General features: G+C 40.7%; 1 protein-coding gene across 1 annotated transcript; it reads left to right on the forward strand.

Annotated features, from left to right (window-relative positions):
* The first annotated feature begins 16,050 nt into the window (after nucleotides 1-16,050).
* On the forward strand, nucleotides 16,051-83,842 carry SCN2A (sodium voltage-gated channel alpha subunit 2). Its single transcript, XM_070737200.1, is given in 27 exon segments — nucleotides 16,051-16,320; nucleotides 20,067-20,185; nucleotides 23,366-23,455; nucleotides 25,126-25,254; nucleotides 25,682-25,779; nucleotides 25,782-25,964; nucleotides 26,925-27,197; nucleotides 30,025-30,088; nucleotides 30,801-30,942; nucleotides 34,482-34,688; nucleotides 36,332-36,625; nucleotides 37,437-37,784; nucleotides 40,226-40,358; nucleotides 41,754-41,992; nucleotides 44,513-44,686; nucleotides 45,123-45,479; nucleotides 47,727-48,206; nucleotides 65,355-65,475; nucleotides 66,770-66,924; nucleotides 68,078-68,251; nucleotides 71,980-72,102; nucleotides 75,130-75,411; nucleotides 76,249-76,302; nucleotides 78,023-78,160; nucleotides 80,169-80,273; nucleotides 82,151-82,421; nucleotides 82,647-83,842. Coding segments are annotated over 27 exon segments (6,219 nt in total).
* The last annotated feature ends 60,337 nt before the right edge of the window (nucleotides 83,843-144,179 follow it).

The raw sequence follows: 144,179 nt of genomic DNA on the forward strand, positions 1-144,179 counted from the left end.
ACAGTTCTAAGCTTGACACCTTTTTTGTGGGGTAATTTATATGTCTCCTTATGTCTGGGTGTTCAGTGACCCATTTGGCTTTCCATTAGTGAGTTGTTGTTAAAGTTGTTAGCAGATGTTGTGAAAGTGCTAATGGGATTTGAGTCTTCTGGCTGATAAATTAGGAAGGTTGGCGTGCACTGATAAGAGTGATTTTTTATTTTATTCTGTCAATACTGCCTTCGTACAGCTGATGGTGCTATATGGTGCAGAAGAGGAAGCCAGCAGGTTGGAGTGGTATTGTTAAGTCTGGCATCTAACTTAGTAGCATGGCAGCTGTTAAGCCTTACAGTATTACTGTATTTTGTTGCAAAGTAGAGCAGTTCTAGTGCTGATGCCCTGAGGGTGGCAGCTGAGGCTCCCCATTTAGTTCAATATAATTTCTGAAGTACAGTATGTTGTTCCTAGTATTGATTTTTGCCACAGTATTCTTTGGATGTATCTTATAGGAGAGAGTTTGGTCCATTGTTACTCCAAGGTACTTTGGATGGAGATTATAGGGCAAGGGTGGGTTCTACCTTAGCCACCAATTCACATTGTGATGTTTTGTGCGTGTCCCCTCATGCAATTTCACTTCTGTACATGCTCAGAAGGTGGATTCAGCTTGAAACACAGCTGGGGAAGAATCCACTTCTGGATAGAACCGGCATAAATTTAAATTAGCATCCTTTATCTAGATTGGGGCTATTGCTGGATAATTAGAAAGCACCCTCATTTGTGACCATGCTGGCTAGACCTCCTGAAAATTGTAGCACAGCAATATCTCCGGTTCTCATCTTCCAAAGCATCCTTACTACTGTTGAGCTTCTACTTTCTACTGTTGGGCTTCTACTTTCCTTGACCATTGATCATAAAGCAGGATTAGTGTTTGCTCATACAAAAATCCAGGCAATGTTTCTCTCTTGCCAGGAAGGAGTATGCCGATGTGCAGATACATTGTTGTCCAACACTTTTAAAATTATCCATGCAGAAATGAGCACATATTAAAAGATTCAACCATAACTCCCATAGCAACACCAGTCCATACATTAATAATTATTTGGTCGTTCCGGTGTAATTCTTGAAAATTGATTACCATGGAAAAAAACAGGTCCATAGCTTGGAATGCTAATTGGATAGCTCCGAGAAGGGCTTAGGCAGAATATTGATACCTCTTTTCACGGGTGGTGTCCCATCCCCTTCAATTGTGATCTATAAAGTTCCATTTCTGATCTGCTATGGAAGTCATCATTTGTTGCCTCACTTTATCCTTATCCTTCTTCTGCCCTTGCCGTGCTTTGTTGTCAAAGCAACGGGAAACAGAGCTATACAGAGGCACACAAGCATGCTAGTTTGTTCCCTAACCAACCAGAAGCTGAAGGAAGTGCAGATAAAAATCAATAAGCTGTTTTGTTCACTGATATACTCCAGAGGCATGTTATGGCATCACATCTACTTCCTGGATCTAATGATGATGACTTCAAAATGAACTTCAGGCTCCATGCTGATTTTAAATCTTTCAGGTATTGCACTTCTGTAGGAAAGTGATCTTTGCTTTATAACTGAGGCTGTTTAATTTAAGGTGATCTCTCTAGCAATCTTTCTCCAGGTCTCAAGTAGATTTTTCCTAGATCCAAGTGAAGATGCTAAGGACTGAATGGGGAATATTCTACAAATCTACTTGTTCAGCTATCAATGTTTTGTTTCTGCCCTTTTTTTAAATTCTGGAACCCCTGAACTAGGAAGTATGCCATTTATATCAATACTAAATGTGTGAAGGTTTCTTTAATGTATAAATTACAGGAAAGGAGACCAATCTAGTCTGCCACTTTGATATGGTGATATTTATCCTTTGTTGTGATCTATTACAGATCGATCTTTTTGGCCAGACCCATTATTTGTATTCAGAAAAGAAGACATGTGTCTGAGAATGCACATGCTCTCTGCCCTCTATTTCAATAGCAGGGTATAGTGCCTTCATTCTTGATCAGAAACCTAGCAGGATGCAAAGTATAAAAGTCTTCCTCTCCCAAGGTGTAAATCCTTCTGAACCTGCCATCTACTTTTTTAAAAAGCTATTTATCTGTTGTTATATGTTACAAAACAGGCTGCATCCAGTTTGGAGACATGCTGCTGCTTCATAATAACTTACTGGTCCAAAATCTTACTTAATTCCCATGTATCAGAAGTAGAGATAAAATTAAAAAAAATGTTTTCCCATCCCAATGAGAAAAAAAGATCGTAAGTTTGCACAGTTTTGCGTTTTATATCCTAGTACGGCTGTAAGAAATAATACTCAGTTGCTTGTATTGCAACATGATCCTATAACAAAACACAGCTTTATTGTAGAAAAGTTAATATGTTTCTGATCTGAAATTATAAATGGAGTTCTTATCATTATGCTCCCAGCTGGCGAGCTAACTTTTGGCTTTTTAAAAATAATGTATTAATATTAATAAGTGATAAAAGTGCTAGCTGGTGATGCGTTCCATCACCAGCTAGCTCAAGTGGTCATTTTGGGAGGTCTTAGGCTGGGTCGTGAATTGAAAGTCTGTTTATTACAGGGGTGGGTTCTACTTACCTTCCCCACCAGTTTGCATCACAATGGAAGTGCATGTTTTGCAACTGAGGATAGATGGAGAACTCTCCTGTTGTTGAACTAGTTCCAGTCATACTATATAATCTCAAATGGTAACATATTATCTCTAAAGTAAAGAAGAATGATTACAAATAACTACCTCAAAACAGACTTTTGCCTCTTGACCAGTTTGGTGTAGCGGTTAAGGTGCTATTCCAGAAACTAAACCATAGGCATGAAAATCAGCTGGATGATTTTGGACCAGTCTCTCTATCTCAGCCCAAGCCACCTCATGGGGTGGTTGTTGTGGGGAAAATAGGAGGAAGAAGTAATATCATGTATAAAAACCTTCCTTTTTGATTCGCCAGACTGAAACATCTCTGTCTGGGGATCAATAAGATGGGAAGACATTGGAGAAGTTGGGAATGTTTTAATAGGTTCATGGTTTTTATTGGCTGTGCTTTTGCTGAGTGTAGGTGTTGCCTGATAGGTGTTGTTGACTGTCTTTATCAATTGTATATGGCTTGTTGTTATTCCCTTTGCTAAAAGGGCATTATAAATAAACATTGTTGTTGTTGTTGTTGTTATTATTATTATTATTATTATTGCCACCTTGAATTAATTATAAAATAATCAAGGCGGGGGTGGGGATAAAAATCCAACTAAGTTACAGATATTTCTTTGCTTGTTTGTATTTCTATTTTAAAACGTAGACTAGTGTACAGTGGTACCTCATGATGCGAACTTAATTGGTTCCAGGAGGAGGTTCGTAAGGTGAAAAGTTCGTAAGATGAAACAATGTTTCCCATAGGAATCAATGTAAAAGAAAATCCTTCAGGAAAATCCCAAACTTTAGAAGGGAGGCGAACAGAGGGCAGGGAGGAGCAGCTAAAGGGGGCGGGTGGAAGAAGCAAGGCTAGGCTAAAGGGTGAGTGGGAAGGAAGAAAGGCAAGGGGGGCACCCCTCCCTTTTCTTTCTTCAAAAGACACCCTTTCAGTGCCTGCAAACACGCTGTTCTCCTAGTTATTTAAATGCAGTCTTTTCCCCCTCCAAGCCGCCCCTCCCTTTTCTTTCTTCAAAAAAGGGGGGAAAGAAACCCCTTCATCCCAGCAGCAGCGGCTTGGGTTCGTAAGGTGAAAATAGTTCGGAAGAAGAGGCAAAAAAATCTTAAACACCGGGTTCGTATCTTGAAAAGTTCGTTAGAAGAGGCGTTCGTAAGATGAGGTACCACTGTACTTTTGAGCTCTAAAAGAGAGTTAACCCCACAATTAATCTCATTGCTTTAGAGCAGTGTTTCCCAAAGTGTGGTATGCGTACCCCCAGCAGTACGGGAAGAGTTTGGTGGGGGTACGCGTTCAGAAAAAGTTCTGAAATATATCTTGCCTTTTCCAACTTCATATTTGCCTGCCACATCATTGGTTCTTCAATTTTGTTTTGCACCAGAATCCAATGAAATAGCCAGGTACCTATTCTCACCTTGCCCATCACTTGCCCACACCATCAGGAGAAAGGATTTGGACAGAAGTTCCAGATTCAAACCCAGTATTCAGTATTAAAAGTTGCATAGTTTCTTTGGACTATTTCTGAGACACAAGGCTGCTCCTGTTTGTTTTTTTAATTTATTTTTCGAATTTATAGGCCGCCCTTCTCCTAGCAGACTCAAGAAGGATAGTCCTAATAGTCACAGTCTGCATTGTTGGACTTAGTGTATTGTTTGTGCTTCTTGGCAAATGATAATAGAATACAGTCTGTTGTGGAAGAGACTATTGGACGTGGAACCGCATCTCAGATTAAAATTAACAACCAGGGAACCAAATTATGATGATCTGTCATTTCAGCACAAATTATTTCATCCTACTCATTGATCCAAATAAATGTTATTTATAAATATAACTTTTATTTATATTTTATTATGAATAATTTTATTTTTCATTTATTATTATTTTGTGTGTGTACCAAAAAAAAAAGAAATATATTTTGATTGTTATTAAAATACATCCATTTTTTTTCATGAGGGGTACTAATTGTTACGTTAATTATAGAAGGGGTACACACATATGTCAAAAGTTTGGGAAACACTGCTTTAGAGGATGGTTTGGACAGAATCTTTAGAGAGATGATGAGGTGGCTGGATCCTTTTCTGGCTGGATCCTGCATTGTTATAGTCTTTGAAGGTGAAGGGTGTTCTGCAGCCATGGATCCATTATTTACACTTTTAATTGCCTTTGCAATGAGGAGATAAGAGTCAATTCTCATCTTATTGTCTGCTTTGTTAGACCTGTGGTTCCCAATAACATTGGATCTTTTCTTGCCTCCGGGTGCCATTTTGGGGGCATCGGGTTAAGCCATTAAGTGATAAGGCCTGTTGAAAGCTGGGAGCTTTCAGTAGCTGTGAGTGTGTGGCAATGTCGGCATTTAGACTTACAACAATCCTGACTGGTGTAGCAAGAAGACTTTGCTAAGGATTGGTTGTTCAGGACTGGTTGTTTCCCCACATTCTCTGACTGCTCTGCACTATCAAGCCCCCAGAGATACAATTGCAGGGGTCGAAGCACCTTTGCAGGCACATGCTAAAGCAGTGGTTCTCAATCTGGGGGTCAGGAGTAGTGTTGTTGGGCGAACCGAACTTGCATAGTTCAGGTCCATGCCAAACTTTGCAGTGTTCGGTATACCGAACCCGAACCTGGACTTTTCCAGAAGTCCGTGTTCAGGTTCAGCATTCGCTCGAACACCGCAGTGGGCAGGAGGGGGAGACGGGGAGGGCTCTGTCTCAGCGAAGCTGGCTAAGGAACTCTGGGAGTTGAAGTCCACAAGTCTTAAAAGTTGCCAAGGTTGGACTAAATAAATAAGGAAGTTAAGGCCATGACACCGCCTTGTTCATCCTGCAACCCAGAGCAATACTGATTGGCTGCTGAGCAGGAAACAAAACCGAAGTCTGCACCAATCGCCTGTTGCGCCCATTGCCCAGGGCAGCGTTAGCTCACCCCAGTGCTCTTTGGAAAGGGGAGGGGGCGGGTTCTGTGTTGACATAGGCCCCGCCCTCCCAACTTCTGCCAAAGCAGCCCACGGCCGCCTGTCAGACAAAACCTTCAGGCGGCGCAGGCCCAAAAGCTGCGTGCCTACCGATATCCTTTTATTTCTTATGGAAAAGGCTCAGCCACCACAGCCGCGCCTCCTCCTTTAATTTCTTTTGCCACTGCATGCGTGATCATGTCAGTTTCCCCTGTGAAAAAGCAGAAGCTGGAGCAGCTCAAGCAACACACCACCATGGTGGCCGATGACCATGGTGGCTGACTCAGAGTCCTCCCCCCCTTCCCCTCCCACCCACCGCCCTCTTGAAGCTGCCGGCTGGGATCCTGAATACCGGCTGACAGAACCTGCCTCCCGAGCCCTCTTGCCCGGCGGGAGGCAAAGTGCTGGAGGGGGGAGTCAGGCTCAGGAGGTAGGTTCTGCCGGCCGGCTATTCAGGATCCCAGCCGGCAGCTTCAAACGGGTGATGGCCGGGAGGGGTGGGGAGCACTCGGAGGCTCAAGCTGGAGCCCTCCTCGCCTCCCACCCACTAGCCGCTTGAAGCCCGCCGGGCCAGAGGGGTAGGGGTTGGGGTTGGGGTTTGGCGAACCTACCCGAACTCCGAAGTCGAGTTCATCTGAACATGCCAAACCCGAAGTTCAGCGGGTTTGGCCAACACTAGTCAGGACCTCTTTGGGGAGGTTGAATGCCATTTCACAGGGGTCACCAAAGACCATGGAAAAAGATAAATTTCCCATGGTGTTAGGAACTAAAACTTCTATTCTGGTGCCTTGGAACATATTTTTACAATCTGACCAATGAGGTGTTTACAGTGGGGAGTATTCCACTGATCTTCCTTTAAATCAGCTTCAAGGTCTGTTGGGAGAATTGGTGCTAGATGTATGGTTGGGGGTCACCACAACATGAGGAACTGTATTAAGAGGTCGCAGCATTAGAAAGGTTGAGAACTACTGTGCTAAAGAGATGCTGCACAGCAGGTTTTTTTCCTTTCTTATGGTGAGATACAGCTGACCCTTTGAAGAACAAGCCAACCTGATAAGCCCAGAGAGCTAATAGAAGAAAAGAAGAGGGTTCTGTCAAGTTTGGTGCAGGAGAAGTTTTATATGAGGTGAAAGAAGGGTGATCTTGGCCAAGTGGAAAGTTAGCTTAATTAGAAGTATGTTAGGGTTGTTGTTCTTGGGGTTTGTTTTTGTTTTTGGTATTTAAATTGTTATGTGAGTGGAAACTTTCTTTTGGTGTCTATGGAGATTCTCATTCATCCAGGTCAGAGTTGTTCCAAAGGTGCTTTTTCAAACAGCAACTGGACTGTCTGTTTTTCTTTCAAAACGTTTCACTTCTCATCCAAGAAGCTTCTTCAGCTAAAGAAGTTTGGTGCATTTCATAAAGTTCATTTTTGTTTCCATTGGCCAGTTGCCGTCTATTGCCCATCTCAGTTGGGCTGATTTAATCACCTGACTTTTTTATTCGGTTTCCTTTCTGTAATTAACCAAACTTGTGTGGGGTAAAGATTTCCCTTCCATCCTATCTGGGTTCCCCCAGAATGCTAGTGTGATGGGAGAAATCAATTTATAATGGCAGGGAGTGGGAATGGCATCAAGGAGACCTCATCTTCCAGTGATGTGATTATCTCAGAACAGAACATTGCACAGTGGTGGTGTGTTAGCAACAATTATATCATTATGGCTGACAAGTGTAGTAAGTCTTGCTGTGTGAATGGGAATGAATGATTTTAAATGATATTAGAGTTTTTAAAGTTTTTTAGTGATATTAATTGTATTTTTTTAGATATGTACATTGTATATTGTTGATATGTTGTGAGCCGCCCCCAGTCCTCGGAGAGGGGTGGCATACAAATCCAATAAATAAATAAAAGGATGTGGTTAAATGTGGTTATCTCAGAACAGAAGGGGTTGGCCCATGAGGATGGCTTTCCCCCCCTCCACTCTATAGTATATATATTATACTCTATATACTGTATACTGTATATTATAAAGTACCGTATATAGAGTATATTATATTATACTCTATATACACATATCGGCAAAAAGAATCAGAACTTCAAATACAAACTTAATGAACAAATTATCACAGATAATCCCCACTCGGTCAAGGACCTCGGGATACTGATAACTAAAGATCTAAGTGCCAAAGCCCACTGCAACAACATCGCTAAGAAGGCCTCAAGAGTTGTTAATCTAATCCTACATAGCTTCTGCCCTGGAAATCTCACACTACTTATCAGAGCTTACAAAGCTTTTGCCAGACCCATCCTCGAATGCAGCTCATCTGTTTGGAACCCATATCGCATCTCAGACATTAACACCCATGAAAATGTTCAAAGATACTTCACAAGAAGAACCCTTCATTCCTCCACTCGAAACAGAATACCCTACGAAACTAGACTTACAATCCTGGGTCTTGAAAGCTTAGAACTACGACGCCTTAAACATGATCTAAGTATTGCCCACAAGATCATATGTTGCAATGTCCTGCCTATCAAAGACTACTTCAGCTTCAACCACAACAATACAAGAGCACACAACAGATTCAAGCTTAACATTTACCGCTCCAAACTAGACTGTAAAAATATGACTTTAGTAATCGGGTTGTTGAAGCGTGGAACTCATTACCGGACTCCCCTAACCCCCAACATTTTCCCCTTAGACTATCCACGGTTGACCTCTCCAGATTCCTAAGAGGTCAGTAAGGGCGCACTAGAGTGCCTTCCGTCCCCTGTTCTATAGTCTCTCCTATATCTCATATTTCTTCTCTACTATATCCTCTATAACCTTCATTGTGTATTATTGTGTATTGGATTGAATGAATGAATGAATGAATGAATGAATGAATGAATGAATGAATGAATGAATGAATGAATGAATAAATAAATAAATAAATAAATAAATAAAATACTGTCTAGAGTTGGAAGGTATCTTGGAGGTCTTCTAGTCCAACCCCCTGCTTAGGCCGGAAACCCTACACTACTTCAGACAATGATTATCCAACATCTTCTTAAAAACTTCCAGTGTTGAAGCATTCACAACTTCTGGAGGCAAGTTTTTCCACTGATTAATTGTTCTAACTGTCAAGAAAGTTCTCCTTAATTCTAAATTGCTTCTCTCCTTAATTCTAAGTTGCTTCTCTCCATTATTAGTTTCCATCCATTTCTTCTTATCCTACCCTCAGGGTACTTTGAAGCATAGCTTTACTCCAACTTACCTCGCTGCTGGTTCACTTCTTCCCATGCCATGTGGCTGTGCCTCATGGATGCGCACATGCATTGCACGCACGCACATGCTCAGAACAAACCCCTCCCAAAATTAAAAAAAGCCGAAAACAAAATGTTGACCATGTGCATGTACAGAAGAATGGATGAATAAATAAATAAATTCGGGGGGGGAGAGAGATGGTGGCACCCATGGACTGGCACCAATCAATCCAGTTTGGTGATGTCATTGTGAGGAACCCATCCCTGCTTCACTCCCTCTTGTTTGTGCCAGCCCCTGAGATTTTGGAACACAGCTACCATTTCACCCCAGGCCTTTTCACTAAACTAGACCCAGTTCCTGCAACCATTTTTCATATGTTTTAGCCTCCAGTCCCCTAATCAAATTTGTTGCTCCTCTCTGCACTCTTTCTCAACATCTTTTTTACATCATGGCAACCAAAACTGAACACAGTATTCCAAGTGTGGCCTTACCAAGGTATTATGTAGTGGTATTCTTCACATGATCTTGATTGTACCGCTCTGTTTATGCAGCCTAGAATTGTGCTTTTTCGGCAGCTGCTACACACTGCTGGCACATATTTAAATGGTTGTCCACTAGGACTTCAAGTTTCCTGTCACAGTTACTGCTATTGAGCAAGGTACCACAAACAATTTTTAACAAACAATTTGGTTTCAGAAAAAATATATCCTGTAATCTGCAACTTCTATACTGCAAAAATATATGGACTACAAAACTTGATCAGGGCAAAGCAGTAGATGAATTTACATAGACTTCTATGCATAGCCTTTGATTCAGTGGTACACAACAAACTACTTCTAAAACTAAAATCTTATGGGATTTCTTGATCCCTGCATAAATTTATAACTGCATTCATATCAAACAGGTAACAAGTAGTTAAAATAGGAAGCACCCTGTCAAATCCTGTACCTGTTAACAGTGGTGTCTCCCAGGGCACAGTTTTAGGACCAACACTCTTTATACTTTACCTAAATGACCTTTGCGATCATATTAAAATCAACTGTGTTCTCTTCGCTGATGATGTAAAACGACTCAACACCACTGACAGTGCTGCTACCCTTCAAAAAGACCTTGACTATATGTAAGAATGGTCAAACAAATGGCAACTTCAAATCTCAACCAACACATGCTCTGTCTTACACATTGGCAAAAAAAAATAATCAAATCATAAAATACAAGTTGGATGGACATGACCTTATAGATGATCCTTACTTTGTTAAGGATCTTGGAGTACTCATCTCTAATAACCTAAATGCTACCGTGTTTCCCCGATAGTAAGACCCCCCCGATTGTAAGACATATGGGGGGTTTCAGGGGGGTCGGCTTATATAAGCCATACCCCGAAAGTAAGACATATGTCTTACTTTCGGGGAAACACGGTATAAACGGTATTGCGGGGGGGGGGCGATGACATTGCTTCCAAGCTCCCCGCGCGCCCCTCGCCTTCGCTCGCCGCGGCGCCACCGCCTCTTCCCCTGCCGAGGCTCAGCTGCAAGCGGCCAGCGAGGCCGATCGGCTCCGAGGCGAGCGGCCGGAGCTGCGCCCTCCTTCGCCCGCCTCCTTTCCGCTCGCCTCGGAGCCGAGCGGCCTCGCTGGCCGCTTGCAGCTGAGCCTCGGCAGGGGAAGAGGCGGTGGCGCCGCGGCGAGTGAAGGCAAGGGGCGCGCAGGGAGCTGCCGGAAAGGAGGCTGGTGAAGGAGGGCGCAGCTCCGGCCGCTCGCCTCGGAGCCGATCGGCCTCGCTGGCCGCTTCCCCTGCCAAGGCTCAGCTGCAAGCGGCCAGCGAGGCTGAGCGGCTCCGAGGCGAGCGGCCGGAGCTGCGCCCTCCTTCACCAGCCTCCTTTCCGGCAGCTCCCTGCGCGCCCCTCGCCTTCGCTCGCAGCGGCGCCACCGCCTCTTCCCCTGCCGAGGCTCAGCTGCAAGCGGCCAGCGAGGCCGCTCGGCTCCGAGGCGAGCGGCCGGAGCTGCGCCCTCCTTCGCCCGCCTCCTTTCCGCTCGCCTCGGAGCCGCTTGCAGCTGAGCCTCGGCAGGAGAAGAGGCGGTGGCGCCGCGGCGAGCGAAGGCGAGGGGCGCGCAGGGAACTGCCGGAAAGGAGGCGGGCGGAGGAGGGCACAGCGGCGGCCGCTCACCCTTTTTGACTGCCCATCCACCCCTTGACCTGCCTTTAGCCAGCCAGCCGAGCGTCCGTGTCGCCGCGGAGTTGGCCTCCCCTGCCGAGAAACATTGCCGGGAGCGGCGAGGGGATGCTCCCCGCAACCCGCCGAACGTCGAGGTCGGCGCCCGCCTCCTTTCCGGCAGCTCCCCGCGCCCGAAGACGAGCCGGCCCCGGTGCCCGGGACAATGTAAGACATACCCCCAAAGTAAGACACAGTGGGGCTTTTGGGGGTAAAAAGATAGTAAGACACTGCCTTACTATCGGGGAAACACGGTAGAACCTACTGCAACAACAGCATTGCCAAAAAGGCATTAAGAATTAACCTAATCTTGCCTAGTTTCTTCTCTGGTAATATTATACTTCTAACTAGAGCATACAAAACATTTGCCAGGTCATCTATCTGGAACCCATACTACATATTGGACATAATACAATTGAGAATGTACAAAGATATTTCATTAGAAGTGTCCTCCTCTGTTCACAACAGAACACTTTATGCAACCAGACTTGAAATTTTGTGCTTGGACAATTTAGAACTATGTTGCTTTCAGTCTGACCTAAGTATAGCACATAAAATTGTCTGCTACAATGCTCTACCTGTAAATGACTACTTCAGCTTCAGCCACAAAACGTGAGCACACAATAGATACAAACTTAAGGTAAACCACTCCAAACTCAATTGCAACAGATTGTTAAAGCCTGGAATGCTCTACCTGCCTCTTTGGTTTCTTCCCCAAACCCCCACAATTTTAACCTTGGATTATTTACTGTTGACCAGTCTAAGAGGTCTGAAAAGTATGCATAAGTACACCAACATGCCTACTGTCCCTGTCCTAATGTACCCATGTATTTGTAACCATGTCATGTGTTCATAACTATGATTATACATTCATGTATTCACAATATACATGAATGTATAAACATATTTATAATTTCTATGTAATCTTATGTGTGCTTCACAAAATAAATATTATCATTATACTGTACCAGTCCATTCTGCCTAAATGTAGAACCATACTTTTTTCACCATTGAATTTCATTTTGTGACGGACGCAGGAGTAAACACACAGACCACAGAGCTGGGATTTATGGGTCACTTTATTTATTAAATCTGGACATGTAGAGGTTAATGAAATGGGGCGGAAATCACAGTCAACATTCTTGGGCAACTATGGGCAAAGCTCCTTGCTGAGCAAAGAAATGAAGCCATTGACCTTGAATTTGGCCATGAACTTAGCCTTGGACTTGACCTTCCTTGCTCTTAGCCACACCCAAGGCATGTGGAAAGGCTCCACCTGGCTTGTCACCTGTAGGCTTGTGGCAGGTGAGCCCCAAGGGTACCCCCTCCCCAATCACCTGGGCCAGGTCAGCTTTGGGCCTCTGGTGAGGGGCAGCCCATCACCTTCCAAAACATGCTCGAAAGGAGATCACACATTTGCTCTTAGCCCCTTTTTCCACCCAAACTGCCCTCCCCAGTAACTAAAGGGATTTAATCCAATTGACTTACTCCTATCAAATGACCCTGCTGGCACCCCCTAACCACTCCGCTCCCCATCCACTCCCAGTGGAGTACGCAAAAAAATGGCTGAAACTTAAATGCGTGGCAGCCGCAAAAAAAATCCTACTCGGCCCCCGCAGGTGACCACTAGTCACACTGAGATAAGGGGAGAGCGGGCGGGTGCCTGCGATCATGCCGACAAGCTGCAGGGAAAGAAGACAGAGAGTGGAGACCCTGCCTTTTGTATTGTGGCTCACCGCCTTGCCCTCCGGCTCCACCGCTCGGGCGATCACCCGGCTGCCCTTTGTCCTTGCAGTTGTTTCATTGCTTACAATTATTTTGCTTATTCTAATTTTTAATAAAAAACAACATGGCAAACATTAAAACATTAGGGGGAAAATCACCAGGGGCATGAAGAAGCAGGAAAAAACTCTGTTTTCAAATCTTGAAAAATAAAGTACCTACATTTGTAAACAAAAATCATTAGTCACAGAGGTGGGATTCACATAATTGCCCTACTGGTTCACCCGGCAATGAAAATATGAGTGCATGGATGCGCGTGGACTCTCACTTTGGTTGGTCGTGTGCACCTTTGATACATGCACATCACCATGCCCGCAGCTTGAAAACATGATTAAATAGGACGGCATAGCGCTGGCATGGCTGGGCAGGCCCACCTGCAGGTCGCTACTACTGATTTGCCCAAACCAGTCTGAACTGGCTGAATATCACCTCTGCTTACCTACCCTCTAGACCAGTGATGGCAAACCTTTTTTCCCTGAAGTGCCGAAAGAACGTGCGTCCTTGCTATCATACATGTGTGAGTGCCTACATCCGTAATTCAATGCCTGGGGAGGGCAAAAACAGCTTCCCCATCCCCTGGAGGCCCTTTGGAGGCTGGAAAATGGCCTATTTCTCAACTTCTGATGGGCCCAGTAGGCTCGTGTTTTGCCCTCCAAAGGCTTTCCCGGAGCTGGGGGAGGGTAAAAATGCCCCCCATCCCCCTGGAGGCTCTCTGGAAGCCAAAAATGCCCTCCCAGAGCCTCTGTGTGAGCCAAAAATCAGCTGGTCGGCACACACATGCACGTTGGAGCTGAGCTAGGGCAACAGCTCACATGCCAGCAAATATGGCTCCGCGTGCCACCTGTGGCACCCCTGCCATAGGTTCGCCAACACTGCTCTAGACAATCTCTTAATTTCATAAAGTGTTTTAAAGCAGGCAATTTCAAGGGCTCTGGACAGATTTCCAGTTAGAATATATTATTGCAGCTCCTTTGGGAGAGCACACAACTGAGTTTGTAAGGTGACAGTAACAGCCTCCAAGTCACTAAATTAATGAGGCTTTCAGTGGCTTTTGGTGACTGGTTGCAATGCTAAAGTAGCCCTGAGATGAATTCCCAAAGTTTTGGACTCCAAAATGTAAACGTTTCTTTTAAAACAATTAACTGATTGATTCAACCAACTGGTGAAATAGATATGTGTATTTGTGCCTTCAAGTCAATTTTGAGTCCTGGAGACTGTCTGGCCCAATCCATGCAGTTTTCTTAGCAAGATTTCAGAAGTGGTTTGACCTTGCCTTCTTCTCAGGGCTAAGAAAGAGTGATTGATCCAAGGTTCCCTAGCTGGTTTTGTGCCTCAAGCAGAACTAGAAATCATGGTCTCCTCCCTCTAGAACACTACACAAATTTGTTTGGTAAGATGTTAGTTATGTATTCCCAATATCGTGTGATACATTCTTCCTCTGTCAGTTACACTTTTTCATGATCTGACACTAAGCATTCAGCCAATTTATGACAGGAAGCTTTTAATACCAGTTAAAATCTGGCCAGATGCCCTAAATAACAGCTAAGGTTAGTGCTCATGCTACAAACATAAATGTTTAATTGGGTGTGATCGGTGGACATATTAACTGATGAATTGAGGGTGTAATATTACTGCTTTAAAATTATGAGACTTTGTTTTAAAGTGAGAGGGATAAAGGTTGAATATTGGTTTATCTGCTTATGGGCAAAAACGTTCTGCTTTCACCAACTGCTCGGTAATTCAGAAAGATTACTGACAGTAGTTGTGATATCAGAACACACATAACTAGGTTAGAGAAGACCTAATAGCTGACAAGTCTTTTTATTGCTTATATTATGCTAATCTAGCTAATTTGGTTGGGTATAGTTCAATGTACTATTCAGACCAGTATATGAATCAATTTAGCAACCAATTAAGAGTTCCGTATTTGAATTTTAGGAGTTTATAACTCAGTTAAACGTGAATGTGTATTTTTATCATAGCAAGATATGTATATAGAGTGATATGTTATACAAAGGAGAAAATGGAATAAACAGAATATTGAATTTAACTTAAACTTTTGCAGAGCAGACCAGTTGGAATCAGTGGATCTCCTAGATCCAACTTAAATGTTTTCTATTTACGGTATCATGCAGCTATATCATATTAATCATTTATTTTATTATACTTCACTTTTTCACTACATATTGCTTTTTACTCTAACTTTCACTGACTAAAATTAGGCAGTACACGTTCCAAGGTGGTGCCCTATCAAAAGCTGAGATCTAGATAAGGGCACAATGTCAATTCCCAGGAAAGATTGATCTTATGTTTTGGTACCAAAATTGTGAGCAACTCCTATGATAGTGGTATTCTAACCATGGAAAAAATACATCCATTGCAAAATTCCATGATATTACTTCTTTACATCTAAAAGGATTATCTGAGTTCTAATTGGAGAGATTTTTATCTATCTCATTTCCCATCTTTTACAATCTGGTCATAGTAGCATGGTGGTTAGCAAAGGAATAGGCAGAATTGCTGGTATGTCAGCAGTAGAAATGTTGAAAGCGATATAAATTTGCCATGAGGAGAGGGATATATAAACCAAGGAATACAGCAATTTATTATAAGGATACAGGAAATATGTTTCAACTTGGGCTAGAAGGCATAAAGTGAGGTACTTATTCAAATGCCTGGAATTATTGTGATGAATTTTTGGCTAGCTGTTCTCTGGCAGTTACAGATATAAAAATGTGTGCTTGTTATGTTCTAATCACCAAATAGATCATCATTTTATATTGCATTCAGACAGTCAGAAATGCTGGCATTTAGAAGTGTCCTAATAAAATACTCTGGCTGTATTTACACAACATTGTAAATTAAAATATGATTGATCACTTGTGCTGTGGATTGCAAACAAAACTGCTGTACATTATTATTTTAAAAAATAGGAAAATAATGTGTTTGGCGCAGAACAATCCTTACATCATTACCAATGCAAAAGAAAGATGATTTTCCTGAGAATGGATTTGATTTGTTTAAAAGATATAAGAAAGAGGAGGAAAATTGACAAGAAAGTCCTATTCTCCCATTTGCAACTTAGCTGAAGAAAATAATAAGCAAATATAGTTTCTTTGTTGATCCAGAGAGCATGACACTAATTTTTTTATTTGTTTTTCTGTATCCTAGCATTTTTTTATGCATGGGGCACATCTGTAATTAAGAGCTGCAGGATGAAAAGATGGCACAGTCAGTGCTGGTACCACCAGGACCTGACAGCTTCCACTTTTTTACGAAAGAGTCACTGGCAGCTATTGAACAACGCATTGCCGAGGAAAAGGCGAAGAAATCCAAGCAAGAGCGCAAAGATGTTGATGATGATGAAAATGGACCAAAGCCGAATAGTGATTTGGAAGCTGGCAAATCCCTGCCCTTTATTTATGGAGACATACCTCCGGGAATGGTGTCTGAGCCATTGGAGGACCTGGACCCATATTACATTAACAAAAAAGTGAGTCCTCTGTTGGGATTTTAACATAGAATTTGGGAGGGGAAAAATTCTGCAGAGTCCTCTTTAATCAGTAGAGTGGAGGACAACTTCTATACCTCCGATTATTTCGTAAATATGGATTATCGCTTTTGTTCATTTATGTTCAAAACTAAAGCATTACTTGGAGAAAATATTACAATGCAGTAAATATGTTATTCCACTCTATAATTGTGAAACAGTTTTATTATATCTTTTGTATTAGCTCCTCTGGAGGAAAACGATTGGGGGGGAAATATTTAACAAAAATTACATGACATTTGCAACAAATCTTCAATTTAGTGAATTGAAGTGAGTCAGTGTTATTAAAAATGATTGAATCGGTTTAGCAATTGCCCTCTGGTCCAAAGTATCTGCTTACCAGGTAAGGGTCCTTAGTCTGGTCAGCTTCAGCACATTATTTTCTCCCCTGGTTAAGGGCTTTAAAAAAACTTTATTCTGAGACAGTAACAATGAAAGAGCTTGCAAGCCAGTTAGACCTGGGAACATCATTAGCACCTGGTTAGAGTTGGAGAGAAATTTCTTTGGAGCAAGTTAAGAGTAATGGGAAAAAACCCTTCAAAGACTTAGGGTTTGGAAAACATTCCTCACAGAGAGTAACAATGAAAGAGCTTTGAAGCTGGTAAAAGCTGGGAACATTGTTATCACCTGGTTAGGGCTGGAAAGAAACATTTGGAGCAAATAGAGAATGGGGGGAAATAATCAAACACAGGGTTTGGAAAACATTCTTTGCAGAAATAACAATGAAAGACCTTGCAAGCGGTAATAGCTGGGAACATTGTTAGCACCTGGTTAGTGCTGAAAGAAACTTACTCAGAGCAAGTTAGAGTAATGGAAAAAACCCTACAAAGACTTAGGGCTTGGAAAACATTCTTCACAGAATGAAACAATGAAAGAGCTTGGGAACATTAATAGCACCTGGTTAGGGCTGGAAAGAAACATCTGGAGCAAGTAAAGCAATGAAAAACAACCCTTCAAAGACAGGGTTTGGAAAACATTCTTCTCGGAGAGTAACAATGAAAGAGCCTGCAAAGTAAGAGCTGAGAAGATCATTAGCAGCTAGTTAGGGCTGGGGGGGAAAAGCTACATTCTGAGTATAAGCCGCACCCTAATTATCAGCCTCTTTTAGGGAGGGAAAAGGTGCGTCTTATACACCGAAAAATACGGTAGTATGTGATCTGGATATGGGTGACATTACACTGAGTCCTTTAACATGTTCAGATCACTTCCTGGTCCAGATTATATTTTCACTGCTCATGCCCACTATAGGGGTAAATGGGCCCATGGAGAAGGTCTTTCTGAAGACCTAATAGATCTGGACTGATTCTGGAAAGTTCCTGGTGAGTTTCATATCATATGTTAGGCTGTTCCAGTGAGTGCCTGGTGGATCTCTGGCATGAGGTGGTAATTGGGATGCTTGGTATGATTCTTCCCAAGCAGCCTCTTTCTATACTAGTTGATACTGGTATTGGAGTTGGGAGTGTTCATTGTTTTACCAGGACTTATGGAACAGGACATGCAACAGTTGAAGTGTCAGTGAAAGGAAAGTACACTAAAATGTAATCCAACTGAGCTTGAATACGAAGTACAGGTAGTTTTCACCATAATTGAACCCAAAACCTCTGTCTCTAAGTGATGTGGTTATTAAGTGAATCATGCCCAATTTTATTATTGTTTTGCCATGGTTGTTAAATGAATCACCACAGTTGTTAAACAAATCTACTTCCCCCATTACCTTTACTTGTTGGAAACCCCTTGGGTAGGTCACAAATGACTCTAGGCCAGGGGTAGGCAAAGTTGGCTCTTCTATGATATGTGGACTTCAGAATTCCTGAACTAGCATGATAGGCTCAGGAATTCTGGGAGTTGAAGTCCACAAGTCATAGAAGAGCCAACTTTGCCCACCCCTGCTCTAGGCCGATGATCACATGACTCTAGGCCGTTGCAACCATTCTAAATACATGTCAGTTGCCAATTCTGACAACATGACCAGAGGGATGCTGTAGCGGTCATAAATGCAAGAATCAGTCTTTACATTTTGTAAGTACTTTGAATTGTTATTCAATGAATGATCATAAATCAAGTTTGACTGTAAGTGTGGGGAAGGAACTTGTTTAAATTTGACTGCTTCCTGATAGAGAAATAGGAGCAGGAGAAAGTCTTGTGACTTATTAGTACAAGATTTTTTTTATTAACATTGCTCACATTCTCTATAATCTTGATTATTCAATCAGAAGTGATTGCCTGAAGCACCACCAGCAACATTATCTAGGACTCCTTTTAATCTGTGAACTCTGATGAAGTGACTGGGGTGCTCATATTCTCAGTTTGGATTCAGTTATAGAATGAAAATGCATTTTATTCTGGTGGGTGACCTTCAACACTTTGAGGGAATGCATCCATTCTGGTATTTTTATATCTCTCAGGGGTATTTAATACTATTAGTCAGGTTATCCTGCTAGACTGTCTAGAGGATTGGGAGTTAAATGTGCTGCCTTTTATTTTCTGAGGGAGCTGGTCCAATCTGTGATGGATGGGGAATAGAAATCAGCCCATCTGGTAGTCACTTGTGGATACCCTTCCTCTGCTGCTGTTCATTACATGCAGGAGACTGTGAGGAGAGGTCATTGATTCATTGGAAATTAGATATTATCAATATGCAGATGATACCGAATTTACCATCAGTCTACATCTTAGTAGGATCATTGTAACTTTAAATTTATAACAAAGGATTCTAGTTCATGGATGAGAGCTACCAGGAGACTTCCTGAAGATTAAGCAAATGCTGTATCTGCTACATGCCCCAATTTATCAATTTTACTCAACAAATAATACATCTCTGCATAGGTTATATACAGTTTTCTTCACCTCTTTCAATGAGGAACACAATCACAGTTTCTACGTCATATGCTAACAAAATACAGAGCATGCCCTGAAATTGGTGGGAACCTGCAATGAAAAGCAAAATATATTCACTACAATTTTTCACAAACTCTAGCAAAATTAGCATTTATTGGATTTGCAGAATATTCCACATATTGCATGGGTACATTTTAACAGAGATTTTTAAAAGGTATAACCACACTTACAAGATGAAGTATGAGCATGGTGCACCCGTATATATCATCTTTTCTTTATGAAGTTTTCTCAGATATACAAAGTGACCAAGTGCATCTTCACAAGAATGCATATAATACTTTTTAGTTGTTGAGACTCATGTCCTGATTTTTAAAAAAGTTTTTAATGGGTTTTGCTTATTTGGCAGTGAAGAACTCTGCAGCATTACTAGACTTGTCTAATCCGTTGATCTCAATAAATTAAGATGTTGACTGTGGGGGATAGAAACTGCTGGGTTACTGATGTTGAAGCTGGTGAGAAACTAGTCTACAGTTAAAACCATAGAAGGAAAGAGTTTTTCTCAGGCTGTGTTTTGCTCTTGAATTTAGTGTACAATATTTAGATTTTAATCTGGTTGCATAAGTCTGGTTCCATGTTAAAGAAAGTACTATCTGCTTAGTTGATGAGCCCACTTTGAATCATAAATAGATATGATTGAACCAAAATAGATAGGCGGACAGAGAGATTACTTTCTATATTGATACTTGCTACTTTAAGGAAGTCTTTTGTATATATGATAGATTGACCAATGCAGAACATTTTACAGGTTCTGAATCCAATTTTCTTCATTAATGCTGTTGCTTTTTTTCTAGACATTTATAGTATTGAATAGAGGGAAGGCAATCTTCCGATTCAGTGCCACATCTGCTGTGTACCTGTTAACTCCTTTCAACCCTCTTAGAAAAATAGCTATCAAGATTTTGGTACATTCATATCCTTTTTGAGTTCTTAGCTCATAATGATTGAAATAATATTATTTCTATTTTTAATAAGTGGACTCTATAAACCATGGGGGTTTTGTTTGTTTACTCCCTGCTTTGCCCTGTTCATCTTCTCTTTTGCCTCTTACCCATTTCTTTATTTTTAATTTCATTTATTTACCCATTTCTGCCAATGTTGCCCTCCACTATTCAAGAAGTACAGAGCTTTTAAAAATAAATGTTAAAAAGCCTTCCTTTTTTGTTCTTCTATTTTTCCCCTTGATTTTTTTTGTCTGCAGCCTTTATTTCTCTTATCCTGCTTTTGAATTTTGTTTTATTAGACGAAACACCAGCGATTTGGACTCTTGACCCTGTGATTTTTAGATGGTTATCAGGAGCTCCTCAGTAAAATTAATAAGGATATGCACCTTTTCTTAAAATGAATTCATCTGCCAATCGTCCTTTCCCTGCAGTGAGATAAATGGGAGATTTGTCTTCTATTGGAAGAGCCATTTCCAATTCCTGGGGCTCTAATTAGGCATATCAAGACAAATCAAATTTCCACATTAACTGAGTATGCCTCTTGAAAAATATCCCTGCATTTTCTGCTAAATTCTCAGGATCCATGCTATATATAAATTGATTCAGATTCAGATTCACAGAGATTTATTAGATATTTCAAAGTTGTTTTCAGACAGTTAAAAATATAAATTTGAATCAGTCTAGGACTTATGCCTATTGAAACTCATCTATAACTTGTAAGATGTTGCATTCTGTATTCATTCAATAAATCATGAGGATGTCTCCTTGTTATCCACTGCATAAATGACGAACGTTCAATAGATGTTCTAAGATGCTCCATGTGTTTTGTTCTGTATACTCTAATAGCCCTCAAAGCATTGCATTGTGTTTCAACAACTTGACTTTTTCTATGAAAAAAAAATATAGTTGAAGTTTGCTTTATGTTTATATGCACAGTATGTACTATATGTACATTATGTATGAATGTATAAATGTATCTGTGCACGCGCACATACACCCACAGAGACACACAAGTTGTACAAGCATTCAGTACAAACCTAAGTCCAAATAGTAAGTCTTTATATTTTTCTTTTTATACAGAATTGAAAATATTCCTTCTCAGGTAGAAAGCACTGGCATGTTTTAATCTAATTTTAATATGGTATAATTACTCTGAATCTATATTTCAATTGATCTTGAAAATCGTGAGGGAACTCTGAATACTGGTTCTTAGATAAATTAGAGCAAATGTGATGTGGAGAATAAATTTATACTACATTCATCTGTGAAGTTTGCAAGATGTTGTGCAAGGCAGTTTCTCTCCAATTTCAGGTCACACAAAATATTAATGAACAGGGAAATCTTCATATCAAGCAGCATGGCCTTCAGTTTTTGCAGTTTCTATACTCTTAATCTCAGCACTTTACAGTGGAATCCTATGCACATCAGATCCATATAGACAATTAATATGTTTTATTGATTTATGTATGTAATTTTTTTAATTGTTTGAACATGTAATATACACTGGACCAGCTCCAGAGAGTGAGTAGATTCCATTCTTTCAGCACAATCAAACATACCTATTTTAAAATGTATCCCATGTTACTTATTTTCAATGTATAAAAAATGTGTATACAATTCCAAATGAATTCATACCCTGTTTTCCTCAAAACAAGACATCCCCTGATAATAAACCCAAGCGGGCTTTTGAGTGCATGGAAATAAGGCCAAGCGCTTATTTCAGAATTCAAAAACATGGTATTTTTATGGTTTTGAGGGCTTTTTCACAAATATTCTTTTGAGGCTTACAGCCACATTCTGGTCCTCAATGGCTACATTCTAGAAAATTCTTAATGAACTACTTTGTTGTACCTGTGTGGGAATGAAACAGACTTAAAAGGGAAACATATTATAAAAAACTAAATGTTAAGATTCTTATTGGAAGAAGGAAGGCTCCGGTTCCACTCTTTAAATCTCCATGAATTGTCAGGAAAGGCCTCTGGTCCTTGGCAGAAGCCTCCTTTCATCCTAAAAATCCTCACGCTGAAAACCTTTTACCAAAATCCGAATAGAAATTGTGCATGCTAATTCGGCAGTTCATCCCAATAATCCTTTGTATATCATTGTGAGTACCCACTAGGAAGGTGAAATGCACATGTAAAACCCAGCCCTTCAAATAAAGCAGCTCTCAACATGTTTTATTTTATGCTGCCATCATGTGGCCATTTAGTGCCTCGTGTACAAGAAAACATTTCCAATATGATGGTGACAGGGAAGAATTCTAACTTGAATTATTCTTTGCATGACTCAGCCATTATCTCGGGAAGGAAAGCAAAAAAAGGCAAGATGACGGTCACGCCATCAGTGTCCTAACCTTTTTTGTTTTTACATGTGTCACAACGCACAATTTTAAAAAAAGAAGGTGGAGCTTTAATCACCTGTCTGTGGCCACCTTTTTTCCCCTCTTTTTTTTTATCCTTTACAGACATTCCTGGAATTGCTGTTCTTCTTACCTTCCCTTTGAGCAAGTCTTCCAGGCAGGCGGCCTTTGTGGCCACATCACCACTTTTTTAAGCCTTTCCATTAATAAGCAATAGCTGTTTTGAAGGCCAGTCAAATGTTTGTTGCATTCTCCCTAAAAGAACAACAACAACAAATGATCTGATGATTTTTCTACCAGGATTCCTTAAAAGGGGTGGGGTTAGTATGAAGTTGCCTTTGGAAAGTATAAAATGTAACTTTAAATCAGTTTATAGAACATAAAATACCAGACTGTATTTGAGCCTTGAACATTAAAGGTTAAGAATTATTAGTGCTCACTAACCAATACGTTACAGAGCACAGTATCAAAATTCAGTGGATATTGAGTTGAATACTATTTTTCCTCCATATCAGACTTTTCTTCCCTGGTTGCTTGTCCTTTTTTTTTGTTGTTGACCTGGTCAACTTATTTGCATCCTGGTGTTATACTGGCCACCAATATCTTGCTGCAACTACCTGGTTTTACTTTTAATGAAGAGGTAACAACTTGTTTCCATCTTTCATGGAAATTCTCTTTGAGTGTTATCTAAGTCTAGAAAAGGTTACTGATTCTGGAAATAAGCCATACATTGTTGATGTGATAATTTTCAATAAGTGTTTTCCAGTACATTTTCCTTAACTATTAATACATTATTCAGCATGCTTATTATGTGCACTATTTTAACCAACTGTGTATTTATGACCATGAGTAATCCTCCAGAATGGACGAAGAATGTAGAGTAAGTCAAAGTTTATTTCCATTCAACATGTTAACAAAGCCAAAACAAAGTTTTTATATGCACTTATTCTGATACTCAATAATGAGTTTCATAACATTTTTTTTTACAAATTATGCAAACTCTCCTAGATTACAGTATTTAGCGGCCATTAAGGTTATGCATGGAAAACATGATGTAAACTGGGCCTGAAACCAAGACTAATGTTCTATACCAGGGGTGTCAAACTTGATTTCGGGGGGGTGTTTGACTTCACGGGCCAAGGTGAGAGTGGCCAGCTTGACATCACTTGTATTGGGGGCGCCTGTGGTGGCCTGAACACTCTGCCAGTGAAAATGAGCTCCCAAGCTCTGTTTTTTGCTGCCTCTGCAACCCTCTGCCATGGAAAACGGAGCTTAGGAGGGGCAAGCTCAGGACAAACAACCAGTCCACAGTGCTCTGCCAGTGAAAATGGAGCTCGGGAAGGCCACATTTGCCCCCCCCCCTGAGCTCTGTTTTCACTGGCAGAGGACTATGGGCTGGTCTTTCATTGTTTCCAGAGTGGCCCCAAGGGCCAGATCTAAATACCCCGTGGGCCAGATTCGGCCCCTAGGCCTTAAGTTTGACAGCCCTGTTCTATACCACTGGTGTCAAACCACCATGTCATGTTTCATCACATGACATTTCATTATGTTTTCCCCACATGGAGCTGGATAGTGGGCATGGCTTATACTTGACGCATCTGGCCCATAGCCCGCTAGTTTGACACCCTTGTTCTATACAGTGAATTATAGTGCACTACCTTTATTTCAAGTACTTCCATTGTCACCAGTGGAGATAGGTGTATTTTCTGTAATCTGCAAGCTTATAGAGTGGTACCTCTCTTAAGAACTTAATTCGTTCCGTGACCAGGTTCTTAAGTAGAAAAGTTTGTAAGTAGAAGCAAATAATGTGTGCAAACCCATTAGGAAAGAAATAAAAGCTCAGAATTTGGCTGGGAGGAGGAGGAGGAAGAAGAGGAGGAGGACAGGCACTGCCGAAGGAAGAAGGTGAGGTCAGGGGAATCAAAAAAATCCAAAACTTTAAGGCTTAAAAAAAAGAGGGACTCTGAGATGGCGAGGAGGAGCACATGCCTCCCATACACCCGGCATGAGGCTGCCTCCCATACACTGCGCCAGAGAGAGAAATTCAGGCGAGCGAGAGGGGGGAACCTCCCCTCCTTGACCGAAAGGTGGCTGCTGCTGATGCTACCTGCTGCTTCTTCCTTCCCATGCTGAAGGGCTCCCCTCTCCTCTCGCTTGCTTGCTTTGTAGCCGGCGTTTTTCCTTCACTGTGGTGACTCCTCGGTTTGGCTGAAGCCGAGTTGATCCGGCTGGGGTGAAGCGCCCCCTCTTGCCTTTCCATGCCGAGACGATCCGGGAGGCAATCTTGCACTGGGTGTATGGAAGGCAACATGAGGGAGTCACCACAGCGAAGTGGTTTATTCCCTCTCCAAGTGCCCAGAGAAAGGAAAATGCTTTGTTTGCTCTGGGCTGCCAAAGCCTCCTTAAGTGCCACCAAAAGGCTCCTCTGGCAGCCCAGAAAAGCCTGAGATGGCCGGGATTTTTTTATTGGTACCTTTGAAAGGGTTATCTATGTAATTGTTATAATTAACAATTGTTTTCCTTTAATTCTTGTGCTGAAATTTTCCTCAGATACACGTTCACTGGAATTTATACCTTTGAATCACTAATAAAAATTCTTGCAAGGGGCTTCTGTTTAGAAGGTTTCACGTTCCTCCGGGATCCCTGGAATTGGTTGGATTTCACAGTTATAACATTCGCGTAAGTGTTTCATTGTCTTTTGATTATTTCTCTTTTGAAGAATTTAATAGGGAGTGATCTCAGGAGAAAAGTTTATTCAAGAAGGAAAAGAATTTTGAAAGATTTCTATAACAATAAATCTAATCTCGCTTATTCATGTTATTTATTTTTTTAGCATGTCAGAAGCAGTCTGGGCTATAGAGGCAAAGTAGTGTGTTTGGCCACTTGCTTATAATAAATTAATTCACTTCTCAATTCCCAAATTAATTTTCACTAATAAAAAACAATGTGATTTGTGCATTGATTTATTTAATTTGAAGGTCAGGAAAGCATATTAGTAAATACAAGGCAATTGCAGTAAAGGGAGACAAGGTGTTAATTAAAGACCCCCCCAGCAAGTAGCCTAAGCTCTGCCTCAATTCTGAATAACTGTGGTTTAATTCTACAGGTATGTAACAGAATTTGTAAACCTAGGCAATGTTTCAGCTCTTCGAACTTTCAGAGTATTGAGAGCTTTGAAAACTATTTCTGTAATCCCAGGTAAGAAGTGAGTAGCTTGATGAAGTGCCAGGCCCCTGGTATTTCCAGCTGTTTTTTGTGTGTTGTCATTGTGTTTGTGTGTGAACTCCCCTATTACAGATATGTGACAGAGTTTGTGGACCTGGGCAATGTCTCAGCGTTGAGAACATTCAGAGTTCTCCGGGCATTGAAAACAATATCAGTCATTCCAGGTGAGAGCTAGGTTAAACTCAGAGGCTGACTTTTTAGAACTCCATGGAAGATGAAATCACCTTTTTAAGCATAAGCCATGTTGCTCACTGCACAGTAGAAGCAAAAATAAAAAGCAAGAATCGAAAACATTGCTTTCAGTCTAATGTGATTCTTTGCTTTTTATATATTACAGCTTACGTTTTCTTTCCAGTCCAGCCTTTGTGTTTAACACATTCGTGCATGAGACATTTGCAGTAGGTGGCTGTACAATTTGCATCTTATGAGATCAAGCTTTCTACTTTTAAATTAAAGGCCAATATAATGAAGCTTTCACGTTGATGCAAATTTTATCATTTTTTGCAGGCACTTCAGACAAACTTGCAAACTGTGGTTTATATGCTTTTAAAAAAAAAATGCAATGTGTTAAATATGCAGAACACGAAATATAGCATGGGCCGTGCATGGGGATTTCCTAGAAGTTGTCTGTCTTTTCCAAACCATCACCTGTTTTATACCATAACATTTAATCCAGTATCATTCAAATAGCTTATATCATATACACTTATTAATAAACATAAACTGAGGCACATTGTTGAATACTTTACAAAGTGATCGCACAATAATGGTTTGGGCAAGAAACACAGCAAGTGAAAATAATGTGCTTTTCCATAGAGATATAGCATGGATAGCAAAATTATACTTTTTGCTTAGGCCAAGTGTTCCTTTGATTACGTACAATGTATATTTATTTATCTATAAATATAGATCTATTTTATTTGTATATAAAATTTGAGATCAGCATATACTTAACAGCTTCTCATTCATGTTCATAGGCAATCAGGCTTTTCATGAAACTGTCACAAAGACAATTCATTTCATTGCCATACTGCATGAAAAGTTACTTGAATCAACACATGCGTATGAAGTCTTGAACACTATATCAAAACTGCTTTCTTTCTTTCTTTTTTCTTGGCTTGCAGGCCTGAAGACAATTGTAGGGGCCCTCATTCAATCTGTGAAGAAGCTTTCAGATGTCATGATCTTGACTGTGTTTTGTCTGAGTGTATTTGCACTAATAGGGCTCCAACTTTTCATGGGGAACCTGAGGCATAAATGCCTGATTTGGCCACCGGACAATTCTACTTTTGAAATAAACATCACTTCCTATTTCAATAGCACAATGGGAGAAAATGGTACCTTTGTAAATACGACAGTGACCACTTTTAACTGGGAAGAGTATGTCAGTGACGACAGTAAGAAGTAGTGATTTATTTCTTTTATTTATAAAATTTATTGGCCACCCATCTTATTATAGGGTACCTCTGGGCGTCTTACAGTTACATCTTAGTTATTAAAACCAAATCTTCAAACTTACATATTCTTTATGGTTTAACCTGTCTTCCTAAAGTTTTCCTTAGCAGAAATGGTGCATTGTAAGCAAATGCTATAGTTGGTTTGCTAGTTTATACTGATTCCAACCCAAGGAATATTGGCTTTGCTCTTTTCTATTACAGGTAGTCCTTGACCACAAGTTTGAGCTTAACATTTCTGTTGCTAAGCAAGACATTTGTTAAATGAATTCTGTTCTTGGCACACTTGTTAGGTGAATCACTGTAATTGTTAAGTTAGTAAATAGTTGTTAAGTAAATCTGGCTTCTCCATTGATTTTGCTTGTCAGAAAATTGCAAAAGGTGATCATATAACCCCAGAGCACCACAACCATCATAAATATGAGTTAGTTGCCAAGCATCTGAATTTTGATCATGTCACCATGGAGATGCTGCAACTGTCATACATGTGAAAATGGCCATAAGTCACTTTTTTTCAGTGCCATTGTAACTTCAAGCAGTCACTAAATGAACTGTTTTAAGCTGAGGACTACCTGTACTAGTTTAAACATTAAGAAAATATGTTAAATTCTGGTTTAAATTGTGACCAATTGCATTTTGTACCATCTTATATTGTGGATGACTTTTTTTAAAAAAAATAGTGAAACATTCCAGAAAGTTTTGTAAAGCACAAACCAAAAAGTATGATTTGGGAGCCTTTAAAAGGCCTTTCCTTTTTGCCAATTTTGCTGAAATACTAACCAACCATTCTTCAATCAACAAAAAGTGAGATTCCTGCCACCATGGCTATTGTGCTTCTGTTTCCAGTCACTTGGATCTTCCTCCCAAAATGGGAAGGAAGCACATGAGTTGGGCCACCACTGTCTCCAAGGGGAAAAACCTAATTGCTTGAAAAATTCTACTCACTCTGACATCCAGCCAAAAGCAAAATATTGAGCTTTGAGATGTGGGGCGAGGAGGACATCCTTCAAGGAGCCAATTGAAGGTCATCAGCCTCCCTTAGGACCCAGGATGTTTCTTCAGATGAGGGCTTGTTCCATTTTTCCAATGATGAAAACAAATTTGATTTGGCTTTAGCTGACCTCTGTGACAGTCTAGCACTGAACTGAAGGCTTGCTTTCTCCTCTACTAAATAATGAGTAGGCCACTTTGATTTGAGGATGAAGAGGGCACGTGGGAGGCCACTTCCAGTCTGTCCATTCCTCTGAAAATTAATGGTGGCAAAGCATAATGGTTTTTGTACACTTGAAGATTATCCTTAGATGACATCAGAATACAGGAAAACATTTATACAGCTAAAGATGATATATTGCAAGCACTCATCAGCTAGCAATGTCCTGAAGGCAACATCATAGGGGAGGAGAGGTTGCCAGGGAAAAAAATGTCATAATTAGATGCAATTGAAAAATATCTAAAGATTTACAGATTTGTTCTGACGTGTAGATGGACACCAAGTCCAGCAGATGCAAAAATCAAAAGGGCTCGGTTGTGACTTTTTTAGACATCGCTGGCAGTTGTAGCATCTACCACATTAGCGGGAGAGCAATGTCCCTCTGGGTTCTTACATTGAACAAACAGATCAGACTATATACACACAAAAATTAATGGACACAGGTTGGGCCACAGGACTCAAAACAAGGAGAAAATAATATCAGAGCATTTTAAACTCCCTGGATATTGATTACCGATCTCCAGGTTGCTATTTTGGAGCAAAGAAATGATTCTTCATAGAATGAGACAGGCTGCTGAATTCCCATATGTCAGGCTGTTGCCCAAAGTTTTTACAAACAAATGAGTGTTTAATACATGCAATTCTTAACTGTAATCTGTTTCACATACAATCTGCATGTGTAATCAGAGCTGGTATTCATCAGGTTCTGACCAATTCTGGAGAGGTGGTAGCGGAAATTTTGAGTAGTTCGGAGAACTGGCAGATACCACCTCTGACTGACTCACCCCCATCTATTCTCTGGTTCCTGAGTCCATCATTGGGCTGCTAGCCAGAACACTAAATTGGGCTCGCTGCGGCGGCTCATAACTGCTTGCATGGTCAACACGATTTTGCATCTGTACCTGTGGAGGTAGCAAAATCATGCACGGTGTTTTTTTTTGCTTCCGCGCATGCCAAAACACAGGCACACCTGCGACTCCATGCATGATTTTGCTACCTCCACAGGTGCAGAAGCAAAATCGCGCTGGTCACGCAAATACTCATGATCTGCTGCGGCAAGCACATTTTAGCATTCCGGCTAGTAGTCCACCGCTTCTTGAGTCCCACCTGATTGGGAAGAAATTAGGATATTTGTAGTAATCTTCTCCTGGAGTGGAGAGGGAATGGAGATTTTACAGTAGCCTTCCCCTGCCACGCCCACCAAGCCATATCCACGAAACCGGTAATTTTAAAAAATTTGAATCCCACCATTGTTTATAACCACTCTTCTTTCCCTCTCCCTTGCTTTATGTTTATTCTAACTTTACATCAGTTTAATCATCTTCTGCATTTCACGAAGAGAGTTGTAGCTCAGAAAAGCTTGTACTTGTAATAAAATGTGTTAGCTTGTATAGTGCTACCATACTGTTCTTTAACCACCATAGACTTGCACAGTATTTATCCTATAACACTGTTATAATATATTTATTAGTCTTTAGGATTCCACAAGTCTATTTAGCTTATTTGTGCTAACAGTGACTTTTAGTGTAAGTAAATATAGCCAATTCTCTTTCCAAATAGGTCACTTTTACTTTTTGGAAGGACAAAATGATGCTTTGCTGTGTGGCAATGGTTCAGATGCAGGGTAAGAGAATAATCTATATCTATATATTGTTATTTATATAATAAATTATTTGTTTGGGAATTGCTGCTGAAATGATGGTTAAGGGTAAACAGTTTAACTTTTTTTTAACTATCTGAAGTGTTTCAAATTTGATGATGTCGTGGTGGGGCAGACCTTTGCTGCTTAAATATTTGCAGCTAACTTTAAGCCGTAAATATTGGAGATGAAAGGAGTTATGAATATTTCTCCACTTCTCTTTATCAGACTAACTTTATTTATCTTGAAACTTGGAAACATTTCTAAAGTCAAAATAAGGTTCTTTCTTTGTTTCTGGTCTTGAACTGTTATTTAAAGAGATAATGACTTTACAGAGTAGCACTGCATCTTATGATACTGTCTTAAGGATGCAACTTAGCCAATCAATAATTTTCCCTAGTTAAAATTAAAAACAGGCCAGCCTTCCTCAATTTAGTGCCCTCCAATGTTTTGCATTTTAACTGGTTTAATCCTTTGCCCCACATTTCCCAATTAAAATTCATCATTTTGGAGGGCATTAAATTGTGGTCAGTCTTTGTGTGTAATTGGTATTCTTTGATGATTTCATAATACATTTACAAGTGAGTATAATTTTCATTTTATTGAAAATTGACAGGCTGCTTGCTCAAGCCTCAGTCTGTAGTAAAGCATACATTGATTAGGATAATCTTTTTGGCATTTTTTTCCCTTTTTCTAGTCAATGTCCAGAAGGATATATGTGTGTAAAAGCTGGTAGAAACCCCAACTATGGCTATACAAGTTTTGATACCTTCAGCTGGGCCTTCTTGTCACTCTTTCGGCTGATGACTCAGGACTACTGGGAAAATCTTTACCAACTGGTGAGGGTCTTTGTAAGCAGGAAGTACCAGTAGTAGCACCAAGGCTGACTGTAAAAAGCAGCATTTTAATATGAGCACCTGAATGAATTGCAAACAAAAGTTTAGAACTGTCATGCCATGATAAACTGTTTCTGAAGCAAAACAGTTGTAATATTCAAATGCTGAAATAAAGAACTTCAAGGTCTCCTTATTCCATTGAGAGTTAAATGTATATAACAAGCTCTTAATTTTCATCACACAAGAGCCACTGTACTTGGCATACTGAGGACTGCATTCCAAAACAGGTAGGACTCCAAATCGGTCATCATTTTGAGAGGTTGCAGAATATGGAAGACAGATAGGGATCTGCAATATTGAAAAATTTTTCCCTTTTGATGCCTAAATTCTCCACAATGTAAACAAATGCCCAATACTTTTCCCTATCCTCTGTGAGTGACCTGCTTGTCAGAAAAGGAATAATGATAGGCTAAATGCAGGCAGCACTTTTTGAATCCACTGGTATCCAACTTTGGTAACTATTTTGACATGAACGTAGGAGGTCTTGGGCAACAGAGAACCATTCCAGCTCCCCCCAGAGATCAGAATTGTGCCCACCCTCCTCGCCTTTCGTAAGCTCCTTAAAACCCACCTCTGTCGTCAGGCATGGGGGAATTGAGATATTCCTTCCCCCTAGGCCTATAAAATTTATGCATGGTATGTTTGTGTGTATGTTTGGTTTTTAATAAGGGTTTTTAGCCATTTTAAATATTAGATTTGTTATATGCTGTTTTTTATTATTGTTGTTAGCCGCCCCGAATCTATGGAGATGGGCGGCATACAAATCTAATTAATTAATTAATTAATTAATTCCGAATTCTCTTTCTCAAAGGAATAGCAATAGCACTTAGACTTGTATACCCCTTTACAACTCTCTTCAAGTGGTTTATGAAGTCAGCAATATTGCCGCCAACAATTTGGGTCCTCATTTTACCCACCTCAGAAGGATGGAAGGCTGAGTAAACTTTGAGCCTGGTGAGATTCATCTGCCAAATTGCAGGCAACCAGCAAGCAGCAGAAATAGTACAATAGTACACTCTAACCACTGCTCCACCATGGCTCATGGAACTGTATTGGACTCCCTAACCCTATAGTCATAAAGATTGTTGAGATAGATATTGTCTTATCAGGTGATACCAAGGAAATGAACCCACAATGTCATGGAGTGCTGCAATCCCGTCCCTGATACAAGAGCTATTACTGGATTGTGGGATCTTTCCTTATAGCCCTGTAGATTATGGATAAAATAACCAGGCACAATGTTTTGCATATGCTCAATGTTATGATGCATTATTATATTTACTGTTGGCTTCCTCCCCACCAAAAGACAAACTTTACTTTCAGGGTCAGCAACTTGAAAACTGTTCTCATAAACTCTTAATAGCTTTCATAATTCTTATAGCTCTCATAAAAGCAAAGTAACTTGGCTATCTATAGGGCACCATGTCATCTCTTCCTACATTGGCCCTATAAAGAATTCATTTCACAAAACAGATAAAAATGGAGGGGTAAGATAATATTCTCTGCCCAGTTAAACATCCTCCACATGAACTTATGGATAGCTTTTTAAAAGGAAATAGAACTAAAAGTTCTTAAGTGAATAAGAGGAAGTGAAATAGAGGACATTAGCCAGCATCTCATTGCTCTCTACAAAACAAAGTTTTGCTGGTAGTTTCAGTGTATTGCCTATGCTCCAACTCACCATACTGCTCAGTGTAGCTTGAGTGACATGTTAAATTTGGTTAGTGTTAATTTTCATTGTGGCTTAGCAATTTGGTTATTAGGTTAAGCAAGTTAACCTTAACACACCCTTCCTAATTTGGTCGCTAGCCAGTAATTTTTGATGTTAGCTTGAAACACAGTTGAGTGAACCAAAAGTTGATAATCTGTACTTCCATTCCAGATATTACTGAACTTCAATTTTTATTGTTCCCATCATTGGTCACCCTAGCTACTGATGGTAAGAGTTGGAATTAAATAATGCCCATAGAGCCATACAGTCATACCTCGTCTTACGAACCTAATTGGTTCCAGGGGGAGGTTCGTAAGACGAAAGGTTCGTAAGACGAAACATTGTTTCCCATAGGAAACAATGTAAAGTCAATTAATCCGTGCAACCAAAAAAAAAACCCTGCAAAAAAACGCTGCCGCCCGGCTGTCACCTTTTAAAACAGCCTGGGGGCTTCTCAGCGACCTCCCGAATGCCGAACGCCAAACCCGAACTTCCGGGTTTGGCATTCGGGAGGCCGCCGAGAAGCCCCCAGGCTGTTTTAAAAGGTGACAGCCGGGCGGCGGGGCTTCCCAGCAGCCTCCGAACACTGAATGCGGAAGTTCGGGTTTGGCGTTCGGCTTCGGGAGGCTGCTGGGAAGCCGCCCGGCTGTTTAAAAAGGTGACAGCCGGGCTGGGGGGCTTCCCAGCAGCCTCCCGAACCCCGAACTTTTGCCGAACTTCCAGGTTCGGGGTTCGGGAGGTTGCTGGGAAGCCCCCCAGCCCGGCTGCGACCTTTTAAAACAGCCAGGGGGCTTCCCAGCAGCCTCCAAACGCCAAACGCGGAAGTTTGGGTTTGGTGTTCGGCTTCGGGAGGCTGCTGGGAAGCCGCCCGGCTGTTTTAAAAGGTCGCAGCTGGGCTGGGGGGCTTCCCAGCAGCCTCCCGAAGCCAAACGCCAAACCTGAACTTCCGCGTTCGGTGTTCGGAGGCTGCTGGGAAGCCGCCTGGCTGTTTTAAAAGGTGACAGCTGGGCTGGGGGGCTTCCCAGCAGCCTCCCGAACCCGGATGTTTGGCAAAAGTTCGGGGTTCGAGAGGCTGCTGGGAAGCCCCCCAGTCCGGCTGTCACCTTTTAAAACAGCCGGGCGGCTTCCCAGCAGCCTCCCGAACGCCGAACGCCAAACCTGAACTTCCGGGTTCGGCATTCGGAGGCTGCTGGGAAGCCCTGCCGCCTGGCTGTCACCTTTTAAAACAGCCGGGGGCTTCCCAGCAGCCTCCCAAATGCCAAACCCGGAAGTTCGGGTTTGGCGTTCGTAACTCGAAAAAAGTTCGTAAGAAGAGGCAATTTTTTCTGAACCCCGGGTTCGTATCTCGAGTTGTTCGTAAGATGAGGGGTTCGTATCTTGAGGTACCACTGTACATTCTTCTCTGTTGTCTTATTGTACGTGCTGACAGAATTGGAAAAGCCTCAAGTGGAATGTCCCAATTTTCCTTAATCTCTTCTTTATGTTTAAAATAGCGGAAGTACTTCTGTTTCAGTGATGAAGGGAGGTGAGTTCCAACTGTACTAGCTCAGTAGCCCAAATGTGTCTTATTTATGATAGTTACAGCAGATGTAAATTTATTTGTAGATTAACATGCAACCTTGTACATAAACGTACACATGTACCCCATAAAGTCAAACCATATCATAAGATGGTTTGTCTTACGTTCACCCTCTAGACTATAAGAAAAAAGGAGGATAATATATTTTCGAGAACTGTTTTAAAATTATTTATTGTTTATTTTCTTTTATAGACTCTACGTGCTGCAGGCAAAACGTACATGATCTTTTTTGTCCTGGTGATTTTCTTGGGTTCTTTCTACCTGATCAACTTGATCCTGGCTGTTGTTGCCATGGCTTATGAAGAGCAGAATCAAGCCACCATGGAAGAAGCTGAGCAGAAAGAGGCAGAGTTCCAGCAGATGCTGGAACAGCTGAAAAAACAGCAAGAAGAGGCTCAGGTTACTTAATGAGTGGAACACAACTTTTATGTTTTGTCCTGTACTTACAAAAGATGATATGTCAAGTTACGGGTTTACCATATCAAATTTTGTAACTTCCAGCTGGTTGACTCCAGGGTCATAGGGAACTAGAACATTTCAAGATGGCAAGATCTAGTGGGCATGTGTATACATATATTCAAACATATGTACTGATGACCATTGGAGTAGGAAGAAAATTACCACAAGTCTTCCTTTTTTGGGTCCCACAATATTGAACCATTTATGGTCAAGAAAGCAAAAACTTGGTGCATTAAGTCTCCAGTAGAAATGTACCTCTAAAAAATTAAAACTACTTGTCCTCAAAAATTATTCTCCCAAAAAAGGAAAAAAAGGAAGCATTGGACCTAAATATCACTGCTGCCTACTCCTTTTGTCTTTATGCCACTGTTCAATCCATTTTTTAAAAAATAAAAGGCACTTCTGCCTTGAGGCAAAATTTCAACTAATAGCGCTAAATAAAACTATTCTACCTACAGTTTCAGAATAAATTAAATATCCCTCCATCTGAAATAAAATATAGTTGAGGAATTTAAAACCATAATAAGATTTTGTTTTATTTTGAACTATTTCTACTAAAAAAAAATCAGTGAGTCCTATTTACTAAAAAGTAGACAGGTTTCTTTCATTTTGATGCTACCTAATGAAAGTGGCAAGGATATTTCCATCTTCCTCCCTCCATCCCAGTATTCCTCTCCTTCCCTTTTATGACTGAAACCTCTGTTTTCAGTAAGGCTGCTTTGATTATCCAATAAAAGGAAAATGTCCTGTCCAAGCATTATTTTTAAAAAAATTGAGGCTAGCATATAGCAAGAAGGGTAGTAATAATCCAAATAATTACTAGTCATACCCAGAATAGTAGCTGCATCCTATTCCCCCACCCCTACTCTGCCCTGCATCCTTACAAACAGGCCTTTGTCCTCTGCCTCTTACTAGGCTTTAAATCATATTGCTTAATTTTAACATAATTAATGAAATTTAGCTGCAACTAGGGAGCAAGCTGGAATACACAGAAATCTTGGATTAAGACAATTAATGCATGCATCCCCTCAGCCAGAAGTTATTCACCCATGCTTTTTATTGGTCTCTTTCCCCAGGAAAGCTGTATTTTTAGTGATTCCCCAGTTCTTTAACCCTTTTAAACCTCCGAGTCCTCGGAGAGGGGCGGCATACAAATCTAATAAATTATTATTATAATAATTATTACTTTTGTTGCTTGATCTTTCTGCTCAATACTATACTTCTTATATAACAAAAACTATACAGTAAACTGAACAACTGCCCCTCTTTTTACACCATTAAGAGGTAGTAGATGAAAGAAAAGACTGGCATTTCAAAATTGCCATAAGGTTTTCTAAAGTGTAGATCTCCTGAGGGTTCAGAGCATTATCCTTGGTGGAAACAGCTTGAGCCTGATATACTAAGGTAAATGTAATAAAATTAAGGTATGCTTCATATTCATTTAAACATGCCCATTATTTGGCAAGTTCCTTTTTCCTTGAAATGTAGGCTTACTATAATGAGCATAAAAGTCATGTTTTATGAGAAAAGCTCCATCGGTTAACATACTGGAATGATGTGTCTTAAATTTACTTAACTTTCAGGCAGCAGCTTTAGCCGCAGCAGCAGGTGAATCAAGAGAATTTAGTGAAGTTGGTGGTGTAGGTGGGTTCTCAGAGAGTTCTTCAGCAACATCAAAGTTGAGTTCCAAGAGTGCTAAGGAGAGGAAGAACAGGCGGAAAAAGAGAAAACAGAGGGAGCAGTTTGAAGGAGATGAAAAAGATGAAGATGAATTTCACAAATCAGAATCAGAGGACAGCATCCGTAGAAAAGGCTTTCGATTCTCCATTGAAGGGAACAGATTAACCTATGAAAAAAGATTTTCTTCCCCACACCAGGTATGGAGACAATATGTGGGCAAGGTAACTCTGGAAGCTCAATGCACAATTCACTGCTGTAGGTTTTGGATCACTTTATGGGCTATGCGACAATAAAATCCTGGGTTTCTTATTTCCCTTTCTCTTCTCATGGGTCTTCTTAGCTGGTTTCTTTTTTTTTATGTAATTGTGTAGAATTAGAATTCATTTCTATGTTCTATATCAATTTCTATGCAAGCCTCAAGAAAAATAACCCTTACTGAATAAATTGTAAAGTAATTCTTTGGGGTACACCTTAAATGAGAAGAATATGCCTCAATCTTCTGGCAATTTTTGCCATTCTTGTTCGTGTTCCTCTAGCCTTATTTCCTACCTGCAAGACAACAGCTGCAAAGAAAAGGAACAGTGGATGCTAGAGAACTCCAGGAATTACCAGTCGCCTCTTAAAAGGGGGTGGTGGGCTTGGCTAGACCCATAAAATACCAAGCTTTGGTTTGCACAATAAAGCAAATGCAAAGATAAGGCAAGCAGGGATAAGTTGGAGTTTTACTAATTTTATTTTTCACATTCCTGAACCACCCATCTTCCTCAAGGGGATGGTTTATTACATATAGAATGTAAAGTCAAGAAAAATAGTGGCACTAATTTAGAAATTATTGAATAAATATTTAATATTTTTTAGGAAAAAAATAATGGAGGTAGTTCCTGTACTCTTTGAGAGACCCCAAAATATCTGTGTTTATCCATTTCCTTATATTTAAGAAGGATTTTTAATGTTCCCATCACCTTCCAATTTGTTTATGGATGTTTCTGATCTTGCATTCCCTTACAGTCTTTGCTCAGCATCCGCGGATCGCTGTTTTCCCCCAGGCGCAGCAGCAAAACGAGTCTCTTCAGCTTCAGAGGCCGAGCAAAGGATCTTGGATCAGAGAATGATTTTGCTGATGATGAGCACAGCACTTTTGAAGACAACGAGAGTAGGAGAGATTCCCTCTTTGTTCCTCACCGGCACAGTGAGCGTCGCAACAGTACCATCAGTCAGGCCAGCCGGTCATCTAGGGTGATGCCTATCCTTCCAGCAAATGGGAAGATGCACAGCACTGTGGACTGCAATGGGGTGGTTTCCTTAGTTGGCGGGCCTCCTCCTCTTATGTCACCTACTGGGCAGCTTCTTCCTGAGGTAATAAGAGATCAGAACAGCAACTGTCATTGGTGCAAGGACTGTGCCAAACCTTGCCTAGCATATGAAGAAGGCTAGAGCAATTTTCATAGGGAGATGCCTTCGGGAATTTTAAGAAATGGAATAGGTTCTCTAGACCAGTGTTTCCCAACCTTGGCAACTTGAAGGTATTTGGACTTCAACTCCCAGAATTCCCCAGCCAGCATTTGCTGGCTGGGGAATTCTGGGAGTTGAAGTCCAAATATCTTCAAGTTGCCAAGGTTGGGAAACACTGCTCTAGACATCTGTAATACTTAAGGCATTCATTTGGTCTGTTGAATTCCACTAAGCTCCCAAAACAGCAAAAAAGGGTTCAGAAATTCCAAAAGGGTTAATGGTAGCTTTATGCAGTGGACAAAACGGTATTGACTTGAAACTTAAATTCAGATCTATGCGCACTTTGGCATCAGAGCAGTTTAAACTAGAGATGCACTTGGCTATTATATTAGCTTGTAAATTAGAATAAACTTTTAAAAAACCACCTCAAAATAGGCTTTCAGAAGAATGCAGGAGCATATCCTGTTAAGCTACATTTCAGAGCTTTCCTATAATAAGGAATCTTGAATAAGAATTTTTTTTTTATTATAGGGTGAATTTCCTTTCAGCTTTTTGAAAAGAGTTATATCATCCCAGGTTATTTTAGCTATGTTCTGTCAACACTGAGTGGCTATACGTTTTCTGCTTCTGCCAATGAGGTTCTGGGTGAACATACTACTTCTGCTATTTCTATTGTTTTGGAAAAAAGAAATACCATTTGCTTATTTCATTCCACCTCCTCTTTCATTTTAGGACAGGACTTAATTTGTCAATACCGACATTTTCTTGCAGCCCTAGTTGACCTGGAAGTTGTTATCAATCTCTGTGTCCAATTTCACCCCACACTCAGCATTTAATGCTCATTCAGAAGATTGCTAAATTCACATTCAGAAATAGCCCAACCAGCTGCAAACCATTAGGCGATTTGATTGGTAGCCCAGTGTCCTATTCCAGGCCTCTGCTTAATCCTGCCCTGCCCCACTTTAGGGGGAATGATTGTTGATAGCAATTTTTGTACCGAAAGCAACGTTTGATAGGATGGGAAATAAAGCTAGGGAAATTGACCAATTGCTTTCCGAAATCCACCTTTCATCAAAACAGCAAGATCAACATTTATCACCCAGCCATATTACTTTGGCAAAATAGAGCTTGACAACTGAGACAGCAAATTTTATTCAGGCATAACTTTTCTGGCAACTCAGAGGGCAGTGGTTAGTTCCTTAATGTTTCTATCTGTTTGGGCATATAGACTGAGAATATTGAGAAAAATTAGTTTAAATAAAGAAATTTTGTTTCATTGTGTTCCTATTTAATTTTTCAAAGGTTGTAAGCACAACTTGGAACATTGTGTTAACATGAGCAGTGCTTCAGCAGTTTGTCGTGTAACTAAATCAAAGAAACAGTAGCATTACTAAAACTCTCTTGAAGTGAGATTAAGAGATTCAGTATTTCTCCCTAAAGGATACCAGTCAGTAGCCATATTTCTTTTTAATCCATAAGAACAACACTGTTTATAACGATGCATTGCTCTGATGGGAATGTTCTCCTTTTTTTAAAAAAAAAATGTTCCTGAGAACACTGTATTTAATTCAAGGGCAGTGTTAGAGCAATGCTGCTTCCTCATATAACATGATTCCAACTGCTTCTGATTTTTTTAAAAAAATGAAAATCCAGGTTGCATAAAGTTAAATGGCCACTAAATGGCAGCAAAAATACAGAAAAGGGACCCTTTGCTGCCATGTCCAGATTGTGCAAATTTATACATATGTAGAACTACCAGGTAGTAGCTTTAGCCATTAGTAACAGTTGCTAGAAGGGATAGTGATGCTGACCAATGAACGTCATAGCAGACTTTTGTTTCTCTATTCTTAAAAAGCCTCACCTCATTTTCATACTATAAAAATAGGATGGAGAAATGGAAAAAAAGGGAAATTATAAGCCTAGTTCACAATAAATTTGAGCATTATAAATTGAGTTGATGTAACTTTTTATTTGTATGCAAATATAATTAATTAAACCCTTAAAGTCGTTAGATAAATCCTTGAGGCATCTGATTGCTTCCTCGATTAGGAATTTTTCAGCTGCATATTATCGTATGACAAATGACAGATGGCTACAGAAAGTTAATATTTTCAGTAACTACTTCTGGGGAAACTTTTGCAAACAAAGATTGAGCCAAGATGCATTAAGCTTGATAATAGAAATGATTGTTCAAGCCAAATTATCTTTCTGACTCAATTTTTAACATGCGGAAAATATATCAAAGAATTGAATTTTGCCACCTTTAGTATTCTATTCATGTGTGGTCTAATTTTACAAGTCAAAAATAGCCATATTCTTCCCATTCGTAAATCCTATACTTTCAGGGTACCACTACAGAAACAGAACTAAGAAAAAGACGCTCCAGTTCCTACCACATGTCAATGGATTTTCTGTCTGATCCTACTACAAGGCAAAGGGCCATGAGTATAGCTAGCATACTTACCAACACAATGGAAGGTAAGCATCCCATGTAAACAACGCTTCTAAAATTCAGAGGGCAAAAGCTGAATTTCCATTTCAAAAACAAACATCTTCATATTCATTAATTTAAATGTTATTAATTTGTTGGTTTTTGTTTTCCCAATATAAACCAATAATGTTAAGATCTAACAAAGATTATTTCTAATGATTTGTTCTTCTAGGTAGAGAATTCTTAAATGTTCCAATCTTCTGGATTATTTAGTTCAAAGAGCCAATCAAATGGAGCAGAACTGTGCTTCTTTTCTGCTTTCAGTTTTCTCTGTTTATTCTGGTTTCCATACTGCAACAATTTCTTCAGTTAAAACAAGGTTCTAATTAGATCTTGCCTACTCCAGTTTTTCATAAATGTTCAAATGCAAACATAACAGCAAAGCAAAGTTAATATGGATATAAATATGATTTGCAAAGCAGCTTCAACTATGTCTGTAATTTGACACACAGATTCAGGCATGACACCAACCATGGGTTGAGTGTGTGGTGTCAGTTCAGAGTGTAGTCCTAGTTCCTAAATGCCAATTGAAACTCTTAACTACAGAAGGCCTTTTGCCAGAAATGACGTGTCTTGTTTCAACAAAGATGCATGCAGTTTACCTTGATAATGGGGTTCATTGTAATCTTTTATCTCTTGTATATCATACACTGAAGTGATGATTACACTCAAGGGCAGTGTTAGAGCAATGCTGCTTCCTCATATAACATGATTCCAACTGCAACCAAGGTAAACTGCATGCATAATCTTTTATCTCAGTGTAATCATCACTTCAGTGTAATCTTTTATCTCTTCCTCCTCTTTGCCTCATCCTTCACTTGCAAAAACTAGAAGAGGGGTCAGGATAGATAGCACCTCTGACACTTCCATGTACAGAATCCTCTTTCATATTCTGGAAGTGCCAGAGAAGGTTGCAGGAGTCCTGGAGGAAGCTGTAGAAAAATCTCCTTGTGGACTTTATAGAAGTAATGCAGCCATTTTGCTGCACCGCTACAAATAATGTGGGGCTTCTTTCATGAAGCAACATTGGATGGATTCTCGTCTCAGAACTTCATCAAAACAGGGCACCTCTATGGACACTTGCCCAGCCCTAAATTATAATCAAGCAAGTCGTTGATATGTGGCTACAGAGAGGAAGATCCCTTGTCCCCGTTGCACACAAAAGAAAAATACTGTTATGCCTCTTCTTTCGTTTAGTAAAGAATAGTTGTTTGCATTTTTTCTGGCCATTTGTAAAAAAAATAAGATGAGCCCTTGTTCCAAAGGGAAGTTATTCCCGGGATCCCCATTGTGCTGGTTTCTTAATGTATGTGTTGAATGGATAAATTGGGTAGCTTTCTGAACATTCTCTTTCCATATTTTTTTCTTTTCACTCTTTCTAGAACTTGAGGAATCCAGGCAGAAATGCCCTCCCTGCTGGTACAAATTTGCTAACATGTGCTTAATCTGGGATTGCTGGCCTCCTTGGCTGAAAATAAAGCATATTGTTAATTTGATTGTGATGGATCCATTTGTTGACCTTGCTATTACCATCTGCATTGTTTTAAATACCTTGTTTATGGCAATGGAGCATTACCCAATGACTCAACAATTTAATGATGTACTGTCCGTTGGAAACTTGGTAAGTCTTCCACAGTCCCATAAGAGAGCAAAGGATTATATTTATTGGAAAGGTTGCTGGATTTTCGGACTCTGCTTAGATCTAGATTAAGTCATTCTTCAGGTTCCATTCAAATCAATATGCCATGACTGAAATCCAATTGATTTTAATACTAGTACCATAATATGAGAGCGTGAGATATGCTGCTTACAAAATCTGGCAATTTCTAGAGCAGTGATGGTGAATGTATAGCACCAGTGCCACACCTGAGGGCACATGACGCGTTGCCCTATGTCAGCTCCAGTGCACATGTGTGTGTTGGCAGGTGATTTTCAGCCTTTTTGGCCATTTTCACTCTTCCCAGGCTTTAGGAAAGCTTCCTTAACCTTGGGGACAGCGGGAAATGGCACAATGGGCCTACCAGAAGTCCAGAGGGGGCCTCTGTGAATGCACAGGGGTGGGTGTTGGGGTGGGTGGGGCTGTGTGGATGTGCAGCAGGGGTTATCATTGCATTATTTATTTATTGATTGATTTGATTTGATTTGATTTGATTTGATTTGATTTGATTTGATTTGTATGCCGCCCCTCTCCGTAGACTGGGGCGGCTAACAACAGTAATAAAAAACATCATGTAAATCCAATACTAAAAACAACTTAAAAACCCATTATAAAACTAAACATCCATACAAACAAACGTACCATACATAAATTGTAAATGCCTAGGGGGAAAGAATGTTTCAATTCCCCCATGCCTGATGGCCAAGGTGGGTTTTTAAGGAGCTTACGAAAAGCAATTATGTGTGTTGCATTATAAGTATGGGCATGCATGTGCATGCTATCATCTGCGTGCACACTGTTTGGGCACCTGAACCAAAAAAGGTTTGCCATCACTGTTCTAGAGGGATTGGTATCAAATGTTTTCTTCATTTCTAGCAGCAGCTACAGGGAAGTCAGGAGAACAAATGATGAACACTGCAGAATAAGAGGAACTTGATCTAATGGACATTTAGCTGCCTGTCTTGAGGCAAAATGCTGAAAGAAACCCTACTAATGGAGCAACATATTTTTAATTGTAAATCATCCAGGCAGGCCAAACAGACAGACATTGTTTTTCTATTGCCAGTTTTACAGTTGGTAAAATGTAAAAGAGGTGAATCTATAATTTGATTTTAACTCTTTTATTACTGAATACGTTGTGGTGAGTTGGGGTTGTGAAAACTGTAACTTCTTTAGAAATATAAATGCTCACGATCCCTTCTTTATAAGAAGTTTGATAGTAAAGACTTTGCTTTGCTTCAATCCAGGGAATCAGCCATTTAAAATAAAAAGTTGCGAGTGATTCTAGAGATGCAGAACCATATAAAATAGGCAAGAAATTGGCATACTTTACGATTGGGGTCTTTGGTGGGTGGGCAGAGATCAGAATCTAGAAGTTTCAGAGATAATTCAAAAACGAAATAATGGCATAAACAGATAGTTAAAAGAATAAAGTACATAATATATCTGAATACTTTATATATACAGTGGTACCTCTACTTATGAACTTAATTTGTTGCGTGACCAGGTTCTTAAGTAGAAAAGTTTGTAAGAAGAAGCAATTTTTCCCACAGGAATCAATGTAAAAGCAAATAATGTGTGCGATTGGGGAAACCACAGGGAGGGTGGGGGCCATGTTTCCTCCCAGGAGATTCCTAGAGAGGCCCCACGGAGGCTTCTCCCCACCTTTTCCGGCCCTGTTTCCTTCCAGGAGATTCCTAGAGAGGCCCCACGGAGGCTTCTCCCAACCTTTTCAGGCCCTGTTTCCTCCCAGGAGATTCCTAGAGAGGCCCCATGGAGGCTTCTCCCCACCTTTTATGGTGCTGTTTCCTCCCAGGAGATTTCTAGACAGGCCCGACGGAGGCTTCTCCCTGCCTTTTCCGGTTACAGTTTCAGAGGCTCAAGTTTGTAAGTGGAAAATGGTTCTTGAGAAGAGGCAAAAAAATCTTGAACGCCTGGTTTTTATCTAGAAAAGTTTGTAAGTACAGGCATTCTTAGGTAGAGGTACCACTGTATTTAGTCCAGTAATTTGTTATGAATATCAGAACTAAATTCAAAATTTCTCTTTGCACAAATATGCATTTCCATTTTTCTCTACTTTTTGATAGAGCCTTATAATAGTTGCTATTGCTGGTGGAGGGAAAGTCAATCAGAAATGTAAGCTAATTTATTATAATTTGTGCCCAGAGATTTACCTATAGATCCTGATCTTTCTTCTACTAGATAAAGAATACTGTGGAAAAACTTTTTGGGAAAGTTTCCTTATGAATGGGGAGGCTTCCTTATGAATGGGCAGTGTGTGAAACTGAATCTTATGCCTACTGGTAAAAGAAAAAAATGGTATGCATATGTCAAAATACATGTTTCCATTTCTCAAAATAGCAAACTGTTCAGTTGAAAATACTTTTTTATATTTTCCTTTATCTTTCTCAACTACATTTTTATGAATAGGCTGTTCACTGTTATTTAGGCCTGATGACAAATGATTTTTTTTTTTGTATGTAGGTGTTTACTGGCATCTTCACAGCAGAAATGTTTCTCAAAATAATTGCCAAGGATCCTTATTATTATTTCCAAGAAGGCTGGAATATTTTTGATGGCATCATAGTCAGCCTGAGTTTGATGGAGTTGGGTCTTGCAAATGTGGAAGGATTGTCAGTTCTAAGGTCCTTCAGATTGGTAAATATCCATAGGAGCTTTCAAGGAACATTTGGATTGTATTATGTATTCAAAGTAATCAGATTGTGAACATACATACTGTATTCTGATACCTGAATGTTATGCAAAAATAAAATAAGTCACCAACCAACAACACAAAGAATATGACTGCAGAATTTAAATATAGATCAATATTTTCTTAGATATTAACTTAATCAAGACTAATAAGATATTTCGCAAAATAAGTTTGTATGCATCTTGAATCTCAAGCATAATTACTTAAGGCTACCAATATGTATTGACTTTATATGGAGAACCCTCACATGGATTTCTAAATCCAATGTCTATTTTCAGGAGCAGAATTGCTGCACAAAATTACTTTTTTATTATGAATTGAAAGTAATTAAAATCAAAAATATTAACAGAAACTGATGCCTGTGTGCTTTTATTTTTTCAGCTTCGAGTTTTCAAACTGGCAAAATCTTGGCCGACATTAAACATGTTGATAAAGATTATTGGAAATTCAGTAGGTGCCTTGGGAAATTTGACTTTGGTTTTGGCTATCATTGTCTTCATTTTTGCCGTGGTTGGAATGCAGTTGTTTGGCAAAAACTACAAGGAGTGTGTCTGCAAGATTTCCAATGACTGTGAACTCCCACGCTGGCACATGAATGATTTTTTTCATTCTTTCTTGATTGTCTTTCGAGTTCTTTGTGGAGAATGGATAGAGACTATGTGGGATTGTATGGAGGTTGCTGGACAACCCATGTGCCTTACTGTCTTCATGATGGTCATGGTGATTGGTAATTTAGTGGTACGTATCAAACAAATGTCCGTTTAAGACAAGTAGAGCATTACAACTGAGTTCTTTAAATATTGGCATTGAACAATTGGCATAAATTTAAAATCTAAACCAGTTTTGATATTTTTTTTCACTTTTCTATTCTAGTCAGAAGGTCATGCAAATCCAAAAAAAAAAGATATCCCTGCCTTTCTGTACATGTAGGAAAATCTTTCCATTTCAGCATTCAAAAATAGACAGGTAAAGGTAAAGTTTCCTACACACATGCGGTTAATCATTTCTGGCTCTAGGAGTTGTGCTCATCTTTGTTTCTAAACCAGAGAGCCAGCGCTGTCCGAAGAAGTCTCCTTGGCATGACTCAACACCAGAGGCACAAGGAATGCTGTTACCTTCTCACCAAAGGGGTCCCTATTTTTCTACTTGCATTTTTTACATGCTTTCAAACTACTAGATTGGCAGAAGATGAGACAAGTAACAGGAGCTCGCCCCATTATGCAGCACTAGGGATTTGAACCGCTGAATTGATGAACTTCTGATCATGTCCCATCAGCAATATTATTTTTGTTTTTTAAGAGTAAAATGTAAAGATTTTCTGTCCAGTTGTGTCCTACTTGAGGTTATGGTTAGTTATGGGCAAACCCAACGGTGTTCGGGTTCGGCAAGTTGGGACAAACTTTGCGCAAAATTCAGCCGAACCCGAACGGGGAATCCCACCAAGAGATTTCGGGGGTGGACTTTGACATCACGTATACCAGCAGGTTGCTAAGGACGCCAAGGTAATCTAGGAAGTGATCACTGTTGGCATCCTCGGTCGAGAGACAGAGATGAGTACCATAACTAGTGAAGGGCGAACCGAACCCGCACAATTCGGGTCCATACCGAATTTTGCACCGCTGCAGGGTCCTTTCATGTAAAAATAAACATTGTTATTTTTACAAAAAAGGACGCTACAGCTGTGCTGCAAGCAAAGGGCGGTCCTTTCACGTAAAAATAAACATGTTTATTTTTACGTGAAAAAACCGTCCTTAGCTTGCAGCACTGCTGCGGCGTCCTTTTTCGTATAAATAACAATGTTTATTTTTACTTGAAGACCTCCCTTTGAAGGAGCTGGGGAATCCCTCCCACGAAGAGATTCCGGGGGCAGAGCCTTGTCATCACCGGCAGGTTGGTAAGGACGTCAAGGTGATTACTTCCTGGATTCCATGGAATCCAAGAAGTGATCACCTTGGCGTCCTTACCAACCTGCCGGTGACATCAAAGCTCCAAACACCGAACGCGACTCCGAACTTTACCTGAAGTTTCAAAAAATTTTGGGTTCGTGTTCGGCATACCGAACACTGCAAAATTCAGTACGGACCCGAATTGTGCGGATTCGGTTCGCCCTTCACTAGTTATGGTACTCATCTCTGTCTCTTGACTGAGGATGCCAATTTTGTCCAAAGTAATTTTCTGTGGTCAGCATGACTACATGCCAAAGGTACATGAAACACTGTTACCTTCCCACTGACATAGTACTTATTAATCTACTCACCTTTGCATGCTTTTAAACTGTTAAGTGGGAAGGAGAGTACTTTTTAAGGACTTTTGTTATAATTGTCATGGATTTATTATTCATTTTTATCAGGGAAACACAGAGACCTTACTTTATATGAAGTTAGATCACTGATCTAATTAACTCTATGATACCTATGCTACATATAGGGAACATCTTTTTGGCTCTGAAGGATGCTAATATTGGATACAAATGCAAATCATAATTAGGAAATCTGAATTATTATATTTATTCAGTAACAGTGTTAGAGAATCTTAAACAATCAGATTAATACATCTTCTGCTAGAAAATATAACATAACTCGGGAGTGGGTAAATAAGAATGCTGATTTATTTCAGTTTGGTTTCAGTGGTGGGTTGCTGCTGGTTCGCACCGGTTCGAGTGAACCGGTAGCAGCAGCAGAAAGTTCCGCCCACCCACTCAGACATCACCAAACACACTTTGTGCATGTGCAGAAGTATTGTGCCTGCACAGAGCACACCTACGCACCACTTGCGCCCATTCCAGAATTGGTAGCAAAGGTAAGTGAAACTCACTACTGGCTGGTTCCTTATGTTCAAAAAAGATATTGGACTAGGGAGCAGAATATAGGCATTAAAATAGTCTGATATAAGATTAATCAAGAAGAAGCAACACTTACATAAAAATATTCAAACATTGTGGCCAATAACATGATAAACTGAGTGACCCTGTTTTTCTTTTAATAGGTTTTGAATCTTTTTCTGGCCTTGCTCCTGAGCTCCTTCAGTTCAGACAATCTTGCTGCTACAGATGATGACAATGAAATGAACAACCTCCAAATTGCAGTGGCTCGGATTCAGAAAGGAATAGATTTTATAAAAAGAAAAGCTCATGAATTTGTACAAAAAGCGTTTGTGAGAAAGCAAAAAGCTTTGGATGAAATCAAGCCTCTTGAAGATCTAAACAATAAGAAAGACAGTTGCATTTCTAATCATGTAATAGTAGATATTGGCAAAGATTTTAACTATCTAAAAGACGGCAATGGGACTACCAGCGGCATAGGAAGCAGCATGGAAAAATACATCATTGATGAAAGTGATTATATGTCATTCATAAATAACCCAAGTGTAACAGTGACAGTACCCATTGCTGTTGGAGAATCAGATTTTGAAAATTTAAATACAGAAGAGTTTAGCAGTGAGTCAGATCTGGAAGAAAGCAAAGAGGTAAGTCTTATGTAATACAAACACACATATTGTGGTGTTCTTTTCAAAACATGATTTGCACTTATTAAAATGTTAGACTGACATACTGTTTTCATACCTTTTCAACTGAATCCACATACTTTAATATAATATGTATTGAATGCCAACATATTATAATCGTCCATTAAAATTACTCTCGATATGTTGGTCTTTGTCAGAAGTTTAACATCAATGTCATTAATGTTTTTATTTTTCTAACAGAAAAAAAATACAGGTTTGCAATTAAACGTTTTTTATTCATAGCAAAGTCTCAGGAAATACAAAATGCTGCACCGCTCTTTAGCTTATAAGTGTCCATTCAGAGGCCTATGTCACTCAAGAGCCATTCTGTTCTTCAGCATTTAGAAATTGGCTCAAATGGGATAGAAACTAACTTGCAGCAATAAATGTAAATCAATCATGTTCTCTGTATTAATTTTATACTTGCTAAATGAGCTATTGATGACTTACGTTTGATGAAAATTGCAGTATTCTGCACACACATACTAGCATTCGCATAAAAAGTAAAGTGCACTTATTTTACTTGGTTTGTTTTCTATGTATGGTTTTATAAATTAGTAGAGGTTAATTTTTTTTTAATGAAGGATCAAACTATTGCACAGACTAAAATCGTGCCAAACCAGCTATATAGCCATTTTTCTTTTCTTAAATTTTCTTGGTGAAGTATGTCTGCCATTATCATTATGGTTTCAATTGTATTTCTAGTACTACTTTGAAAAGAAATTTCTCTCTGCTTTATTGAAGCTAGATTTATTGTGGTCAGATCAGCATAAGGAAACTTATTTATGATTTTTTTAATTGTCTAGATAACAGATAGAGAACTCTTTCATTCCAGAGCAGTGAGGGATGTAACTGATATAAAATATTCCTTGGTGAGTACCAACTGAGCCATTTGGTACTCACAGAAGCTACTTATAATTTACTGATAGGTTTACAGAGAGTTAGATTAATAACCTCAGTTTTTAGAAATACCAAATTACATATAATGTTATAATTAATTAACTATTTTATAAAACCTGTATTCTACCGTCAGGCAAAGATTTTCCAGAGCAATTTATAAAGCCATGTAATTGAAATAATTGAAAAATGGTAATTGAAATAAAACAATCGAGATGAAAAAACCCAACAAAATAATAGTTCAGTTAGTAATTTACAGATGAAAATTTAAGTCCTAAAAGCCAAAAAAGGCTTATATTCCTTTCCTTTAATCTAGTACTACTATATCAGGCAATATAACAATTTTAATACTTTAATTTGTAATCCAGAAAAAATTAAACTTCCAATCTCATTTATTTCTGAGGAAGAGTTCAATAATTGCTTAAATCTTTCTCTTTCATATTTAAATTTTTATTTTTAGTCATCATGTTTATACTTTTTTACACTTTTTAAATTTAGTTGAATGAGTTTCCTTATGCTGATCTGACTATAATAAAAATTTGTTTTAATCCATTTGTGCAATGAAAAACTTTAATTGATTCTAAACATGGCCTATTTGATTTATTCAGTGTTTTTTATACAGTGGTACCTCAAGATACGAACTTAATTGGTGCCGGGAGGAGGTTCGTAAGGTGAAAAGTTCGTAAGACGAAACATTGTTTCCCATAGGAATCAATGGAAAAGCAATTAATGCGTGCAAGCCCCAAACTCAGAAACCCGGAAGCCGGCCGCCACCACCAAAGGAGGCTTGAGCCTCCCTTTGCCCCAGGCTGCTTCACCCTGCCTGTTGTCCTGGGTGAAGTGCTGGGGAGAGGGAGTCAGGAAGGTCCTCCTGCTCCCCCCCCCAGCCAAAAACACAAAGACAGGCAGGGCGGAGCAGCGTGGAGCAAAGGGAGGCTGAAACCGCCGGCGGCTTCAGCTTCCGATTGCTCCGCGGGAGTGGCAGACCGCCTTTGTATTTTTGGCTGGGGGGGGGAAGCAGGAGGCGCAGAATCGGGCCGGCGGCGGGCGCGCCACAAGGTAGCAGGTCAGCATCCTGGGCGGCTGGGCGGCGGGCGAGGAGGTGCAGCCGAGCGGACCTGGCTCCGGCTCCGGCTAGACCTACAGCGAGAATGGGGCGGGCAGTGGGCGCGGCGGCAGTGGGCGCGGCGAGGGTGCATCCGATTCAGGGCTGGCGGCCCCCGACGCAATGGGGAACATCGACGCGGGAGGCAGGAGAGGACCGGGCGACTGGAGCAGCAGCGCGGCTTCTTTTTGCCTGGGAGGGAAGGTGAAATGCCGGCGGCTCTAGAAGCTGCTATGAGTGGCATTTCACTTTCCCTCCCTTGCAAAAAGGCCGGCATTCTGGAATGATGGGGCCGGACTTCCCAGGCGGAAGGCGTGCCCCTCTCCGCGGCTTCTTTTTGCCTCGGAGGGAAGGTGAAATGCCGGCGGCTCTAGCAGCTGCTACGAGCGGCATTTCACTTTCCCTCCCTTGCAAAAAGGCCGGCATTCTGGGATGATGGGGCCAGACTTCCCAGGCGGAAGGCGTGCCCCTCTCCCCGGCATCTTTTTGCCTGGGAGGGAAGGTGAAATGCCGGCGGCTCTCGCAGCTGCTATGAGCGGCATTTCACTTACCTGCCCCATCATCCCAGAATGCCAGCCTTTTTGCCTGGGAGAGAAAGTGAAATGCCGGCGGCTCTAGCAGCTGCTACGAGCGGCATTTCACTTTCCCTCCCTTGCAAAAAGATGCCGGGGAGAGGGGCACGCCTTCCGCCTGGGAAGTCCGGCCCCATCATCCCAGAATGCCGGCCTTTTTGCCTCGGAGGGAAAGTGAAATGCCGGCGGCTCTAGCAGCTGCTACGAGCGGCATTTCACTTTCCCTCCCTTGCAAAAAGGCCGGCATTCTGGGATGATGGGGCCGGGCTTCCCAGGCGGAAGGCGTGCCCCTCTCCCCGGCATCTTTTTGCAAGGGAGGGAAAGTGAAATGCCACTCGTAGCAGCTGCTAGAGCCGCCGGCATTTCACTTTCCCTCCCTTGCAAAAAGGCCGGCATTTTGGGATGATGGCTGGACTTCCCAGGCGGAAGGCGTGCCCCTCTCCGCGGCTTCTTTTTGCCTGGGAGGGAAGGTGAAATGCCGGCGGCTCTAGCATCTGCTACGAGAGGCATTTCACAGTCGGGCTGGGGGGCTTCCCAGCACCCCCCCGAACCCCGAACTTTTGCCGAACTTCCGGGTTCGTGGTTCGGGGGGTGCTGGGAAGCCCCCCAGCCCGGCTGTCACCTTTTAAAACAGCCAGGCGGCTTTCCAGGAGCCTCCCGCAGCCGAACGCCAAACCCAAACTTCCGCATTAGGCTTCGGGAGGCTCCTAGAAAGCCGTGCGTGACCGCCGGGCTGGGGGGCTTCCCAGCACCCCCCCGAACCTTGAACTTTTGCCGAACTTCCGGGTTCGGGGTTCGGGGGGTGCTGGGAAGCCCCCCAGCCCGACTGTCACCTTTTAAAACAGCCGGGCGGCTTTCCAGGAGCCTCCCGCAGCCGAACGCCAAACCCAAACTTCCGCATTCGGCTTCGGGAGGCTCCTAGAAAGCCGCGCGGCTATTTTAAAGGGTGACAGCCGGGCTGGGGGCTTCCCAGCACCCCCCCGAACCCCAAACTTTTGCCGAACTTGTGTGTTCGGGGTTCGGGGGGTGCTGGGAAGCCCCCCAGCCCGGCGGTCACCTTTTAAAACAGCCGGGCAGCTTTCCAGGAGCCTCCCGCAGCCGAACGCCAAACCCGAACATCCGCGTTCGGCTTCAGGAGGCTCCTAGAAAGCCGCGCGGCTATTTTAAAAGGTGACCGCCGGTCACGCGTGGCTTTCTAGGAGCCTCCCGAAGCCGAACGCGGAAGTTTGGGTTTGGCGTTCGGCTGCGGGAGGCTCCTGGAAAGCCGCCCGGCTGTTTTAAAAAGTGACAGCCAGGCTGGGGGGCTTCCCAGCACCCCCCCGAACCCTGAACTTTTGCCGAACTTCCGGGTTCGGGGTTTGGGGGGTGCTGGGAAGCCCCCCAGCCTGGCTGTCACTTTTTAAAACAGCCGGGCGGCTTTCCAGGAGCCTCCCGCAGCCGAATGCCAAACCCAAACTTCCGCGTTCGGCTTCGGGAGGCTCCTAGAAAGCCGCACGGCTATTTTAAAAGGTGACAGCCGAGCTGGGGGGCTTCCCAGCACCCCCCCGAACCCCGAACCTTTGCCGAACTTCCGGGTTCGGGGTTTGGGGGGCTGCTGGGAAGCCCCCCAGTCCGGCGGTCACCTTTTAAAACAGCCGGGCGGCTTTCCAAGAGCCTCCCGCAGCCGAACGCCAAACCCGAACATCCGCGTTCGGCTTCAGGAGGCTCCTAGAAAGCCGCGCGTAACCGCCGGGCTGGGGGGCTTCCCAGCACCCCCCCGAACACTGAACTTTTGCCGAACTTCCGGATTCGGGGTTCGGGGGGTTCTGGGAAGCCCCCCAGCCCGGCTGTCACCTTTTAAAACAGCCGGGTGGCTTTCCAGGAGCCTCCCGCAGCCGAATGCCAAACCCGAACTTCCACGTTCGGCTTCGGGAGGCTCCTAGAAATCCGCGCGGCTATTTTAAAAGGTGACAGCCGGGCTGGGGGGCTTCCCAGCACCCCCCCGAACCCCGAACTTTTGCCAAACTTCCGGGTTCGGGGTTCGGGGGGTGCTGGGAAGCCCCCCAGCCCGGCGGTCACCTTTTAAAACAGCCGGGCGGCTTCCCAGGAGCCTCCGAACGCCGAACCCGGAACTTCGGGTTTGGCGTTCGTAACTCGAAAAACGTTCGTAAGAAGAGGCAAATTTTTTGTGAACCACGGGTTCGTATCACGAGTTGTTCGTAAGACGAGGGGTTCGTATCTTGAGGTACCACTGTATATGGTTCATCAGAATCTATAAATATTTCACTACATATGAATTTTTTTAAAAAATCATTCACTATTTCTTAAGTTTGAATGTCTTGAATTCTTTATTGCCATCAGTCATCTTCTGTTAATGTTTATTCATATATATATAATATAATTCAATTTCTTTAAGAGTTTTATATTGTTTTAAGTTACTTTGGAATTAATTCATCCATCATTTCATAAATGCAACACTTCAAGCATTGAATGTTAATACTGAAAAACGTTGAACATCTAAATACAGTGGTACCTCTACCTAATAACTCCTCTACTTACAAACTTTTCTGGAAAAGAAACGTGTGTTCGAGATTTTTTTTTTGCCTCTTCTCAAGAACCATTTTCCACTTATAAACCCGAGTATCCAAAACTCTAACTGGAAAAGGCAGGAAGAAGCCTCTGTGGGGCCTCTCTAGGAATCTCCTGGGAGGGAACAGGGCTGGAAAAGGTGGGGAGAAGCCTCCATGGGGCCTCTCTAGGCATCTCCTGGGAGGAAACAGTGCCTCCACCCTTCCTGTGGTTTCCCCAATCGCAGGCATTATTTGCTTTCACATTGATTGCTATGGGAAAAATTGCTTCTTCTTACAAACCTTTCTACTTAAGAACCTGGTCATGGAACGAATTAATTTCGTAAGTAGAGATACCACTGTACTGAACATCTGTTAGATAAACTTTTGAAAGTTCTGCCATCTCCAGAGATGAGAAAAAAAGGCAATATTCCTTCCTTCCTTCCTTCCTTCCTTCCTTCATCCATCCATCCATCTATCCATCCATCCATCCATCCATCCATCCATTCCAATAAAGTAATTCTATGCCAGGAGTGGGTTCTACCTATCTTTGCTACTAGTTCAGGGTCGCGCTGGAAGTGCACATTTTGCACGTTTCTGGTCATTCCCAGGTTAAACTTGTCTGCGCACGCCCAGAGGGTTATTTTCTCATACATTTCACTCCGATGAATGGATTTCAAGCTGGAGGACTGGTTTGGGGACATATCCAGCAGGTCATCACTGCTGGTTCAGCAAGCGAGGGGAAATTCCCACTGCCGCTTCTAGAGAACCGGCAACAGAGAAACCCACCTCTGTTCTACATCATCACCCAACTTCTCACAACTGAAGATTCTTTTATCCTGAGTTACCAGCCTCTCTTTCTGGAGCGGCATTCTGGAGCAGGGGTTTTTTTTCTTTGTACTTGGGAGGCTGAAAGAGGCAGAGAGAAAAAGAAAATAATGTTTCCACACAAATACTTTCAATCAATACTTTTTGAGAAATTAGAAAGTTTCCATTCACCATTTTAATCCTCCCATCATTTATCACTATTTCTTCCATTATTTTCTCTATAAATGATAAAATGAAAATAACTGTGCATTCTCTTCTAATTACTACTTCTCCTTACTACCAGTGGGTGTCTCCATTCAGAGTCTCTCAGAAACAAAATCTAATAACTTTAATTATCCATTCTGAAGATTGCTGGTGGTAAATCTGTGCTTGATTTCCAAAGGAGAGATTTAGACCACAGTTTCTTTTCAAGAATTATCTATATGAAGGAAAGGAAAGATTTGGGAAAGGGGCTACTACTCAACTCATAATATTACTGCTCTTATTGAGAAGTTGTAGTGTTTCATCAAGGATTGTGTTTCCTTTTACTCCTGACTTGCATTGCACCATGTGGTGACAGGCTTCTAATCAAAAGAAAAGCCTAGTGGGATTTTAATAGCCTCTGAGAAAGCACAATAAGACCTTTCATGTTCCTCATCCACAGAAAATTCAACGAACCCTTAAGCTCGTGCTTAAATTTTATAGAGACATCAGTGAGAATAGAATAGAATTTTTATTGGCCAAGTGTGATTGGACACACAAGGAATTTGTTTTGGTGCATATGCTCCCAACGTACATAAAATAAAATATACATTTGTCAAGAAAACATATAACTTTCCTTTCATATATATATTAATTAGATTTAATTCTGATTTTTTTTTCATACAAGTAACAAAAATTATCAAAATTGACTTCGGACTCATGCCTAATTCTTTGTGCTTCTGTAAGCTATTCATCTATGGATAATGTGTGTAGCCCATGTTAATAATAACAAATAATTGGAACTGCCTTGGCAAGTATTCCTGGCAATAAAATGTGTGGCCTGCTGTTAGAAAACTCAGTTATGCAAAATTTTCCATAATTAATTTGTCATTATGTTAGTCAACCCTGGTCTTAGTTTCTTGATCTTAATTTTTTTAAATGTTTGTTTATTTATAAAGTCTCCTCCTCCCATCTCACAGGGTAAGTTATTTTGGCGAGCAAGTAGAGAGTGAAGTCCACTTGCATTAATTCCAGTGTGCAGAAATTTAAATCCGGATCCAGTTCATATTTTGGTTGACATAAGATGGATAGATGACATTTGTTTATAATGTTTGATTGTGAAACTTTAGCTCATGTTTTTTGCTGAATACTAACAGTAAGGCTAGGTCTTTAAAGTATATATGAATATTCCTGCATGATTTTTAAACAAATTGTAAGTCTTCAAGTAAACTTTCCAATTCAATAAGTCAGTATAATTTTTGTCTTAAAATTTCACTTCCATTTCTTCTTGGTTCCTTAAGATGAATTCTAAGACTGAGCAGCGCATGCTATTAAGGCCAATCTGGCAATTCTTCATATAAAAATAAGCACCTTTTTGTTGTTATATATATTTTTAAGAAAAATAGTCATTTTGTAAGTCAAATCATACCACCTACCCGGAGTTAAACACCAAGATACTGTATGCAAATTTATTTCCTACCATTCTTACTTCTCGCAGGATTAAAATCAAGCTGGATCATTCAAGAATGCAACTCTGGTGCTTTTTTGTCAGACAGCATCGAACAGCACCAATATTACACAGGTTACTTAAGCAAGTTCTACCTCTGTATGATATTTTTTAAATGGGTAGTGACTGGCCTGCATGCTAACCTGCCATCTCCCTTCCCCATTCATTGCAATACTATAGAAACCTCACTGCTATTCCCCGCTGAGTCACATGACTCACACCATAGCATGGTCAGGCAGTACTGGCAACTAGTATATTTGTAGGATTCTAGACTCTAATTCACCTGTGTTTTTTACCATACAATTTTAGCAATGCGAACAAACTGCATGCAATGTATTCAACTTTGAAAGCATTTGTTTAGCTTAATTCTGGAGTGAACTTTATTCTACTTAATATTATACACTGTTGGATTATTTTCATCCTTTTTTTCTCTTTAATGAGGATCATTTAATAAATCTGAATGCCACGTATTACCGATTTTTTGACATTCAGTTACATATTTATATTTTTTTTAAATCACCTCAGCAATGCTAATTTTTTTCAATGGAAGTATGTTGACAAAGTAGTAACAGTGCCAACCAACAGTTCCTCTCATTGACTTTGGGAATGAAAAAAAATTGCAAGTTTTTTGTGCCAAAGAAATTTTTATTAACTATAGCACAAATGGCTTTCATCAGGTCCCCTCTGATAGATTTTTAAAGTAAACATTCACCTCCTTGTTCATAGGAATGTTGATTTGTACACATGAATCCAAGGCTCATCCCTCTGTCCCACATTTCACTTTTTTTCTCTGCACATATCTTCAGAACAAGTCACATTTAACAAGATACAATTTAGCCCTGAGACTTGTATACCAATCCAAAAACTGTCAGTTCTACACAAAATTAATGGGAAACTGTGAACACATTTAGAGAGATTCATTGAAAATCTGGTTCCACACAGTCCATATGAAATAACGCATACTCTTCCAGATACATTATTCTTAGCACTGGAATGCATTCCTCTTTCTCATGTGTGGAAATATAACAAGCATATACGAGTCTAAGGAGAGGGGCGGCATACAAATCTAATACATAAATAAATAAATAACGCATACTCTTCCAGATACATTATTCTTAGCACTGGAATGCATTCCTCTTTCTCATGTGTGGAAATATAACAAGCATATACGAGTCTAAGGAGAGGGGTGGCATACAAATCTAATAAATAAATAAATACTTCAACTAAAAAGCAGGCACAAATTTGCTTCTTTATGCTCAAAATTTTTAAGAATTTGATATGTTATTTTATTGCACTGAAATAAAAGTCTTCCTATATACATCAGAGATAATGAAATAATGTCATTTCAAAGTTTATAATCACTATAATTTAAAAAAGCAAAAGGGGGGGTATTTTATAAATAGAACCACTTTAAAACTATTGACTATATTGCTTGCCCCTGTGTTGACAATTCATAATTCAAATGTTAACAAACATGATACACTCTATAAACAATCCATTCTATAAACAGTCTATAATACACTCTATAAACAGTCCAAATCAAATTAAGATTTTTCCCTTTCCTTATAGTGTTATAATCATTAGCCACCATTCACGCTGAAGATAAAAATCTCCACTAGTTTACATAATGATTAATTTTTTGGACTGCAACAAAAACTAGTCACAGCATGGACAGTCCTGACTTTTCTTGGTGTAATACACAAGAAACTAGACATTGCCTTCATGTTTTGTCAATTTCCTAGTCTAATCTGGATGTTTCTAGAAGATTCTTATCTCAACTTTTATCCAGAGTTTATCCTGCTCAGATTTCTAAATTGGCTAAGTATTGTCCCCAAGCTGCGTTAAGAAAGAATGATTTCCTTTAAGTTAAGTTTCTTCTCCTCAGATATATGATAAATATAAATAATCAAACAGTTTCTATATGTTGTCTTCTAAATCCCATCATTCTGTTGTAGTCCCCATTTAGCCTCTTCTCCCATTACTCCCTTTCTCTAATTTCTAATTTTAATTAAAGAATATAACATGAAGAGTTCTTTTTAACATTTTGCATAAAATTTTATTTTTTAAAAAAAATCTTTCAAAGTGATGAATATGAATACAACAATGAGAATCATAGCAGTAGTTTATTTTATTTTATTTTTTATATAAAAAGGGCACTTTCAGAATGCTTTAATTAGGCTGGTTCGCTGCTTTCTGAAACTAATTAGGCTGGTTCGCTGCTTTTCTAAAAGTATTCCCTGGCAATCATGCTTAACTCTGATATTAGCTTCACTTTTCTAAACTGAAAAGCGGTTTCCTTTTGGAATGTCATTTTGCTGAGTGAATGAAAGCATGTTAACAAAGTTGATGTGTATTTGAAGAAGAATATTTCCTAATTGTATCTGTGTATCTTTTATTGGTATATGACAGATTTTCGAAAATTATCAAAATTAACAATAAAAATATATCACAATATATTCATTACACAATTAGCAATGTATAATCTAATGCATGTGTTATGTAGAAAGAAATAACATGTTAATATTTATATAGCCTCTGAACTTTAATAACATTTTTAATGTGGCCTATTTCCCATTATAAATTGTTTGGGTAAAATGCCAGTCATGGCATGTTTCATAAAGGATGGTGGCGGTTGACATTCTATTTTAACAATTATTTTAAAATTAGAGGGTGGGGAGGTCAGTCTGGAATCTTAACAAAGCAATCCTATCTTTTTATTCTTAAGTAGTAGCTGGATACCTGTGCTTCACTACGAAACTCTATGATTTGGCTTGATAAATCAACAGTTAAACCTTGAAAATTAGTGAGTAGTTACATTCTATCTTGATACATTGACACTTAAAGCTTGAAAATTTATGTAGGATGTGTAATTTCCTAATATCAGAGCATGTTAATATAAGACAACTGGCAGTTGGAATAGAGTTATTCTCAGATGGGGAGGGGGTGTAGTATATCACAGGCCGGATGAGTCATGCGCTGGTCACACCCACACCCGGTTTAGCGAAGAGGTAGCATCAGAGCGTGTTAGTATAAGGCAGCTGGCTGGTGGAACAGATTTCTTTTCAGAGGGAAGGAGGTAGAACTTCTAACTCCTTAGCATCAGAGCATGTTAATATAATAATGTATAAGAAATACTAATGATCTGATGGTTATCCTTTCTTAATGAGCATCTAGAAACCAAGGGGAACATACATGCCAAGTTTCAAGTGCGTAGGCTTTACAGTTCTGGACATTTTATGATGAGTGAGTGGTATTTGGCTTTTATATAGAGAGATGAAGTCCCATTGAATTGAAATATGTTCATGTGCTATTTTGGGGTCTTCATATAAATGAGAGTGTTCCTCACAAAAGAAAAATAATTAGTATACTTGTTTAGTGAATGCTTAACATCTAAATGCAATGCAAGATTTATTGTTCTCCCACGAATTCTTTCAGTTAGATTGGGCTGAGAGACCATGAGTTTCCATAAGAAGAGACTACAATTTGGGTTTGCCCTTTCATAGTGTAATACCTGAACCAACACCTGAAACCTAAATATAATCTTAAATTATTTACAGCTATTATATATTCTTTTTGCAATTCTAACTATTGGGGGTAATAAATTTGCTGCGGAATGTGCATACCAAAAGTAAGTAGTCTTAGCAATAGAAAGCAGAAGAAATAGTCTTGAAGGACAGGATGAAGAGCTACTACTAAAACAACTACTCTTAAAGTCTAAGAAGGGCAAAACTATGAGCTAAAAAAGAACTATGGCAGGAATATAACCTGAGTAAATGTCTCATATGAGACATTCCCTACTTTTCATGAAGATAAGAAAAATGAGGGGAAGCACATTAAGATTTGCAAGATTTTGTTATATAACTTCACAATAAAAATAGTCCTACAACTCTACATAATATTGGATCACTAGTTTACCTGAAAGGGTAACATCAACAATTTCAATATTGTCTGGACTTCGCAATGTCTTTTCTAGAGTAATCTAAGTTTAATCTAAGTTTCTAGATTAAACTGCCAGGTCAACTGTATATGCTCAGTAGGTTTTGATGGCTTTGTGTAAGGTGGCATATTGGCCTAATACCATGATAGTGAACCTATGACATGCAGGCCACAGGTGGCATGCAGAGTCATATCTGAGGGCACATGAGATGTTGCCTTTTGCCAGCTCCAGCACACATGTGCACACTGGCCAGCTGATTTTTGGCCTTCTGGTGGGCAAGGGTGGGCTGGTTTTGCCCTCCCAAGGCATCAGGAAAGCCTCCAGAGCTTGTGGATGGTGAAAAACAGGCCCAATAGGACTAATGAAATGTTTTTCCCTAAACTTCTGGTAGGCCCATTGGCCCCATTTTTCACCATGCACAGGTTCTGGGGGCTTTCCTGGAGCCTGGGGAGGGTGAAAAACAGCCCAACATACCTACTGGAAGTCTGGAAGCTTCAGTGAGGCCTGTGTGCATGCGCGGGCAGAACAGCACCAGGGTTGTGCATGCATAAGTGGGGGGAGGGCATTGCATTATGGGTTCTCCATCACTGGCCTAATATATGATAAAACGGGCAAGTGTGACTCAACAGTAATATTGGGTATTCATTCAGAGACAGGGTGCAATTACATAATGTGTGGCATTTGCATTACTATGATTTTGATGGCTTTGGTATAAGAGCAAAATACAAAGAAGTCTAATGTCTCTTTGGTTGTTTAATAATACATGCATGAATGTATAAGGAACTCTTGTAGTGAAAACAAGAGTTTATTGCCTAGCGACATAAATGCGAATGTACCTTTGTATGTAGACAATAGCATGCTGTTGGCAGAGAACCCCTATGATTTGCAGTGAAAGAGATTATACAAGGCATCAAGAAATATGAATCTAGTAATCAGTTATTCAACTACCAAGATAGTCATGTTGAAGTGGGGAAAAACCTAAGAGAATGGTTGCAATGTATATATTGTAACAAAACCTAAAGCAAATTGTTGAATGTATGTACTGTTGGTAAAATTTAAGAAAAATGAGTGGAGATGTTTTAAGATATCAAATGTTGGCAGCCAGTAGTGGATTGTTTTTGGTTTGTTTTAAACAGTAAAGGGCTACCAAATTTTTTTACTACCACACTGTGGGTGTGGTTTATGCAGGACACCCTGCATTTTCTTTCAACATCTTTCAGTGCAAATTGGGTGCTCTGGGGTGGAGCCCCATTTTCGCTACCCCACTGCGTTCCCCCCCCATACGGGCAATAGCCCACCCCTGGTTGTGAATAATGAATATTGGTTAGAAGAAGCAAAAGAGTTGGTTTGTGAAGTATGTTCTTGTCTACTTGTTGAATTAAATGAGAGTAGGAGAAGTCAGGAGAAATATCGTGGTAAGCTGAATGCATTGCACACAAGTGTGTGTTGTAAAAAAAATAAGAAAAGATAGGATCAAGAATAAACCAGTAGTGAATGAGTGTAGAATGAATAGAAAGTTGAATATTAGTCTGAAAGAAGCATGATAAGCTGCTTTAGTCATATTAAACAGAACAAAGGAGGCTCTAATTACAACAATATACAAAGGAAGAATGAATGAGTCAAGAGAAAAGTGAAAGCAGAAAATTGTTGTTGAATTGATCCTCAAAAAGAAAGAGAGGACAAATTTAACAAGATAAAGTTATGTTTAAATCAGTCTATGGATGTACAAAGATCACTTGTAAATATTAGAAAGTTTAGAAAGGCAGAATGAATGGTTTATATTTCTTTTTTTCTTAGTTGATGTTTTTAATTTATTTGGTTTACTCTTTCTTAACCCCTTTCTGCATTCTGCAAGGAAAAATGTGATACGTATGTATGAATATATGGCACTGTGTTCATCTGTGCTATGACTTGGTTATCTTATTTTCTTAATAGCTGTCCTGGTCCATAGCTCCAGCTGAAGTGTTTGAAGATGGGTAGTTGATCACCCTTATCCTTTGTACTCTTTCTGAGCTTACAGCAGGGCTATGGAGGCACACCTCCAATTTAACATCTCTATCGGTCAGTAGCATGAGCAGAGCTCAAATGCTTTGGGTCTTTTGTTTTCATAATGGTTTGGGTTCTATGCAGCATCTAACTCAGATGTTGTGGTTATTATTTAAAAAAACACCATCTTTTCCACTGAGAATAATTTTTAAAAGCCTAAATTTGCAATTCATTGATTGTAAATTCCTAGGCTAGATATAAGAGTACTTCCTTGCATGATATCAGTTTCTCTAATTTTTCCCTGATCTTTTTGCTTGCACATGAAATACACAACATACTAATATAATGAAAGACTTGCAGATAAAGGTAATTAAACAAAAAAAGAAAAGAAAAGGTCAAATTTGGATATGTGGTTTGTTTTACCTCATTGCTTATGAAACAATATACAAAACGTATTTTACCACTTTATTGAAATGAATATCTGAAATATACCATCTTCTTTTCTGGAAAGCAAAAAGATGCCTATTGTTTATTTTGATTTTGGCTTTTATGCTCCTGTTGCTGTAACAATAGTGCTATAAAACAGGGATGGAATGATGCAAGCAAACTGCTACACATGATTTGATGTTTAAACATAGAATATACATAACTAATATCATAAAACAAGATTGCAATTTATGCTTCAGCCCAACAATGGTCATGGGCACAAGAGTTTTCATATAAATAGAGAAATTTAGTGCATCTGAATAATCTCCATTTATTGCAGTTTTTATATAAGATATTGCATCTGGCATTTACTATGCAAGTAGATTGGACTTTTCTAGTAGAATGAATGTAGTAGTGAATGCTATAATTCCTGTATATACTTATTTCATAAGTTGTACATTGTCCACTGGAATATTTTTGAGTTGCTTGAGATACGCATATGCATAATTGTGCAGCTTTACTTAGAAGCCAGACACTGATTTCAACACAATACACTATAAATGTATATGATAGAAATTTCACTCAGTACCTCAGCATGGTAGAATATATCTTTATGATTAGCATTACTTGATTATGTGCCATATCTTGAGTATAATATGTGGAAATGATTCTTATGCAAAACCTATTCTTAGATGTAATTGGAAGGCAAAGAAACAGTATTCTTATAATCATGTACTTCACAAATGGTGATGTACAATAAAATATCAAAAACTTCTGAATACAAAGGCATAATGAAACTGACTCTCAGAGTAATATGATTTTTTGAAATGTTATTTTTTTGACTGGTTTTCATAATGTGCCAGTTGATCGCAGAAGCCTGTTTGGACCATGTGATCAAGAAGTTATATTCTAATTAATTTTAGTTAGACTATTACTGGTACTTAAAGCATAATTCTAGATTTTCATAACTAAAAACTCAATGGAAAGTATCAAAAATTATAAATTTTATGATTATTTTTAATACAGTCAGTATAAAATAATTATCTGTACCCTCAAAAATATATAATGATGAATGAATATGCATTGTTTGTATTTCCATTATATCTCTGCTACATGACATTAATAAGATTATTTTTTTATTTTCTATAATTCATACATGTTATGAATACAATAGCATGTTCTCTAAGCAGTAATATATACTTTGTTTACTGACAGTGATATATTTCAGAACTTGATTTTCTTTGTAATGCAAAATTAATCCCCTAATATTGGTTTATATAACAACTAGGAGAATTGAGCTTGTAAAGTGACTAGTTCTGGTTTGTTTCTTGCTGTAACATTTCAAAATTTGAGTAAAAATAAGCTCTTGTTTACTGCAGGGTGTAATTGTTTGAAGCATTCTAGGAATAGTTTGCAGTAACCAACAACCAACATGAAATTCTAAATATTTTTAAGAAACAAATGTTCAATTGCAAACTGACTGAAATAAGCCAGATATTTTCCTCCCTAACAAAATAGACATCCTAAGAATTATCCTTGAGGTGGCAAAAACTTAGACTGACAAATGTTCCGTTCTAATCATGATTCTGTCCTTGATCTTTAAAAGCATTTGATCACCTTAAAAAGACACAAGAGTATCAGAGGAATATATTTTACACATCTTGAGGCTCCTCTTGGATGGTTTCAGAATAAAGGGCGGGATGGGGGAGAGATGTTGCTTTAATCATTGGTGCAGAAAAGGAAGGCTTAAGCTGTTTCTTTCAGTGGGCTGGGGTTAAGATGCAAGCATTATCCTTGGGGACACTGTAAAAAAAAAGAGAGATTGCCTGATGTTTGTGCTGTGGTTAAGTACAAATGGAGAGAGATTACAATCACCTATTTTTATTGACAAAACTGTTCAGATCATCCAAAGTGTTTTCAGTAAGTTATAAAAGGTAACTAAATCTTTCTGCTGTTTATAAAATTAACATCTCAAGCTGGAGCAGAACGAACATGGTAAAGTACTTTCTCCATCAAACTAATATTTAAGCTGGTTAGAGTTCACAAAACCCACTTGATGCCTATGAATAAATGCCTATAGTTTTACCTTATTTGAAAAAAAAAAAGACTGATACAAGTATGTGACAATTCACCATCTGCTTACATCATTCCCACATAAGGTTAGTTAATTACCAGTGCAGCCAATTTGTTAATGTTATACACGTTAATAACATTGTACAAGGCTAAAAATGACATGATCTCTACTTTTATTCGCAATGGTACTCATTATGGGTTGTGCCTTGCTGTGCCTCTTATGGGGGCACAACATTCATTTCTCTGAACAGGATCAGGAAACCGGTTAAAAGCTTAGTCAAAAGCATTTCTCATCATGAGGGTAAAACCTCTCTTCCAAAACAGGTCAACTTTGCATTTTAAATGCTATGCCAAATAATATACTTGTACATTTCATTATGTACTCAAAGGACATATATGTGTACCATGCAAGAATAAAAAGTAGTTTTTAAATGCACAGTCATTTGTGCAAGTGCATTGCCAACAGAGAATGCAAAATAATGGCTCTTGCTCTGAAATTAATATGCTGCTTTCCTTTCTGAATTACAGAAACTTAGAAGTACATATAGTACACACTTGATAATTTATGTTTTCATGTCAGTGGGAAGTAACCGGTTAAATATGGTTTGCTGCTTATGCATATTCTATCTGCATCAGACATGAAAATGCTGCTTTCAATTTTTGGTTGGTTTGGTCATAATTTTGGGGAGATGCTACAATTCATACTGCTCTTATTTTACCTCCTTTGAATAATCCGTTAGCTATCATTCATGCTAAATAAAGCATTTCTGAATTTTTAATTCTGTATTTGGCTCACGGTGTTAACAAATTTGGTTCCAAATTGGGATTCCTATTATGAATATAACAATGCATCATGGAGAAATCCATGTGAATAAAATATCTTTATACTTCCATGTTCAGAAAATAAATAAATTGGTATTAATATACGCATAGGCTAATTCAATTTTTATTTCAAAATTTTTAAATAAAAAGAGAGCATTCTGGAATGTCCTAAGCATATCCAAAGCCATAACAAACAAAACTGTCATTAACAGTTTTTTATTCATTTGCAGAAACTAAATGCAACTAGTTCATCTGAAGGTAGTACAGTTGATGTTGGACTTCCCCAAGTTGGAGAACAACCTGAAGCTGAACCTGAAGAATCTCTTGAACCAGAAGCCTGTTTTACAGAAGGTGAACAATGTAAAATATTACAAATCTTTCAGTGACTGTGTTAAGGGCCCGGATCTAGCAAAAGACACAACTGGCATACAAAAGGAGTTGTTCAAAGGCCTTCCTAGTTGTTCTGCCTGACTGGCTCGGCAATGCGTAATAGTCCAGTGAAAAGAAATCAAACACATACGTGCTCTGCTAATCAGCAAACTTGTATTAGATACACAAAAATAGCTTACTAAAAAAAAAAACAGTTCTTAATGTCCAAAAACAATGCAAGGCTTACTTCAGCTGCATACAAAAAAAACCACAGGGAAAAACAAACAAACAAAGACAACCTGGAATGAGCAAAGACGTTTCAGGAGTCCTTTTGAATCTTTGAAGCAAACAGCAAGTCCCATAGTTTTCACCTCCCACTTGTCTGACAAAGCTGGGTTGAAAACTCCAACAGCACAGAAACTTCGAAGCAGGAGCCACAAAACAACACAGATAAACAGCCACAGTTTGCCTTGGCCCTTGTTCCCTTTTTATCCCTTTAGCCCTCATTAAGGGAACCACACCCAACCCAGGTGCTCCTCTCATGATTTGTAATACTCCTTAAAGCGATCCCTTCTTTGCATAGCTCTTCGGCTACGAATCAAGGTATTGATCTGCAGACAAACTGAGCAAGGACAGACTGAGGGACTGCAGGCCAAATCCCCTGGGCTGTCTGCTGAATCCTCCTGGCTGTCTGCCACATCTTCCTGGCTGTCTACCACATCTTCCTGGCTGTCAGCCAGGCTTTCACATTCACTTTGTGCCACGTCTCTCCCATCTGTGGGAGCAACAGCTGGCCCAGGCCCAAACACAACACTAGTCACAGCTGTTTCTTCAAGCAAGAGCTGTGATTCTAGGAAGACACCCATATTGTGCACCATTCTTGAAGGGAGTGGTGAAACCCCATTCAGGATAGAATATTTCCAAATCTGGACGTTTCAAATACCCAGAGCCATATCATCTTCATTGGATTGAGTCAGAGACAGTTCCTCCCCATCCAAACATCCTGGCACTGGAACAGAATCATCTGCAACACATGTATACAAAGTTTCAGTTGTGACAAATAATTTCCTTTGGGCATAGTTGAAACTATCCTATGATTTTGATAATATAGTAGATTTCCAAAGCATCATTTCAAATTTAAACCAATTAATTTCAGAATGAGAAGAACGGGCTCCAAAACCATCTGCTGGTTTAAGAGTATATTCTGCTCAAGACATGTAGCATTATAACTATTATTCTGTTTTCATTTGCTATATCATTTTGCATATTTTGCCAGGCTGCATCCGGAAATTCAAGTGCTGCCAAGTCAGTGTAGAAGATGGGAAAGGAAAACTGTGGTGGAATCTCCGGAAGACTTGTTACAAAATCGTAGAACATAATTGGTTTGAGACTTTTATTGTCTTCATGATTCTCCTTAGCAGTGGTGCTCTGGTAATTTTTAGAACTTGAAAACCGTTCATTATCATAGAGATTTAGCATAGGAAAGAACCCAGACACATAATTATCTGAAAACCTCTGAATTTTTAGCAGGGATTATCTTTTTTATGAGTCAGAGCTATTCCTAAAGTAGTATGATTTTATTACTTAATTGTTAGAGTTGTATCCCACCTTTCAGTCAGGAACTTAAGGTGCTACCCGTAGCTTTCTGTCCTACCATTTTTTCCTCACAATTACACCTCTACAAGTATATTTGACTGACAGAGCAATTAGTCACACAGTCACAGTGAATATATGTATTTCAGGGTAGACTTGAAGCTGGGTTTTTTTAGTGCCAGTTAAATATGTGCCTTTTTGTACCAAAATGGTTTTCAATACATATTTTTCCTTTAAATTGTTCCATATAATATTCCTACAGAAGAGGGTTGATTTTTGATGCTGTTTCAATCCCAAATAGCTTTACAGAGCAGATGCATGCTTTTATTGTAAAGTTGTTTTTTTTCTAAAAATGAGATCTGTTAATCCCAGTTAAACAATATGGTCACAATAATATTAGATTTTTAAATTGTTCCAAATGGGATAGCAATTCATACTTATATACTGGATTCATACTAGAACAGTCTTTTAAAATCCATTGGTATTGCTCTGTGATGGATTAGAGAAGGAAATGATCACTTCAATTTTTTTTAGGTTTAGGACTTTAGGTCTAAAGTTAGAAGTAGCATGACATTTGGCTTTGCCCATTTTATTTTTAATGTAGCTTTAACAGAAGAAACATAAGGGGCTGCATATGATTAAACAGCTTTATTTAGCTTAGTTTGTGAAATTAGGGAGTAGAATGCCAAGGAGATAGCTTAATTTAATTAAAGATGCCAGTGATTGGATTTGCTAATGCACTACATATAAAACATGTCATCAGCCACCAAGGCATGGCTTCTACCAATAAACTCTATAAAGCAGACTCTATAAGTATCAAAACAGATGCTTTTTATATTTTTATCATATTTTGATTTAATAAATATATTGATTAAAGTGAATCATTTGAGCCTTTCAATAGAAAGAGGGAAAGATTGGTTTTAGATCTAGAATTGGAACGCAACAATAAATAATACTAAAACCAGGGGTTGGGGGGAACTTCTCTCCCCAGGCTTTTGAAGACATATACATTGAGCAGCGCAAAACTATCAAGACCATACTGGAATACGCGGACAAGGTCTTCACCTACATCTTTATTTTAGAAATGCTTCTGAAGTGGGTGGCTTATGGCTTTCAAGTCTATTTTACAAATGCCTGGTGCTGGCTGGATTTCCTCATTGTTGATGTAAGTATTTTTTTTTAATCAATTAATACATTGTAGCATGAATTTTTATAAGAATCATTGGATATACAATAAACGCAGTACTTTTGGTAAAGGAAAGCCTCTGCTTTCAACTGGACGGATGATGTTCAGTAGAATTGGGTGGCATATAAATTTAATAAAATAAACGAATAAATAAATTGCCACTGAGTGAAGTTTCCATGGTGAAACAGAACTTCTGGAACCAGAAATCTAGAGAGAGAGGTAGAAGTATGGTGCCCCTTTCAGTAGGAAGCTTGAAATGAGATGTGACAAGACATCTGTAGATTTACAAAAATTAAAATATTAAATTAAATATAATATTCATGGAAAGAAGTAAAGAATAAGACATTTCTCCTCACTCCACTACCTTTGATACCTGATTCCTTTTCAGCTAAGCATGTGAGTGGTGGGTAGGAACAAGTGGGCAGGCACGGGAAAAAAGTCCACACTTGTGCTAGTAGGAGCAAGGGATACTTTACCCCATCTCTTTGGAAAGGAAAAAAAAGATACCAAGCTCAAGGGATCTAAAGGGTCAAAACTTCTACCTTTGGAAAGAGAAAGAGGGAAAGAGGCGGGACAAGAAGGAGATGATGTTGGAGGAAGGTCTAAAAGAAGTGGACCTTAATCATGAACCGCAAAAAGTAAGACTGCACATTCTAGAACAGTTAAAGCAGGGGTGTCAAACTCATATCATGTTGGCATCATGTGATATATCGGGACTCCCCCACTTCTCTAAACCAGGTAGAGGTGAGGCCAGCACATGATGGATCAGGACTGTGGTCCACACACCTGAGTTAAAGGAAAGTCAAAGTAACTTTGTCTCTACTTTCATATGTGCAGATTCTGATTTATATATAATTCTCTTCTTTTCATAAATCTTTGAACCTTATTACCAAAGATGCTTCCAAGAACACCATACAATCTTATTTTTCTTTCGTATTATTTTTAGGAAGAATAGTTTTAACCTCATGTCTGTGACTTCAGCCATGTTTTAGGAATATTTTGGTATGATTGGTCTCTTAAATTGGGGTTTTTTAGATTACTATTTAATATTAGATTTGTTACATTGTTTTTTTATTGTTGTTAGCCACCCCGAGTCTTTGGAGAGGGGCGGCATACAAATCTAAATAAACTAAACTAAACTAAACTAATATTTTCCCAGCAAGCATCTCATTTCACAGGAGGCTGATTAATCTGAAAGGAGAAGGTTTTATATTTTTAACAATATTTATCATATTTATATAGCTGCCCATCTCACATGAAAGTGACTCTGCACCACCTACAGCACTTAACAATCACATAAAACCTTTACAATTAAAATAACAAAAAGGCACATAAAACAGGGGAGGAGTAATATTAACTGCAGTAAGGGAGCTATCACAAAAGCCATTGCAAAATCGCCTTCAGCCCTTGGGTCCTCCAGGCCTAATAACATTGCCAGGTTTTGAGAGACTTGCAAAATATTGAGAGGAATAAACGGTTACCAGTATAAATGATTATGATTGCCTGTAAAGTTTAACTTATAATTAACACTTGATTTATTCTTTTGACTCCCAGGTGGCTTTTCCTCTAGCACATGTCTCAAGCTCATATTAGTTACAGGAGACAGCACTATAGATTTTAACTCACCTTAATCATTCTCTCATTTCTGTGATTTACCAGAATGGACTATGGGATTCCTATCTATCCCACGCACTTGGGTGAAGCAAAGGGAAAAAGCTGCTGTGCTAAAGCAGATAGCAGACCAGATGGTATAAAAAAACAAAGGATTTGCAGTAGAGAAGTAACCTCTTCAGGGATTGAGCACTTGCTGTTTCAAATGTCCAAATGTGAGGACATTATACTTGTGGTTCCTCAAGTCAGGAACATGTCAAAAACTGAAAGGAGTAAGCCAAAAATACTTAGGGGTTGGTGAAATACTTAGGAGTTTATTGAGTAATAATAGAACCCTACCTCCTTTTTTTAACAATATTGAGATATTAGTTTGCTTGTTTGAGACAGCAGAAGACATAAACTAGCATAAGGTTGAAAAGCAGGAAATTGTTAAATCTGGTAAAAAATATTTATTGCTGTATAATGGATTCAGCATATAATTGATTCAGATCTGCCAACTGACTTTATAAGAAGTGTAAATTTTAAGCAAAATTTGGAGCAAACTTTGGAATAAATTGAAAACCAGTTTGGCCTAGTCCAGTGATGGCGAACCTTTTTGTTCTCACATGCCAGAAAGGCACACCCATACACAATACAGTGTGCATGTCCATGCCCATGCCCATAATACAATCCATGCCCCACCCCCCTGCACATGTGCATGTGACCCCGCTGTACCGCATTTTTGGCACAGCAGGCCTCCCTGAAGCCTCCTGAGACAAAAAAAATAGAGCTCGGGGGGATGCCGCACCCCCTGTGCGCCCCGTTTTGGGCCTAACTGGCCTCTGTGAAGCCACCTGGGATGAAAAAAGGAGCTCATGGGGAAACCGCAACACACACACACCATGCTCCCCCCCTCAAATGCCTATGCTGTTATGTTGGCCTTGTATGCAGCTTTATTCCTCTCTAGCATTCATCTCTATTGTCCTCTCTAGCATTCATCTCTATTGTTGATGCATTCCCTGCTTCTCTAGGATTTTATTATTATTATTTATTAGATTTGTATGCCACCCTTCTCCAAGGACTCGGGGCGGCTCTACCTGCTCCTATGAGGCACTTACTGTTCCTATTGGATATAGTTATCATCTCCATGACTTGTACAGTGTTTTAACTGCATTTTGATTAAACAATAGTGCTGCAGAGACCTGAAAATCAGCTGGCTGGGGGGAGGCAGAGACCTGAAAATCAGCTGGCTGGCGGGAGGCGCGAGTGGGCATGTGCAATGGAGCTCAGCTGGATGATGCCTCACCTGCTGGCAGAGAAACCTCTGCGTGCCACCTGTACACACATGCCATAAGCTCACCATCATGGGTCTAGTCCAGGGGTAGGCAAAGTTGGGTCTTCTATGACATGTAGATTTCAACTCCCATAATTCCTTTGCTAGCATGATTGGCATTCTGGGAGTTGAAGTCCACAAGTCTAGTGGTCTAGTCCATGGGTGTCAAACTCACAGCATCACATTGCATTATGTGACATATCACAGCATGTTTTTTCTTTCATTATTATTATTTATTAGATTAGATTTGTATGCCGACACTCTCCGCAGACTCGGGGCAGCATACAAATGCATCTCGGGTGGACATGGCCTGTGTGTAATGCATCTGGCCCGTGGGCCACCAGACTGACACCCCTCTCTAAGGCTAAGCCAGAGACTGTGAGTTTTAATCTTTGGTTTAGCCATGAAAGCCAGCTGGATCACCTTGGGCCAGTCATTTTCTTTCAGCCTTACTCACCTGCAGCATAGTTGTGGGGGAAATAGAAGGAAAGTGTGTTGGATATGTTTGCTGCCTTCAATTACTTGTAAAAATAATAAAAGCAGAGTACAAATAAATAAATATAAAAATTATAACCTTCAGAGTAGGACCAAATACTCTTTAGTTCATTGTCTTGCCTTCTCTTTCTTTGATTTTGCTCATTTTACTCCTCTGAACTTTGATTTTTTAAAGATAATTTTCAGCTAAAACAGACTGGGAAGAAGTGGCATTACCAGAAATTTTTTTGACATGCTGACTATTATTCACACAATAAATTACTTCTTTTCTTTTTTTATTCATGTATAGGTCTCTATCGTTAGCTTAACAGCAAATGCCTTGGGCTACTCTGAACTTGGTGCAATTAAATCTCTTAGGACTTTAAGAGCTTTAAGACCTCTAAGAGCCTTGTCACGGTTCGAAGGAATGAGGGTAAGAAAAATATGAAATAATATGCTTGAAGCAAATTATTTTCTTAAAGGTATACTGCAAATGTGTATCTCAAAGCCACTAGTTTAAATTTCATTCAAAAAATCAAGAGGTTGCATGGAGACAAGCTCCTTGGTTGATGGCCAATCCAGATCCTCGGATTAAATTTATACTTACCTGCAAAGAAATAAAGGGAGACTAGTATAAATCTATTTCAAGATGTTTAGCTTTCATCTGCTAGCTATACCCTTTCTGGAATTTGAACCTAGGCTACATACATATTAGGTAGATGTATTAACCTCTAAGACCGTGATGCTGAACCTATGGCATCAGTACATGGCCAGCTGATTTTCGGCCTTGGGGAAAGCCATTTTGCCCTCCGGACGAAGCTTCCCTGAAGCCCCGAAGGCAAAAAAAACCCTTCCTGGTGTTCTGCCGGGCTCTCTGGTATGAGCCTCCCGAAAATTCAAGGGTACAAATTTCAGACACACACACGTTTGAAAATTCAAAACAATGTTCTTTATCACAAAATTCAAAACAAATTAAGCACTCTTTTTGTATTGCAAAGAGCACTCATCCCAAAACAACCTGGTAGTTTGTACAAGTCCCTTAATCAGTCATTAAGTACTTAGCTTGCAGCTGTGAAGAAAAGTCACAGCCCTGCTTCTTCCATGAAGTGAAACACACACACACTTTGCTCTGCTTTGGTTTCAAAGTCATGAAAAATCAACAAAGTCAGCAAGGCAGTCCTGAAACACAACGATCAGATAATCTTCCACAACGGCCAAACCCACACGCTGCTATTTATAGCAGCAGCACTAATTACTGGAGCCCCACCCAACCACATGTGGCCTCATTTTCTCTTGTAATAATCCTTCAGTTGTTGCTTCCCATGCATCACTCTACGCATGCGTGGATGTGTCATTAATTCTTGTTCAGAATCCAAGGATGATACAGATGATTGATCTCCTCCTGGGCTGTCTGCCAAACTCCCCTCCTCCCTGTCACTCGTGCCTCCTTGGTCAGAGGCGACTTCGTCGGCAGATTCCACTGGGAGAAAAACAGGCCTGCGGCATATGGATGTCTCCCCCACATCCACCTCCACATTCCTTGGGGCAGAAGCTGGGCCAGAGCTAACCACAACACCTGGAAGCCCCAGAGGCAAAAAAAAATCACCCAATGGACAAACCAGAAGTTTTGGAAAACACACTTCTGATTTGCCATTGTGCTGTTGTTTACACTCCAGAGGATTCAGGGAATCTTTCTGCAACCCAAAGTGAACCCAAAGGGCATTTTCTGAACTTCCAGATTGCCTATTTGGGCAATTTTTCCACCTACCAGGCTTCAGAAAGGCCTGTGTGTATGCACGGGGGGCAGCGTGGGGGGGACATACATGGAGGGCAGGGAACAGGTTTGGGCAGGTGCACACATGCTAGCACACCCACATACCCCTTTTGGTATGGGAACCAAGAAAGGTTTGCCATCACTGCTCTAAGCCATGGGCTCTCCTCACTTTGTTAGCTATTCCAGGAGATATATTAAGTGTTTTTTATTAGGGCAACATGGTCCACACAAATATGGAACAAAGCACACTGCTTCCGTTTTTACCTTTCATCCCCAATCCAGGAGCCTTCACGGGCAGTTGCTTTCACAAGAGACTATTTTTGTGTTAAATTTATATTTACCAACAAAGAAATAAAGGGAGACTAGTATAAACTAGGAGAGCCTATGGCTTAGAGGTTAATATATCTAGCTAATATGTAAGCAGCCTGGATTCGAGTCCGAGAAGGATATCGCCAGCTGACAAGAGCTAAAAGGCTTAAAATACATCTATTCTAGTCTCCCTTTATTTTTTTTGTCAGTAAATATAAATTTAACACAAAAAATAATTTGTCATGAAAACTTCCTGCAAAGACTCCTGGACTGGGGCTGAAAGGTGAAAACGGAAGCTGTAAGCTCCGTCCCATAATTGGGTAGACCAGGTTGCCCTAATTAAAAAAACACCAAATCCTCGAAGTTCATATCCAAGGCAGGATATATATTAGTGAGAAATAACCACAAACCAATTATTTCCAGAATAGTTGCACAGATTTATCTAGCCCTTTTTGCAGCTGGTAAAGAAAATATTTTCTTTCCTGAAATATTTGGAGAACACATATGCATATGTTTCCAGGCTAACTCAGAACTGTAGCTACTTACTTTCCTGATGTGTTGTCAAGGTAACATATTAACCGGCTGGAAAATTATTTCTCACAAGCCTCTGTTGCTTCATTATGGCATCTGGACTGTCCTTCCCATTTGGCTACAGAGACTATAAGGAAGAGATGATTGAACAGGGTAATGATGATAACATTGAAGGTTATTTCATATTTAAATGCTAATATTTCTTTAGAATTCATTTTTCTCTGACTTGCAACTTGTTTCTCCAAATGTGTAAGAAAAGAGTATTTTTAGGGTTAGCGTACTGATAGAGTATTGCCCTGGAGGTTCAGTACATGCTCTACTACATGTTATGACCCTTCCACTTCAATTTTGTGAAGCTAAATTTTGCAAAATCTTTCTTCCTTTAATTTAAGCTTTCCCTAAATCTGTAATCTTCTTTGTTCAAACCAGTGTTTATAATCATAATGTATTATTACCATTACTAGAGTTGGGTTCCTCCCGGTTCGGACTAGTTCTATAGAACTGGTAGCAGGAATTTCCCCCCTCTTGCCAAACTGGGACTGATGGCCGTCTGGCCACACCCCCTAACCTGTTCTCTCACTGGCACCAAAAGCAGTGCCATCTTGTTTTTTGTTTCTGCGCATTTGCAGAAGCAGGCGCACACAACATGTGGCACGTGAGGAAGCAAACCAGCAGTGAGGTAAGTTAGAACCCACTCCTGCATTACTGCCTTCAGCTAAGATTAAATTTTGGCACACAATGGTCAAGAAGCAAAACTGTGAATCTGAAATTTCCCTTTTCATGTCTCACTTCAGAAAATAAGTTTTCACTTCTTTGGCTTCATGTGTTTATTTCTTTGTATTACAGGTAGTGGTGAATGCTCTCTTGGGAGCAATTCCATCTATCATGAATGTGCTTCTTGTATGTCTTATATTCTGGCTAATCTTTAGCATTATGGGAGTGAATTTGTTCGCTGGCAAGTTCTACCATTGTGTTAACACCACAACTGGGGAGATGTTCAGCACTGATGAAGTTGACAATCAGACTGAGTGTGAGAATCTCATCGAAAGAAATGAAACAGCCAGATGGAAAAATGTAAAAGTCAACTTTGATAATGTGGGACTTGGCTACCTTTCTCTGCTTCAAGTAGTAAGTAGTTATTCTACTGTATGTAACCTATATACGGTACTTACAAAATAACCTTATGAAAGTTCATTATATATTATAATATAAAATTCAAGGTATTACATAACTATTTAATACATAAATTTTTTCTTTCTATGTTAAAATTTGTACAATTTTATTTTCTCTCTTTAGCAGGTTTTTCTTTTAGAAAATTCCATCACTGTCAGTCACTTTACAAATGATTCAGCTGCCAGGTTTTGAAATGGATTACTGTAATTTGCATTATAGGTGGCATCCCTTAATCTTTTTCTTTTAAGATCTTCTCTAAAATACACTAATAAAATTTTTGTGTACCATATAAATCATATCTTACACATGAACTAAAATGATCATTACTAAAATACAGATGCACCTGTGATAGGTCATTTATTTATTTCACTACACATCAAGCAATCTCACTCGCCCCTATTTAATAAAGGAAATTATCCATAAGCAGAGAAGAGACAATTGGATAGAGACAATGGCTGTTTTTAGAGCTATAATAGTCTAGCAATGGAGGCTAAACAGAACGCAACTCTGGGTGAAATTCAACCTGACGAGAAATTACCTGTCTTTTTTTATTTCTTGTAACACAATCTGGTACCAACTCCTCAAGATTTCTTCAGAATAGAGTGTATGTGGGTTGAAAGGCTTGATGGACATAATGTATGCATCTGCAGATTCATGAAATGTAACTGGCGGGGGGGGCATGGAGTCTTCTAAAAGACATTTGCAATTTACACAACATGAACATTTAGGAATTATTTACTGTATGCTTTTAGTCCCTTGCTTAAAATATAATCATCTGACTTCTGCTTGCAGGCCACTTTCAAAGGCTGGATGTACATCATGTATGCAGCTGTAGATTCACGAAAGGTAAGTATGCTATTGGGCAGGGAAACCAGTATTGGACTGCAAAAATGCGATTGACTACAGGATGGCAGAGAAGAGATACATAACATTTGCTTTTTTTTGGTACCATCTTGTAATTGCTTGGTAGCCCAAATGCAGTGGGTTTACTAAATGGATACTTGCATCCATATCCTCCATCGCTACTCATCAAATCAGCAGAAGTATCATCTGATACTTTTTCAAATTAAGTCTAGTAAAGTAGGATTAAAGCAAACTTGCCATTGATTGTAGTGTTTGTCTGCTTTCTTTTCTTTTTCAAAGAGGTAAGGTTATGGCTGGAAGATACTTCTGTGTGCTTGTTTGCTTGATTGTTTCCCAGGGTAATTTACCTTAGGGAGAATTTAAGAAGTAAGAATGGAGTCATAATGGTCCAAAGACGGGCTACAAGAATGGTGGAAGGTCTTAAGCATAAAACGTATCAGGAAAGACTTAATGAACTCAATCTGTATAGTCTGGAGGACAGAAGGAAAAGGGGGAACATGATTGAAACATTTAAATATGTTAAAGAGTTAAATGAGGTTCAGGGGGGAAGTGTTTTTAATAGGAAAGTGATCATAAGAACAAGGGGGCACAATCTGAAGTTAGTTGGGGGAAAGATCAAAAGCAACATGAGAAAATATTATTTTACTGAAAAAGTGGTAGATCCTTGGAACAAACTTTCAGCAGATATGGTTGGTAAATCCACACTAACTGAATTTAAACATGCCTGGGATAAACATATATCCATCCTAAGATAAAAATACAGGAAATAGTATAAGGGCAGAGTAGATGGACCATGAGGTCTTTTTCTGCCGTCAGTCTTCTATGTTTCTATGCTTCTATAACCTGTCCCCAGAAATAGGAAAACAGTGGTGGAAATTTTAAAGAGATAAAATGGATTAATGCACCCAATTTTACTATTAAATCTTCCAATCCTTGCCCCACTTCTTCAGTGTAAACGAAGATATTTAAAAATGGGTTTCAAATACTCCAGTATGCCTAAACCCAAGAAGAAATACAAAAATATTTTCCTATCAAAGGATAATGACTGGAAATAATGAGAACATATTGCCCTATGCTAGTTATAAAAATAACAATATATCTTTTAGTCCAGTTTGATGGTCAACCAGTGCAAGTAAAAAAGAAATCTTATGTATATGAATAATGTTATATCTATGTATATTACAAACAAACAAATAAATAAATAACCCAATCCAATCATACAACCGAAAGTTGGCAAATGGATCATTTCCAGCCTCCAGAGGATCTCCGGTAGGGGAGAGCGGCTGTTTTCACCTTTCCCAGGCTCCTAGAAAGGCTCTGGAGTTTGGGGAGAGCAGAAATCGGGCCTTTCCCACCCAGTCTGGAGGCTGAAAACAAGCTGCTTCCCTAGTGGGCCCAGAAGACTCGAAAATCAGCTGGCTGGCACGCACATGCACACTGGACCTGAGCTTATGTGCCCACTGACATGGCTCCACATGCCACTTGCGGTACGCATGCCATATGTTCATCATCATGGCTCTATGTAAAATAAAAATTGGTCAAATCCTTCTCTGTGGCTTATAATAATGGTATCATATAATGACTAAATATGGTAATTCTTGACCCACGGTTCATACTTTATAAAAATAATACCCATACTTTTTATAGAATTGAATATATTTTTCCACACAATTTTCTATTTCTAAATCTGTTTTCCTTGCAGGTAGAACAGCAGCCACATTATGAGGATAACATTTATATGTATCTCTATTTTGTCATCTTTATTATCTTTGGATCCTTCTTCACTTTGAATTTATTTATTGGTGTCATCATAGATAACTTTAATCAGCAAAAAAAGAAGATAAGTATTCTATCACGGTGATTTCTGCAGCCTATCAAAGGTTTTATTTTAACAAAAACGTGCTTTGTGTAATTTTTCTGATTTTTCTTTCTTTCAAATATCAATTATTATTTCAAGTTGTACAACCTAAAATAAGTTGTAAACATTAATTGCCAAGAAGCATATGGTAAGTTGAAACCAATAGATGAAATGATAGGTTCCCACCATGAGTTAGTTTTAAAGGTGGGAGATACAAACAATTGCATTATAAAATAATGCACTACTTCATATAAATATGCATGAAGATCTCATAAACCTAAATGATAAATAGTTACTCTTGGTAATGAAAAAACAACAAAAGATGAACATTTCTGGAAGTCATTTGGGATATGATCTTTTTCCATAATTATCTTTTTTATAATGTTTTTCATTTTTCAATATGGGCTTTGGGTTTTGGTTTGGTTTGGTTTTTTACCTGTTGAAAAATATTTCTTTTTCAATTGTTAATTTGTTTATTCCTTAACCTGGATGTTTTACTATTTTTGAGTTTTTATCCAACTATGAATGTTTATATTTTATGGTACAGTAATACCTCGTCTTACAAACTTAATTGGTTCCCGGAGGAGGTTCATAAGGTGAAAAGTTCGTAAGACGAAACATTGTTTCCCATAGGAAACAATGTAAAATGAATTAATGCGTGCAACAACAAAAAACGCCGCTGCCTGGCTGTCACCTTTTGAAACAGCCGGGCGCTTCTTAGCGTTCTCCCAATGCCGAACCCAGAAGTTCGGCAAAAGTTTGGGTTCGGGTGGCCACCGAGAAGCCCCGCCACCCGGCTGTCACCTTTTGAAACAGCCGGGGGGCTTCTCGGCGTCCTCCCGAACGCTGAACCCGGAAGTTCGGCAAAAGTTCGGGGTCGGCGTTCAGGTTCAGGAGGATGCTGAGAAGCCCCGCCGCCCGTCTGTTAGCTTTTTAAAAGAGCCGCGGAGCTGTCGGGCCGGTCGGGAGGCTGGAAAGGAGGTGGGGAATCCCAATAGGGCCGGCAGGGCTTCTCAGCAGCCTCCCAAACGCCGAACCCAGAAGTTCGGCAAAAGTTCGGGTTTGGCGTTTGGGTTCGGGAGGACGCCGAGAAGCCCCCCCCCCGGCTGTTTCAAAAGGTGACAGCCGGGCGGCTGGGCTTCTCGGCAGCCACCCGAACTTTTGCCGAACTTCCGGGTTCGGCGTTCGGGCTGCAGGTTCGTAAGACGGAAAAAGTTCAGAAGAAGAGGCAAAAAATTACCAAACCCCAGGTTTGTATCTTGAATTGTTCGTATGGCGAGGGGTTCGTATCACGAGGTACCACTGTATTTCATTTTGATGTAACATACAGGAAATTTAGACAAAAAATTAATGCATGATGATAATGACAGTGACAGAAATGATGATAGCAGTGCTGAGAGACTACTGTAGCAACGATCCTTTTTTCAATCTGCTGTAACTTAGCTGAGATTAAATCCCTGACTTTAGTTGAATTATGGAGGAAGGATGCACTGTTCTCTAGCCATTAGAGAGCCATCCAAGGGTGAAATCCAGCAAGTTCTGACAGGTTCTGGAGAACCAGTAGCGGAAATTTTGAGTCGTTCAGAGAACCACTAAATACCACCTCTGGCTGGTCCCAGTGGAGTGGGGATGGAGATTTTTGCAGTGTCCTTCCCCTGCCACGCTCACCAAGCTACGCCCACAGAACCAATAGTAAAAAAAATCGGATTTCACCACTGGTGCCACCTCTAATGAAGAGAAGGGCAAAAGAGTGGATGAGCTTCCAGATGGAAACTCTGCGGACTTGTACACACATGCATACAACATCAACACTCGTACAAAGGAGCAGAGCTTGTATTTGGGGTTGCTTCCACCATTTGCCCTTTCCCCACTTGCATGGTTTTTACTTTATTAATAGGCAGCCCAAGGAAAGAGATTGCCCATCAAATAAAAGTCGATACTATATATAGAAAAAACCTGGTTGTAACTAGTTTTCATTTCTCCTTTTTACTTTGGAGGTCAAGACATCTTTATGACAGAAGAACAGAAAAAATATTATAATGCAATGAAAAAACTGGGCTCCAAGAAACCACAGAAACCTATTCCCAGGCCAGCAGTAAGTGTTATGTGTGTGGGGGGATATTTTTCATCGTTCTCACTGTTTTTCAAAATGCGTACTAGAGTTGGAAAACAATTTACATCTTATAATTCCCCCAAAATCTTTTAAAACTAGTAACCGAGAAAGGGGTCAGTTCAGAAAGAAATTTATACCTTCTAAAAATTAATGTTTTTATGAATAAAGTTAGTTAAGTAACTGAGATGGGCAACGGATGACATTATATTGTTATTTTCCATTTTGGAGAGTTGCTTCTTCTTTTCCTAAACTATGCTAGAGCTATTTAGGGATTATTCCAGCAGTCCCCAACCTTTTTGGTTGTATGGACCAGTGACGGTGGCTCAGGGCAGCAGGCGGGAGAGGACAGGTTTGCACGTTCAAACTAATCCCACGCATGCGCAAATGAAACTTTGCATGCTTGTGCCGCCTGTTCCTAACAGGCCATGACCCAGCAGCAGACTGCGGTTTGGGGGTTGGAGACCCCTGGATTATTCTACAGTTTTCAATGATTTCTAGATGAGATATGTTGGGGAAAAAAATATATTACAAATTTTCAATACTGTAATTATGCCACCATAATTATTCAGTATAATCGGAAGAGCTCTGAGGGCTATGTTCCTTATATTTAAATGAGTTTGGGGCTGACCAAACCATTGCAGCAGAGGCAGAGTAACGACACGGACACAAGAGCTGGATTTAAAATGGGTCATTTTTTTAAATTAAATTTGCATAGTTTATTCATTAAATTAGCATAAATTTAAATAAACCCTAACAAGGACCCGCATGGTCAAACAATTACTTCTGGGGCGGAAAATGACATCAGAAAAACTTCTGGGGCAACTTATGGGCGTAGCTCCATGCTGATCCAGGTGAAGGGCCCCGCCCTCACCTGGATCTCTGCCATGCACCTGCATGTGGGAGTTCTCGCCGTCTAAACCCCTACAAGGGGATAGAAATGGGCGGGACCCAAAGACGGGTTCCCCCCAAATGGTCAGATCGAGCTAACGGCACCATGACCTTTGGAGAGAACCTGTCAATCATCCCCAAAGATGCCCAACGGAGAACACGCAGTTGCTAAACACCACCCAGTTTTCCGCCCCTATCCTGCCTACGAAAATGACCAAAGGTAAGCCAATTAGCCTAAACAGGGGGGCAAAGCACCACCTAACCGCCTATCCATCACCGCAGTGTGGAATAGGTGAAAAAACGGTCGCAGTAAATACCGAGACCGCCAAAAATTCCTATTCGGCCCCCCTAAGGGCGACCCATGGTGGCACACTGAAAGATAGGGAGGGCGGGTGGGTGTTCACTGCTCATCGTCGTCGGGGCGAAAAGGAGGCCCAAAGCCTGCGCAGCCCCTTTTATAGGGCTAGCAGGCTCCGCCCCCGACGATGTCATCAGCAATAGCCGATGCTACCCAAAATGGCCGGGATCTCACGAGATTTCGCGAGATCCCGGCTTCCCAAGATGGCAGCTGCGCCGAGGGCCATGTCTCCCTGGCCCTGCAGCAAATCTGGGCCAGGGAGTGAAGTCACTGGCCAGGCAATCTAGCATTAACATATCTAAACAGGGTTACAGCAGTAATTGTTGTTATTCCTATCTCAGGTATTCAATGAGTCTGTAAAATCCTATAGGAAAACTATTAATGGATTTGATTCATAACGCTTCATATTTCATAACTTCATGCTTATGCAGTGTTAACTGACTTTCTGGGAACATAGTGGTATTCTTTTCTTATTTGCACCGTCTGTCTATGCAGTTTGACTAGTATACTGTAGAATGGGTTCATAGAAGTTTTAGATGATAATTATATAGATTACAATTGTCTATAACTGATTATGAGATACATGAATAATCCTTATTTGTTTTGACTACAGAACAAATTTCAAGGCATGGTTTTCGATTTTGTAACAAAACAAGCCTTTGACATTAGCATCATGATTCTTATCTGCCTTAACATGGTTACCATGATGGTAGAAACTGATGACCAAACTGATGCAATGGAAACTATTTTGTATCGAATTAATTTTATCTTCATTGTCCTTTTCACTGGAGAATGTGTCTTGAAACTGATTTCACTCCGCTATTATTATTTTACAATCGGCTGGAATATTTTCGATTTTGTGGTTGTCATCTTATCTATTGTAGGTAAGAAAATTTTATTTGCAGTAAAAGATGTAATATATTATAGACAAAAACAATGAGAAATTAACAGATGATTTTAATATTTTAAATAGATTAGATTAGATTTATTGGATTTATATGCCAATTTAGATTTCATTTTTTATGTTTTCCTACAAGATTGTAATTACATTCTAATTAAAGTTTTAAATCTGTATTTCAGATTAATAAGCATTTAATGTTTGTTTATAGGTATGTTCCTCGCAGAGATTATTGAGAAATATTTTGTGTCCCCCACCTTGTTCCGAGTAATCCGACTTGCCCGAATAGGTCGAATCCTGCGTCTAATCAAGGGGGCAAAAGGAATCCGCACTCTGCTTTTTGCCTTGATGATGTCTCTCCCTGCCTTGTTCAACATTGGTCTCCTCCTTTTCCTGGTCATGTTCATCTACGCCATATTTGGAATGTCCAACTTTGCCTACGTGAAAAGAGAAGAAGGTATTGATGACTTGTTCAATTTTGAAACTTTTGGCAACAGCATGATCTGCCTCTTTATGATCACCACCTCTGCTGGCTGGGATGGCTTGCTAGCACCCATCCTGAACAGTGGGCGTCCAGATTGTGACCCTGAGATAGACCATCCAGGTAGCTCAGTCAAGGGAGACTGTGGCAATCCTTCAGTTGGGATTTTCTTCTTTGTCAGCTACATTATCATCTCATTTTTAGTTGTAGTCAATATGTACATTGCTGTCATTTTGGAGAACTTCAGCGTGGCTACTGAAGAAAGTGCTGAACCTCTGAGCGAGGATGATTTTGAGATGTTCTATGAAGTCTGGGAAAAGTTTGATCCAGATGCAACCCAATTCATAGAATTTGCCAAACTCTCTGATTTTGCAGCCTCTTTGGATCCTCCTCTTCTAATACCAAAACCAAACAAAGTTCAACTTATTGCAATGGACCTGCCCATGGTGAGTGGAGATAGAATTCACTGCCTCGACATCTTATTTGCTTTCACCAAACGTGTCTTGGGTGAAAGTGATGAAATGGATGCCCTCCGTATTCAAATGGAAGATCGGTTTATGGCAGCCAACCCTTCAAAAGCCTCTTATGAACCAATTACCACCACGTTGAAACGAAAACAAGAGGAAGTATCTGCTCTTATTATCCAGCGAGCCTTTAGGAGATACCTCTTAAGGCTAAAAGTTAAAAAAGTTTCCTACTTGTTTAATAAAGATAGAATTAAAGAAGGCAACGACACAGTTATCAAAGACGATATGATCATTGATAAGCTAAATGAGAATTCTACCCCTGAAAAAAACGATATGACCCCCTCCACCACCTCTCCGCCTTCTTATGATAGCGTTACAAAGCCCGACAAAGATAAATACGAGAAAGACAAATCAGAAAAAGAAGATAGAGGTAAAGATGTCAGGGACTGTAAAAAATGAGCAAAATGAATTATTCCTATATGACAAATTGTTTACAGCTTGAGAAAGTAAAGTATTATTTCAAAAGGACTCCTGTAGGAGGTTTATGCCAAACTGACTGTTTTTGCACTTAAACAGACATACACACACATAAAAATATCTATAAATAAATAATTATATATATATATTGTATGTATATATATGTACATATATATATATACATACAAATGTTAGCTTATATACTTAAGGTCAGTGCCTATTGACAAGATAGTGACCCCTTGTCAATTCAAATGCTGCTCTGTAAAACAGGATAGCACTTTTGACAGGCGTCTCCTGTTGGCATTCCCGGCTGACACTGCTGAAGGGGAAAGCAAAATGGCTATCCAGACTGTAGGGATGAGTAAAAGAGGTGCAAACCTAGAATTGACCTGTGTTGATCATAAAACACTCAGAAACAATAATTGTATCCACTGTTTGCATTCCAACTACCACACGTTTGCCATATTTTTACAAAAAACCCATGTTGGTGAAGTTGTCCTTTTTTTAAATCCACAGGTTGTTTACTATTATATGTGACTATTTTTGTAAATGGGTTTTCTGTTGTGGGGGCGGGGAGGGGGATTCCTGGGTCAAGGGGGGAAATAGGAGGACCAGCAGTCCTGTCTTGCTTCTCTTGTAATGTATAGGCAGAAGTGACTTGCATGAAGGCATGCTGCACTTGTAGACCACGCATGGAAACAAAGTAGGACTTCTTTGCACAAGAGTTTCACAGACCTCTGTGCTTCAGGATGGCTCCAGATTCCAAGGTGCTTAAAAATAATATAGATCTTTATGTCTCATCCTGATAATTCTTATGTGCCTGTAAGTCTCATAAAATCAACAGTTGTTCAACTCATGTTTTTCCTCCCCACTCCTTCCCCTCACCTCCTCTTCGAAATGATTCCATTATGAAGGTGACACGAACATTGACTATAGTGCACACCCACGCATAGATACTCGATCATCATTCTTACTGAGTTCAGGGGTCATACTTTAGAAAAGGAACATATATAAATTGTACTCCTTATTGTAAAATTGGGTGGAGATATGGGAAGAATCGTCTTAAGAATCCCGGAGCATCCCTTACATTAATCTGGAGCAGGGGACGGGGAAGTTGGGACATCTGTAAGTTAGTTTTTACTTTCTCCTACAGTATTGTTTAGCCATCTTCTGCTCTCTGCAAGGTTGACATTGTATGTGTCAATGAGATAAAGCTGTCTATGTAAATAGTTACTTTAAATCCTGTGGTGCATGTTTGAGCAAAGGAATAATGACCTGTGCACAATATTTATTGCATCAAATATGTACCACAATAAGTGTAGTTCGCAAACCTTGAACAGGAAAATAATGATGTATTCTGTACCATTATAAGTAGTTTGGAGGCTTTCACTGATGCATGTTGTTTATCTTGCCTTCGCTACTGTATTTTTCTTGGATTTGTTCAGAAATCTAATATGGGAAGCCATATGTTGGTGGTAAAAGTGAAACAAAATTGTTCAATCAGACATCATTCCTCATTTCATCAAGCAATAGTTTGCAGCTAGTGGGGTGGGTGGGGGTTGGAAGGGAGGGAGGGAGGGAGGGAAGCTTTTTGCTCTGCCCTGACTTCTTTTATTCTTCTCTGGAATTTTATGTGAGTATTATACAGTGCGTAGCCAGCTGTACACTTCATATTGCAAACAGTATAATCCGTTCAGAATAACTGGTTAAACATTTTCTAAGGAAAAATATAAATAGTGTACAAATTTCATTCAGTTTTATTTTTCAGCATTTTGTACATAAACGACAACACTGTTTTTTAGGTCGATGTCACAGAAGGTCCTTTAATTCATAGCACTTTTTAATTGAAGAATTTCACAAAGTGGAAAAATACCGAAAGAAGGGTATGGGGAGAATGTTAGGTTTCTGGGTTGCTTTTTTTTTAATTAGTACTGTATTTTTGCACACATCCTAATGTGATTTTTTCCAGACTGAGTCCAAAATGCACCTGCTTCCAAATAGCTATAACGTGTAATTGAAATGTGGTGGGAAAGATTTGTTTGAAATTCTAGCACTGCCTGCATCAGCAGTTAGTCTTATTATTCAACATCCTTAATCTTTTCCAGTGTTTGTTTACATAGACTATTATTCTTCTTATTGATTCATGCTGCACTAGAAGTCTTTTAAATATTATACGCAATTTCACGATTATTATTCCCCACCCTCACCCTGCCCACAAAATTAAGTAGCTAACTTGTATATCTGATCCCATCAGGACATTTTTTTTGTATTCCATCCTCAAAGAAAAATTAAATGTTAATTCCTCCTTTTACTGAAACTGTTGACTTTGTGTCTTGGTGAACTGCATGCAGGGAAAATGCTATTACCATAAAGAACGGTAAGCCACACTACAGTTGAGCCAAAAGAATAAAGACTTCTTTTTTTATTTTATTTTATTTCATGATTCTGTCATTTTTTATGTGCTTTCTGGCCTTAAATATGTGCTCAAAAATTGAATAAAAATAAACACAAATTGATGTTTCAATCGTAAATAAATTTCCGGGAGCTTGTAGCATATTGGTCAGTGGATTGAGCCTGAACATGAATCCACTTCTCAGCCATAAAGCATAGAATAACTTACTATACTGCCATCAATTTCAAAATAGTAGTACGTTTGAGAACAGGTTAGTTTCACTTTTGAAAAAATTAGATGTTTCTTTCCAGGTTGGATCATACATATAGACCACATTCTAATGTTTCATCACTTGACTTAATGACTTTGGAAGGGATTCATAAATTGATTTCATTGGGATGGACTCTGTCGGCAGTACTATGAAAGTCCTAGCCACATAATTTGGTGATTTATCTGTATGTTATAACATTATTGACCACTTCAGCTGAAAAGCTACCCAAACCATAAGATGAATAAAGAAGAACAAAATTCCTGTCAGCAGCTGACTAAAGCAGGGGGAAAGGCGAGGAAGGAAGACCAACATATATCACACTGCAATTCTTAAAAGGATCAGTCAGCAATAAGAAGATCAAAATTCAGAAAGAAGATCAAAATTCTTTCTGCTGGTCTTCCTCTACAATACAACCAGGCTAGGGCTGCCAAAACACTGTTGGCATGGCTTATTTTGTGGGCGTGGCTTGCTGGTCATGTGACCAGGGTAGGAGTGGCTTGCTGACCAGGGGACGGCTCAACGGTCATGTGACCGGGTAGGAATGGCTTGCCGGCCATGTGACCTGGTGGGGGTGGCTTGCAAGTCATGTGACTGATTACTGGCGGGTGGTATAGTATGAGGTGCCTTTGGTGAGGTTGCCCTTCTGCCCCTTTGCTCTTCTAAGCATACTGCTGAGAAAAACAATGCTCCATCCTTTGATGCTGCCTGGATGTATTTAGTCCTCATTCATGAGTCTGTATACCAAATATCCTCTGAAATTCTGCCCTCCTAGAAATTTAAAAGATAATTCTGCACACACTCACAGATTCAAAGGCTGGGCTCCTCCATTAGCCGATACCTCATCACATGTGTACAATTATTTTTCTATGTGAAATAGTAATGGACTAAAAAACCTTTCACATGATAGTAATTATTTTTTATGTATAGAGACCGCATTCATATTTTCTTATTCCAGCTAGTATCTTGATTCATTTAATACTAATTAATTAAAACAAGTCTTGCAAGACAGTTTTGATTGGGTATGTGCCTTAATAGATTCTGAAATTGCTATGGACATGATCTATTCTGACTTCAGCAAAGCATTTTCACAGCTACCCCAGGGCATACTGATTAGCAATCTATTTAATATAGGTAGGATGACATGATAATTAAGAGCCTAATTCCTCGAAAGTCATATTTGAATGCTCATTAGCAGATGAAAAGGATCTCAAGATATCATCCAACAAATATGGTCCTGGGTCCTCTACCCATTATATATAGCAATAGCACTTAGATACCACTCCACAGTGCTTTATAGCACTCACTGAGCAATTTGCAAATGTCAGTATATTGCCCCCAACAATCTGGGTCCTCATTTTACCAACCTTGGAAGGATAGAAGGTTGAATCAACTTTGAACCAGTCAGGATTGAACTCCTGGGTGTGGGATTCATTAATGATAAAGAATGGAGGGAATGTTTAGCACAGGGGTGTCCAACTAGATTTCTTTGAGGGCAAGATCAGTTCTCCGCGGGCCGGCCAGGGGGAGATGGAATAGATGCCTCCTGCAGCATCCTGATGGCCAAAATGGGGCACAGGCGCCCCTGAACCCCATTTTGGCTGGCATAGTTCTGCAAGAGGCTGGCCAAGCTGAAAATGGCACTGGGGAGTCATGTGGCCTCATGTCCCATTTTACTTAGAAACATAGAAGACTGACGGCAGAAAAAGACCTAATTGTCCATCTAGTCTGCCCTTATACTGTTTCCTATATTTTATCTTAGGATGGGTATATATTTATCCCAGGTATGTTTACATTCAGTTACTGTGGATTTACCAACCACGTCTGCTGGAAGTTTGTTCCAAGCATCTACTATTTTTCTTTCATTAAAATATATTCTCACGTTATTTCTAATCTTTCCCCCAACTAACCTCAGATTGTGCCCCCTTGTTTTTGTGTTCACTTCCCTATTAAAATCTCTTCTCTCCTTTAACATATTTAAATGTTTCGATCATACCCCCCTTTTCCTTTCTGTCCTCCAGAGTATACAGATTGAGTTCATTAAGTCTATCCTGATAGGTTTTATGCTTAAGACCTTCCACCATTTTTGTAGCCCGTCTTTGGACCTGTTCAATTTTATCAATATCTTTTTGTAGGTGAGGTCTCCAGAACTGAACACAGTATCCAAATGTGGTCTCACCAGTGCTCTATACAGCGGGATCACAATCTCCCTCTTCCTGCTTGTTATACCTCCAGCTATTTTGGCTGACAGAGTGCTGCAGGAGACCATCCAGGCTGAAAATGGGGCACAGGGGGGGCATGCATGGCCTCCCTCACCCTGTTTTGGCTGCCAGAGGCACCACAAGCCAGTCCTTTGCTATTTCCAGGCTGGCCCCACAGGCCAGATTTAAGCACCCCAGGCGCCTTGAGTTTGACGCCACTGGTTTAGCAAGTCTGCAATTGGTACAGAAGTGGATGGGATTAACAGAAGAAAAAAAATCTTGAATGTTTAGAAAAATAGTAATGAAGTGCAATGAAGAGTATTCCAAAGGGTTTTATTTAGTGAACAAAAATAAATGAATAAATTAATAGTTCTTATAGAAGAACTATTAATGCAATGTAGCCACAAGTTTGCAACTTATATTTAATACATATTAGTTTCAAATACCATAATTTAAATAAAAACACATGACATTGCCCATTCCCTTAACCATTCTATCAGGTAGCAAGGTTATCTAAACATCCATATTATCTAAACACCCATAAAAATCCAAAGGTACTTTTTCAATAGGCAACTGGACTTTCTTTGTTTTTCCTTCCGAGATGTTTTGATTTTCAGAAGAAGAGAACTGAGGAAGCTTCTTGGATGAGAAATAAAACACTTCAACAAAAAACCAAGTCCAGTTGCCTTTTGGGGTGGGGAAAGCCTTTAGGACAAGCATCAACTAGATCAGGGGTCTCCAACCGCCGGTCCGCGGACCGGGACCGGGCCGTTGGGGGTTTTCAGCCGGTCCGCGGCGCCAGGGCCCCCTCGGCCTTTCCGCGCTGCCCACCGCCCGCCCGATTTGCCCCCTCTGCTCCTCTGCCACCTCCTGCCTTTCACCGCAGCTCCTCCCGCACCCGGAACGCACGCCCTGCCCGCCTCACATTTGCCGAGAGGACTTTCGCCCCGGGCTCTCAGCAAGGGGGCTGCATGAGAGGCGGGGCCGGCGGAAGGTGATATTCAATGTCGGGGGCGCACGGGCGGTTTTGCGCGCGCTCCCTATCTCCCTGCTAGCCCACTCGGAATACTGTATTCAAAATAAGAAAAGCCTTCGCCGGCAAAGGCTTTTCTTATTTTGAATACGTATTCCGAGTGGGCTAGCAGGGAGATAGGGAGCGCGCGCAAAACCGCCCGTGCGCCCCCGACATTGAATATCACCTTCCGCCGGCCCCGCCTCTCATGCAAACCCCCTTGCTGAGAGCCCGGGGCGAAAGTCCTCTCGGCAAATGTGAGGCGGGCAGGGCGTGCGCGCGTCACCGCTGAGAAGAACGGAGAGAGAACGAGAGTGAGTGAAAGCAACAGACAGCAAGATAGAGAGAAAGTGAGAAAGAGAGAGTGAGAGAAAGGGGGGGAGAGAAAGAGATAGCAAGAGAGAGAGAACAAGAGAGAGAAAGCGTGAGAAACAAAACAAGAGAGAAAGAGTGAGAGAGAGAAAGCAAAAGAGACAGAAAGAAAACAAGAGAGAGAAAGTGAGAAGAAGAGAGAGAAAGAGGGGGAGAGAGAGAGAAAGAGAGGGGGGAGAGAGAGAAAGAGGGAGAAAGAGGGAAAGGGGGGAGAGATAGCAAGAGAGGGAGAGGGAAAGAGAGAGGGAAAGGGGGAGAGAGGGGGGAGAGAAAGAGGAGATAAAGGAAGAGGAGAGAGAGAAAGGAAGAGAAAGAAAGAAAGAGGGATAGAAAGAGAGAGAGAGTGAGAGATGCTCAGTGAGCCTTTCTTTGAAGTTGCCTTTCTTTCTTTCTCTTTCTTTCTTTCTTGCTCTTTTTCTTTCTCTCTTTTACCTTTCCTTCCTCTATTTCTTTTCTTTCTCCTTCCTACCTTCTTCCCTTCCTCCCTCCAGTCCTTCCTCTCTTACTCTCCCCTTTCATAAGTTTCCTTGCTTCCTTCCTCTGTTCCTGTCCCTTCCCTCTTTCCTTCTTTCTTCCTTCCTTCCTTCCTTTCCTCCTTTCCTTTCCTCCCTCCATTTCTTGCTTTCCTTTTCCTTCCTCCCTTCTTTCCTCCCTCATTCCCTTCTTTCACTCCTTCCTCTCTTACTCTCCCCTTTCACACCTTTCTTTGCTTCTTTGCACCCTTCTTCTGTTCCTGTACCTTCCCTCTTTCCTTCCTTCCTTCCCACCCTCCGTCCATTCATTCACCCATTCCTCTCTTGATCGCCCCTTTTATGGCGCCGCTGACAGCTAGCTCCTCCCCCCCCCCCCACCGGGTCATGGAAAACTGGTCTAGCTGAAAGCCGGTCCCTGGTGCAAAAAAGGTTGGGGACCTCTGAACTAGATGACTGAGAATCTCCATAGACATCCATAAAAATGTTAACAGCTCTCTTGAAGTAAACTTCTTGTGACTTAATGGATACATCCATATAGTTTTCCCTGCTAAAATACATTCTGGGATTTCCCCTCTCAAATTCACAGTTCTAATCAATAGCTTAATAATAGCCGCGTACTAATCAGGTGTGACCTTGCTTAGCTTCCCAACATGATTGACCAGTTGCTGCTTTTTGAAGTATACCATTACCTGGCAACAATAATGGGCAGCCAAAAATTTTATGGCCACACTGTGGGTGTGGCTTATTTTGTGGGTGTGGCTTAATGGTAATATCACTGGGTAGGAGTGGCTTGTCGTCCATGTGATTAGGTGGGATGGGCTTGAACGATCATCATTGTTCAAGTGAACTGTTAAGACCTCGACTTATAACCTTACCAATGTTGCTCGCTGGCGTGACAATTTGCTTCGCGTTTCCCGCGCTCTCCTTCCTGGGTCACCCCCTGCCTCAGGCTGGCTAGCTAGGTGAATGGGTGCTGCCAGAAGCATAAATGCTGCCAGTGCCGCTTCCACCCACGACTTCTGCTTGCACCTCAGGTGGGAGGTGGCTGCGTGAGGCTGGAGGGGAGCGGGACAGGAGAGAGGGAAGCTCGTCCGAGGCCAGGAAGGAGGAAAGAGGAAAAAAGCGGAGACGCAGCAGCAGGGGGGAAAAGGAGAGCTGAGCTGAGACCAGTAATCCATGAAGTGACAGCCGGAGATCAGCTGGAGCTGCACATGCATCTTCATTTCTGCCGATGGAACTGCGTTCCACCCCGTCCTGCCTGCTGCCCACCCGTGCCTGGTTACCATTATCCACAGTTTGAGGACTAAAATATCTGACCGGTGGTATAAAAATAGCATACTCAAAATGTTAGCCTATCATTTTTCTGAGTTAGCTTCCAAATGATAGAGGTTTTTTGACAGGCCACCTCCTCTGACTCTTAAAAATGTATATGGTTTATTCCATATTTAGGTGGAATACATTAACTGCTTCCTACCTGTATGTGTTGTTATAGCCACAAAAAGCAAAAAAGCCTCTCTCTTTTTTCTGGCTTTGTCAGTGATAGAATTTGATTTTTCAGCCATACCATTAAAAGTTACATGTTGTTTTTATCCATCACTAATAAAATCCTGAGAGAAATGTCGCATTTCTCATGCAGAAATAAATTTAAACACATTTTCTACTGAGTTTCCTCCCTGAGAAACTGCTTTGCAAAAATTAGCCAGGCATTTCTGTTCTGAGAAATATAGGCAACATTAATAGCAAACCCATTGCATTCTAACTTTGTGATATGATCACTGACTTTTGCAGTTCCTATGGTAACCATAATTTCTGATCAACCGGGTCATGTAATATTCTTTTCTTTGCAAAAAAAAAAAAAGTTGGCACATGCCGGCAGAACAGTTGATAGAAAAATTAGGAAGGAGACTGCAATTTTCTGTTATTAATTACAGCAATTTAAATATTGAGCTATGTTTCTTTTTCAAAACAGGTTCACAAGTACCACAGCATATTTCAAGTAAGGATTGCAGTTAGTTACTCAAACCTTCAAATAATTCAGAAATAATGTGACGGTGATACTGTATATCCAAATTCAACTTCAGTACAGCTGAAGCTTAACTATTCCCAAATTTTTCCTCTGCATTTTTAGTGGACTTCAAAAATTCAGGTCAAATACAGTGGTACCTCGAGATACGAGTTTAATTCGTTCCGGACCTGGGCTCTTAAGTCGAGCAGCTCTTATCTCGAACAACTTTTCCCCATAGGAATTAATGTAAATAATTTTAATTGGTTCCAGCCCACAAAAAACTCACAAAGTTAGTCTAAATTATGCAGAAAGACATGTTTTTAATGAAGAAATGTACATGTACATATAAATGAATAATGAAATTTCTTTCACTTAACTTGTAAACTTTCTTAAACTTTTAAATTTACATATGTTCAACTTCTCTGCCACCCAATCCTGTAGGACAGAGGTCCCCAACCCTTTTTGCACCAGGGACCGGCTTTAAGCGATCAAGAGAGGAATGGGTGAATGAATGGACGGAGGGTGGGAAGGAAGGAAAGAGGGAAGGGACAGGAACAGAGGAAGGAAGCAAGGAAACTTATGAAAGGGGAGAGTAAGAGAGGAATGAGTGAAGGGAGGGAGGGAGGGAAGAAGGTGGGAAGGAGAAAGAAAAGAAGAAATAGAGGAAGGGAAGGTAAAAGAGAGAAAGAAAAAGAGCAAGAAAGAAAGAAAGAAAGAAAGAAAGAAAGGGGGAAGGGACAGGAACAGAGGAAGGAAGCAAGGAAACTTATGAAAGGGGAGAGTAAGAGAGGAATGAGTGAAGGGAGGGAGGGAGGGAAGAAGGTGGGAAGGAGAAAGAAAAGAAGAAATAGAGGAAGGGAAGGTAAAAGAGAGAAAGAAAAAGAGCAAGAAAGAAAGCTGCAAGCACCCCCCCCCCGAGCCCCCCAGGCCGGCTGCAACCTTTTAAAACACGTGTGCCGCTTCGCAGCTGTCTCCTGAAGCCGAACGCGGAAGTTAGCGTTTGGCTTCAGGAGACAGCTCCTTGGCGCTTGTATCTCGAATTTGGGCTTGTAAGTAGAGCAAAAATATCTCTCCCCTCCCAGCTCTTATCTCGAGTTGCTCTTAAGTAGAGCAGCTCTTATGTCGGGGTTCCACTGTACTACTAAAAAGGTCACTGTACTCATTTGTGTTGAAGCTAAAATGAAATAAGACTACTGTGGCACAATAAAGATGAGTGAAGGTCTGATGAAGTCATATTTAATATTCGTTTTGGCTCAAGTCATCATTTGAAGGACTAGCAAGTGATGCATTGGATATCACTACGGAGAGGGGCGGCATACAGATCTAATAAATAATACCGTGTTTCCCCGAAAGTAAGACAGTGTCTTACTTTCTTTTTACCCCCAAAAGCCCCACTACGTCTTACTTTCGGGGTATGTCTTACACTAGAAAAAAATTGAAAGGGTCGCGTTCCCGAAGGCATCTCCCCAGAGTCCAGAAGGGCAGCCGCGGGACAGGAGCCTCGTGAGCCCTTTTCCAAGTTCAACCTCAGGGCTCCAAGCGGCGTGCACGCGTGGAGCCACAGACGCGTGTCAGGGAAGCGTGTGTCTGGAGGGGAGGAGCCGCTCTGCGCAATTGGGCAGCCCCGCCTGCCTGCTGGAAAGGAGGCGGGCGAAGGAGGGCGCAGCTCCGGCCGCTCGCCTCGGAGCCGGTCGGCCTCGCTGGCCGCTTGCAGCCGAGCCTCGGCAGGACTCGGTTGCTGGGACGAGCGCCTTTGCTGCAAGCCGCCGCCCGCTCGGCTCGCTTCGGACCAAGCCGGGGAAGAGGCAGTGGCGCCGCGGCGAGGCGAAGGCGAGGGGCGCGCGGGGAGCTTGGAAGCGACGTCATCGGGCTCCCCCCCCGGCAATACCCCTGTGTTTCCCCAAAAGTAAGACATATGTCTTACTTTCGGGGTATGGCTTATATTAGCCAACCCCCCTGAAACCCCCGATACGTCTTACAATCGGGGGTGTCTTACTATCGGGGAAACACGGTAGTAGTAATAATAATAATAATAATAATAATAATAATAATAATAATCACTGTGTCTGTTACATTATCATGCCCATGTTTTTAAGTGATCATTGGCCAATTATTTATTTTATTTTATTTTTTAAATTAGATTTGTATGCCGCCCCTCTCCGTAGACTCGGGGCGGCTAACAACAGCAATAGCACAATTCATAACAAATCTAATAATTTTAAAACATTTAAAAAACCCCATTATTAATCAGACATATATACAAACATACCATACATAAATTGTATAGGCCTGGGGGAGATATCTCAATTCCCCCATGCCTGGCGGCAAAGGTGGGTTTTAAGGAGTTTACGGAAGGCAAGGAGGGTGGGGGCAGTTCTAATCTCCGGGGGGAGCTGGTTCCAGAGAGTCGGGGTCACCACAGAGAAGGCTCTTCCCCTGGGACCCGCCAAACTACATTGTTTAGTCGACAGGACCCAGAGAAGGCCAACTTTGTGGGACCTAATCGGTCGCTGGGATTCGTGCGGCACAAGGCGGTCCCGGAGATATTCTGGTCCGATGCTATGAAGGGCTTTATAGGTCATAACCAACACTTTGAATTGTGACCAGAAATTGATTGGTAACCAATGCAGACTGCGGAGTGTTGGCATGACATGGGCATACCTAGGGAAGCCCATGATTGCTCTCGCAGCTTCATTCTGCACGATCTGAAGTTTCCGAATACTTTTCAAAGGTAACCCCAATTAGAGAGGGTTTCAGTAGTCGAATCTCAAGGTGATGAGGGCATGAGTGACTGTGAGCAGTGAGTCCCGGTCCAGATAGGGCCGCAACTGGTGCACCAGGCAAACCTGGGAAAACATCCCCCTCGCCACAGCTGAAAAAGGGTTCTCTAATGTGGGCTGTGGATCGAAGAGGATGCCCAAGTTGCAGGCCCTCTTTGAGGGGGTCAATAATCCCCCCCCCCCGAGTTATGGATGGACAGATGGGATTGTACTTGGGAGGCAGAACCCATAGCCACTCCGTCTTATCCGGGTTGAGTTTGAGTCTGTTGACACCCATCCAGACCCCAACAGCCTCCAGGCACCGGCACACCACTTCCACTGCTTCGTTGACTGGACATGGGGTGGAGATGTACAGCTGGGTATCATCTGCATATTGATGATACCTCACCCCATGCCCTTGGTTGATCTCACCCAGTTCTTCTCTGGATCAGCTGCTGGATTTTACTGCTCTGTTATGGTTTATGACTCAAATCAATTCTTCGGTTGTTCACTGTCCAATGACATCAAAGTTTTAAACTACTCCATCTCCATCCAACCATGTTTATACAGGCCATAGCTGGCACTTATGCTGCTCCCTCCCTTTCAGCTTGTTTCCTGGGACAGAGCGGTGATAGTGATGATAGCAGATCTGAGGAACTTCCTTCTCCCTCAAAAATCCTGCACAAATTCTATGAGCTATTGAAGAGCTCTTCCCTATGACCCAGTTGTGATGGCCCAGGGGGTGAAAATAACAGTGATCAAATTGTGATTTGGTGATCAAATCTAAATTGTGGCTTCTTTGCTTCCAGACAAGATTTCATGTTTTGTCAGAGAGCTTCAATTTTAAATGGAGATTAGTCTTTAGGAAACTTTTGTACTGCTGCATTGATATTACTTAAAACTGTGATACTTTTCTTTCTCTTATTTTTTAATATACATACATACACACACACACACACACACATACATATATGTGTGTGTGTGTGTGTGTGTGTGTATATGGGGTTTTTTATGTCGGATCACCCTGGTATATTGAAGGAACGTCACAGCTCCTTTTTGCCTCTAGGCCCAACCCAAGACCATTTCAAGGCAGTTAATTTATTCATAGCCGACAACTATATTCTGTATGTATCAAATGTTTTTAGCTGAAATTTTAAAACTAAGGGAGACTAGGATGGTACCATTTCGGCCTTGTTCTGGCCTCATCAGCTAGCCACACCCTTCCTTACTGGGATTCAACTGCTAATTCTCTGCCTTACAAGGCAGAGGCTGCCAGATCGAATCCCAGTAAGGAAGGGTGTGGCTAGCTGATGAGGCCAGAACAAGGCCAAAATGGTACCATCCTAGTCTCCCTTAATTTTAAAATTTCAGCTAAAAACATTTGATATATATATATGTATATATATATATATATTTTACTAATAGGATTGACTATTGTCAGCCACTCTGATAAATGTTGGCACACAGCGATTTACTTTTATATCTACTAGAGTCATTAATTATTTTAGTACAGTGTTCCCTCGATTTTCGCGGGGGATGCGTTCCGAGACCGCCCGCGAAAGTCGAATTTCTGCGAAGTAGAGATACAGAAGTAAATACACCATTTTGGCTATAGACAGTATCACAAGCCATCCCTTAACACTTTAAACCCCTAAATTACCATTTCCCATTCCCTTAACAACCATTTACTCACCATTATTACTGGTACTCACCATTGAATAAGACACCTAGTGATCCTGATATTTATAAACATAATTATTTATTAACAATAATTAATTTTTTTGTTATTTATTTGCAAAAATTATTAGTTTGGTGATGACGTATGACGTCATCGGGCGGGAAAAACTGTGGTATAGAAAAAAAACCGCGATGTATTTTTTAATTAATATTTTTTGAAAAACCGTGGTATAGGCTATCCGTGAAATTCAAACCTGCGAAAATCGAGGGAACACTGTACTACCAATACAATGATACACTAAGGTATAAATAAATATTTACAGGCAAGTCTAAAATACATTTGGACAAGAGCCTGACTATGAAATCAATCTTGGTCTAACTTCCTTTAAGGATCTTAATTTCAGTCTCAAACAACAATTTCCAGATAATTTCCAAGACAGAAGACTACTGGAAGAACTTTATTGGATTAAGCCAAAACTCCGTTCCATCATGACTTCTGTTCTCATACAGGCATTTCACATTCGTACTCACTGAGTAATCCTTAATGGATCTAAGTCCACATGGAGAGAAGTAAGCAGTGGGGTACCACAAGGCTCAGTACTCTTCAATATCTTCATAAATGACTTAGCTGAGACAATAGAAGGTGAATTTACCAAATGTACAAATGACACTAAACTGGCAGGATTAGCTAAGACCCTAGAAGATAGGCTCAAGATCCAGACAAATCTTCACAGACGAGCGCTGGGCCCTATCTAACAAAATGGAATTCAATGTAGAAAAAAGTAAAGTCCTATAGTTAGGTAAAAAAAAACCTATACATGTAAACTGGGTGAAACCAGGTTTAATAGCAGTGGCTGTAAGAGGGATCTTGGAGTCCTAGTGGACAACCAGCTAAACATGAGCCAGCAGTGTGCAGCGGCAGCCAAAAAAGCCAATGTAAATTGCATTAACAGAGGGATACAATCTAGATCAAGTGAGATACTAATACCACTCTATAAAGCTTTAGTTAGACCACACCTGGAGTATCACATCTAGTTTTGGTCGTCACACTATAAAAAAGATATTGAGACTCTAGAAAAAGTGCAGAGGAGAGCAATCAGGATGATTAGGGGACTGAAGACTAAAATGTATGGAGAGCAATTGCAGGAAGGATCAGGGGGGACATGATAGCAGTGTTCTAATTTCAGAGAGGCTGCCACAGAGGGAAGGGGGTCAAGTTAGTCTCCAAAGCACTAGAAGGACAGACAAGAAATAATGGATGGAAACTGATCAAGGAGAGATTCAACTTAAAAATAAGGAGGAACTTTCTGACAATGAGAACAATCAACCAATGGAACAGCTTGTCTTGAAAGTTGTGGGAACTTTATCACTTGAGATTTTCAAGAAGAGATTAGACTGCCATTTGTCAGAATGTAGGGTAGAGGTATGCCAAGTTGGCTCTTCTATGACATGTGGACTTCAGCTCCCAGAATTCCTGAGCTAGCATGATTGTCTCAGGAATTCTGGGAGTTGAAGTCACAAGTCATAGAAGAGCCAACATGACTTACCCCTGGTGTAGGGGGGTTGGACTAGATGACCTACAAAGTCCCTTCCTACTCTATTAATCTGTTAAAAGGTAGTTCAGTATCTACTGCAGAATTAAAATAATGCCTTGCACTTATTGTGTAAGATATATAGTAAAATATAACTACCATGGTTAACAGCCTTTAATAACATTTAAAAGACTTCAATGCTGGTGGCTACCACAACTTTTGAGAATGGATATAAACACTAGGGTGGCTCTTCTACTGGTCTTATTTTGTATTACCACCTCTGAATATATGCAGGGGAGATATAGGTAGTCCTCAGCTTACGACCACAATTTCCATTGACAAGTGAGTCAGTAGTTAAGTGGATTTTGCCCTATTTTATGAACTTTTTTTGCCATAGTTGTTAAGTGAATCACTGCAGTTGTTCAGTTAGTAACACAATCATTACATGTATCCGGCTTCTTTGTTGACTTTTCTTGTTAGTAGGCCACAAAAGGCGATCATGTGACCTCCAGGACACTGCAAGTGACACAAATATGAGCCAGTGGCCAAGCGTTTGAATTTTGATCATGTGACCAAGAAGATGCTGCAATGGCCGTTAAGTGGAAAAGTGGTCCTAAGTCATTTTTTTCCATCGCCATGGTTAACGTCGAACTAAATGTAAACTATCGTAAGTTGAGGATTCCCTGTTAGGATAGAGCAACAAACTGTCTCTTGGCTTTGCAGGATGTTTTCATGGGGATGGAAACCTGGCATAGAAACAAAGAAGATCTTGCCGTGTATTGGAGGAGAAGCAGGACAGGTAACAATGCTAATGGCAGGAATTTACCTCCTTAGAACAGTTTTGGATTCAGCCCTCTTCATATGGTTAACCTATCATAAATTCAATAAAGAGTTAAGAGCTGAGGTGGCGCAACGGGTAGAGTGCAGTACTGCAGGCCACTGAAGCTGACTGTATATCTGCAGGTCAGCAGTTCAAATCTCATCACTGGCTATAAATTGACTCAGCCTTCCATCCTTCCGAGGTGGGTGAAATGAGGACCTGGATTATGGGGGCAATATGCTGGCTCTGTTAAAAAGGGCTATTGCTAACATGTTGTAAGCCACTCTGAGTCTAAGGAGAAGGGGGGCATAAAAAAAATCAATCAAACAAACAAACAAATACACACACACATAATTTAACAACCGGCTCACCCTGAATCAAAAATGTGAGCGCTCACACGTGTGCCTTACACACATGCATGTTGCATCAAAAACATGGTGATTGTATAAGACAGGATAGAGCCGGGGCAGGTGGGTGGACCCAGCTGCTGGCCGTAACTACCAGTTCGCCCGAACCTGTCTGAACCATCTGAATCCCACCCATGCATTTAAAACTATATGCAGGTAAGCAGGCAGGCAGTAGACAGAACATTACATTGTTTTGAAAAGCAATTCTTTTTCAGTCTAAATGCTGAAAAATCCCTTTGGACCTATATCTACAACCAGATGTTTCTGTGGCATTATTCTTCCTCTCACAACGTGTGCAAATCAGGGACTCTCAGGGGAAAATAAAATGCAAATTCTCTTCATGTGTGGCAGAGAGGAAAGACATCGCTTTTAATATGGGTGTGGAAAATATTCTCTCTCCCCTACCCCATCACCACTCTCCGCAACCCTGCCTTTCAGATTGGAGACGGGAGGGGAAAACCCTTTTTCTTCTGTAAATAAAAGATTTGCTTTCCACCCAGCGACCCACTTTATTTATATATCAAATTTAGAAACCCCCCATCTCACTCACAGAGCAACTCTGGGCCGTGGCATTTATAACCAAACGCAATGCCACGTTATCATTCCCTTTTAAGGAACACCATCAGATTAGTGACACACATACACCGATTATTGCTTTACCCTGAGAGCAAATTGGCAACAGAACAAAACTGTCCTTCTTTGCAACACAGAGCAAGAGATCGAGACAGAGAGACAGAGAGAGAGAGAGAGAGATGAATTTTGATATTCATACCAAAGATGGAATCCAAAACTTTTTGGAATGAAGGCAAACATACAGGTCCCAGGACAACACTGCAGGATCCAATCTGGGTCGGTCACTGGGATCAGAAATTTTGTCTTCTGAGCTTTCAGACTCTTGCCAGAAGCCATCTTCATGGAACTTCTCTCTAGCCTTTTTTCTTATAGCGAGCTAGAGAGAAGTTCCTTGAAAATGGGCCCCAGCATCAGTCTGAAATAGAGGTGAAATGCTACTGGTTTGGCCCAATATGCGCATACAAGTAGCAATGACTACCAGTGGTTTGCAGAACCAGTAGTAAAGGGAGCGTGAGGCAACCCACCTGCCCGGAAGTCGCCATTTTCTTTTCTTTTTTTAACCCTCTGCAAGTGTGCAAAGCATTCTGAGCATGCGCAGAGGATGAAAAAGTGTGCATGCGAGTGGCACACAGATGAAAAAACATGTGTGCAAAAGTGGAGCACGCATGCACCTGAGAAGCATGCATGTCAAAACTTGTAGGAAAGGTAAACATATTGTTTGTTTGTTTGTTTGTTTGATTGTTTGTGTGTTTGTTTGACTTCTATGCCACCCAATCCTGTAGGACTCAGGGCGGCTTACAACAATATAAAACACAATAAAATACAATAATAAAAGAAGTCGATATGAATACTTAAAACATTAAACTAATAAAAACAATAAAATCCTATAATACAGCAATCCAATCAACCAAACATACATACCTATCCAATCAGCACAATTCAACCGTGACAGATGGCAGTATTTACGGTCCCCAGGCCTGCTGGTAAAGCCAGATCTTCACTGCCTTTCGGAAGAGCAGTAGGGTGGGAGCAGTACGAACATCGGTCTGAAACAGCATTCAGACCAGCAGATTTCACTGCCTGTCTGAAAGATTGGAAGACCAAACCTTTGATCAAATTGGATCCTGAATTTTTTTTTTGTTGATTTTATATATGTATCGCTTAAGAAGCGATAGACATCATGATCTCTGGAACATTTTTTAAAAAATTAAAAATTACTAAAAAACTTCATCAGAGTATAAAATCCACATTGATACTCCGACAAAATCATCAGGAGCTGATGAAAGCTTAGCAGTATTTTAGTAGTTTTAAATAAATGTTTTAAACGTTCCGGAGAGAGTGATGTCTATCACTTCTTTATCTATAACTATATCTGGAACTCACATTTTTAGGACAATAGGTAGGTAGGTAGATAGATAGATAGATGATAGATAGATAGATAGATAGATAGATGATAGATAGATAGATAGATAGATAGATAGATAGATAGATAGATAGATAGATAGATAGATAGATAGATAGATAGATGGTGTTGTGGTTAGCTCTGGTCCAGCTCCTGCCCCAAGGAATATGCAGGTGGATGTGGGGGAAACATCCACATGCCGCAGGCCTGTTTTGCTCCCAATGGGATCTGCCGACGAAGCCTCCTCTGACCAAGGAAGCGTGAGTGACAGGGAAGAGGGAGTTTGGCAGACAGCCCAGGAGGAGTTCAATCATCTGTATCATCCCTGGATTCTGAACAAGAATTAATGACACATCCACGCATGCGTAGAGTGATGCATAGGAGACAACAACTGAAGGATTATTACAAGAGAAAATGAAGCCACCTGTGGGTGGGTGGGGCTGCTGTAATTAGTGCTACAGATAAAAGTGCAGCTTGGTGTTTTAGCCTCATGGCAGTTTATCTGATTCATTGTTTCGTCAAGATCGTGATTTTTGTGCTGTTCAAGATTGTGTGTGGACTCTCTGGACTTTAGAATTGGACTCAATTTCCCAGTTATTGGGTGAGCAATTGGATTGCATTTAACCTGTGCCTTGTGTGTACCAGAAAATCCCTTTGACATTTTAAAAAGGAGCTGTTCCTGTTTTTCTGTTTATAAAAACTTTTGGGTTTTCCTTTTATCGTGTGGTGTGTGTCTTCCTGGACTAATTACCCTGTAATTACAGGCAGTTGAAACAGGCCGGCAGAACAGATAGATAGATAGATAGATAGATAGATAGATAGATAGATAGATAGATAGATAGATGGATGGATGGATGGATGGATGGATGGATGGATGGATGGATGGATACTTGTGAAGAAAAAAAATAGAAAAAGCTAACTAGTTTGTCTGGAGGAATGCAAAAATAGTTCAGCTGAGATAGACTGCCTTAAGGGGTCTTTGGTGCTCTGTGAGCTTGGTTGTTTTTTTGCAGATGTTTCATTATCCAAACTGGGTAACATAATCAGTGCCTCAGACTAGGACACTAGCAGACTAGTTATTCTTCTTTATCTTGAATCTGAAGTAGGCTATTTTCATTTCAACAGTGTTCTGATGTTCTGCTTCCATCCCAGAAGATTCTCAGATTGAAAGAGAACCTTTTGAACTCAGGACAACTCCAATAAAGTCAAACCAGTTTGTTTCCATTTCTAGACATTTAGCAGATTCCTCACTTTGGTTTTCTACTCTTTCTCAAACTATAGGCAGTCCTCGACTTACAACAGTTCATTTAGTGACTGTTCAAAGTTACACCACCACTGGGGAAAAATTGACTTATGACCATTTTTCACACTTACGACCATTGTATCCTGACAGTCACACAATCAAAATGAATGCTTGGCAACTGACTCATATTTATGACCTTCGCAGTGTCCCGGGGTCATGTGATCATCTTTTTTGTGACTTTCTTATAAGTAAATTCAATGGAGAACCTGGATTTGCTGAACAACCATGTTACTAATTTAACAACTGCAGTGCTTCACTTAACAATTGTGGCAAGAAAGGTAATAAAATGGGGCAAAATTCACTCATAACAAATGTTTCTCTTAGAAAAAAAACTGGGCTCAATTTTGATTGTAAGTCGACAACTATTTGTACTGTTTTCCAGTGCTTTACAAATACAGTACAGTGATACCTCATCTTACAAACGCCTCGTCATACAAACTTTTCGAGATACAAACCCGGGGTTTAAGATTTTTTTGCCTCTTCTTACAAACTATTTTCACCTTACAAACCCACCGCCACCACTGGGATGCCCCATCTCCGGATTTCTGTTGCCAGCGAAGCACCCGTTTTTGTGCTGTTGGGAATCCCCTGAGGCTCCCCTCTATGGGAAACCCCACCTCTGGACTTCCGTATTTTTGTGATGCTGCAGGGGAATCCCAGCAGCGCAAAAACAGGCGCTTTGCTGGCAACGGAAGTCCAGAGGTGGGGTTTCCCATGGAGGGGAGCCTCAGGGGAATCCCAGCAGTGCAAAAACGGGCGCTTCAGCTGGCAAAAAAGGTAAATTTTGGGCTTGCACACATTAATCGTTTTTCCATTTATTCTTATGGAAAACATTGTTTCATCTTACAAACTTTTCACCTTAAGAACCTCATCCCAGAAGCAATTAAGTTTGTAAGACAAGGTATCACTGTACAGTAGTCCTTCGCTATACTGCGCTTCACCTACTGCGGCTTCACTTCATCGCGGGTTTTCAAGAAATATTAATGAGAAAAATCATTCGCGGATCTTCGCTGGTTCGCGGGTTTCTGAGAAAGTCGATTGGCAGATTTAAACAGCCCGCCGAACTCGATCGGCAGGTTTTTCCAAAAAAAAAAAATCTAAAATTGTAAATACTGTATTTAAATACTGTATCTAAAATAAATACTGTGTGGGAAGGGTTTATAAACACTTAAAACAATGAAAACTTACCAAACAATTACAATATAAATACTTAAATAAGTACTATCAGTCGATAAATTCCCCATCGCGGATTTCACCTATCGCGGCCGGGTCTGGAACGTAACACCAGCGATAGGTGAGAGACTACTGTATTGGAAATATTCTACTCAGTCCTGCTTAAACTGACCACTAGATGTCCTTCTGCCACCATGTCAGATGCTACATGTATATATAAATCTGCAACTTGAAGATTTTTTTTTAAAAAAAAATTCTACACCTGGATCTTTTATTTATCTACTTACTCATTTATTTGTTTGGCAAAATATGTTTTGCAAATACTGCTTCAATCAAAAATTGTTCAGGAAGGACTCTGACAAATAGCCTAACAAGATAAAAGGGCAGTAGCTGAAACTTGATGTTTGTACTCTGGAAATATTTTAAGCAGTGTGCTTATTTTTCCTGCCAATCTTCTAGAGGCATGGAGCATTTTATAAATGATGGCATTGTTCATCCATGTAATTTTGCCAACATTGGGAATACTATTTATTTATTTATTTTGGTGTCTTTGAATCAGTTTTGATTCCAGGCGATTGCCCGGGCAAACCCATGCAGTTTTTCTGCCAAGATTTTGTTTGTTTGTGTGTCAAAACATGTACAAAGTAATAGGTATGGTATAAACGTAAACAAAAGCAGCAGGTATAGGTAAATTTGGACAATAGGACAGTAGGACAGGGACAGTAGACACGATGGTGCACGTATGCACGCCCCTTACAGACCTCTTAGGAATGGGGTGAGGTCGACTGTAAGCCAGTGATAGCGAACTTTTCTCCTTCGGGTGCCAAAAGAGCGTGAGTGCGCGCTATCACGCATGTGTGAGTGCCCACACTTATAATTTAATGCCTCGAGAGGGAGAAAACAGCCCAGTAGGCTCGTGTTTCTCCCTCTCCAGGCTCCAAAGGCTTCCCTGGAGTTGGGGAGGGTAAAATGCCCTCCCCTGTCCCCCTGGAGGCCTTCTGCAAGCCAAAAACGCCCTCCCATAGCCTCCATGTTGAGCCGAAAATCAATGGGCCAGCATTCACATGCATGCTGGAGCTGAGATAGGGCAGACTACCTCTGGGACCAGACTACCTCCAGGACTGCCTTCTGCCGCACAAATCCCAGCAACCGATTAGGTCCCACAGAGTTTGCCTTCTCCGGGTCCCATTGACTAAGCAATGCCATCTGGCGGGACCCAGGGGAAGAGCCTTCTCTGTGGCGGCCCCGGCCCTCTGGAATCAACTCACCCCAGAGATCAGGACTGCCCCCACCCTCCTCACCTTTCGTAAGCTCCTGAAAACCCACCTATGTTGCCAGGCATGGGGAAATTGATTTACCCCTCAGCTATTATGATTTATGTATGGTGTATTTGGGTTGTTTTTTACTATAAGGGTTTTAAATACTGTTTTTAATATTGGATTTGTACTCTGTATATTGCTTGTTGTGAGTCACTCCGAGTCTTCGGAGAGGGGTGGCATACAAATATAATTAATAATAATAATAATAATAATAATAATAATAATAATAATAATAATAAGAAGAAGAAGAAGAAGAAGAAGAAGAAGAAGAACAACAACAACAGCAACAGCAACAACAACAGCAACAACAACAGCTCACATGCCAGCAGATATGGCTCCACGTGCCACCTGTGGCATCCATGCCATAGGTTCGCCATCACTGGTCTAAGCAGTATTGGTTTGCTACCGGTGCAGATAAGGATGCTGCACCAGTAACGAAAATTGAGCTGCGTGCACCCCAGCAAGATCTTGCTTTTGTGCATGCACAGAAGCAAAAAAATCATTGGAATTTCTCCTTCATGCTTATCCCCTCGTGAGATTTTTCTTCCTGGGCATTCATAGAAGCAAGATCTCGCTTGGGCGCGTGTGCAAGCCTGCCAGTCCTCGGAAGCTGTGTGCGCAGTGCACCAGGAGCAGCAACTGGGGGGTTAATGATGGACAATTGTGGAGGGTGTGGTATGTATGGAGTGAATGATGGGGATGGATGGGATGGATGGGATGGATGGGGTTATAATATGGGTGAAATGAATGGGAAGGATGCAAGTAACATAGTTGGCCCACCTGGCGCTGGAGAGGCAGGAGGGGGGGAGGCACCTATCTCTGGGGGGACAGAGGGTCAGAACATCCCGGTGTTGCTGGGGAGAGGCAGATATGGTGGGGGCCACAGAGTTAGCCATTCCAGGGGAACGAGGGATCGTTGCGTAATAATGATCCCTTGTTCTGGCTCTGTGAGCACAACCTTGGGTGCTGGTGATGAGTGTAACTCTGGCCCTGGACTCAGGTTGCTGCTGCTTAATGCCAGGTCAGTGGTAAATAAAGCTCTCCTCATCCGGGATCTAATCCTGGATGAGGAGGCCGACCTGGCATGCATTACTGAAACCTGGCTGGGCCCAGAGGGAGGAGTTCCTCTCTCTGAAATTTGCCCAGCTGGGTTTCAGATATGGCATCAACCTCGACCCCAGGGAAGGGGGGGAGGAGTGGCTATTGTAGCCAGGGAGAGCCTTTGCCTGCGTGGACTCATTGCTCCAGAGATTGCGGGTTGCGAATCTCTCTTGGTGAAGTTGGACTTAGGGGTTCAGGTGGGCTTGTTTCTCACGTACCTGCCTCCCAGCTGCGTGTCAAAAGCCCTGCCTGTGCTGCTCGAGGAGGTGGCCGGGTTGGCGGTGGAGTTCCCCAGACTTATTGTCTTGGGGAACTTCAATCTACCGTCACTCGGCGAAGCCTCTGGACTGGCACAGGAGTTCATGGCCACCATGACAGCCATGGAACTGACTCAAGTAATACAGGGTCCAACTCACGAGGGAGGGCACGCACCCGACATGGTATTCCTCTCTGAGCAATTGAGTAATGGTCTGAGACTAAGGGGCTTAGAAATACTGCCTTTGTCATGGTCAGACCATTTTCTACTACGGCTTGACTTCCTGGCTCCAATCCTTCCCCGCAGGGAGGCGGAACCCATTACGATGTTCCGCCCCAGACGCCTGATGGACCCAGAGGGCTTTCAGACGGCGCTTGGGGTTATTCCAGATGCACTCGTCCACAGTTCGGCGGAGTCTCTTGCGGAAGCCTGGAACAAGGCTGCAGCGGAGGCTCTTGATCAGATTGCGCCTTTGCGACCTCTCCGTGGCGCTAGACCCCGTAGAGCCCCATGGTTCAACGAGGAGCTCCGGGAGTTGAAACGTCAAAGGAGACGTCTAGAGAAGCGATGGAGGAAGAGTAAGTCTGAATCTGATCGAACACTTGTAAGAGCTTTTATTAAGACTTACAAAGTGGCGCTCAAGGCGGCAAGATGCGCGAATCATGTCGCCTTGATTGCATCAGCGGAATCCCGCCCGGCTGCTCTGTTTAGGGTGACCCGCTCCCTTCTTAATCAGAGGGGAGTTGGGGAGCCCTTACAGAGTAGTGCCGAGGATTTTAACTCATTTTTCGCTGATAAAATCGCTCAGATCCGGGCGGACCTCGACTCCAGTTGGAAAACAGAGTCGATTGACAACGAGTCAGTTGAGGTGACTGGGGCCCGTACTTGTCCACCTGTCTGGGAAGAGTTTGATCTGGTGACACCTGATGAAGTGGACAAGGCCATTGGAGCTGTGAGTTCCGCCACCTGTTTACTGGATCCGTGTCCCTCCTGGCTGGTTTCGGCCAGCAGGGAGGTGACACGGAGCTGGGTCCAGGAGATTATCAACGCTTCCTTGGGGAGGGGATCCTTTCCATCATCCTATAAAGAGGCGCTCGTGCGCCCCCTCCTCAAGAAGCCTTCCCTGGACCCAGCCGTTCTTAATAACTACCGTCCAGTCTCCAACCTTCCCTTTATGGGGAAGGTTGTCGAGAAGGTGGTGGCACTCCAGCTCCAATGATCCTTGGAAGAAGCCGATTATCTAGGTCCCCAGCAGTCAGGTTTCAGACCCGGTTACAGCACGGAAACTGCTTTGGTCGCGTTGATGGATGATCTCTGGCGGGCCCGGGACAGGGGTTTATCCTCTGTCCTGGTGCTTCTTGACCTCTCAGCGGCTTTCGATACCATCGACCATGGTATCCTTCTGCACCGGCTGGAGGGGTTGGGAGTGGGAGGCACTGTTCTCCAGTGGTTCTCCTCCTACCTCTCCGGTCGGTCGCAGTGTTAGTGGGGGGTCAGAGGTCGACTCCAAGGTCTCTCCCTTGTGGGGTGCCTCAGGGGTCGGTCCTCTCCCCCCTGCTATTTAATATCTACATGAAACCGCTGGGTGAGATCATCCAAGGGCATGGGGTGAGGTATCATCAGTACGCTGATGATACCCAGCTTTACATCTCCACCCCATGTCCAGTCAACGAAGCAGTGGAAGTGATGTGCCGGTGTCTGGAGGCTGTTGGGGCCTGGATGGGTGTCAACAGACTCAAACTCAACCTGGATAAGACGGAGTGGCTGTGGGTTTTGCCTCCCAAGGACAATTCCATCTGTCCTTCCATTACCCTGGGGGGGGGAACTTTTGACCCCCTCAGAGAGGGTCCGCAACTTGGGCGTCCTCCTCGATCCACAGCTCACATTAGAGAAACATCTTTCAGCTGTGGCGGGGGGGGGCGTTTGCCCAGGTTCGCCTGGTGCACCAGTTGCGGCCCTATTTGGACTGGGACTCACTGCTCACAGTCACTCATGAACTCATCACCTCGAGGTTCGACTACTGTAATGCTCTCTACATGGGGCTACCTTTGAAAAGTGTTCGGAAACTTCAGATCGTGCAAAATGCAGCTGCGAGAGCAGTCATGGGCCTACCTTGGTATGCCCATGTTTCACCAACACTCCTCAGTCTGCATTGGTTGCCGATCAACTTCCGGTCACAATTCAAAGTGTTGGTTATGACCTTTAAAGCCCTTCATGGCACTGGACCAGAATATCTCCGAGACCGCCTGCTGCCGCACGAATCCCAGCGACCGATTAGGTCCCACAGAGTGGGCCTTCTCCGGGTCCCGTCAACTAAACAATGTCGGTTGGCGGGCCCCAGGGAAAGAGCCTTCTCTGTGGTGGCCCCGACCCTCTGGAACCAACTCCCCCCGGAGATTAGAACTGCCCCTACTCTCCTTGCCTTCGTAAACTCCTTAAGACCCACCTGTGTCGTCAGGCATGGGGGAACTGAGACATCTCCCCCGGGCATATACAATTTATGAATGGTATGTGTGTGTGTATGTGTGCTTAGAAAATGGGGTTTTTAAAATGTTTTTAGTAGAAATTTAGATTTGCTGAAATTGTTTTCTGTTATTCTGTTGTGAGCCGCCCCGAGTCTGCGGAGAGGGGCGGCATACAAATCTAAATAAATGAAATGAAATGAATGAAACCCCTGCCTGAGTCCAAGGCTAAAGTTTTTGGGGGGCTGGGGAAGTGGTTTGCCATTCCCTTCTTCCTACAGCTAAGATAAAAGGATTGGCCCAAGTCACCTAGCTGGCTTTGTGGCTACTGCAGGACTGGGATTTACAATCTTAACCAAACTGGCTCAGTGCATTTATCATAGGATAGTCACAGTCTGTTTATTCTTATTTTTTAAGTTCTATCCTTTGAGGGAAGGCAACCCAGCACAAAATGCTCATCGAAATACATGCCAGCCAATAGGAATGGAAGTGTCCATCACTTCATTGCCCTGCTTTTAATAGTGTAAGGAGGCAACACTAATTTGGACATAGAGCAAGAAAACTCAGGAAGTGGCCATCTTATCACCATCTTAGGGTAGAGATCAGGGGTGGGTTCTCACTTACCTTGCTGCCGGTTTGCTTTCTCCTGTGCCAAGCGCATGCATGCTCAGGCACATGCACATGTGTGATGCTGAAAATCCAGCTTCTGCGCATGCCCAGAAGCAAAAAACAAAATGGTACCGCCTATGGTGCCGCTCAGAGAGCTGGTTTGGGAGCATGTCCAACTGGTCAACGCTGCCAGTTCGGTGAGCGTGGGGAAATTCCTGCTACTGGTTCTATAGAACCGGTCTGAACTGTCTTGAACCCACAAAAAGCAGAATCACAAAACTAGATGTTATGGTGGCTTTCATATATGTAGGATATGGTTGACACCATAACCAAAAATCTGCATTGTGTCCAGGATAATTCAAGAATCTTCAGCCACTTCACATGCAACTTCCTCTATTTTTTACCTTTGTTCCAGGGGTGGGTTCCTCCCAGTTGGGCAAACTGGTAGCGGTTTGATCAGTGCCAATTAATGGGTGCCACCATCATTTTTTAATTTTTGAAAAAAAATTCTTCATTTTTAAAAAATTATTCTTATTAAAACATTGTTAAAATTATTTTAAATACTTAAATTGAATCGTTGACTTGCCCCACAGCAAATTGTCCCACAATGAGATGACTCTCATTGGTTTTATACATTAGGGGGTTTTAAGTTAGTTTTTAGTATTGGATTTTTACTGTACATTGTTCATGACTGTTGTTAGCCGCCCCGAGTTTTCGGAGAGGGGCGGCATATAAATCCAATAAATGGAATGAAATGAAATGAAATGACTCCAATGACTTATCTTATGGCAAGTTGGCAGTACCAAATTGGTTGTGGTGAGTTAGCCACACCTAGTTATCCCATCCCGGAAAGTCAGGGTATACTATAGTTAAAGCGTTAGACTAGAACTGGGGAGACACAGATAAAAGTCCAGTTATAATCAAGGAAACTCACTAGGTGAGTTGAGCTAACACACTAAACTGTCACAATCCAATCTATCTCACAGGGTTATTGCTATGGGCATATGAGACTTCATGTACCATATTTTTCGGAGTATAAGATGCACCGGAGTATAAGACACACTTTAGTTTTTGGGGAGGAAAATAGGGAAAAGAATCTGCTTACCATGTATTCATCTGGCTAGCATCCTTAGTCTGGTCAGCTTCAGCACATTATTTTATCCCCTGGTTAAGGGCTTAAAAAAACTTTATTCGGAGAGAGTAACAATGAAAGAGCTTGCAAGCCAATAAGAGCTGGGAACATCATTAGGACTTGGAAAGAAACATTTGGAGCAAGTAGAGCAATGGAAAAAAACCCTGCAAAGACTTAGGGCTTGGAAAACATTCTTCCCAGAGAGAACAATGAAAGAACTTGCAAGCGGTAAAAGCTGGGAACATCATTAGCACCTGGTTAGGGCTGGAAAGAAACTTATTTGGAGCAAGTTAGAGCAATAAAAAAAACCTGCAAAGACTTAGGGCTTGGAAAACATTCTTCACAGAGAGAAAAATGAAAGAGCCTGCAAGGTAAGAGCTGGGAAGATCATTAGTAGCTAGTTAGGGTTGGGGGGGGGGAAGCTACTGAATGTAGCTTTCCCCCCCTAGCTAACTAGCTTCCCTAACTAGCTGCTAAGATACACCCAAGATGCACCCAAATTCTCAGCCTCCCATAGGGAGGAAAAAGGTGTGTCTTATACTCTGAAAAAGACAGTAAGTTGTCTTGAGCTTCTGGAGGAAATATAGATTATAAATCTATCAAATAAATATTAAAATACAATTTCATATTCCCAGAAGGTTAGATTACAAAGATCTTTAAAATCTGATAGTCATGTTACTTATCAATGGTGCATATCAGCATACCAATTTTTTTTAAAATAAATTTTATTATTAAAAATGAAACATGTACATCGTTTGATACAACATATAGTACAATACAAAACATAAAATATGAGAGAAAGAAAAAATAAAGCAAACAAACAAAAACCAAACAGGTAGTAAAGATAAAAGTATCGGCGAATATACAGGAGAGTTGTATTAAAAACGAAAACTAGATCCAGTTATATTTGCTCATTACCATGATTCGAATAGTTTATCTAGAATGTTAAATGCAAGGGTTGAAATAAACGAATTGCAGAGAAATTAACAAATAATAATAAAATTCATATCCAAATATATATAAAGTCTCATGTTATTATATTAGATAAAAAGTTGCTTTATACCAGATTTGTTACAGTTCAAGTTTATATCTGACATTTCAATCTTGTAGCCTGTTGTTCTCGCTCTTGCTTCCTAACCAGTTATAAAAAGGGTCCCAACAATTATTGAACGTAGCCAATGATTCGTTTCTAACTAATATAGTCAGTTTCGACATTTCTGCGCAGTATATTATTTTTTAAATTATTGCTTCATTTGGGGGTAGCTCATCATTTTTCCACCACTGCGCATAAGTTAGTCTTGCTGCCGTTGTTAAGTGAATAATTAAATGTACTTGGGGTTTCGGTAGATTTTGTCTGATTATGCCCAATAAAAAGCATTCAGGAGTTTTGTCTAGTGATAGATTTAGTATTTCATCAATCCAAATTCCAATTTTGTTCCAGTATAATTTAGCTTTTGTACATTGCCACCATAGGTGGAAATAGGTGCCCAATTCTTGTTGACATTTCCAACAATTTGGTGAGAGTTTATTATTTAATTTGGTTAGCTTAATTGGGGTAATATGCCATCGGTAAAACATTTTGACTAAATTTTCTTTATAGGATGTGGCAATAGTCAGTTTATAGTTCCTACTCCAGAGAATTTGCCATTCCTCCTCTTTAATCTCATTTTTTAGGTCCAGATTCCATTTTTTGACATTAATTTTTGTGCTAAAATTGTCCAGTTCATTGTAGTTTAAGTAACAGTAAAAAACTTTGATTAGCTGATCTTGGGGGCCTGTACATAGCTTATCTAGCAGGGCATTTTTGCTTATCCCGGTTTTATTTTTATCTTTGTTAAATTTGGTTTGAATCTGTAGGTATTCCCACCATTCCACTTTTTGACCAAGATTTTCTAGTTCTAGCCTTGTTCTAATTGCCCCGTTTGAATTTAGAATATCTTTATATCTTATTATATTGTTTCTTTTGTGGAAATTGGGATGAATATAGGCTTCTAATGGGGCGTACCAGGTGGGAATTCCTTTATAAAGTTTAGGTTTAATTTTTTCCCAAGTGTAAATAAGCGATTTCCTAATCATGTGATTGGAGAAATATTTATGGGTTGTCAGCTTTTCGTCCCAGAGATAGTAGTGCCATCCTAAGTGGAGGTCGTGGCCTTCTAAGTTAAGAAGTCTGGTATTTGTTAGGCTCATCCAGTCTCTCGTCCATGATAGGGATGCAGCAATATAGTAATCCTTCCAAATTGGGAGAGCCAGTCCTCCTTCTTCTTTCTTTTCTTGTAGATATTTTAATCGAATTCGGGGACGTTTATTTTGCCAGATGAAATTGTTAGTTATTTTATTCAAATTATTGAAAAATTCCTGTTTCAATTGTATTGGGATTGTTTGAAATAGAAACAAAATTTTGGGCAGAGTATTTAACTTTATGGCCGCAATCCTCCCAAGTAAGGAAAGTTGTAAATTTCTCCATTTCAACAAGTCAGCTTGTATTTTGTCTATTAAAATATCATAATTGTTTGATTTTAAGCTGGACACTCTATTTGTCAAATTAATGCCGAGATATTTAATTTTTGTAACTATTTGAATATCAAGTTTAGCCGTTAAGATATCTTTCTGTGATTGCCTCATATTTTTAGTTAGAATTTGCGTTTTAGTTTTATTTATTTTGAGGCCTGCCACTGTACCGTATTCTTCCAGAACTTCTAGGAATTTGGGACCTGAATCTAAAGGATCTTCTAAGATAAATACCAGGTCGTCCGCGAAGGCTTGAAGCTTATAGGTTTCTTTCTTACATTTTAATCCCCTTATATCTTCCTTATCTCTAATAATTCTAGTTAATACTTCAAGGGTTAAGATAAACAATAAAGGGGACAGTGGACACCCTTGTCTTGTACCTTTATGAAGAGAGATTTTTGTCGATGTATCTCCATTAAGGATAATATAAGCTGATTGGACAGAGTAAATAGCTTTTATTGCATTTATAAATTTGGGGCCAAATTCCATATACTCAAGCTGTTTAATCATGAATTTCCAAGACACGTTGTCGAAAGCCTTCTGGGCATCAAGAAATATTAACGCCACTTGTTTTTCATTATGGGCTTCATAATACTCCAGCGTGTCTAACACAATTCTAATATTGTTCTTTATCTGTCTCCCGGGAAGAAAGCCATTTTGGTCCGAATGTATAAAATAATTTAGGAATCCTTTGATTCTACTTGCTAAGATGGAGGTAAAGATTTTATAATCGGCATTTAAGAGAGAAATCGGGCGGTAATTAGTTATATCTGTATGATCTGTATCTTTTTTTGGAATTAACGCTAAATTTGCTTCTGTCCATGAAGTTGGAATTTTACCTCTGTCTAGAGCCTCACTTAACGTTTCTAACAGGGCCTTTTCCATTTCTTTGGGAAGATCTTTATAAAGTTCTATGGGGAGCCCATCCGGGCCTGGGGCTTTATTGTTTTTTTGACTTTTTATTGCTTCTTTTAGTTCTGTAGCGGTGATCGGTTTATTAATTGTGTCAACCATTTCTTGTGGTACTTTGGGTAGCTTGGCCTGCTCTAGAATTTCTTGAGTTTTTAGATCATGAGTATTGTTTTGTGTAATATCGGTATACTCATAAAGTTTGCTATAAAAATCGCCAGCAATCTTTTTTTTCCTTTCCAGATCATGACATAATTCCTCGTTTTTGTTTTTAAGACAGTTTATAAGTTTCTTTTCTTTTTGTTTTCTAAGTTTATTGGCTAACCATTTGCTAGGTTTATTGGCATTTTCAAAATTATATTGGTTAGTTCTTTTTATTTGTTGTGCCAAATTTTGTTGGTCTATTAAATTTAGTTGATGCTTTATTTGTAGCATATTTTGTTTAATTTCTTTTTTGGGGGGGAATTTCTGTAATTCTTCTTCTAGGGCCCTGTAGTCTTCTTCTAATTTAGTCGATTTCTGTTTTTTTAGTTTAAATTCTTTAGCCATATATGAAATGGCTATCCCTCTGATAACGGCTTTGGCTGTGTCCCAAACATTTTGGAGACTAGTGTGGTCTTTATGATTTTCTTGAAAGAAAAAGTTCATTTCAGTTTTGAATTTTTGCTTAAAATCTTCCTGGTTAAGTATAGATTTTTGAAGAGACCATCTACAACACTGTTTAGTTCCTTTCCAAGTTACTTTGAGCGCACTGTGGTCTGAGATGTAATTAGGTTCTATCTCTATCGAATGAATTTTAGTGTTGATTTCTGTTGTTGCCCAGACCATATCCAATCTTGACCAAGATTGGTGCCTGTCAGAATAGAAGGTGAATTTTTTAAAGTTGGGGTTTCTGTCTCTCCAGCTATCTTTCAATTTTAGTTCTTTAATTAATTCGAAAAAAGCTTTCGGTAGTATTCTTCTCTTTTGTTTGTTGCCGAGTCACAGTCTGGTCTTATTCTACACTCTGGTAAACTGGCAGCAAGGAAAGGATTTGCTTCATAATTCCCCACGCAATCTAGACAGACTTTGTGAAGCTCCAGGACTGGAAGTAACCCTATATTACATCTGTGACAGAAGACCTTCGGAGCGATCACGTTAATACCGAACATATTCAGTAAACTACTTACCAACCTAACCAATAACCAACAACTTGCAGTATCACTGAAATCCTACCTGAACTTTACGATTTAGATTTGGAGGACTCAGAAGGGTTTGATATTCTATTTAAATATATAATAAGTAATTTTCTAGCTCCAAAGTCTTGCTATATTCCTATTTACATTTGATAATTCACACAAGGTTTTTCTACCGTACAATACCTGATTTTTTATAACTTATAATTTCATAATTCATATTAAAATACTCAGTATATTAATTAATCTAAATTTAATGAATTTACCTTAATGAATTTATTGACCTTACTATTTACTATAACAGGATATTAACTGCTACCAATTGTATTAACTAACTAATCAATTGTATATATTAACTGATACTCATTTCCCACTTGTATAGAATATTTTGCTAGGAATCTACTAACTTATTCATTGTCTTATAGGCTATTTGACTACATTACCAACTTTTTAAGAGATTTTTCCTCTTGAATATTATCTATTAATTATAAGGTTACTATAGTTTAACAATAGAAATATTAGATAAGATTTACTTACTGTATTAATTTGATTTAGTTTATATGTATTATTCTGTTTTTATTAATTATCTATTGGTCTTTAGTAAGTGACAACTCTCTTTAGAAGTTAACTACAGATAAGACAAGGCAATACCCTCTTTGTAATCTATATATACTCAATTAATACAATATATATAATTAATTAACATAAAATCTGCTAGAACCTGTCCCTTTTCTTTCTTTTTTTTTTCCTTTTCACTAGAGGGAGGAATTACCTTTAAACCTTATATTTATACAAAATAACTGAAACTAATTTACCCCACTACTTTCTTACTTCCCATCTCTCTTTCTATTCCCTTTAGCTATTTACTATCTCCTTTTGCTATTTGTTCTAAGGTTTTTCAATAGATATAACTTGAACTGCTTTTCCGTCTTTATAACATCTAAAAGACCAACAATATACTCTACCTATATTAAATTCTGGATCGGACCATTAGACAATTGTATAAGTGGGCTAGCTGGTGGACCATCGCAAAAATGACAAGCCTCTCTAATCTGTCCAGACTGGGATCTGGGAAGAAATCAATTAATCATTCTACCTCAGCCATACCGAGTCCTTCTACCCAGAGATCTCTGGAAGATATGTTACCCAGAGAAAGGTCTAATTCCTATAAAGACCTCCAAACTACGCTGCTCCAAATGCAGGAGTTAATGCTCAAGAATCATGAAGACATTAAAAAAGAAATAGGCGAGGTGAGGAATGATACATCTGAGTTAAAAGAAAGGATGCAAAACATGGATAAAAGGCATGAGGCCTTCCAACAGCAGATGATTAAACATGAACAAAAAATTCAGGACTTAGAAGATAGAATTGATCAGGATCATAAACAAATGGAAGACCTGACAGAAAAACTAGTTCATGCCAACAAAGAATTAGAAAGTACAGTAATTCAATTAGAGAGCGAAAAAGCTAATCAATACCTTAGATTCCAAAATCTTAGGGAGGAGAAAAGTGAAGATCTACCAGACATTATGGCCGATATTCTTTCAAAGGCTCTGGGCATTGAAAAGGACACAATGCTAAATGAAATTGATGAAGTTTATCGAATAAATACTAATTACGCCAGACGCCATAACCTCCCCAAGGAAGTTCACATCAAATTTGTTAAAAAATCAGTTAGGGACGAAATTCTTCATAGAGCACTGGAAGACCCCATAGATTACAAGGGGAGACAATTGGTAATTCTAAAACAAGTCCCGAAACATGTTAGAGATTTACGTAGGCCATACACCTTTTTGTCAGCCAAATTGACCAGGCACAACATAAACTTTAGATGGTTTGTCCCAGAGGGTATGCTCGTGACCTGGCAAGACAAAAAGCTGAAAATTGATTCGGTCGAAAAAGCAGAAGAATTCTTTGAAAAAAACTTTCCCACTGAACGGACATCCGAGATACAAGATAGTAAAGGAACAAGGAATCCCCCAACAACCAGTGTACAACCTACAGACCAGATCCCAATCAGTTCGGAAGGAACACAGGCTACTGACAACTTAACTTTAGGTAATAATGGCTACGCAGGATACCCAAAAGAAACAAGAAGCACAAGGGCAACAAGACCCAAGTATAGATAATTTAAATTTGGCACAAGAAAAACCAAACAAGGGAATTGAGTTATATTCAATTAATATAAATGGATTGAATGCACCAAAAAAAAGAAATCAAATTTTAAACAAAATTGCTAAATTAAATTTTGACATCATTGCAATGCAAGAAGTCCATATCAAAAATAAATTTGAACATTTACTCAAAAGAAACAAACTTGGGAATCTGTTTACGTCTCTAGCGGCGGAAAAAAAGAGGGGTGTAATATGTTACATCAACTCTAATATCCAAGCTAAATTGAAATACAAAGATAGGGAGGGTAGAATCCTAATCTTAGAATTAACCATAGAACGGGATACAATAACATTAATTAATATCTACGCTCCGAATGAAGGCCAAGAAAGATTTTATAAAAGATTGCTAAATACCATTAAAGAATATACTACAGATAATATCTGTTTATTAGGAGATTTTAACGGTATAATTAATAATGAATTGGATTATAAGAATGATAAAACGAACAAACAAAAGAAAAGAATCAGCATACCAATTTATCCCACCTGTAATTTATATTTTGAAACTCAGTTTAAATTGTACGCCTTACGGATACAATATTTGGTCTTACTTCAGGACTTTTAATATTTTTCCCCTCCCTCTTGGATGTTTGGATCACAATAAAGCTAATGAAGAGTTCTGAAGAACATGAAAATTCAAGAGGGCATTATTGAATTTATGCATTCATTTTGGTTGTTCTTTGGCACTGATAGGGACTATGATTTTATTCCAACCTCTTTAGGGGCATGCTGAATATGTAAAAATAAAAACGTAGAGATTCAAAAACTTCACAGCCAAAATTAAATCTCATTGAGAGACATTTCAATGCAAGCTTACATCCATCTCCCAATAAACTTAATAGGAGTTAACTTGAAAGCACCCTAATAGGTGCTTTCAAGTTTAAAAAATGAGATGCGGAGAAGCGTTTAGTTCATTCAAGGCTTTTCCTTGTCTTTTCAGTGAGATAATTAGGGCTTCCAATCTGGGTTACAAAAACAAGGGTAATCACTAAATGTTAGCAAATAGTGATAATTTTCCAGCCAAGATTGAAGAATCATCAATTTTAAAAACATCTGTGTGAAAATGAGTATTGTCAGTAACAGATACTCTAACACAGGGCCCCTGGACTGGATGCATCAAGCGCTGGCCACGCCCACTTTAATGAAGGGCGGGATTCGGGATGATGGCGCCATGATGACCCGAGTTTGACACCCCTGCACTAACAAGTCAGATCTATCAGCCCAAATGTATCTTCTTTATTTGACTGTGATAAATCATTCATGTAAATCAAGTAAATCACAATCATAAAATAGACTTGCCAGTGAAATGAAATATAAAATATTTAAAACCTGAACAAAAATGCATCTTTCTGAAGACATATTTGATCTAACTCCTTGTTCTCTTTTCTGTAGATTGCGGAATTGGGTGACATTTAATTGCACCTCACACTATCGGCTATTTATAAGAGTTTTCAAGTCTCCCATTTTTCTTAGGCATGCCAGCACGTTGTTAAATATGGTGACTTTTGTAGTCCTTCTAATTTGGAGTTCAAGTGGCTTTCCATGTGACACCCTGCATTTAAATCTGTGCAGAAAGATATGCATTATTCCACAGTGGTCTGTGGAGAGTTATTACAATTGCATTTATGTGGAAGAAACCTTTAGTTTGATATATGAAAATATTATATATCATATGAAAGTGCTAAACATCAATGAAACCTTAGCAACCATTTTGTACGTGGGCATTTGTATTTGTGGCAAAGTGGAGTGCAATCATATTCACTTACTCAAAAGGAGCTCTCTCTCTCTCTCTCACACACACACACACACACAGTCGCTCTCTCTTTCTTTCTCTCTCTCTCTCTCCCCCCAGAGGTTCTTGCTTCTTAGTCTTGCCTTCTACAGAATAATTAAACATTATTTCCCATCATATCCAACTAGGATAATCAGGGTTTCTGCTCACTTGGTATAATGGCAGTTTAATCATTGTAGAAGGTACCACATGAGAGAGGGAAACAGTCTTAGCATGTTTCAGGTAGTTTGCCGTATCCAATTATATTTTTAAGAGTTCTCCACATGTTTGCTGATTCATTTGTTGAGAACTGATTCTTTAGCTTTTCAGAGTAGCTTCTTTTTTTGTTGCTCTGATCTCCCTTGTTAATACATTTCTGATCTGATTATACAGGTTCCGCAATCATAGGCTCAGCCTAAGAGCAATCATAGCATTTTGTGTCAGCCAATTTTATTTTGTATTTATTTTACAAATATTTCATACTATCTTCTCTGAACAAGTCTGGGTATGTACAGTGTAATGAACATGAAGCTATAAAACATCTATCTTTTAAAGATCAAAAGCCCTTCTTACAAAACCAATCCATCATCAACTCTAGCATAAAAACAACATGGGCACAGAACCAAAAGTCACTACTATTCATTATCAGAATCAAGGATCAAAAGCCCTTTTTAAAAAAAAGCATTTTTGTGGCTATTCAAATAATGTGACTTAATCAACTGAAAAAGAGTCCAAGCACCTATGTGAAAACTTATCTTGGTGGGTAAGCCACTCCCACCCAGTCACATGATCTTTAAGCCTCCCCTAGTCACATCATTGTTAAGCCACTCCCACCTGGTCACATGGCCAGCAAGCCACTTACCCAGTCACATGACCATCAAGACACACCCACAAAAGCCACTCCCACAGTGCAGCAGTAAAAATTTTTGCAGCCCATCACTGGATATAGTCTTCATTTTACCATTTTTGTTGTTTTTCATGAATACTGTATTTATTATATGGAGAACAAAATTAGAGTGACCAGAAGATAGATAACATTCCACAGTCTGCCGTGTGTCCTTCCTCTAGTAACCACATCTGTAGATTCTGAGGTTGCTTTTTCACGCTTTCACTTAAAAAAAGAGAAAAACAACTTCTTCCCAAAAGCCAGATATTTTAAACATAATAGTCTCATTCTAGCTGGGGATTCAGGCAGGGGTGGGCTACTGCCCAGACAGGGGGGCATGCAGTGGAGTAGTGAAAATGGAGCTCCACCCCAGAGCATCCAATTTGCACTGAAAGATGTTGAAAGAAAAAGCCACACCCACAGTGTGGTAGTAAAAATTTTGGTAGCCGTTCAGTGGATTCAGGTCATTGTATCCCAACACACTTGGGTAGGTGGCACTGGGTATTGTGAAGTTTCCATTTAGTGGCATCAGTTTTTCCTATTTCTTAGGGATGTCACTAGTGTATTTTAAATTGTTGTGCATCTGATGTAGCTTATAATAAAAATAAATTAAATACATTTCCTTATAATACTGTATTCTTTAGGCTGCAAATATCTCAGTATAGAGGGATTAGTGAATAAATTCTGAATGACAACAAATCTCAAACTCAAACTCAGTAATCCCAATTGGCACAGATTTCCAAGTTTGAATAAATAAGATATCAATAGGATACATCTGTGCCAAATTGGGATTTCTCCCCCCTCCCGCCCCCTGTGCGTCATACTTACATAGCTGCACGGAAAGGAAGGCAGCAGATAAAACATTGCGGGGTCCTTGATGTTCTCTGAACTTGGTTGTTTTCTTAAAGAAATAGTTTTGAAGACATTTCATTTCATTACCCAAACTAGGTGAAATCATCATTGCTTGTTAGTTTGGGAAATGAAACATCTGCAACATAGCAACCAAGCTCAGAGAGCACCAAGGACTGACCCCTCATTTCAACCCTGAGCTGCAAATATTATCCTGTACAAATGTCACATTGGCAAACCTTTCCACAGGAAAGCATGGCACATCAGTGTTATCAATGACTTTAGAGAAACAGTTCTGAAATAAAATCAGAGGGGAGTCCATCTCCTTGTTATCTCCGGCTTTACCATTATTTTCCTTAATTCTGTCCTGATGTATGTGATACGGGCATTAACACTGCACCTAAAGAACAGGTCTTTTGTTGTATGCCAGAGTCCTCACCCAGCAAGCTCTCATGATTCAGGAGAGGGTTTTCATATCACTCTCTGCTTATATCTCACATGCTGAGAAAGGTTGCTTACAGCGAGAATGGCTTTAGACTGGCATCTAAGCTACTGCAGTACGAACAATTTCGTCTGCATCTCTGCTCCAATCTCCAATCAACTATCAAACTAAGTTCCCCGGCAAGCCCAGTCGCAATTAATAAGCGCAGTGTGGGCGCAATCCAAGGTAGACTTGTGCCTGGCAGCTCCACTAATCAAGAGAAATTGGTAGGAACAGATCTTAGTTCAACACATATTTCAATTATTCTGTTTCCTTGGAAACCCTGTGCTGCAGATGGATTTGCCTCTCAGTGGCTAAAAATATCTAACTGGCCCCTCTTAGAATAACAAAGAATTGGAGAAATGGAGAAGACTGTTGGGAGAAGCTCTCTCTCTCGCTCTCTCGCTCTCTCGCTCTCTCACTCTCTCTCTCTCTCTCTCTCTTGCTCTCTGTCTCTGTCTCTCTGTCTCTCTGTCTCTCTGTCTCTCTCTCTCTGTCTCTCTCTCTCTGTCTCTCTCTCTCTCTCTCTCTCTCTCTCTCTTTGCTACTATAGGAACAAAGGTCTCCTGTGTGGATAGCAAACCTGGAGTTTCTTATCCACCATTAAGTTTCAGGGCTTTTAGAGAGCTTTCATCTGTATTTATATATTAAGTATTTATGTGAGAAAACAAGAGATAAAAAGGTACTAATAGCTCCCAGAGCTGATGATGACTAGAGGAACAAAAATACATTGCAGCATTTTGTAGAATGGTATGGTTTCCCCCTCTTCCCCCCCACCCCTCAAATAAAGTGGTCTCTTCCTTGCATGAGCAAAATTCTGGCCTTAGGTGTGTGCTCTGAAAGCAGCTCTTGCATCCTCAGTACAGCTATTTGAACACGCTATATGTATATAGCTTTCATCCCAGACTAGTGCCAGCAGGAAACCATGAGGCCTGAAATCAAGTGACCCTTCCCCACCCACCCCAAATGTGTCCTAATGGTACAGCCTGAATTGAATCTGCCTGAGCCCAAGGTCTGTGATTGGTGGCTGACAAAAGCAAGGGCATGCAAGGCTGCCAATCACCAAGCTGTAGCTCAGGTTTCTTTTCTCCATAGTCCCTTTGACTATATCCAATAGTTGAATAGACCAGCGTTTCCCAACCGGTGTGCCGCGGCACACTGGTGTGCCGCGAGACATGGTCAGGTGTGCCGTGACGCTCCCTGCCCGATCTGCCCCCTCTCCTCCTCTGCCGCCCCCTGCCTTGGGGCGCGACTTCTCTCGCGGCGGCTGCGGCTTCAGCTCCTCGGGACAAAATCGCTCCCAGCCAGGGGGCTGCGAGAGGGACGGGGCGGGGAAGGGAAGAGCGGGAGACCCCCAGACAGAACGGCTGAGGGGAAGGAAAGACAGAAGGAGGGAGGGATTGAGAAGCGAAGTCAGGGAGGGCTGAGAGAAAAGGGGAGCAGCGCGCGCGCGAGAGGGGGGGGGCGGGCATTACTGAAACGAACGGAGAAAGCCCTCTCTCGCAGCGAAAGCGCTCCCAGCCAGGGGGCTGCGAGAGAGAGCTTTCTCCGTCCGTTTCAGTAATGCCCGCCCCCCCTCTCTCGCGCGCGCCGCTCCCCTTTTCTCTCAGCCCTCCCTGGCTTCGCTTCTCAATCCCTCCCTCCTTCTGTCTTTCCTTCCCCTCAGAAAAGGGGAGCGGCGCGCGCGCGAGGGGGGGGCGGGCATTACTGAAACGAACAGAGAAAGCCCTCTCTCGCAGCCCCCTGGCTGGGAGCGCTTTCGCTGCGAGAGAGGGCTTTCTCCGTTCGTTTCAGTAATGCCCGCCCCCCCCCCTCGCGCGCAGCGCGCGCGCGCCGCTCCCCTTTTCTCTCAGCCCTCCCTGGCTTCGCTTCTCAATCCCTCCCTCCTTCTGTCTTTCCTTCCCCTCAGCCGTTCTGTCTGGGGGCCTCCCACTCTTCCCTTCCCCGCCTCCCAGACTTTGCCTTTGCCACCCCCACCCCTTTTTGGGTTGGCAAGGAGTCCTTTGCCGCATCCCGCAGTTCACTGCTCTTTCTCTCTCTCTCTTTCCCGTGAGGTGGGGGAAGGAAAAAAAAAAGCAAAAAAACCCTCACGCTCGTCCCTTCAGCAGTGAGGGAGGGAAGTCAGAGGGCGAGGGAGCGAGGGAGCGCTCTTGTCCTCGGTGCCCTCTGCAGCGTGCCTTCCTTCTTCTTTGCCGCCGCTGAGGGACGGAGAGAAAGATAAAAAGGAAAGAGGGAGGGAGAGATAGAAAGAAAAGAGATAGAAAGGAAAGAGGGAGGGAGGAAAGAGGGAGGGATAGAAAGGAAAGAGGGAGGGAGAGATAGAAAGGAAAGAGGGAGGCAGACAGAGAGAGAGAGAAAGAGAGACATAGCAAGAAAGAGAGAGAAAAAGAAAGAGATAGCAAGAGAGAGAGAAAGAGATAGCAAGAGAGACAGAGAAAGAGAGAGAAAGGGATAGAGAAAGAGAGAGAAAGAGACAGAGAGAGAGAAAGAAAGAGATAGCAAGAGAGACAGAGAAAGAGAGAGAGAGAAAGAGATAGAAAGAGAGACAGAGAGAGAGCCAGAAAGAGAGAGAAAGAGAGAGAGAGAGAAAGAAAGACATAGCAAGAGAGATAGAAAGAGAGAGAATGAAAGAGATAGCAAGAAAGGCAGAGAGAGTAAGGGAGAGAGAAAGACATAGAGGGAGGGAAGGAGGGAGAGAGAAAGAGCAAAAAAGAGAGAAAGAAAGAAAGAGGGATGGAGAGAGAGAAAGGAAGGAAGGAAGGAAGAGAGAAAGAGGGAGGGAGAAATAGAGTGAAATGGAGGAAGAGATTTTTTTTTGTCCAAACTTTTCTTTAGCCCCTCCCCCCGCCGCGGCCCCCCCGCCCCCCCCCCCCCCCCCGTTCAGTGTTCCCCAGGATTTTGAAAATATGAATAATGTGCCGTGGCTCAAAAAAGGTTGGGAAACACTGGAATAGACAAATAGTTGAGCATTCCCTTCAACAAGGCCTCTCCGTCTCTGGGGAGATCAATTGTGTGGTTCTTCACTCATTCATTAAAGGAGAATGAAAAGTGGCTGAGGACCAATGGGGGATCTGGTTGCCTTTGAGGAATGAAGAGAAGAACCTTTTGGGAAGAGGCAATCCCACAGGAAATTGGCTGATCCAATTAAACCTGACAGGAAAAACACCATTTTTGTACAAACTCCCTACTGTGCATCAACATGTTTCACAGTGACTCTATTTTCTTGCCCAGAGGTGAGGGGAGCTGAAAAGGGGATAAATCTGAAAGATGTTTGCAACAATTTTTAAAAATTAATTCTTTAGGTTTAGAACTTTGCTTTACGAAGGAAAATTCAAGAGCAAAAGAAAAAAGTAAAAAAATAAAGCTAAAGGTGTCTGAATAAAGAACTGTTCTTTATGATAAAGAATGCTCGGTTGCTGTACTATATTGGACACATAGAGCATTGAAGCAGGTTAATGCATACTCCTAGTGTAAAGTGCTACAATAGCAATTGCAATAGCACTTAGTCTTTGTAGTAAGCTAGCATCCACCCCTCTCCTGGAGGAATGAAATATTTTAGGAAATATTAAAAAAGCAGAATATTACATTTCCCTGGATGAGAAAATGGAAAAAACTGTTTAGGCAGGAAAAAGACTCCCCACCTTTGTTAATAGCCTGGGCCAGTCTATTCTATATAACAAAGATCTACCCTCTTCAGACAGACCAAGAGCAGGTTCCTCTTACCTCCATACTGGTGCGCTGCATGTGCATCGCGACACTCAGGTCAGCCCTCAAAATTACATATAGTGGAGAGAAAGAGACAAATGAATAGGCAAGTGTTTATACTATCTATAAATCAAACACAAACAACATTTTCCAATAAACAATACTATTATTTATAGTACAGTATTGTTATGGTACAATACTCTACCATAAACAATACAATTAGGAAGGAAAGTCCCAAGAGGAGTAGCCTTTGGTTGTTTCAGTTTTAATCTTTATATGTCATATTTTTCAGAGTATAAGATGCTCCGGAGTATAAGATGTACTTTAGCTTTGCGGGAGGAAAACAAGGGGGGGGGGATTCTGCCACCCAGCAATTTGCCTCCCAGCAAACAGTACAAATTTTATACACTGTTTGCTGTATATTTCTGTGCATGTGTGCCTGATCCGTGGAAATAGCAAAGAATTGGAGAAACATTTTCTTTATTCATTCATTCATTTATGTACACATACTGCATTTCTGGATATGGAGCAGAAAATGAAGAAAACGAAGAGAAAAATGTCAGTCTTTATTTTAGCAAGACTAGAGATTAATTACAGTTACTTCGGTCTCTCCCACCCTCCTCTTGATTAGGAAAGACACTGTTGCTTCCTATTCCTGTAAGTGAAAGACACTCTGATTAATTTTTTATTGATTAAAAAGAAGATGGCATAGAATTCAGCATATAAATAAAAATCTCACTGCCACCCATGTATTTTTCTATAGAAAAATTGGGAGGGGGGAGATTCTATGTTTCTGTCTTGTGTACAAAATTTTGATGAGATTTTCAACTCTGCCTCTGAAATTAATTGGTCACAGATTATTTGCAATGACTCCTTTTTTTAATAGCTTTTTTATTTTATTTCTTCTATATTTTTAAGGGACGGTTTCATAGTATAGTTTTGACTGGATGAAATAATCTGTGTATCTTTTCAAAACAGCTATAACACTTTGTATCAAAGAAGAGTAACTATATATCTGAAAAGAAAACGAATTATTCCCAATGAATGTAACCTTAAAATAGGGAAGATTTAGTAATAGGAACAGATAAATATTTTTTATTATTTGATATCCCCACCTATTATGTTACAGCTATCATCCTTTGCAGTAAATATGGTGCTTTGTAAAAAATCAATATGCTAGTTTATTTTTTTTAAGCTTTAAAAGAAAATAGAGTAGACATTCCTTTAAAATAAAAACGCATAGCAACGGAAGTAATATGAAGGCAATTAAAAATAAGTCTTTTTTCCAATCCAATTCACAAACCAATAAATATTAAGAGCCTGAATTTAAACAGTAACTGTTTAAAGTCCAAAGGATTTGCATGATATTGACAGGTGTCTGTTCTTAATTATAATAAAACCAAAATAAAGGGATGTGCATTATCACATCAGAATGCAAGCTTTGCCCTTTTGTTATTGTATCACAATGGCATATGTAAGCATGCATGGAGCCATTTATACACAGATAGTCCTTGGGTTATGACCACAATTGAGTCCCAAATTTATGTTGCTAAGTGAAACATTTATTAAGGGAGTTTGCTCAATTTTACAACTTTTCTTGCCACAGTTGTTAAGTGAATCATTACAGCTGGTAAGTAAGTAACATGGTTGTTAAGTGAATCTGGATTTCCCATTGATTTTGCTTGTCAAAAAGGGCTGGGGGAAGGCAAAAACAGCCTTGTTTTTTGCAAAAAAAACAGCTCATTTTTCACCCATTTATTTTGCAAAAATGCAGTGGAAAGAGAGCTTGGGAGGCCTGCAAAGTTTTCCTAGGGTCTGCAGGAGGCAAAAATGCCCCCATTTTGTGAAAAATTGCCTGGGTTTTTTTTTTTGCAAAAATTGGAGTATTTTGCTTCTCCCAGCCCCCAATAACATTTTGCAGGCCTTCCAAATTCTCTGTGCACCCCATTCTTGCAAAAAAAAATGGGCCCATTTTTCACAAAAATGGGATGCAGGGTGGGGCTTCTGGAGACCAAAAATGGCTGTATCCTGTGTATAAGACACACTGACATTTTCGCCCTCTTTTAGGGGAGAAAGGGTGCGTCTTATATTCCGAAATATACAGTAATTGTCCAGTCTTCTCTTAAAAACATCAAGTGATAAAGCACCCACAACTTCTGAAGGCAAGCTGTTCCACTGGTTTCTCATTGTTGGGAAATTTCTCCTTAGTTTTAGGTTGCTTCTCTCCTTGATGGAATTCATCCATTGTTTCTTGTCTTCAGTCCCAGCAGCAAATGTAAATGTTAGCTGCAGTGGAACAATAATGGGGGAGGATTATATCCCCAGCTTTTTCTAGAGAGCATCTGAGATGCAATCAATTAGCCACTGTGAGAAACAAACAGTGAACTAAGAAGACATTTGGCTTAATCCAACAGGATTCTTCTTGAGCGCCTGGCTTCTGCCAAGTTTTAGACATCTTATTTATATGCCCACTAATCTTAGGGGGAAACCTGTAGCTTTGTTGTTGTTAGCTGCAAAGTCGTGTCCGACCCATCAAAATCCCATGGACAATGTTCTTCCAGGTCTTCCTGTCCTCTACCATCCTCTGGAGTCCATTTAAGCTCATGCTGACTGCTTCAGCGACTTTATCCAGCCACCTCAATCTCTCTCATCCCCTTCTTCTTTTGCCCTTTATCTTTTGCAGCATTGTTTATTGATTGATTGATTGATTGATTGGATTTGTCCATTAGGCTCTTCTCCTTCCTTCTCATTAGGTGGCCAAAGTATTTGGGTTTCATCTTCAGGATCTGGCCTTCTAAAGAGACTCTAAGACTCTAGGTTTGATCACCTTGCAGTCCAAGGGACTTGCAGGAGTCTTCTCCAGCACCAAGGCAGTAATCCATGGGGATTAGCCTAGTTGTCTGCAAAAGACTTCAACCAGAAACCAGTTTTAGAAGCATCTAGTTATTAGATGTAATAAAACCAATGTAGTTGTCTTCTCAACTCCTGGAGAATTAATGGTTCTAGCACTGATCAAATTGAGCTCCTGAGATACTAGGGCAGTGATGGCGAACCTGTGGCACAAGTGCCACAGGTATAAAGTGACCAGATTTTAACTTTGTTAAAGAGGAACACCATTGAGTGGGGGGGGGGGGGGGCTTAGCAAAACAAATTGCAAAAAAAATTTCTTTCTTTTCTCTCTCTCTCTCTCTTTTCCTCCCTCCCTTTCTCTCTATTTCTCTATCTTTCTCTCTGTCTCCCTCCCTCCTTCTCTTTCTTCCTTCCTCTTTCTCTCTCTTTCTGTACCTCTTACTTTCTCTCTTCCTTCCTTCCTCTCCTTTTTGCTTTCTCTTCCTCTCTCTCTTCCTCCCTCCCTCTATCTTTCTCTAGTCTCTCCCTCCTTCCCTCTCTCTTTCTTTCTTTCTTCCTCCCTCCCTTTCTATTTCTCTCCCTCCCTCCCTCTTTCTTTCTTTCTTTCTTTCTCTTTCTTTCTCTCCCTATCTCTTTTTCCTCTCACCCCTCTATTTCTCTTTATCTCTCCCTCCTTTCCTCCCTCTCGCTCTTTCTTCCTCACTCTTCCTTCCTCTTCTCCCCTCCCTCCTCTTTCTCCATAAGGGCCTCCCCCCCCATGAACCCAGCCCCCTCCTTGGGGCAAGACAAGTGATCAAACAGCGTGACTGTCCCACTGAAAGCGTGACTGTCTGGTCTCTTTACACAGGTAGAACACGCAGCCATATTTGCTGGCACGTGAACCATTGCCCTAGCTCAGCTCCAGCATGCATGTTTGCATGGCCAGCTGATTTTCAGCTCACAAAGAGGCTCTGGGAGGGTGTTTTTAGTTTCCAGAGGGCCTCAGGGGGGATTGAGGAGGGCATTTTTTTTCCTCCCCAGGCTGCAGAGAAGCCTCTGGAGCTTGGTGAGGGTGAAAAATGGACCTACTGGGCCCAGCAGAAGCTGGGAAATGGGCCACTTTTGGCTTCTAGGGGACCTCCGGGGGGCAGGGGAGGCCATTTTCACCCTCCCTAGGCATTGAATTATAGGTGTGGGAACTCATGCATCCACAATAGCATTCACACACATGCTTTCAGCACCCGAGGGGAAAAAGGTTTGCCACCACTGTACTAGGGCATTCATTTGAAAGATCTGGCAACCTGAACCCATCAGCAATGGGAAGTCACAGCCAAGGCCTTGAAACTCACAAAAGCAATTTTGTGTTCTGCCAATTGTAATGGCAACAACTACTTCCCTGCTGCTACAAATATTTTCAGAGCCAAGATAATCAGCCGCTTGGTTTATTACACAGAGATTTGCCACTGTGGAGACTTAACCCCAATTGAGACAGATCAATCTAAGTTGCCGGGAGCTCTGCTGTGAAGGCTCACCACGTATCCAATTCCTTGTGGAGGCCCTAATCTGACTTAATTTCTCTGATAACCCACAATCTGATTTGCTACCTGAAATATTAATTTAAATGGATATTTTCCTGGTCTTGCAGGATAATTTTATACCTTCATAAATCTACACCAGTGGTCCCCAACCTTTTTAACACCAGAAACCAGTTTTGTAGAACATAATTTTTCCATGGACTGAGGAGGGGGAGATGGTTTTGGTTTCACTCGCTCACCCTGATCCTAAAAAATTCTCCAAATGTCAGGACATGGCACGTATATCCACTTCTTATCCAGAATACATATAGTTTTGTACAGTACTATAAGGATATGTATGTGTTCCAGATTTGCATTCATTATTGAAATCCTCAGTGTTGCTAGGATTGGATGACAAGGACACATTTGAAAACCTATAGCCACAACAGAACATGAAGAAATGGAACCCACAGTTCAGTGGTGAGTTTCACTTATCTTTGCTACTTGTTTGGGAACAGTAGTGCATAGGAGAGAGAGAGAGCAATGCTTCTGCACATGTGCAGAAGCTCCATGATGATGCTCTGCCAGGTAGGCGGAGCTTCCCACTGCCGCTGCTACCGGTTCACCCAGATTGGACCATATTGGTAGGAACCCACTACTGCCTCAGTTGGATCAGCAGTATCTGAGTTGACAAAGGCGTGTAAGGCCCAGCAGCACTATTAGCTGCCCTGAGTCCTTCGAGATTGGGCAGCATAGAAAATAGATAGATAGATAGATAGATAGATAGATAGATAGATAGATAGACAGACAGACAGACAGACAGACAGACAGACAGACAGACAGACAGACAGACAGACAGACAGACAGACAGTAAAAATAAATAAATAGATAAATAAACAAAATAGAGTTTACCACTGCATCCTTGTATTCTTATTTTTGGAATCATACTAGTAGCTAGCTCAGTTTTTCTCTCATCACTGAAACGCATGGCATGTTTTTTATTTTAGGGGGAAAAATAAATTTCTCTGCCACAAAATGGTGCTTTTTTTGCAAAATGCTTTTATTTTCAAGTAAAATCTGTGACTGCCCAAAAGCTTTTCCTTCAGCATAAAATCCTTGAATCGAGAATTTAAGATTATCTTGCTGCTACACCATTGATTACAATATGTGGAATCATTTGGCAGTATGCCAACTACATTATATGGAATTTTTTTTTAAAAAAACAACCCAACTCTAATCTGTATATGACTGGGGGGGATTAGTGCAATTTGCATTTGAATACAAATTTAACTAGTATCATATTTTGAAACAACACTTAAATCCAAACTTAGTATCAACTCATTAAAAATATATTGTTTTCCAAAATTTTGCAATACAATTTGGAGATTTAAAAAAATACAATAATACAAATACAAAAATACAATAAACAAAAATACAAATACCTTTTTCAGGTCAACCAAATGATTTGGCATTGGCCATAACCGTGTATATTATGGAAAGCATGAAAATAAGGAAGAAGCATTATGTTAGAAAAAAAATATTTGTGACACTGTATTCATTAGTCCAGGGTTTTTCAGAAGGCAAAATTTGCGTGGCCAATATACAACATAATACGAATTTTAGTCTGGCAAAACATTTCTGAAGTTTAACAAAGCAAATGTGACACATTCATAAATATCAAAAAGAGCAAGAAACCAAAGTCGACATTCATTTACCCTGAACACTGTCACGGTTTCTGGGGAAAATGCTACTTGGAGATCTCTTTCTTGTAATCCTTGCTATACATGAATGCTTGCATTTACAGCAGTGTTTCCCAACCTTGGCAACTTGAAGATATTTGGACTTCAACTCCCAGAATCCCCCAGACACGAATGCTGGCTGGGAAATTCTGGGAGTTGAAGTCCAAATATCTTCAAGTTGCCAAGGTTGGGAAACACTAATTTACAGTCACACCATGTTATTTGTAGCACCATTTAAATATTTTATTGTTTTGTGTGCGTGTGTTTTGTGTGTGATTTAAGAGACTTAAAACTATTCAGAGTGAACTGAACCCCACGCATGAACAAAAGTAGTGGATGATGTTCATTGGAAAAATAACCATACATGGTTTGGAAGGGGGGGAGCCCTCAAGTCCTGTTTCTTCAGGCTGAAAACATAATAAATATCTTTAAAAATTCAAAGAAACAGAAATCCACTTCATCCCATGTCTTAGCAATCCATTTAACAAAAAATAATTCTTAACCTGGTGAGATTCAAAAGCTAAGATGGTGCTTGATAGAAACACCTTGCTCATTCTTCCAATATTAAGGTTAGGGTTTGGACTATTGCCCATTGAAATTTTGATTTTTTTAATAAATATTTATTAAGATATTACAATATTATGCATTAGGCAGGGATGGGTTCTAACCAGTGATATGCTCCTATGGGTATGGTCAGGTACACAGTACCGATAACAACATTTTGATTTTTTTTCTTTTTTTTCCCCTTCTGGGCTATTATTATTATTATTATTATTATTATTATTATTATTATTATTAATTAGATTTGTATGCCGCCCCTCTCCGTAGACTCGGGGTGGCTCACAACAGTGATAAAAACAATACATGGTAACAAATCTAATAATTAAAATCTAAAATAACAGTTTTACATTACAAAGTCTAAAAAAAACCAAAAACCCCAGTAGATAAAATACATACACACAGTCATATCATGCACAAAGTTACATAGGCAAGGGGGGAGATGTCTTAGTTCCCCCAAGCCTGATGACAGAGGTGGGTTTTAAGGAGTTTACGAAAGGCAAGGAGGGTGGGGGCAGTCCTAATCTCTGGGGGGAGTTGATTCCAGAGGGTCGGAGCCGCCACAGAGAAGGCTCTTCCCCTGGGTCCCACCAGACAACATTGTTTAGTTGATGGGACCCGGAGAAGACCAACTCTGTGGGACCTAACCGGCTGCTGGGATTCATGCGGCAGAAGGCGGTCTCGCAGATATCCTGGTCCGGTGCCACGAAGGGCTTTATAGGTCATATGTTTTTCCTATCGCAGTAAATGAGTTTGAATGTGTATAATTTTAGAACAGCTGTGTATGTGTTTGTACATATACTTTATATAGTAGATAATCAGGGGTGGGCTACTACCCGGATGGAGGGGAACGCAGTGAGGTAGGGAAAATGGAGCTCCACCCCAGAACACCCAATGCATAAGTCACACCCACAGTGTGGTAGTAAAAATTTTGGTAGCCCATCACTGGTTCTAACTTACTTCGCTGCTGGTTCACTTCTTTCCATGCTGTGTGGACACCTCATGGTCAGGTGCATTCACAGTGCTGAAAGGGGGCCAAGCCAAAAACAAGATGGCAACTGCATGCACAGTACCAGAAACTTGGCTTCTGTGCATGCTCAGAAGGAAAAAAAATTTAAAGCCGAAAACAAGATGGTGACATTATGCACAGTGCTGGAAACCCAGTAGATGCTCAGAAGAAGAAAAAAAATGCAAAAAAAGAAAAGACAAGACAAGATGGTGACCACATGCACAGTGACGGGAGCTCAGCTTCTGCACATGCTCAGAAGAAAAAAAATTAAAAATTAAATATTTAAAGAATTTTTTTTAATGGCAGCGCTCATGGACAGGTACTGACCAAATTGGGTCAGTGATGTCACCATGACATTACTAACAGGTCGCTATCAGTTTGAACAAACAGGTCCGAACTGGGAAGAATCCACCCCTGGTATGAGGTATTTATTAAGAGAATGCATAGAAATGTTGATTTTAAAAACTGAACTTTTTAGAAGACAGCTCATTGAAATCCTCAATTTTCAAAATAGAGATTTTTCTGACAGTGAGAGCAATTTATCAATGGCGTAAGATTGCTTCCTGGGGTTGTAAATTCTCCATCACTGGATGGTTTTTTAAAAAAAAAAAGATTGAACCCAACCATTTGGCTGGGATAGTGGCATAGTGTTCCTAGGTTGGACTGGAAGACCTTTGAGGTCCTTTCCAGCCCTATGATTCTATGATGTTCCAAATCAAAGACATTCTGTTTCTAAAGATTTATTTGGATGACATACACTGGTAGGTGCATCTGAGGACGTGCTGAAACCTCACACTGTGATTCACTCCGCGTTACAGAAATCGAGAGACAGAGATTTCAGCCCACCACTATCAGCTGTTCCCATCTGCCCCAGAACGTCCTCTAGCCTTCCACAGCAGATTTTAAAGGTGCCTCAGGAGACGTAAGAGACGGATTGGAAATTACCTTCCCCAGCATCACTGAGAAAATCAGTTCCACAAGGGATGCGGAGAAATGACATTCAAACTCATCCAAATTTATCCTAGGGAAACAGGGGGTGGGGAGCATATGAATACTAGATGTTGTGTTTCAATAGTAGACGCTGTACGGGTGTATATTGGTGGTTATCTCCATAGCTACGCAGGGCTTCACATTCGTTCGCTTTTCCTGAGCAATAAAAGTTTAAAAATGTATTCTATGAATAATCGACCGATGAATTTTTTATGCCAGTTTGTTTGTTTGTTTGTTTGTTTGTTTGTTTGTTTGCAAGAGCCTCAAGACCCATCTATGCCACCAGTTAGATTATACCTCCCCCTTTCTGACCATTAAATGTTATGTGTGGATGTGATTGAGTTATTGACTGCTTTTTAATGTAATGAGATTTTTGTTTATAGTTTTTAATTATTAGATTTGTACACATATTGTTTCTGTATTGTGTTCTGTGAGCCACCCCGAGTCTTCAGAGGGGGGCGGCATACAAGTCTAATAAATAATAATAATAATAATAATAATAATAATAATAATAATAATAATAATAATCGCAAAAGGCTGCTTTACTGGGATCGTCAAACACAATTCGCCGCTACATCACGCAGTCCTAGGTGCTTGGGAAGCACCCGACTGGTGATGAAATACAAAATCCAGCATAGTGATCTCGTTTGCTGTGTTGTACTGACATAATAATAATAATCTATTTATTTATTTATTTATTAGACTTCTATGCCGCCCTTATCAACCAACTCAGGGCGGTGTACAACATAATAAATACAGTACAAGAGTATAGAAATCCAATAATCTCTGCTTTTGCCAGCCCTTCGGGATAATCCAAGCAAGAAATCAATACAATGAATACATGGAGTCTTTGACTTACAACAGTTCATTTAATGACTGTTCAAAGTCGCAACAGCATTGAAAAAAGTGACTGGTGACCATTTTTCATAGTTATGACCTCATGGCATCCTCATGGTCATGTGATTTACATTTGGATGCTTGACAACTGACTCACAAGTAGAACAGTTGCAGTGTCCTGGGGTCCTTCTGACAAGGAAAGTCAATGGGGAAGCCAAATTCATTTAACAACCGGGTTACTAATTTAACAACTGCAATTATTCAGCTAACAAATGTGACAAGGAATGTTATAAAAATGGGGCAAAACTCCCTTAACAAATTTCTTACTCAACATTTCTTAATCCAGCCTGACCTGGAGATGCCAGGAAAAAAAAATCACCGTTCAGAGTAGGAGCCCTGGTAAGGCACTCTGGACCAGATCAATAGGAACCCACCACTGCCCTAGATCTCATGGCGTGAGCCATCCAATTGTTATGCTGGGATGGGTGACCTTGAACTGGCTGTAAACAGGTCCACTCAGCTGCACAGTAGATGATGAGAACTTTCCTCCCTTCTGTTCTGCCTGCGTGTGCCACACACCCTTAATTACAGGTTAATTAATCCAAGCAAACACACAGAGAGAATAGAATGCAAATAAATGTTCTTTATCAACAGAAGAGAAGAAAAAACTCCCTTTTAAACTTCAAAGGGATTTCTTGTACAAACAAGGCACACTTGGAATACAATCCAAGAACGATGTCCCATAATAAATCCAATTACTAACCCAGTAACTGGGAATTGTCTCACAGCTACTGTTGTCCAAACGTTGATAAACACTCACAATGAATTTTAGTCCAGAGTCCGAGAATCCTAACAAAGTCTTGAATACAGCAAGGCACGGTCTTGATGAACTACGATCAGATAATCTTCCACAATGGCTAAGCCAGCACGCTGCTGTTTTATCAGCAGCTCTAATTACTGGAGTCCCACCCAACCACAGGTGGCCTCTCTTATCTCCTTTAATATGTCTTAAGTTGTTCTCTCCTATGCATAGCTCTAAGCATGCATGGGTCTGTCATACATTCCTCATTGGAATCCAACAAAGATAGGGAAGATTGATCTCCTCCTGGGCTGTCAGCCAAGCCCCACTCTTCCTTCGTCATCGGATAATTCACTAGCTGACTCTGTCGGGAGCAAAACAGGCCTGTGGATGTTTCCCCCACATCCACCTCCACATTCCTTGGGGCAGGAGCTGGGCCAGAGCTAACCACAACACCTTCTCCTCCCTATTCAGATATACAAGGAGACATCCTCTCTAGCACTCCCCCCCCAATACCTTAGCCTCCCCACTTCCCTGTTTCTATGGCAGCTGATAGCAAGCAAGCAGCATGGAGACTAACACTACCTGTACTAACACTAGCTCTATTGTAAATTTATAGTAACAGGTCTGCATCTCTCTTCTCTTTGCTTTTATTTTCCAGGAGATTAGGGAGGGTCCGATGTGCTTTCAGACTTACAAAACTCTGTTACTATAGCCTTTTAATAACAGCAATACTAGTACGTGTAGTTTCCTAGTCTGGTTTACATTGGAGGACTGACATCCAAAAGGGCAATTGCCATGTATTTTCCTCTTTTGACTTTTACTGTTATTGTCTCTTCCTCCTGAGGTCAGATTCGTGTGGCTGCAGCTCTTGTATTGGTTGACTAGTCTCATCTGTATTCCATGAAAACACATTTGCTGGTCCTTTTTAACAAATGCACCCTCCCATAGGTAACAGGCAAAACCCATTCTCGTTCGATAATAGGCTTGCCTATGTGATAATATTTGATCATGGGTTTTCCTATTTCCCTGGGTTTTTTGGTTTTTTTATTTTCTTACTTTAGACTCTTGTAGGGGAGGGGTAAGTGTTTCATTCGTAGGATGAAACAGTTTGGTGAGATCACAAGTGGTTGCCATGGAAATAGTGGGAATTTTTGCAAATGCACCTTACATCCACTGACCGTTCAGAGTAGGAGCCCTGTTTCTGTGGGATATGTTTAATGATGGCATAGAAGAATATCCTGAATAGGCTTTCCTCTCTGAACCTTGGGGATCCCCTACCAGACATTCATTACCTGTTCTCCTCTCCAGTCTCGTTCGCTTCTTCCACTCTTTTTTGGCTCAATGCTGTGACCATAGCAACTCCGATAGCCAATACAAGGCCAGGTTGATGCTTCATGGCTGCTTCAGTCATCCAGTCGTCCGTTTCTCTCCTTGCTACCTCCAGTATAAACAGGCAAGGGGAGGGGGGAATTATTATGTTATTTATTTATTTTTGCTTGCCATCTCCATTTGCATTTTCCCCTTACATCTGTGCTGCACAATTATTTTATCTGGGGAATGTGGTGCCGAGAGACATCAGCATGGGTTATAATTAGCTTTGTGCCGGCAGTGTTCTAAAGCTACGGTACTGACAAGTGGCACTCAGGGAAGGTGTAAAATAATTCCTTCCTGTAGACTGGAAAGCAGTGAAGGAATAGCTACTTGTGCATTGACGGCTGTGGATGGCTCGCAGAAGGATTCTGGTTGATCCCCTGACTTTATATGTATAAAGGGCAGGGGTGCAGTGGTGAGAAATAATCATTATTGTGATATTTGTAATCTTGACTCCACTTCATAAAACAACTGGCCATGAGCACAGCTGGAAATCAATAATTTGCACTGAAAAGCATTGCTCAGTCTTTTTCAAAATGAAAGTATCTGTTTCCTTATATGTAGGGTTACTTGTATGCTTCTCTTACCTTCTGCTGCCAACAGGCAGTTAGCCTGCTTGAAAGACATTGTTGCCCTTCAAGAGACAAGGCTTTCGGGTCTTTTAAGGAGAGAAACTTCTCGTTCTTCTGGCAAGGAAAACCATCAAATGAGACTAGAGAATACGGGATGGGCTTTGCATTCAAAAACACCCTACTAGGATTCATCACTCCACCTGCCGTAGGGAGCGAGAGGATTCAGTCCTTACAGTTCCACTCTCTAGCAGGACCAGTCACTCTTATTAGCGCATAAGCACCAACTTTATCATCATTAGTAGAATCTAAAGACCAATTTTATGATGATCTGGTCACCACTACCAAAAAAGGTCCTGAGAAAGATTTTCTATTTATCCTTGAAGATTTTAATGCCAGAGTTAGAAAAGATTATAGTTCTATGGCAGTTACTGCCATAATGTGGACGTGGCTTATGCAGGACACCCTGCATTTTCTTTCAACGTCTTTCAGTGTAAATTGGGTGCTCTGGGGTGGAGCTCCATTTTTGCTACCCCACTGCATTCCCCTCCATCCGGGCAGCAGCCCACCCCTGCTTCTAGGTCAGTTTGGCATTGGGAAGATTAATGAAAATGTCCAAAGCCTGCTGCTATTACGGTTTATATGTTAGCAATACATTCTTCAAAACAAAACCTCAACACAAATCTCTTGGAGGCATCCAAGATCGAGGCACTGGCACCAGCTTGACTTGATACTGACCAGGCATTCTGATCTTCCCATATTACAATCACATGTAGCTATCAGGGTGCTGACTGCAATTCAGACCATTCCTTGGTGTGCAGCAAAATAAAACTGCAAACAAAGAGATTGCATCACTCGAAGAAGGAAGGAAGACCAGAGATCGACATCAGCAATACCTGAAACCACGGCAAAGTGGAGGAATTTGCACATGCATTAGACGAAACGCTCCCAGGCCCGACTGAAGCAAACGCATCCAAAAAAATGGGAATATTTCAAGAATGCTGTCTATAACACCGCCCTGTCAGTATTTGGTACGAAGATCAGAAAGACAGCAGATTGGTTTGAAACCTACTCAAAGGAGCTGACACCAGCCATCGAGGAAAAAGGGAGAACATTGGTTGCATATAAAGCCTGCTCCAGTGTGTGCAATCTACAGGTTCTACAAGCTGCTCATAACAAAGTCCAACAGGCCACCAGGTAATGTGCAAATGACTATTGGTTGCAGCTTTGCTCTCAGATCCAGATAGCAGTTGACACAGGTAACATAAAGGGAGTGTATGATGGCATCAAGTAGTCCTTAGGACCAACACAGAAGGAATCTGCCCCTTTGAAGTCTGCTACAGGTGAAGTTATCCAGGACCGAACGCAGCAGGTGGCACATTGGATGTTGCACTAGTCTGAGTTATATTCTAGAAAAAATGTGATAACTGATGAGGCTTGAAATGGCATTGAGTGCCTGCCTGTCTTAGAGGAGCTTGACAGTGAGCCAACCTTAGAGGAACTAAGCTCTGGACTCCCTTGTCTCAAGCAAGGCACCCGGGAAAGATAATATCCCTGCCGAAATTTTGAAGGGCTGCAAAAAAATCATCCCCACAGAACTGCAGGCAATCTTCTGTCTCTGTTGGAGGGAAGGTGGAGTACCACAGGACATGAAGGAATCAAATATCATCACAAAGTGACAGGGGCGACTGTAACAACTACTGCAGCATCTCTTTTAGTGTGGTAGGGATGCTGCTTGCCCGTGTAGTATTGAAGAGGCTCTAGGTGCTTGCAGAGAGAGTCTATCCAGAATCACAGTGTGGATTCTGAGCCAACAGGTCCACTACGTTATGGTATTTTCTCTTAGACAGCTGCAGGAGAAATGCAGGGAACAAAGACAGCCACTTTTTTATCATTTATAGATCTTACGAAAGCTTTTAGTTTCAAGTTTCAAGTTTTATTGGATTTATATGCCGCCCCTCTCCGAAAACTCGGGGCGGCTAACCACAATCATGAACAATATACAATAAAATCCAATACTAAAAGCAAATTAAAACCCCTTAATATATAAAAACCATACATACATACAAACATACCATGTATACAATTGTAACGGCCTAGGGGGAGAAAAAAGTCTTAATTCCCCCATGCCTGGCGGCAGAGGTGGGTTTTAAGTAGCTTACGAAAGGCAAGGAGGGTGGGGGCAATTCTAATCTCTGGGGGGAGTTGGTTCCAGAGGGCCGGGGCCGCCACAGAGAAGGCTCTTCCCCTGGGTCCCACCAAGTGGCATTGTTTAGTTGACGGGACCCGGAGAAGACCTACTCTGTGGGACCTAACTGGCCGCTGGGATTCGTGCGGCAGAAGGCGGTCCCTGAGATAATCTGGTCCGGTGCCATGAAGGGCTTTATAGGTCATAACCAACACTTTTAACCTGGTCAGTAGGGACAGCCTTTATAAAATCCTCCCCAAGATTGGCTATCCACCACAGCTCCTCAATATCATCAGGTTCTTTGATGAGGAAATGAAGGGCATGATAGTTTTTAATGGCTTAACATCAGATTCCTTTGAAAATAGAAGTGTAGTGAAATAGGGCTGTATCTTTGCGCCAATTCTATTCAGGATCTTTTTTGCTGTCATGCTGAAGTATGCTTTTGGAACAGTAACAGAGGGAGACTATCTCTAGACCAGATCAGAGAGAAAACTCTTTGGTCTCTCTGGATTGAGAGCAAAGTCTAAAGTCCAGCAGAAATGCTTACAGCATTTCCGCTTTGCTGACAATGTTGCTGTTACTGCTCATTCTGCTGAAGACCTTCAACAACTCATTGACTGTTTTAGCAATGCCTGCCAAGATTTTGGATTAAAATCAGCCTGGAAAAATGTAAATCATGGGTCAGGACATGGATTCACCTCCATATATTACAATCTTTGCACAAGAATTGAAGGTCATCCATGACTTTGTCTATCTTGGCTCAACCATCGCCAAAACTCTCTTTCTAGATACTGAGCTGAATAAACATATTGGTAAAGCAGCCACCACATTCTCTAGACTCAGAAAGAGAGTGTGGCTTAATAAGAAGCTGACAGAACATACAAAGATACAGGTTTATAGAGCCTGTGTCCTAAGCACACTCTTGTATTGCAGAGATTCTTGGACCCTTTACGCATGGCAAGTGAGAACGTTGAATACCTTCCATATATGCTGTCTCCACAGCATCCTTGGCATCCCCTGGCATGACAAAGTTCCAAATAGCACAGTCTTGAAATGTGCTGAAATTTCTAGCATGTATACACTATTGAAACAGTGATGTCTTCACTGGCTTGGGCATATTGTGAGAAGGGATGATGGGTGGATTCCGAAAGTTCTCCTTATGGTGAATTAGTGCAGGGAAAGCACCCCAGAGGAAGACCATAGCTGCGATATAAGGATATCTATAAGAGGGATTTAAAGGCCTTGGGAATGGACATTAACAGCTGGGAAACCTCTGATTGTTCAGCTTGGAAGCTAAAGACGCAGCATGGCCTTCTCCATTTCAAGGAAACATTTGTTTGGCAGGCTGAACTCTTTCCAGAGCATGATACCATAGTCTTTTAAGACTGAAGGTTGCCAATGACTATGTATGCTTCTATGGGTTTTTTTTTATGGTATACGTTCCGTTGAGGCTTTTGTATAAAAGGCAAACTATCTTAGAGGATTCAATAACTGTGGCTGATCTTATTAATACAACCCTGATAAGTAATTGGGTATATTACTATACTATAAGATGTTTAAATCTGTGTTGAAGTAGAAAGATGGCAGCTTTATTGAACTGTGATTTGCTATGTGAGGCCACAGTCTTATACACATTTTCTTGAGAGTACATGCCTCTGAATATAGTGAAGGTTTCTTTTGAGTAAACATATCCTGTAAATGGAGCAGCTACACCCTGCTGCACAACTGCCATGATGAGTTTTTTGCTTTAATAGTACAGCAATGCAAAAATCTGTCTTCTCTCTCTTTTACCCCTACCAAGAACTTGGTGTGTTGTGTGGATGTTTGGGTGGTTCATGGTGAGGAATTTGTGGCAGGTGGGGTGTGTTTTGGGGATTGCTATGTGTGTTGGGTCTGGTCTTTAGGCGTTATGTGAATTTTGTCGTATGGGTATATTGTGTATACACATACAATGACAATAATAAAGTATTATTAACGATTAGATTGTGTGTTGCAAGATCTCTTTGAAGCTGTCAGATCAGTAATTAAAGCAATTACCTAATTTAGAGTGCTAGAATTTCAGTAGTTGATTGATTGTTTGAGTCTGTTGACTCTAAGTCAGCCCATACAGGATTCTCCGCTGCTGTTATGAAGACAAGTTCCTGACAAGTACTCTCAAAATTCTGCTTTCCCCCAAAAAGAGAGACACAAATCCGTGCTTGAATGTACTTTCACCCACCTACATTATAGTCTGCTGCAGGAACTGATAGCACGTGAATTCCCTGACTGGCCTTCTGTGCTTTTGCTGTTGCCAAGGGCCAAGCTTAGAGCAATCAAAGAGAATACAGGTGCAGAGGCTGCTTAAAGCCTGCTTTAGAAATCAGCAACTCAGTGGTTTGCGGGTGGGTTCTGGATCTTTTTGCTGCCGGTTTGCTCAGGGTCATGCTGTGCCTGTGCCCGTGCTTCATGCACCTGCACACATCCACCAGAATTAAAAAATCCAAGATGGCGTCGCCCAGGAAGACACCGACAGAACCAGCTCCATGATGTCATCACCGGATTACTAATGATCCTCCATCCCCAACCTTTGCAGCTTTGGTGGCCCAAGTGGTGGGGAAGGGGAGAGGGGAACTGTCCATGCAAGCAGTGGGTTGGTGCTCATGTGCACAGATCTCCACTCATGCAAGAGAGAAGAGAAGCCTTTGTGGCATGCTTTGGGGCATGGACCTTCAGGCTTAACCATGCCAAAACCCTTTGCAAAGGGATGGAAGGCTTGAAGCAGTGCAAGATTGCTCCCTCCCTCCGTTTGCAAAAGTTTTGGTGCTGAGAAGAGAAATCTTTGAGGTCTCCTGCTCCTTCAGACTCACCAAGACTGCCTGACACTCCAAAATTGGATCGGGTGTCTTGCACAGGCAGCCTCGGTGAGTCATCAAAGCTGAGAGGGTGCTCTCGTCCAACTCAGCCTTCTGCTCTCACCATTCCGCTTTTGGAGCATTCGGAACAGGGGGCTTGGCAGCCTGGGTTGTGGGGAAGAGGGGAACCAGGCCGCATGAGTGGCGGGACAGCATGCATACATGCGTGCACAGCTCCACTCATGCAAAACAGAAGAGAAGACTTTGGGATGTTGCTCGTACGAGTGGAGATGCACACACGCACTTGTACGAGCTTCCGTATGTTCATAGTTCATACGTTACAAATGTATTGTAACATTTGTAACATATGAACCAACTTGACAAATGTATCTTTTTCTTTTATGCACATTGAGAGCATATGCACCAAAGACAAATTCCTTGTGTGTGCAATCACACTTGGCCAATAAAGAATTCTATTCTATGTTAATGCCATGATGACATGAATTTGACACCCCCAATCTAGGTGACCATTACCCTTGAGGTCAATAGCATTGTTTAAAATCCATAATGCATTTGTATTATTATTATTATTATTATTATTATTATTATTATTATTATTATGTCAGTACAACACAGCAAATGAGATCACTATGCTGGATTTCGTATTTCATCACCAGTCAGGCGCTTCCCAAGCACCTAGGACTGCGTGATGTAGCGGCAAATTATGTTTGCCAATCCCAGTAAAGCGGCCTTTTGCAATTGACAGATGGAGATTTTGTCAATTCTGATGGTTTTTAAATGTCTGCTGAGATCCTTTGGTACTGCGCCCAGCGTGCCAAGTACCACTGGGACCACTTTCACGGGCTTATGCCAGAGTTGTTACAGCTCGATTTTTAGATCTTCGTATTTCACTAATTTCTCTAGCTGCTTCTCCTCAATTCTGCTGTCTCCTGGGATTGCGATGTCGATGATCCATACTTTCTTTTTCTCCACGATCACAATGTCTGGTGTGTTATGCTTCAGAATTCGGTCAGTCTGAAGTCGGAAGTCCCACAGTAGTTTTGCTTGCTCATTTTCGACCACTTTTTCGGGCTTATGATCCCACCAGTTCTTTGCCACTGGTAAATGGTAGTTCCGGCACAAGTTCCAGTGGATCATCTGTGCCACAGCATCATGTCTATGCTTGTAGTCAGTCTGTGCGATCTTTTTGGAGCAGCTGAGTATGTGATCGATATTATTATTATTATTATTATTATTATTATTATTATTATTATTATTATTATTTAGACTTGTATGCCGCCCCTCTCCGAGGACCCGTTCATGCATCTGTACCCTGTCTCCTAATGAGAGATGTGAACACTATTCACAACAAG

This window comes from Erythrolamprus reginae, chromosome 1 (genome assembly GCF_031021105.1).
Source record: "Erythrolamprus reginae isolate rEryReg1 chromosome 1, rEryReg1.hap1, whole genome shotgun sequence".
NCBI lineage: Eukaryota > Metazoa > Chordata > Lepidosauria > Squamata > Dipsadidae > Erythrolamprus > Erythrolamprus reginae.